The 124,492-nt window shown below is 39.8% G+C and overlaps 12 protein-coding genes across 23 annotated transcripts; 7 read left to right on the top strand and 5 right to left on the bottom strand.

Annotated features, from left to right (window-relative positions):
* Nucleotides 1-7,620: 7,620 nt before the first annotated feature.
* On the top strand, nucleotides 7,621-11,990 carry RB195_008020 (uncharacterized protein; the record flags this gene model as incomplete). The annotated part of the gene is made up of 11 exons (XM_064181977.1): nucleotides 7,621-7,651; nucleotides 7,708-7,880; nucleotides 7,998-8,072; nucleotides 8,624-8,714; nucleotides 8,800-8,904; nucleotides 9,367-9,434; nucleotides 9,659-9,825; nucleotides 9,894-10,021; nucleotides 10,838-10,960; nucleotides 11,036-11,174; nucleotides 11,894-11,990. The coding sequence occupies 11 exons, from the start codon at nucleotides 7,621-7,623 to the stop codon at nucleotides 11,988-11,990; spliced, it is 1,197 nt and encodes a 398-aa protein (XP_064038726.1).
* Nucleotides 11,991-13,466: 1,476 nt separating this feature from the next.
* Nucleotides 13,467-15,536, bottom strand: RB195_008019 (uncharacterized protein; the record flags this gene model as incomplete). Its single annotated transcript, XM_064181976.1, has 7 exons — nucleotides 13,467-13,496; nucleotides 14,120-14,255; nucleotides 14,320-14,421; nucleotides 14,520-14,610; nucleotides 14,875-14,995; nucleotides 15,256-15,381; nucleotides 15,450-15,536. The coding sequence occupies 7 exons, from the start codon at nucleotides 15,534-15,536 to the stop codon at nucleotides 13,467-13,469; spliced, it is 693 nt and encodes a 230-aa protein (XP_064038725.1).
* Nucleotides 15,537-19,453: 3,917 nt separating this feature from the next.
* RB195_008018 (uncharacterized protein) lies at nucleotides 19,454-40,048 on the top strand (the record flags this gene model as incomplete). Of its 2 annotated transcripts, none has more annotated exons than XM_064181974.1 (5): nucleotides 19,454-19,505; nucleotides 19,770-19,924; nucleotides 23,448-23,573; nucleotides 28,450-28,570; nucleotides 39,852-40,048. In XM_064181974.1, 5 exons carry the CDS (start codon nucleotides 19,454-19,456, stop codon nucleotides 40,046-40,048), a joined length of 651 nt encoding a protein of 216 aa, XP_064038723.1. The 2 variants fall into 2 exon arrangements, with proteins under 2 accessions (XP_064038723.1, XP_064038724.1); XM_064181975.1 differs by lacking the exon at nucleotides 39,852-40,048 and adding an exon at nucleotides 28,804-28,943 and having other exon boundaries at nucleotides 19,460-19,505.
* Nucleotides 40,049-49,390: 9,342 nt separating this feature from the next.
* RB195_008017 (uncharacterized protein) lies at nucleotides 49,391-50,394 on the bottom strand (the record flags this gene model as incomplete). The annotated part of the gene is made up of 2 exons (XM_064181973.1): nucleotides 49,391-49,551; nucleotides 50,262-50,394. The coding sequence occupies 2 exons, from the start codon at nucleotides 50,392-50,394 to the stop codon at nucleotides 49,391-49,393; spliced, it is 294 nt and encodes a 97-aa protein (XP_064038722.1).
* Nucleotides 50,395-52,723: 2,329 nt separating this feature from the next.
* RB195_008015 (uncharacterized protein) lies at nucleotides 52,724-80,369 on the top strand (the record flags this gene model as incomplete). 4 transcript variants are annotated; one of them, XM_013436995.2, is made up of 11 exons in its annotated part: nucleotides 52,724-52,796; nucleotides 63,648-63,709; nucleotides 70,350-70,847; nucleotides 71,956-72,084; nucleotides 72,154-72,252; nucleotides 75,176-75,252; nucleotides 75,321-75,453; nucleotides 76,854-76,949; nucleotides 77,069-77,191; nucleotides 78,438-78,602; nucleotides 80,244-80,369. In XM_013436995.2, the coding sequence occupies 11 exons, from the start codon at nucleotides 52,724-52,726 to the stop codon at nucleotides 80,367-80,369; spliced, it is 1,581 nt and encodes a 526-aa protein (XP_013292449.2). The 4 variants fall into 4 exon arrangements, with proteins under 4 accessions (XP_013292449.2, XP_064038719.1, XP_064038721.1 ...); XM_064181970.1 differs by lacking the exon at nucleotides 52,724-52,796 and adding an exon at nucleotides 62,642-62,711; XM_064181971.1 differs by lacking the exon at nucleotides 70,350-70,847.
* RB195_008016 (uncharacterized protein) lies at nucleotides 58,731-59,394 on the top strand (the record flags this gene model as incomplete). Its single annotated transcript, XM_013436994.2, has 2 exons — nucleotides 58,731-58,986; nucleotides 59,219-59,394. The coding sequence occupies 2 exons, from the start codon at nucleotides 58,731-58,733 to the stop codon at nucleotides 59,392-59,394; spliced, it is 432 nt and encodes a 143-aa protein (XP_013292448.2).
* Nucleotides 80,370-82,589: 2,220 nt separating the features above from the next.
* Nucleotides 82,590-85,024, bottom strand: RB195_008014 (uncharacterized protein; the record flags this gene model as incomplete). 2 transcript variants are annotated; one of them, XM_064181969.1, is made up of 6 exons in its annotated part: nucleotides 82,590-82,799; nucleotides 82,856-82,976; nucleotides 83,055-83,228; nucleotides 83,293-83,448; nucleotides 83,514-83,664; nucleotides 84,903-84,906. In XM_064181969.1, 6 exons carry the CDS (start codon nucleotides 84,904-84,906, stop codon nucleotides 82,590-82,592), a joined length of 816 nt encoding a protein of 271 aa, XP_064038718.1. The 2 variants fall into 2 exon arrangements, with proteins under 2 accessions (XP_064038718.1, XP_064038717.1); XM_064181968.1 differs by having other exon boundaries at nucleotides 83,293-83,664; nucleotides 84,903-85,024.
* A 1,603-nt stretch (nucleotides 85,025-86,627) lies between these two features.
* RB195_008013 (uncharacterized protein) lies at nucleotides 86,628-90,998 on the bottom strand (the record flags this gene model as incomplete). The annotated part of the gene is made up of 9 exons (XM_064181967.1): nucleotides 86,628-86,722; nucleotides 87,345-87,465; nucleotides 87,547-87,619; nucleotides 87,951-88,040; nucleotides 88,874-88,967; nucleotides 89,323-89,422; nucleotides 89,481-89,589; nucleotides 89,959-90,072; nucleotides 90,883-90,998. 9 exons carry the CDS (start codon nucleotides 90,996-90,998, stop codon nucleotides 86,628-86,630), a joined length of 912 nt encoding a protein of 303 aa, XP_064038716.1.
* A 76-nt stretch (nucleotides 90,999-91,074) lies between these two features.
* On the bottom strand, nucleotides 91,075-93,289 carry RB195_008012 (uncharacterized protein; the record flags this gene model as incomplete). The annotated part of the gene is made up of 4 exons (XM_064181966.1): nucleotides 91,075-91,095; nucleotides 92,845-92,904; nucleotides 92,970-93,014; nucleotides 93,194-93,289. 4 exons carry the CDS (start codon nucleotides 93,287-93,289, stop codon nucleotides 91,075-91,077), a joined length of 222 nt encoding a protein of 73 aa, XP_064038715.1.
* A 382-nt stretch (nucleotides 93,290-93,671) lies between these two features.
* On the top strand, nucleotides 93,672-101,392 carry RB195_008011 (uncharacterized protein; the record flags this gene model as incomplete). Of its 4 annotated transcripts, none has more annotated exons than XM_013436997.2 (13): nucleotides 93,672-93,737; nucleotides 94,426-94,512; nucleotides 97,428-97,564; nucleotides 98,247-98,433; nucleotides 98,495-98,566; nucleotides 98,626-98,751; nucleotides 99,410-99,595; nucleotides 99,649-99,776; nucleotides 99,841-99,967; nucleotides 100,033-100,095; nucleotides 100,153-100,278; nucleotides 100,811-100,894; nucleotides 101,294-101,392. In XM_013436997.2, the coding sequence occupies 13 exons, from the start codon at nucleotides 93,672-93,674 to the stop codon at nucleotides 101,390-101,392; spliced, it is 1,488 nt and encodes a 495-aa protein (XP_013292451.1). The 4 variants fall into 4 exon arrangements, with proteins under 4 accessions (XP_013292451.1, XP_064038712.1, XP_064038713.1 ...); XM_064181964.1 differs by having other exon boundaries at nucleotides 98,626-98,757; XM_064181965.1 differs by lacking the exon at nucleotides 93,672-93,737 and adding an exon at nucleotides 94,266-94,373.
* A 2,528-nt stretch (nucleotides 101,393-103,920) lies between these two features.
* RB195_008010 (uncharacterized protein) lies at nucleotides 103,921-112,715 on the top strand (the record flags this gene model as incomplete). Of its 3 annotated transcripts, XM_064181960.1 has the most annotated exons (19): nucleotides 103,921-103,992; nucleotides 104,054-104,157; nucleotides 104,273-104,387; nucleotides 104,478-104,642; nucleotides 104,839-104,979; nucleotides 105,029-105,124; nucleotides 105,182-105,354; nucleotides 105,466-105,568; nucleotides 105,633-105,729; nucleotides 105,797-105,924; nucleotides 106,096-106,236; nucleotides 106,360-106,488; nucleotides 107,054-107,163; nucleotides 108,221-108,304; nucleotides 108,384-108,450; nucleotides 108,500-108,655; nucleotides 108,730-108,930; nucleotides 111,108-111,206; nucleotides 112,572-112,715. In XM_064181960.1, the coding sequence occupies 19 exons, from the start codon at nucleotides 103,921-103,923 to the stop codon at nucleotides 112,713-112,715; spliced, it is 2,325 nt and encodes a 774-aa protein (XP_064038710.1). The 3 variants fall into 3 exon arrangements, with proteins under 3 accessions (XP_064038710.1, XP_013292452.1, XP_064038711.1); XM_013436998.2 differs by lacking the exons at nucleotides 107,054-107,163; nucleotides 108,221-108,304; nucleotides 108,384-108,450; ... (2 more) ...; nucleotides 111,108-111,206; nucleotides 112,572-112,715 and having other exon boundaries at nucleotides 106,360-106,515; XM_064181959.1 differs by lacking the exons at nucleotides 103,921-103,992; nucleotides 104,054-104,157; nucleotides 104,273-104,387; ... (9 more) ...; nucleotides 107,054-107,163; nucleotides 108,221-108,304 and having other exon boundaries at nucleotides 108,385-108,450.
* A 1,742-nt stretch (nucleotides 112,716-114,457) lies between these two features.
* On the top strand, nucleotides 114,458-118,785 carry RB195_008009 (uncharacterized protein; the record flags this gene model as incomplete). Of its 2 annotated transcripts, none has more annotated exons than XM_064181958.1 (3): nucleotides 114,458-114,744; nucleotides 116,198-116,319; nucleotides 118,664-118,785. In XM_064181958.1, the coding sequence occupies 3 exons, from the start codon at nucleotides 114,458-114,460 to the stop codon at nucleotides 118,783-118,785; spliced, it is 531 nt and encodes a 176-aa protein (XP_064038709.1). The 2 variants fall into 2 exon arrangements, with proteins under 2 accessions (XP_064038709.1, XP_013292454.1); XM_013437000.2 differs by having other exon boundaries at nucleotides 114,467-114,744.
* Between the last annotated feature and the right edge of the window lie 5,707 nt (nucleotides 118,786-124,492).

Below are 124,492 nucleotides of genomic sequence, written 5' to 3'. Positions count from 1 at the left end.
TGAATTTCTGGCCGAATTTTTCTAGAAGGTCCTCCTACTTCAAGATGGCTCTGCTGCACTCATCAAAACCTCAACTAGGATGGAAGCAACTGAATAAAATCTCTTTTTCAGTCGTCATCAATGAAATTTCGTCGTTGGTTGTTTTGCATAAAGTTTAAACATCAGAAATTTCCCATTGTTCATACTTCTTGCACGTCCCACTTCATGAACACCACAAGACCCTGGATTTTCCATGCGTTTGCGGGTAGATTGTAGTTAAAACGTGATTGAAGTCTATTAAATTCTGAATGACTTCTTCTCGGCTTCTATGCTATGTCTCCGCGGTTTTATGGATTTCTGGTGGTGGAAGGGACTTCCACCAACGCTTCTTTACGGCACCTTGGTTTCGTCAATGGTCGGTGGACTGCTGCGTTTTTTCCCCCGTACACATCTAGTCGTGAATTTAACCTGAATCGCCTTCCATTTTCCAGGCTTCATGGGCCTCTGATTGCCTATTTCGGCTGAGGAGCGAGGAGAGCGAGCGTAGGGAGGGGCGCGCCGCCAATAAACGTCGGTTGGCGGCTGTCATTTACTGAGTGAATGCCCTCTTCACCAAATTTCATCAAGCCATTTCATCTCCGCCGACGATTTCACGTTTTCGTTCCGCACAAGTTTTGCCTTTTTTGGTTTTTCGAAATGCTTTTTTAATGCCTACATCGCTAATAGCACCCGAGAACAAGAAACGAAGAGTAACGACCATCCGGATTACAACTTTTCGTCTTTCGATCGTGCCTAGCCGTGAATTTAAAGTTTTTGTACTAAGACAAATTTTAAAAAAATTTTTAACTCTAATACAAAAAATATTTTAAATTCAAATAACACATTTCTTGGCTCCTCAAATAACTCTTTATCAACTTATTTATTATTAAAATTATTTATTATTATTTATTATTATCAAGTTATTTATTTTGTTGAAAATTACCTGCAGAGTTTCAAACTTTTTTGAAAATTTTCCGAAGAGTCCCCGAAATGAGAGCCTAAACCTTGTCAAGATGCGTTTTTCGATGGATTCGATTATTTGATCGGTGATCAACGATCAAATCGAGCAACGAACGTAAGCATCATTCACTATCCTACATTCCATTTACATTCGTTTGTTCACGTGCCCTTACAAGCAGATTTTCAAGGTGAATACGATTAATTTATACTTAACAAAACCAACGTTTAGTAAAACCAGCGCTCGGTAAAGGTTGAAATCAATTTTAGTTCGGATCCGCATGTAAACAGCACATACATTGTCATTTTTCTTGCTTTTTTTTTTAAAGAGAGGCTTTCATAAAATCATGCAATACATAAAGAAAGCGCCTAATGTTCGGAAAAAAAACGTATTGTAAGTTTAAGTATGAGAAACTCAAAATTCTCATATTAGCAACCACTAGAAAGTGGTTCCCATCTCAGAAATTCTTAAGGAAATCCACGGAAAAAATTGGAATTCTGCAGGTAGTTTTCGCGACATTGCTAGTATTCAGTTCTGGAAGTCTCTGGACAATTCTTCGAGCATCAGTACTTTGTACTTTACTGTTACACCAAACAAACATCAGTTGAAACTTTATTGACCTGATAAAAAGGCGATGGTATTGATCTCAGATCAGATCATTACTCATGTTAAAATCATTATTGATCAAGATTAAGACGGGATTGTTATGGTTAACCTTATCATTGTTTTATTTATTATTTATTTATTTATTCACATACATCAATGGTACACCAGGAAAGAAAGGTAAAAAAAAAAGCAAATGGACCACACTTTGTCTGAGTCAGAGAATTTTTGTTTGTCGTTAGTGGCCAGCAATTCCTAATTCTAGAGAGTTTCGAAACCTCACAGCAATGTACATAGTGTAGCAGATATGTATGCAACCATGAAACAACGGAGGTCGTCCTGCAACGATCAAACGATTTTTTCCAGACTCTGACGAAGGCGATAACGCCGTAACGTTAGCTGTTGTTTAATGGAGGTGATCAATAACGATCTCGCCTACAGCTCAAGAAAATCAATTAAAAACGATCAAACGGTCCTCATTCACTGAAAATAAGATAACAAGATATTTTACTGGTCCCACACACATCTCTTCAAGAATTTCTACAAACTACAAAATTGGTGCAGTTTTATTGCGCCACCGTAAAAGGAAATGACGGTAAAAAAAAACTCAAATCGAAATCGATGTGTGTGGATGTCTGGGTCTGTCGATAAATTGGTAGTAAACTTGCCCGGGGGGATGAAAACACTGAGTTGGTCACCGGCTGGCCCCAGCAAGTTATTGTATAGGTCGACACGCGTTCCAAAATCTCAACGATTCCTAATAGCTGTGAAATGCGTTGGCACATCCCATTTCACATTTCTGGATTGATACGCCACAGACTTTATCCTTTATCCTTTTATTCTAAATAAACTACAACTTTGTCCAAAGACATTTTGTTGGCTTCTGCGAGCAGAAAGTCTTTCATTGCAAGCTACCTCAGTTACTGAGGCGGGAACGGTAGAGTGTTCACAAACAATAGAACCCATTCAATTCATAACCACACTAATCGCGCGTGTGCTAACGGATTCGACTCTGGAGGCAGCACACAGCAAAATTGACGGTGTTGGGATCTCTTCACGAATAGGTAGATATAAAAGTGTAGTTCCCGGACAAGAACGCGATCAGGCTCAATTTCTCTAATCATCCAAAAAAGACGGCGTGGGGAACAGCACGGGTGACGGTATCGCCCTACGAGACACCGAATAACGCGCCACGTCTGCAACAACAGGCAGACGTGCTGACCCTACCAGCCAGCAGGGACGACAACGTAAGCAGTCCACTGATTACCCGTTCGTTGGAAGATGCGTATGCTCCTTCACGTAGATATGAGATGTTATTAGGTGCCTCGGAGCGAGTAATTCCGTTTCCCACACTATTCCCCTAGATAATTGAAGGGGATTGAGCTTGATCGCACTACTACTTGTGAACCACACCTCTAATCCTAAAACCAGAACAATAGACCAATAGGATCTTAAACCAGAAAATGAGTACAATAGGCCACCTCAAGCTGAAAGTCCATTAGGCATCAGGCAATTTCGACAAAAATTTTTCCCCACCCCTTACCTTTTTCGGCGAGCTTCTAGGAATTGCTCAAGCGAGCACTAGTAGCACTTTCATTTTCAACCCCGATGATGCGGCAGCTGCCCAGTGGCATCTCCAAGTTCGACAGGCCTGAACAGCATCAGCTTTTCCTTTTTAGGGCTATTTCATGGATCGATGTGATCATGCGGTCGACGATCATCTGAGTCAAACGAGATGCTTTTCGCATCATCCTTCAACATGGAGGATTAGATGACGCTAACCGCATTTTCCTTCTGCTTGGAATGAGTCGGCATTTCTTAAACATAAGTGGAGGGAAGAGGTACGGTGACGTTAAAGAAACAGCACTCGAGGCGGTGTTCCTAGACTTCTTCATTGGATTCTCGAGGCTCTTGTGTGTTTCTCAGGTGGTTCGTCCTTCCCTGGTCAGCTGTGAAGTCAGTTCAGTGATGCTCAATTAGGATTTTCTAAAATCTTTTCCACCTAATGTACGTTCAGTCTTTTTACGATAATTCCAGTGAAAAGCTTGCAGATGACACAGGAAGGAAGTGAGCGAGGACGATAATTGCCGATGTCATGCGGATTCTCTTTTTCATGCAAAAACATGTGGTCTTAGCGGTTTTCTGGTGATTAGCAGCCCTGGATTTCGGCATGTAATGTGCGAAGAGCCGTCAGGTGCTGATGAGGGCTGGCAGTAGGTTCTTAGGGTGTTCACGAGGTTGATGCCGAGTTCCGTTGGGCTCTTCGTTAATGCAATAATTTCGAATAAAAGATGTCTGGATGATACGACGAGCTTTTTTTTTTAGATAGTGAGGAAAAAAAGCCGCCAATCAACCTAGTCAACACCCTAAAAACCTACTGCCAGCTCTCATCAGGACCTGACGGCTCTTCAATTGCGAAGAGATCGGAGTTGAAATCGTGGCCAACCTTCAACAACACCCTTTTTTGATGAAATGGTTATTACGTTAAGGCCTTAGAAGACATTCATCATCATCACCTCCGCAGATTCAACCAGAATTGCTTTTCTTTTCTTCTATTGTCGGTCTTGTGGACCTGAATTGTGGTTGCCCGTTCTCCACTGCGACATATCAGCCTGACAGTTCCTGAGTACAGGAGTCTCTGGTTACGTTCCAGCTTTCTTTCTTTCTGCACAGTCGTCACATGTTCCATAAATTGGTTACGTTCTTCGTAGTTGCAAAGAATCATGGTATCCTGGTAAGGCGTATTAACGGATCCAGAAGAATGAAGTTGAGGTTTTGGTTTGTGAATTTCACGAGTTTCTCTCCTTTCCTTAGAAGGAAAAGTTATCCTTGAATAAAAATCCTAACCCGTCCATAACTTTGGTACAATAGCAACAATGTCTTCTACCGCGGACAATCTGCTAAATTTCACTCCTCTCCTCGATTCTCCAAGAGTATACGTAGAGGTACTTTTCGAAGTGAGAGCTTCCATAAGTGGTTTTGGTGGTTTCGGAAGATTTTTGAAGTATATCTTCTTGTTCATCTGTTCATCTTCAAGAAATAGATTCTAATGTTGAGTTCCTCAACTGTTCCCTTGGAGGCGCACCTTACTATTGATATCTGCAGAGCATTTCCTGAAGAATTATTTATTTATTTATTTATGGAAAACACCTGCAGGTGTGTCATAAAACCAAAAAAAAAGAACAAAATGGAACAGAGCTCAGTAGAATTTCGCTTGAATTTTACACAACAAGACTGACCCTTGAAGTTCAAATTATCCTTCCCTGATATGATTTGCAGCATCAAGTCAGGTCCCACATGATCCCTACCCCTGGATTTAAACTTACTTCCTCGTTACAAAAATCAGAAATGGTTGGTGCAGTTATCGTTGTGCAGTTAACTGATGGATGCGCTGTAGGTCCTAAACAGATCTTGGTTTTTTTTTGCGCATTTTTGTTTCATTCAGTGGATCGATGTTGATGTTATCTCCTGGATGTTGTGTGGCAGTGATGCGATTTGATCGAGTCAACGCAATTCTATTTCCAATTTTTCGCATTCTTGCCGCATTCGCCTCCAATTTCCAAACATGTGCATAACATCACATCACAACGGTTGTTGTCTGAGCAGCTTTACTATCGTAAGGGGATTTTTTGGAGGGTTTTTTCACTTCTTCGCTATTCTAAAATTCTATTCGCTATTCTAAAAGAGATTAACTAACCACCTTAAAAATCTCGTTGCTACATCCGTACGGAACAAGGATACTACTTACCTTCTCATCTTCAGTGATTCTCAAGCCTCTTCTTTCCTTTGATGGACCTTTCCGGGCAGGTTTCCATGTTTTTCTGCTTCTTTTCTTCAAAGTTGAAGTATTAGTTCACCTTGATCACCTTGACTCCCGTTGATCTTCGAACTGGTCGAGCGGGCGCCAGTAATTCTTCCATTTGCCCCGATCGCGTGCCAGAGTAGCCCAGTATTAGCTATACTTTAAAATCCCGTTACACCAGGATCTGATGAGGTTTTTTTCTTTTTTACCTTTTTATTTTTGTAAATATTTACATCGCATTCTACGTATTCGAAGATTTTCTGAAGATATTAAACGTTCTCTTGGCTTTTTTCATGGATAACTTATCCTGCACAAAATTTTCTTGTTCTGAGTGCATTCTATCAGTTATGTTAAAATTTCTTCATCAACTATGCTTTTCGTTCACGTTTAGCCTTTTCGGCTTCTCAGAGCTTTCTATCCTTATTCTCCAGGTCCACGAGGTTATTTCCATATAATATTAAGTTTTTTGAGTCGCTCTCTAGAAATTATGCTAATTTTTATCGACTGTCAATTACGCTAATCATAACCACATCCATATATTTTTACTGCATCGGCGGCTAGCTTGTTATTTAGAAATCCTCGAAATTTTTATTAGCCGTCTTCCTGGTTGGTTTAGAAATTTCTAGCACTATCAACACATGCTGACATCTCTTTAGCAGGTAGTGAATGAAAGATACCTGCTATTTTTTTCTTTTCTTTCCTTTTTTCTTAACTTTTTCTTTTTTTTCTAGTTTCTTAACTTTCTACCTCAAAATGTCAGCACGCTACTTTATTCTTATTTGTAGACTTTGATGCCTTCCGTTGTTGGGTTCACTCTAAACTTACGCTCAACTGAACTATTGTCAACAATAAAAAGTAAGAAATAATGATAAATAAATATAGATATAAATAATTGTACGATATAAATAATAAATAAATACATATAAAAAATAAATATAAAATATATAATATAATGGATATAATAATATAAAAACCATGTTTTGTTTAGTTTTACCTGGTTGACTTTTGGTCTCTTTAATTTGTCTAAGCCTCGTAGTGTTTAAAAAAACAACACTTTTTCCAGATAGTTTTTGAAAAAAAAAATTTGGAAGTTCTTTCTGTTAATTTTTGTTATTATTGTTTTCTGTCCGTTAAGAACTACTGCTTTTGTAAGTATTTAATTGCACATAGTATTTGGCTGTAACGTAATTTCGTAAGATTTTTATTTTCGCTTTCGTCAAAAAATAATTTGCTTATAATTTGTCGAGAGGTGTCCAGTATTTTATTTTTTTTTTTGCATTTTCTGCTCTACGTGAGCGATTAAATTTTTTTTTGTTAGATATCTCGACTTTGAATAATATAATTTAAATTGAAATGGATTTTCCCAGAAGTAAAATATGGCATTTTTGGCACTTACGTACTCACTCTTTTTCACCCCTCAAGAGAAATCCCATCGAAATGCTTCGACACATCGGGGACGTGTACAAATTTGGACATTCCACGCTCAGCCCGGCCTCCGAAAGCTGAATAGAATCGTGACGAAGTGTGGATCTTCATCGGTGAAGAAAAATGACCTGAAAGATCTATTGATGTTGTTATAGTTGTTGTAATATTCAAATAAATAAAATAATAACAAACTGTAGTAATTAAATAAACTGCAACGAAAGAAGAAACTACGAGTTTTTGTTACAATCAAATCTACAAGGGGATCGCCACGTATTCCATACTGTTCTAAGTTCTACGCATCTTGAGAAACCTCTTTCTTTTCTCTACAAAATCTCAAAGAAAATATTGTCGTGATTTTGAAGTTGTTTGGACTTCAACTGTTAATACCACGGCCGATTTATTTCATATAAAATAATCATATAAAAATGCCTACAAATGATAATTCAACTTTAATAATAACTTTATGGAAATTTATTACTTCAGTGCGGAAACTTTTCAGAAAAACGCCAAGTTATATGTGATTACTTTGGCTGCGGTCGCACTACTCGCTAGTGTTCTTCCCGACACCTCTCCATACCGTATGCGCCCTTGTTCTGACCGTAACAATCCTTTAATCGCTCGGAATACCTCTCTAATTAAAAATCCGAACAGTTGAATATTCCATCTTCTCATTTCCAAAACACTACGCTAGTAGAATTTCATTCCACATATCTGAGCTATTTGAAGCGTCATGAAATGTTTTTTTTTTTTCAAGATTTAAGAATTTCTCACGCCTTCTCGAATTGCTCCAGCATCCATGTGACTACTTCCTTCTATGCTAGTCCTATGCTTCTTCGCACTGATAGGTAAGTAGGACTCAAGTTTGCAAAGAGACCGACCCCATCCGAACAACAACGTCTAGGGAGGTCCATCCAGGACGAATGTGCTGCCCTTCGTGGCGAAGGTGTACCTTCGCTTCACTCGTTCACCAGTCCAGGTTATCCATATCAATACCCAGCTAACTTGGATTGTGTTCGAGTTATCCAGGCTCGTGCGGGATTCGACATCCTCGTTCACTTCCTCCACCACTTTCAGGTGCCACTTTTTTAAATCCTATTCTATATATTTATTATGTTATTTTATTTATTATTTATTTATACATTTTTTTTACTATTTTTAAATCTAATCCTAAGATGATAGATTTTCTTTCAGGTTGAGACGGCGTACGACGTTGTTAGAAACACCGAAGAAGTTGGCATCACTTCAAATTGTCCAAATGACTTCATCGTTAGTTCAGTCCTGTCTTATAAATTTTGTCTTTTTTTTTGTTTTAAAGTTTCATAATAGAAAATCGTAAATTTCGGTAACGGAAATCAATAACGGAACCAATCAGAAGTCATTAATTATTGATTGACACCCCTTTAAAAGTGAATTTTGCAAATAAAGGAAGCATCATAAAGGAAGCATCATAAGCAATAATGAATTCACATTTATTTTAACAAAAACAACAAAAGTAACCAGAAATTTTGAAAATAATCCATACGCTTTTTTTGCCTATACCAGTTATGCCGAATACACATTACACGAATGTAATAAGTGATAATTGAAATAACTAAAATAATTAACAGTAAATATTAATAACTAACAAATAGTGATCATTTATTAATCCATTTATTTAAATTATTAGAATTAATAAATTAATTGTAATAATTCGTAATAAGTTTGTTAATTTTTCATCACTGCACCCCTCATCCAAGCAAAAACCTAACTACTCTTCTCCATTTCTTTCTTATTTCATTGAGCAGAACAAATCTCACCAAACAAAAATTGAATTACAGGAATTTCGTGATGGACGATACGGATTTTCTCCATTAATTGGACGATTTTGTGGAATGGAATTACCAATGACAGAAATTCGTGCCAGATCAGGTACATACGTCTTAATTTATTTGTTATTTATTTATTTATTTATTTCTCATAACAGCCCCTCGTGTTCTTCAAACTAAATTAACAGGTTTTATGTGGATTCGTTTTCGTACCGATGATCTCCTCGAGTATAAAGGATTTTTTGCCACCTACGACATGGTTCGATCAACTGATCGGAAAGTTAACCAGCACGGTGAATTTTCTACCAATTCGACATTTTTTTACATGGTTCACGAAAAATACGCAAAAAAATCTGTCAAAATCACAGTCAAAAGAGTGGATTTTATCATCTTCTTTCATAATACGTACATCCTCTCCTTCCTCTGTTCCGTCCTAAGCGAAGGAGCGTCGCGGACGCTCGGCTGAACATGTTGGGAGCTGACCCTACTGTAAATAAGTTCACTTTTGGGAAGTTAAGCATAACACAAAACAGTGTTGTACCATTTTTATTTTCTTTCTTCTTAGTTAAAAATCTTAAAATGAAAAAAAATTCACTCCAAATAAAATTTGAAAAAAAAATTTGAACTTTCTAAACTAACTTTTCTAACTCTAACTTTTCTAACTTTTCTTTCTTTTTAGAAAATTCAAATATAGTTTTTTATTTTAAGCTTGTACTAGATTCCTTGATTTTAGAACATTTTTCAACACTTTTCAGACTGTCAAATTCAGTATCGCCACGCTCTGGATGGCTTCATTGAAACAACTACTTTGACTTCAGGTTTGGTGGGTACAGTATTTCACCACTATGCGCCATTAATTCTAATGAAAGAAGTTTTTAACGTTCATTCAATCGTCCTAACTTGTACCTCAATATAGAGTGTTCGGTTTTTAGCGTTATGTTATTTTTTATGTTTTTTTTTTCAGCGTTATGTTACATTTTATTTTAAATCCACAAGCTGTTGTTTTTAGGATATCAAAATAAAAAAGGAAAAGTTTGCACATTCCAGCCGCTAAACTTCACCGGACCACTCGATTGTATTTGGCTTATCGAAGTGCCTCGTGAGTACAGTATAGTACTGTACATTAATGAGTTCTCGCTTTACTCTCCAAATCACTGTAGCCATAACTTTTTCGAGGTATTCTCTGGCACCACGTCCGATCAACCTTTAAAAAGGTAGAAGTCTGTGAAGTATTATGCTCAAGAAAACCGAGTAAACTCAACAAAGAGCTAATTTTGTTAAGATACTGCGGTTTGACCGCAGCACCAGTATTCTCTTCCCACAACCTCATGTACATTCGTTTCTACCTCGACGACGCCAATCGCATTCGCAACACGTCCATCTCAGCACTCTATTCGTCTTTTGCAAAATGTGAGAAGAGTTTTCTGTTGCATTTGAAGCAGGTGTGCTCCTAAAGATAATATTATGAAAACAACATATAAATATAAAATTATGCCTACAGTAGACCACTGCGGGCGGGTGTGGCGCAGCTGGTAAGAGGTTCGGCTTCGGCTCTGTGATCGATCAATGTTTCGAACCGCCCTAGGGACAACCAAGCCTTTTAACCTTTCAGGATTGATTGGTAGCAGACTTGCTGGGAAGATAAAAACACTGACTTGACATATCGGCTAGCTGCAACTCACATATCACTGTATAGGACACTGGACATGCGTTCGTTAACCTCAAACGATTCTAAGCTGGAAGTTCTGAGCTGGATTGAACCCAAGGAGATGGAGCAACGCTAGACACCTTATTCTTATCCATCTTAGCATCTTCTCCCACTTATTTTTTCCTGCATATGCTGTGGGAAAAAGGCCAAGCAATGAGGAGAGCCTATGGGGACTATAGTCAACTATCGAAAGTGGATGAACAAAGAGAGAAGCGAAGAGTCTACCATCTCGCCTTGGCTGATCCAAGACGAGTAGGTAGTAAAATTCGTATTTCTATATATTGATTGATTGGCACAAGCGCAGATTAAAACCTCTAATGGATCGTGCAGATAGAGCGGACTTTCTTCTCATCAGTTGCGCTACACTCATCCCTACAACATCATAGTGCTTGCGTATGCTTCAAAAAAAGAAAGAAAAAAAAAGAAAAAAGTGGGGACATGAGTAGAAAGTTGTATGATTCGTTAACTACAGTTCTTCTCGAGAATGTTCAACCCATACAGAGAACATTGATTTTCAGTGAAGAACTGTTCCTCCAAACAGATGTTCAGTTGTGGCGACGACAACTGTGTGCCGCAACCGCTAGCTTGTAACGGTCGTAAAAACTGCCCGTATGGGAACGACGAATTAAACTGTCATGTTGGTAGGTGTCATTAAATACAAATGTGAAAAAAAAATCAAATTAAACTATCCAAAATCGCAAAATCCCTACTTTCAGCTCAAGATTTCTTCTTTCGGCTCATTTTCAACTCGTACAGTCCTCTTGTCTTCCTTATACTTATCGTTTTTATTGTTGTAACCGGACTTTTCCTATGGTACTATTGGCCCAGAGATTGCTGCAGGAGAAAGAAACGCAGGTGAGGAGGGATATACGCTAAGCAGTTGCGTAAGCAGCTGCGCTACAAGCGATGCGGTGGAGGTAGTACTTGGAATCGACGTGGGACCATTGCGAACTGCGATGGATGGTGCTAGCAAGGGTCGCCCCTCCTCGACCCTAACCGCTACGCTCCACCGCGCCGCTTCGAACGCAACCACTTAAAGGCAGCATACCACGAATTTGAGGTGGTGCGGATTTCAGGTGGAGTATCCGTATACGGGGTCGTAGATTATGGAGACCGGGGTAGTTCCGCTCATCTCTCCCTGCATCACTGCAAACAGCCGCCTTCAGATGGCTGTTTTGTACGACGCCACCCGTTGCAACGCTCCACCCCTTGCGCCGCCTCCGCCCTTCGATTCGTCGAAAATCAATTCGGACTGCCCCGATAGGCAGTAAAGGACGCTACGCGTGCAAGGGTGGCGCGCTGCAGTAGAAGGCATCGTACAAAACAGCATTCAGGGGCCGGCTGCTTGCAGTGATTCAGGGAGAGATGAACGGAACCACCCCGGTCTCCATAATCCAGGACCCCGCATACGGATACTCCACCTGAAATCCGTGCCACCCCAGATTCGTGGTATGCTGCCTTTAAGCAACTGTACCGTGGTTCATGTCGTTTTCACCCTACTCCTTATATTACATTTTTTTTGTTTTATTTCATATTATATATTTTCCTGACATACGAGATGTAGATCATTTCAGCTACACGAACTACCTGGCAGACATTGGTCGTCAAAACGGATTCTTATCACGCGAAATTATTAGGAATGGAATCCGAACGGGGACCAATAGGAAGTGAACGAAAAACTAGCAAAGCACCCGATCTGGATTTCATTTCCATCACTAGCAGAGAAAATCTCAAAATTTTAGAAGCTATCTTAGAAGCTTGTAGATTGTTGTGGTTTTGTTCAGATCATTCAAATTTCTTAAATTCAGTCTCACTGTACAATTTACATATCAGTTTTTTCGTGGCTTATTACCATTATTCTAGTTCTCCGTTAGAATTTTGACCAATAACGGCTTGTAAAGAGAAATTTCTCCATTGCTCCTCCTTCCCTTGATGAAAGTGAACTGCAGTGATAAAAATATATAGTCACACTTAGCGAAAATGTACGCTAGGGCAAAAAGATGTTGTTGACCAACTAGTTCCGCTTAGAAAAGCAGCAAAACATGTACAATGAGTCCGAAAGGTCCAATAAAAGATGATTTTTATCGGAATTTTCGAGAACGTTTTTCGTTCACTTATGAATTGTTGCGTTTCCCATGAAATGGAGCACCTTCATAGGAATATTCCAGGACAGTTATAAGCATTATTACAGGATGAAGAAGAATAAAGGAGTCCAAAAGACTCAACATCACTCAACTGAAATTGAAGTTACGAACAACGTAGTAAAGTACGAACTTATACTATTTCTAGCTACGGTAATTCGCGATGATACATGGCTATACCATACTGTTAGCATCCGAAGCAAAATAGACAAGAAAAGCTGGCCATGACACCTAAACCATGCCAGGCTAGTAGCTCTACTAACTTGAAAGCAGCCATATAGTAAAAAGTATGGCGCAAAACATTTGCGGAATCGTATGAAATCTTCGTACGAAGTCTTTCTAGAAGTTCTGCTACACGACATGAAGCAGTGCATACACGCGCGGTGGAGCATAGCGGTTCGGATCGAATCCTTGTTGGGACCCTTGTTAGCACAATTCTTCGCTGTAGTTCGCGATGGTTCCATCTCGATTCCAACCGCTACGCTTCGAGCGCAGCCGCTTATGTAACTGCGCCACGCTTCATGTCGTTTTGACGCTACTAACATGCGTAACTTATTTAGTCACTCAGATGATCCGTCTTCACTGAACGTGCGAGTTCCTGCATCTTTTCCTATCATTCCTTTCCCTCGCAGTCGTCGTCGACGACGAATCCGTAAGCTTCGCTTTGTGACATTGACGAGGTTCCCATCCAGCTGACCTCTCAGTACATCCAACCATTCAGCAAATATATCACCCATCTGGTTCCCTCGGGGACGTTTAATATTTCTTGGCCTTTCTAAGCCAATGTTTCCGTGAGAATCAATCGTACATGAAAAACATCCTTAATGTTATACTCAATACGTATTATTTATTGTGTTAACACAAGCACTTTCCAAAACAAATGATATAGAACTTGTTCTGCAACGCAAACATCTTTAATGTCGTACAAGTTGTGACATCGCATAAGAATGGAAGTCGAGGTGAAATTCAGGAGATTAAACAGCATAATATACAGAAAATACTTGGATCAAATAGCTGTTCCCCGCTCGAGGTCCTCCTGAAAATAGAAGAATTTGAAACTCTTGATTTGGTCAGAAATTTTGCACTTTTAAGTGCGTCGAAATCACCGTGTAGATAAACGCATCAAAGCTTAAAAATGAGAATTGGTAATACGAGTAAGAGCAAACACGTGGGGTTCTCGGAAGTCGCAGTTGAAACCGAAGATAAGTAAAAAAAATACGAAGAAAAAGACTTGAAAAAAAGTCGTCTTGAAAAAATATGAAGAGTCTAGAGTAATCAAGAGTAATGTCTTCCACCATCCACAGAAAACGATACCAAATAAAGGCTAGCTAATCAAGTCTTCAGATGAATTCAAATAACGTTTTTGCATTGTTTCTCACCCTCGGCTGGTTTTGACCTAATCAAATTCCGCAAATGAGGAGGCTTCTTACGAATTTTTAAAAGTTCGCCAGAAAGAAAAAAAACTAGAACCAGTCCATAGCAAACTCTATATATAGCTTCCTTGTCTAATATGTGTAGAACTGACATTACCAAGAAAACCAAGAAAGAGATCTTAAATTGCGCTACACCTTCAACGAGAAAAATTCTTTTCTACTTTTAATAAAAATCTAATGTGCAACATGTATGATCCCCACAATGTTTACTAAAAAGAACTCTCACCTTGATGTCCTCAGTATACTGGCCGTAGAACTTCTCGAGCTTCCTGTTAAAGCGCATGTTCTTATCGTTAATGTAGTCGATCGGTGCATCTGGGTCGAACATACGGCGACGATGGAACTGTTCGCGGCGTTTCACCCTGAGGATATTAAAATATGAGCGCAAGAAGCATTGAATTGTATGAGAGCACTGTAAATACGTACTGTCCCTTGACATCCTCAGAAAGCCTTTCCATAGCTGCAGACGTTGGATAATGCGAGCCGTGGATTAAAGTATTTGCTGTAGGATAAAACTGTTCTTCGCCACTGAACAAGAAGTAATAAGACAAGACATCAGAATGTAGGAATGATAAACCAAAAAAATCTGATACTTAGTAATATCCCCTTTAAAATGCTTCACTCACACTACGTCTCTCATCTTTTTATATGATTCCGCATCGGGTTTAATAGCTGCTGTCAAGCGAGTATGCTGGCGTAAAGTCATGTCCTCGTAACCTAAACGACATGCAGATGAAAGGGCAAAAAAAGTAAAACATAATCACAGCTAGTGGGATTGGTGTGAGCAATTATAGGCTAAGACTGCACAAATAATCGAATAGCATAATCATAGCTTACAGAAAGACTTCAAATGAAATTCAAGTAAAATTTTTCTGATGTAAAATGAGTACATTATAAATGACTAAAGTGGTGACGAAAGTAAAACCGACATTACTAGTTGATTCATCGCAAGCTTAACGAAATGATGAGAGAAGACCTCACTTGAAAAGCCCTGGTCGGGGTTCTTTTTTCGTTTCCTTTTCGCTTCAATTCTTGTGGCCACATCCGCTGGTGTATTCAGTGCTTTTATACGATCATAGTCCAGACCCTCTTCCTCGGCTTTCTTTAAAAAATAATTAAAATAAGGCAGAACAGGTCATTCACTCCGGAGTGCGGAAGGAAAAAACACCCGTAACTTGGTCTTTTATTGTTCCTTGCATTGCATTCTTCGACTTTTTGACAAACTACCGTCAGACTAAGGAACTTCTCAACCCAACTATGTTTATGTCTCGACGCTGCTTACTTCAATAAATCTAAGACGTTTCCAAAAAGCAGCGCCTTGATGTCAAGTGGAGAATTTCGAAAGGGATATTCACCACATACTTTTCTTTCTTCCATCTCTTCTAGCTCCCATTCATCACGAGCTTTCTTCGCTTCATAATTCGCAGGAAGTTTCTTCTTCCTGTCTTCCTCAACAACCTGTTCGTGGTTTGCTTTCCGAGATTGTTGCTAAAACACATCAGCGTCTAAAAGCACAAGCGAGGAGTATAGTGCTGGACTACAAATCAACAACGAACCCTTAACTGATGCAACTTTCTGAACCGGTCATTGAAATCCAATTTAGGTTTAGTTGAAGAGGAGCATGGCTTCTCAACTTCACCCATGGAATTCCTGCAAGATAACGAACTATCGAAGACGAAACCACATCTAACAAGCATATACACCACCGAGAAGAACACCGAGAAAAAAAAATCGAATACAGGTCACACCACTGCGAAACAAAATGACGTCGAACATGTTGTTGTGCGGGAACCTCACACACCACACAGGAGCTCACGACGTGGTGAAATGAGGTTTTCTAATTTCGATTTCTACGCCTTTCATAGAGGGTCAGCGTGTGTTTGGGATACGTTTCTATCAAAAACGACCGTACACCTCATCTACTTCATTGTCTTTAGGGAAGTTGTTCATATTTCAGATGAAAACCATATATAGTAAATAAAATTTTGAAAAAGTAATGTTTAAAATTAATAAATTAATAAAGAATAGAATAAAGAAATACATTGAATAGCATGTAGGATAGATGCTAGGTAAATAAAAGTAAATCAGCAGCATTTACGCGGATTTGGAGTTGATTTTAGCGATGAATAATGATCCTGGAACGGAATGAGTACGGGATTGCTGCAGATTTTGGTAGGTTGAAATAAAAATTTATAAGTTGGTGCCAAAAAAAACCTAGAAAAGGTAGGATGTCTTTCGGGCAAAAAAAAAATTTGCTGCGGAATAATCAGACTGCCGTTCTCAGGAGCCATCTGGTTTTCTTGAAAGTCGTTTGAGAAAAGTTGGGATACTAAACAAATTTCAGAGCTTCTTCTCAACTGACTTGTAGGGAGATTTTTTTGTTGTCTTTTTTTTTGAATACAATATTTTTGAATTTGCTCCTTTCCGAGCAAAGAGTATATGATATTCCAAAAAGATAAACTGAAAAGGAGAGCAAATATAATGTTTCAAAAGATAAATTTTTCTCTTTAATTTGCGTTTCCTTCCTAATGATTCTTTCAAATTTCTCTGTCTATTGGGAAAAAGGTAAGAAAGCGAGGACTTGCAGCCTATGAAAAAATTAATTAAATGGAGTCGAATTTTTCAAAGAAGTCACTGGAAACTGGACAATTCCGAGACTTCAAAAAGGGTCTGGTTGAAATCCAAGAAATTCATTCGAATCAATATTTCTGTTCGCAACATAAATTATTACGAATCGAAGAAATTCCCTAATCCTTAAAGTTAATAAATGAGGATCATTACCAATCTTGGGTACATCTCAAGCAAATCATTCAAATTCCCTAATCGTTTAGAATTTCTGGGAATCATCACACGGGCAGCTTTAAAATTCACTAACTAAGCAAAGATAATTCGTGGAGGAAGTTCTGCTCAGTGCTTCTTCCGTGGATGTTTGAAGAGTCTTATCAAATTTGCTGCAAGTGGTAGAACGAGAAACATCAGCTACATACCTGCTGTTCCTTCTGTTCCTGTTGCTGTACAATTCCATATGGATGAAAACTCACCTTTTTGGGGATCCAACTTGGACTACGAAGACGAAAGGTTATTTATTTATTTTTTTATTTATAATATTATTTATAAATATTATACTTGTTTACTTTATTTATTTATTTTCATTTATTTATTTTTTGTAAGGCAAGACATTTAACTTATTACTGGCAAGGTATGTAATTGTATAGATCCAAGATTTTTTTTTCCAAAAAAGGACACCTTTGCTGCTTGATACATGACATGATATGGCGTGATCCGAGCTGCTGTTATCCGTGGAAACAAAGAAGATTTCTACCCACCACTGTAAACGTCAACCAACCAAGCACTTCTACGATCTCCTCCTCTAAACTTATAATAACGCTTATGAAGCATACATATATATGCACTATGACACATTTCTAGACTTCAAACAAGTTTTTTTCCTCGTTCTCGCTGTTGTTCACCTAATTCCTATGAAAGCCTTTTTTCGAAATCACAACGCACTAATTTTCTGCTCGATTTTCTTGAGAAACCGAAGGAAGAATTTTTTTTCTAATTTTTAAGGAAGGAAATCCAAAACTGAGAAAGAAAGAGAATCGACTGATAATATTTTTGCATGACAACATATTTTTATTTCTAACAAGATATTTCTGAACTACAACTCATTTTTTTTTGCAGTTCCATATTTTCGGAACATTTCAGGAATTGAAGTGGACGTGGGGACGCATCCCAAGCGGATTGATTAACGCCAGAAACTTTATCCTTTATCCTTACGTTTTCAGGTACAAGATTCGTTTGTCCACAGACTAGCCACACACTTTACAGTCAAAAAATCTTGTGTTGGTAAACTTTTCTGTATGCACTGCACCTACTTACATTTTTATAATATAAAGCATAAATGTAAGTTAGATAATAAGGAACAGATATTTGAACAAAAGGAGGATTAAGAATTAACCGAGAAGAAGTTTATAACAGGTGTGTAGATGAATTAAATGAATATTTTGAGAGGATTTTCAATGAAAAAAACATTCAAGGTGTTTGACATTGGCTTCTCCTTAGACAGGAATTGAATACTGCATCCGATCCACTTTTCTCCATTGACAGTGGTTTCTAGTTGCTGATCTTCTTCATGGTGCGCCATTCAGCGTAATACATAAATGACTTGATGAATTTCAGCTATTAACTCGAACGCAAACAATTTTCTTCTGGATTTTCGGTAATTGTAATGAAAACGAGTAAATTTTTTTTTCTGTGAAGGTAAATTGTTTGTACTCTTAACTTCTCAAACAATCAAAAAGGTGAGCATGCCCACATTCGCCTTTCAATGATAAAAAGGTATTTTTTTTACCGGATGATCAGTGAAATTTAAAGATGGTTAGTCTTTGACACCGGTGTGGACCTGGGACTTATGTATTGGTCGTTCAATGTTCCTACGCACAGCGTTTATTTATTTATTCACGTACACTAATTTGCACTAAAAGAAAACAAAAACAAAGACACATTTGTCTAGTGTCAGAGCACATTTAAAGCAGTTTAAACTCATAATTTGTTTTTTGCACAGACAGGATTAGGACTTTTACTAACAGGATTTTTTTTTCTGAGGTTTCCAAATATTTGTTGTGCACAAATAATTAGTCCTCCCTCGAAAAGAGCGAATACCGAAAGCATGTGCAGTGGATCAAACAGATAAAAATCGTGTGTCAAGTAGAGAGTGGAGGCATCTACACATAATTACATACATAATTAACCGGGGCTTGAGGAAAGTTTGCCCGTTTTCAGGCCACACATTTAGCAAAAGTAAATGCTCGAAGTATATTCGAAATCAGCAGCTCATTCACTTTTGAATGGTATTTTCAAAATTTAATTTTGCCCTTCCTTCCAAGAATTCCGACCGTTTGCGACGGATTTTGGGACACAAGTTGGTAGCGGTGCTGTACATCGCAGAAGTTCGCGGATTCGGTCGGGTCCGTCGCAGGCCGATGACGAAAAAAGTGGTGGACGAGGAACTTTCCGAGGAAGTGCTCGACCGAGATTGAGTTGATGTTTGCACAAGGTGCATTGCAGGGCTGTGATTCGGGTCGGCGCTGAATGGTACGGTCCGACCCTGCTGATCATCGTGTTAACTCCTCCCCTTTCTTCCTTTCTTTGGTTAGCCCTTCCTCTTTAATCCACGAATTATTCATTGGTAACAATTAACATTAAGTCGAAATTTGAGAGGAAATTATCTCACCTTCATTACTTCTACTTTCCAAAGTCTGTTCTATCTATAAAAATAAGGAAAATCCATTTCATTTTTTTTTGAATAATATTTTCCAACCTTATTAATGCAGCAAAAAATCCCGGTGAAATATCTGAGAGAACTTTTGCTTTTTTTGGAAATATTCAGGCGTTTTATATCTAAGAAAGAAAAGAAATTGGGTTAGATGTAATCAAAATTCCTCAGGATGGTGGGGTAATTTCAAAAGCATTCGATATCAATTGTGTTCTGCCAAGGAAGCGATAACTTCAAGAGAGGAAACGGATTGTTCAGAGAGCTTCCTCTTCGCCCAACTTCATGCTAATGGATGGAGAGGACGTGATGATGATTTCTGTGGAGGAAACACCAGGTACGAATCTCTTCTTTTTTCCGGAGAGAAAAACCCGTCTGGAAGAATATCCCTGTTTACATTTTATAATAAAACATTTTTGTGCTCCGAACTCACTGCGTGTTGAACCTCAAAATCTAAGCTTCTTAACGCTTTTTCCGGCTTCTTTTTGGATTTTTGTCGAACCTTACCTATTCTTATTGCAAAAAAAAAGCATCATCCATGATTTTTCTTGTTAGTGAATAGCACAGCAGTCGGAAAATAGGCTCAAGCTGGTCATTTAAGGCACTTCCAACGATGAACCTCATGAAACATCGGTGTCACCTCGTCGGTCAAGCGATTTACATCGTTCGGAAGATGAGTTTGGCATGGATCAACCATCAACATCCGAGCTAAAACTAACCATGCAGCCTACACGCTATCCTGATGCATACCTACAGGTGAGATTGTCCATCCAATAAATCCTCTATCGATGATTCAAAGAATGCGCGATCGATGGCGCTGTGTACAAACATAAGGTCAGCGATCTGTATGGCTATTCTCAGACCATTCTCACAAATTGATCGTCCCCATACAAGGATGCACGCGATTGTTGTACACACACACAGCGATTCGTGGTGTTCTAAGAGTATTCCGAAAATAAACGGACAACCGTGTTATTTGCACTACTATTTTCACAAAGAAAATACGTTTCTTCCTTTCGAATGCGTTCCGTCACGAAAGTTGCCTCAGCGATGAGGAAGTTTGTTTTTGATGGAAAGTTGTTCTCAATATTACGTACTTGCAGATAGCCAGGTCCTCGCATTTTATTCCTCTAAGAATCTGGTAAGAAAACAAACACCCGGATAAGCAAATTTCAAAGAAATTCCCTCCAATCTGTTTACTACCTTTTCCACGAAAAAAAGTTCGAGTTCATTCATTCATTCATCAGTTCAACGGTCCCATTTTTGTACATATATGCACTTCACTTCAACATTTCGAGTAAGATTTGCTTCCAGTGCAAGAAAATTAAGTTATGATCTATCTAAAGAAAAAAAGACAGTCTCTAGAGAAAAAAAAAACAACTTTGGAAAGGAGCTCTCTTTAATTTTCTTGCATTTTTAATTAAATTAAATTAAATTTATTAAAAAAAATTAATTAATTAAGCCCCTTTCCAAAGTTGTTTTTTTTCTCTAGAGACTGTCTTTTTTCTTTAGATAGATCATCTTCACTTATTCTGCGAGCACAGCATTGTTTACATCTGTTTCCTCTCCTCACTATCATAACTCAACAAGTTCATAAGTTTCGTGCCACCTACATCCGTATCCAGCTCAGCTCCCAGCTAGTCGAGCCGTACTGCGAACAGGCAGTTCGTCTCGTTGGCGGTCTCCTTCCAGTGCGTTTTGCATCTCATTGGATCCACTCTAACGTCCTTCCAATCCGTTTATCGTCGATACTCCTCATAATGTAACCGCCCATTATTGCTTGACTTCCGATATCTTCGGCTGAATTGCAAAGATCTGCCATGCCAAGCAGTTAAAGGCGTCACCCCACGAATCTGAAGTGGTGCGGGTTTCAGGTGGGTTATGGCTATACTTGGTCGTAGATTATGGAGAGAAGGGTGATTCCGTCCACTTCTTCTTAATTTTCCTAAAAAACGGCCCAGAAGATGCGGCTTCGAGCGTTTCGGGGCGCTATTTTCTACAACGAGTTCGATTGGAGCGCGCCAGCCTTGTGCACGCGCCGCATCTTCCGGGCCGTTTTTTTTAAACTATAATTAAGAGGAAATGGACAGAATCACCCTTCTTCCCATAATCCACGACCTCGTATAGGCATAACCCACCACCCCAGATTTGTGGGGTGATGCCTTTAAGCATCAGTTTTAGAGGATCCACAACATTTGGGTTAAAGCTATCCAGGAAAAAGACAAGACAGAGTTGGGACTACTATTGTTTTAACTTTGCCAGATCTTCCAAACAACAAAACAAGTTACGGCTATTGCAAGTGAATGGGAGAGTTCGAAAAAGCACTCCATCCATCATTTACGGCCTCTTTCGAATTTGGCATTGAATTAGGGGGAAGAATCTTAACTGTGGATAGTTCTAAGGAGCCATCGCTTATTTCTACTTGGATTGCAGTGATAACCGCAGTTACCGATGGTTCCTCTCGTGAACGCTGGCTCCGTTGTGCCGCTTTGAGCACGTCCGATTAGCAACTGCACTAAGTTTCAGGTCGTTTCGACCGGAGGATAACAGAGCCCATATGGTGGTGGTCCAACGAGTACCTACTATAAGGTGTAGAGCTCTTTTACCTCAGCATGTTCCAGTTCAATACAACAACAAAAATATGACCAAACATCATATTTATGGACTTCTTCGAGAAACTTTTGTCTCTTTTTCTTTATTATTTATGATGCAATGCTCAATCTAGCCAAAATCTGACCCTTGTAACCCCGTAACGGCTCTTCTAGACTTCCATCGAATCCACTGCGTATGTTTGCGTGGCGGGACCGCCTCATTTCGAACAACTAACTGGAACTACGCCAATGATAGGCTTGCAACCCACCACTTAGCGGTTCGAATGTGCCGCTTCGTACGCGGCAGCTCTCGCAGTTGCATAAATCACTGTGTTTTGCTCTTATCTTGCAGAAGCAAATTTTCTTTAAATCGAGTAGTGTGCTCTCATTACAGTAAGATGAGAGCAAGGGGAAAATGTAGTTGCTTGGGGGGAGAGGGGCACTCAGTGGCGCCCTCGTTTCTGGATGCTCTCCCTCTTACTTTTTTCTTTTGGTAATTTTGGCTTAGATATCATAGACTCTCTAGTACTATAGCTTAGGTCTAAGGCCTTGACAAATTTAGTTCTACTATAGTACTATAGCTTAGGTCTAAGGCCCGACAGATTTAGTTACTTAGAAATAGGGCCGCCACTGCGCTCGAAGCGTTGCGGAGGAGCGCGGCAGTTGTGATCGAAGGACCTTTGCTAGCACCACTCATCGCTGCATTTCACGATGGTCCCACACCGATTGCAACCGCTTGCTCCATCGAGCGCAGTCGCTTACGCTACTCTACCGAGTTTCATGTCGTTTCGATCCTACTATACCTACATTCTACAGAATCTAATTCTCTTGATGGTGGTTTATCACGATTTTGACGTGGTGCAGAAAATACAACGAAAGCCTAGAGCCTGGATTGTAGATTGCGGGATCCGGCGTGGTTCCGCTCCTAGTCGTTGTAGAAAGACGGGGTGGGAACAGCATTTTTTTCCTTCAAGATACATAAGAGCACTATCCTTGTGCACGCTCCAGTCCCTCAGCAATCTGCTCATTGGTTTTACTTGAATAGGATGCTGAGAAGACTTCATTGTTTCTCGATCGCTCGCTAATGAATCTGAAGCGTGCACAAAGGTGGCGCGTTGAACTAGAAACCGCAGGAAAGATCGGCTACTTTAGCGCTGTTTTTTTTTCCACGACGATTAGGGAAAGACGAGCGGAATCACGTTGTTTTCCCCAGTCTACAGCACGAACTCTATGATTTCGCCGCGGTTTCTGCACCACGTCAAAATCGTGACACGCTCCCCTTAAAGGCATCACTCCACGAATCTGAGATGGTACGGATTTCAGGTGGAGTATTCGTATACGGCATAGTAGATTATGGAGAGGACAGTGATTCCGTCCATTTCTTCCTAATTGCAGTAAAAAACGGCCCGGAAGATACGGTTTCGAGCATTCTGGCGCACTTTTTTCTACAAGGAGTTCGACTGGAGCGCGCCAGCCTTGTGCGGCGCCGCATCCTCCGGGCCGTTTTTTACGGCACTTAGGAAGAAATGGACGGAATCACCCTCCTTTCCATAATCTACTATCCCTTATAAGAATACTCCACCTGAAATCTGCACCACCTCAGATTCGTGGGGTGATATCTTTAAACGAAAAATGTGAAGAAGGACAGAGAGATGCTCGTTCTCAGTTATTAAGATTCTAGTTTATAGGAGATTTTGCTTTCGTCACCGGCTCATCTATTCTCCTGTGGACTTCTTCCACCAGAGCATCTTACTGCGTCATGGGAACAATGGTTGTGCTACCTTGCTTCATCACTTACACCACACCAATGGCAGGTCGGAGAATTTTGCTATTTTATTATTTTTTCTCAATTTTCTTCATTCCATTGACGAGTACAAGATGATTCCCGAGTACAATTTAAGGGGGGGGGGGGCACTCAGTGGCACTCTTATTTCCCGAAGCACTAACTTACTTTTTTCTCTTAGTAACTCAAGTTTACATGTCATAGATCCTCTAAGACTAATGCTTAGGCCTTAGAGGCCCGATTGACTTGATTATTTACTTTGAGAAATAAGGGCGCCACTGAGTGCCCCTCCTCCCCACGACGCTACCCCGGTCTAATTTTTAGGTTATTTAAGTTCTGTCTGAACTCCCAGTTTTTCAAAGTTCTTCTGCAAAGTTCTTCAGTTTCCTGTGTCATTCGCAATCTCTGCTTCTTGCTATTTCAACACACTGGGTTTAATCTATGAAGGTCATCACCCAATTCTGGTGATTGCAAGTGTCGTACTGATTCTTCCTTCTTCCAGTTAATTCTAACAGTTACATCCTCCAAAGAGAACTTTAATTTGTTTGACGGCCACGAAAATAATGGGAGTATTATTATAGAAGAGTCTTTCTGTCTATATGTATTTTATTTTGAAGGGATTTGTAAAAATTCCCATGCAAGATTCATCTTATGGGCTTACTTTCTAACTGCATAATGCTATACTAGACAAGTAGGTGTGGTTAAAAATTCAGTACCAAAAAACGAACAGTTGAAGGGAACCTAAAAATTTTTCTAACTAAATGACCTACGAATTTGTCCAAATTTGTCTATGGTCACGATAAAGGATAAAGGATATAGTGAACGGCGTTGATCAATCCCTATGGGGTCCTTGCGCGTTCGACTTCAACTCCGACTTCGTTTGACGTTTATGAACCTCACAGCCTGTAGCCTTACAGTGACTTGCGGGGACTAGCCGATGTACTAAGGCAGTGTTTTTATCCTCCCAGAAAAGTCTGGTACCAGTCTGAAAGGCTTGGTTTGCACCAGGACAGATTCGGACCTCCGATCGATTGTAGCCACAGCGGAACCTCTTACCGGCTGCGCTGCATCGCCCCATGGTACTGATATTGTTTTTCTTATTGTTTTTCTCTCTGTGTTTGCTTGCTTTCTTTGTATTTCGATAATTTCAGTCATTTTCGGCTATCGTTCTATCGACAAAGACATACATAATAGAGGTGCTTTCTCTGGTAGTCCTTTTTTCTTATTTCATCCGTCCTTCTTCATCTATTCTCCCGTCGGTAGGATCACGTTCTACCATGCCTTCCGACTTCGATGAACAGGTCGCAACTGGATGTACGAGATAACTTTGACTAGTTTTTCCTTTAGTCTGCTCTCCTCGTGTTGCTCCGCACCAGTCATTGCCATTTTATTTTGGTGTCGTAATCTTCGTTTTCAGGATGAACGATCGTTTCGGTTCGAGGCACGGTCTCGTTGGTAGGAGGGTTTTTACCGCGATTTTTTAACTATAGGGGTCAACTCATGTTTAGTACTACCGCTTCGGAACCTTTATATTTCTTCGATTTCGATGACATCGGTTCAGCAAGGTGCTAGAATGTTCCCTCCAGATTTCTGAGCTTCGTGAAAGTCCCGCACTTCAGTTTCTTCAGTCCCGCAGTTCCTCCCTTAACTTCACATTGCATTTTCATTATCTCAAAAGACAGGAATAACGAAATTAAAATATTGGAATAAAAAAAGGGTCGTGAAAAGAGAAATTCTTTCTTGAGTGATACGTAACATTTGCGTATTTTTTCATTTTGTGTGCATTTTTCAGTTTGAAAAAGAGAACGTTCACGTCTTTCCTTTCAGCCTAACACATAAGATCGGCTGGAGACGAAGACGGTTTCATCTAAATCTACTTAAACGGCTGCACGGTAGTGTCGCTGCTCGCTGGCCTGCAGCCAGCACTTCTGCCAAATCCGCGGCCCTTCAGAAAAGTGAGAGCCTTTCGTGCTAAAAGCCAGTCCTAGCTACTCGACCTGAAGTAAATAGATGAAAGTGATAAGTTCTACCTTCGCTACATCTGCTTCATTGCCTATTTTAACTTTATGTCTGCTAACTAAGGTAAGTTATTTCTAGATATGTATTCTATGTTGTGACTTCTTTCTCCTTCAAATAGTCTTTATTTCTTGACATGCGCTGGCATGGAGTTGTTTCTGGCAGGAACGTTAATGATTCGTGGCTTTTACAACTCACGGCTGGCACAATTCTGTCTGTTAACACATTCTTTATATAATTGAAAATTGGTTTTTTCTTACGAAATGTTGCCATATGTCCACACATTTCCACTGATCTTCATCTCTCCTCTTTAGAGATTGCATTCTACTTTATTCTCCTTCTTCGTTGCTGAAATCATTCGATCTCTACTCTAAACTGCCCAGTATTGCTTTTCAAATAATCGTTTTTAATTATTGACTTGTCGAAGATACGTTTTTCGGATGATTTACAATCGTTTGAAGTAAGGATTTCGTGAAACTCGTAGTGATTTTTGTCCATTACAACGCTTCGTTAACGTCCATCTATGTCTATATTTCTTTTCACTCCATCTGCGTTGGGTTATACTTTATTTTGGTTATTATAAGTGTGTCAGCTTGTTAAATGCATGGTTATCGTTACTGAAAGTCTCTTTATTTCGGAGTCGTATAATTCAAAGTCGTACCTTCGACAAATCAATAATTAAAAACGATTATTTGAAATGCAATACTGGGCGGTTCAGAGGAGAAACGGAATGATTTCAGCAACGAAGAAAGAGAGTTAGGTGGAGTGAAATCTTTAAAGAGTAGAGATAAACATCAGTGGAAATGTGTGGACATATAGCAACATTTCGTAAAAAAAAACAACTAATTTTCAATTATATAAACAATGCATTAACAGGCAGGGTTGTGCCAGCCGTGAGTTGTAGAAGCCGAGAATCATTGACGTTCCTGCCGAAAACAACTCCATGCCAGCACATGTCAAGAAATAAAGACTATTCGAGGGAGAAAGAAGTCACAACGTGGAATACATACCTAGAAATAAATCACCTTAGTTAGCAGACAAAGCTAAAATAGGCAATGAAGCAGGTGTAGCGAAGGTAGAAGTTATCACTTTCACCTATTTAATTCAGGGCGAACAGCTACGACTGGCTTTTAACACTAAAGGCTCTCACGCCTGTGAAGGGCCGCCGATTTGGCAGAAGTGCTGGCTGCGGGCCAGCGAGCAGCGACGCTACCGCCCGCGCAGCCGTTTAAGTAGATTTAGATGAGACCGCTAGGGATTTGTACTTAGGTCGAGTTAAATTTCCTATTTTGTCTTTCAACACTTTCAAAATTGTTCTTAATTCCTCTAATATCCACACCAGAATCTATTTATTCATCGATTCTCCCATGGCTTGGATCGATGGGTATTAAAGGCAGCATACCACCAACCTGGAGTGGTACGGATTTCAGGTAGAGTATCCGTGTATGCGAGGTCATAGATTATGGAGACCGGGGTGGTTCCGCTCATCTCTCCCTGAATCACTGCAAGCAGCCGGCCCCTGAATGCTGTTTTGTACCATGCCTTCTATTGCAGCGCGCAACATTTGCACGCATAGCGTCCCTTAGTGCCTACCAGGGCAGTCCGAATTGATTTTCGACGAATCGCAGGGCGGAGGCGGCGCAAGGGGTGGAGCGTTGCAATAGATGGCGTCGTAGAAAGCAGCATTCTGCAGGTGGCTGTTTACAGTGATGCAGGGAGAGATGAGCGGAACAACCCCCGCCTCCATAATTTACGACCCCGCATACGCATACTCCACCTGAAATCCGCACCACCTCAGATTCGTGGTACGCTGCTTTTAAGGAGGACCAGCTGTTTTTGATCTAACCCGCGTTGAATTCGTCTTCTTCGCTTTAGGCCCGACATTTCTCACACAATGACTCGAACGACGTCTCGAAAAGAGACGCCTCTAGATGCCTGATCGGCTCCAGCAAAAAAGGTTAACGTGTGCTCTCGTAAATGTTGAGAAATATTGGTATTGACTAAAAACAATTCAACCAGCCATAAAATTGTTAGGCTTGAGTGGGAACACACTGAGGTCAAACAATCTGGATCCTTGGTGGAGACATCTGGGCAGTGCCAGAGATGCGGTCGTTTTCATCTAATACTAAACCATTAACAACCTTCACTTTCATCATGGACTACATAGATAAAGTTTCCAGTCGTACAGGTCAACAAAGCAGTCCATTTCCAAAGGATTTAGTTTTATAGTAATCATGGACACTTTGCTTGGTGGGGAAATTGTCCAACCAATTAAATTCTTTTACTCGTCAGTAAAATCAGAATCCGCGTTCATCATACAAATAAGGTTTCATCGAAACTGATAGACGTGGAACTATGCGGGTGTTAAAGCTGCTGGCGTTGTTTTCAATTATTTTTAAATGGAAGTCCCAGAAAACTCAAAGAAACGACTTCCCAAGAATTTCGAGTTCAGCTTCCTCAAAACTGCGAGCGCTGCAGTTGCTAGGAGAAGAGAACCTTTCCGCTTTGAAGCAAATGAAAATGTCCCATATTTGTGGAAGTTAATTCCTCTCTACCTGCTTTCTTTCCACTTCACAACAGCTGTTAGAAAGGAACGTGTCTCTTTCAACAAAGAAGTTATGAGCGATTTCTGAGTTTTCAAAAGTCAACATTTGTCACCTATACAATAGCGAAAACTGTTTGTGGCAATTGGTTCTGTTACATTTCACTGTTCTCGGACGCTACGATGAATCCCTGCTTACAAAAAATGTGAAGCTTGTTTTTAGTCGATGCTGGGCTGATGATCCCGGTACAAATTGCATTGAGGTGGGCAATGATAGAGGCAGTGATGGAGAAATGCATGCAATCCATGTGATCTGCAAAATTTATCAAAATTTATCAACGTGTTACAGAGTTACTGGGCTGCACATGCAGCAGTTTTTGGACTGGGAGCGCTGCCTGTTCATCTGTGCTCGTTCTTTAACCGACCCATGGTGCGGGACGAAGTTGTGGATCGACGTCATCTAGAGTACGGTAAGTGTTTTAGAGTATATCGCATGTGGAAGTTGGTGGTTCTGGAGCCAAGGGGTCTTTGTCGAGGAGTTAGAAGTTCTCTTTTCTCCGCTTCGTTTTGTAATCAAATTACTATCGCTTTGGTGTTGATGTTTTTCTGAAAAATGGGTATGTGGTTTTTCTTCAAATTATTTCCCAATGATTCTAGAGTCGGCTACTTTTCAAGATTTATAAATGCATATTCCATAATCCAGAGGTGTTGGATAAGTCCATTTCTTGTAGCTACATAGGCCTGCGTAAACTAATGGTCAAATACGATAATTTTGAGCGACGGACTCTTAGGTTATGTGCACGAGCAGCAGACGAAATGTCGCAACTGAATGCAGTCAGATAAATAAAGAGACCATTTATCAGAAATGAAGTCACCGTAGTCAGCGATAACTTCGTTAATATTAGCGCAATATTGGAGCAGTTTTAGAAATAAGGTAAGAATTAAGGTACCCACGGACAGGATTTGAAATTTTTTTCTAAACGTAATAAACGATGATAATTTTGGCCTGTACTACTATACTGTGACTTTCAGGTGTTTTCACTCTTACAACTCGTTTCCCATTCGCTGGACTCAAATCCAAGAATATTTACTACTCTGGGGCGGTTTTTGCGGTTACAGATTCCGCTTGCTACAATCGAGACGTCGATTTGCATCCCAATTTTTATTCCCCCCGGGTTCGATAAATTTTTACCTTTCTACTGGGAGATACTAAAACATCGTGTACCACCGAAGACTTTTCATAGGTGAGAAATCATTCGTAACTCTTTCAAACTGCAAATCTCCCATTCCTTGCATAAATTTTTCTAAGGCATAGGGACACTAAATACTATGTTTATTTTCAACCTCTTAGCTAGTGATTTTCTGAAGAATTTACGATGGCGAATACAAGAACCATTACCTATGGTTAACATATTGCTAGTATTTTTGAACAGTGTACCCTCTATACTATTCTAGACGCTTAGCCGTTTGATTTTTGTTGTTCTCTTCTGCATTCTGCATCGTTTTATGCATTAATGTCTCCGTTATGCTAAAGCAATAACCGCCTGACTACGAAATCGCACACATATCAGCTGAATCAGCGAGAACCTGCCTTCTAATCAAATCATTCATTGCTCGTTGCTGTCTTCGCCTATGCACATAAGCGCGTTGATGGAATTCTCTGAAAACCCGGCCGGCTAACACGATTAGTTATACTTTTTATGACTTCCTCATCGAAACTGATACTTATCAAGTAGACAGCATCATTGCTAAATTCGGAGAAATCAACAGTGAATGTTACTGAGCATACCTGCTACTAAAGCTTAATTAGGAGAAAAGGCCGTGAAAGTTGAAAGCTAACTAGCCGTAGCAATTACTCGTTTGCTTCTCTATATCTGATATTTCTACCGAGGTGAATGTAAATATTTAATGCTTATAATGTAAATATTTAAGGCATTGGTATCAACAGAAATACCACTTTGTCGATCAATGAAACTTTCGCAAATCAGTTAGGATTCTTTCAAAAACAAAAAAAGAACATAGGAAAAAATGTCAGTAATTTATGAGGCTAAAGTTGTGAATTTTTGCCTCGGAACAATGTTTCACTCAATGAACATATGTAGATTTATGTTCCGATGGGAGCGGCTACTGTTCGCTACATATTTTTCCGTTCTCTGAGGAATTTCGTGGAAAACAGTGACGTTTTATATTTTCACATGTCAGGATTAATTGACTAATGAAGTCATATCTATCTCTTGTGAAGTTAGACCTTAGATTTAAATTAGAATTTTCACGTTAGCTAAAAAAAAACAAGAATTATTGCTCTGAATCGAACCTATGCCATTGATTCTTCGAGAATTCTTGATTATTGAGCTTTTTGGACAATATAGAGAAGGAGCAAAAAGATGTAAACATTGCTCTTCAACAGCATCTCTAACTTCTCGTCAGAAATCAGTAATTCCTTGAAGGAGATAATTACATTTTTCACATACATACGTCTCGCTTCAATCACTGCAATGCTACGGCTCCGCCTTGCACTCCAACGAGTCAAAGAGAGTCGGACGGAAATAGAACAGTTTCTTCTTCTTTTTTTTATGTAGAACGTGCATTTGCTTTGCTTTTCTTCCGGCGAGAGATCCATTTGAGAGATCCACTTGCAGTCAACACAAATCTCATTGTGTAACGATCAATACTTTAGACATAATCCACAAACATGTCAGGTTTTTCCATCGAACTTCTGCAGAATCTCGTTCCTAAGTCAAATAATTTTTGTAGATAGGAAGCAAAGATGCAAAGATACACCACATCCCGATGTGAGTAGCTACTATCCTAGTTCTAGACTTTCTCATGGAAAGGTTTATGAACGTGTACATGGTCAATGCAATCACTAACGAGGACTGACACATACATATATCGAGCAGTGGTGCTTTTATACTCGCAATGAAATCTGGGCTCAAAAGGAGGACAATTAGATTGGCCTACAACGGTTCCGAACCGTCGACCGTGCAAACACAGTGTAGAATCTCTCATCCTACATGTAGCTACTATTTAATGTGATCAACAAATCCTTGAAGATTCAAAAGCGATAGGCTAGGGGTCCTATAAACCCGACATCACGGTCTTAGTGAATGTAGAAATCCTCCATTCTAGCTTTTTTTTGCTGTACATGTAAAATCCAACAGGAACATTTACGAAACGATGATAGAATAGCGGCGAATGGATGGCGGAAAATTCATTTAACGACCTCATTCTCGACGGTTAAAAATGGAGCCGCTTGTCGAGACTTTCGTTGTTTTCCGTTCACTGCCCAGTTTCCTGAATTTTCATCAGCGTCAGTAGAGCGTATGAAAACTACTGAATACCTCTTTTAAGTATTGAACTCTCCTACTGGTAAAAGTTAGGTTTTTTTGAAGTAGTTTTTTTTTTAATTTTTCGAAACTATCGTAACGGTTAGGAATCAGCGTCAAGATTACAGTGAATTGCATAGCCTAGTTTTCAATATTATTGGGTATTATAGTATGGTTTCTTCATCAGAAATGTGGCAGTTTTGCATCGTTGAGTTGCTTATGTTTATTTCGCATTGCATTCATATCTCAGAGAACTCACTCACTGGTCGCCATCCATTCCCTTTTTCCTTTCAGCTGCAGGCCTCTGGTTCGATATTTCCTTCAGAAAAAAAAACTCCCTAAGAAAAGATCTGTGGACTGCGGTGATTTTCTCTAACCTCTTCTCTTTCTGTGGTTCTAATTGGAAAAAGTGTAGGAAGCGGCATGTTCGCAGACTGCAGCGCAATGGGACCATGGGACGCGATGGGAGCTTTTGTAACGTACCCTGACATTACTACCGTTTGTGTGGCCTCTTATTCCGTTGAATCTTTGGGAATTCGATTGAATGGAAAGATCTTTGTGAAATCTCATCGCAATACATTTCGACCAACATCTTTAAAGGGATAAAGTTTATAGACGACCTACTACCTTCATTCGATGCTCATTACTTCGGAATAAAAGTGGTGAATGCAGCAATATGGGCATGTTTGAATGAATTCTGCGACAGTTTACACTTCAACCACAAGCTGCGCTAGCTCAGGTCCCATCAATTTCATCCAGAGTGCATCTGAACCACAGTAGTCGACAAAGCTCCATATGATTCTACCTTTCACTACTCACTACCAACTGCTGCTGCTCTCACATTGTTCCTCTCACTGTTTCCTGTTCGTTGTATTGATTCCTATACGTTTGTTTTTCTCCTCTCTAGCTTGTGCCGGCTGTTAGCGCCTGATTATGTGAAAATTATACTTTTCTATGATCATTAACTTTAGTTAGTTATAGTTTAGAACTTTCTCTTCCCCTGATGTTGGTGACGTTTCGATTACGTTAAGGGTGGTCGCTACGCTAAGCTACGTAAGCGTAACTCCATGCTTTTTCCATGTTCACTCAATTTTATGAGTGGGTACTGATGAAGGTGCACAAAGCCCTTTGATTGATTTCCTTTCAAAGTTTTCAATTTTTGGTCTTCGATCCTTTCGAGAAAGGAGGACACTGAAATGTTGGCATCTTAGTCTGTTTTTACTAGTTGTTTTTATCAGTTTTTATTAGTTGCTAGGTTCGTTTCTTTGTTCCCTGGATTATAGGCTATTTGATTTCACTAGTAGTGAAATGGGTGCAAATTATCTTAAAGGAACAATTTTTCTCAAAAGGATTGTATGGTAAACTGCGAAATTATAAATGACAATGAGTGAATAATTAAATAATTAAGTAATTGATAGGCACCCTTTCTTAGAAGGTTTAGTATGAACAAGTGTTCTGTTCGATTCTTCTGCAATGATCAACAGCCAGCGGACCACAATAATTGTTTCTACGGATTACTTTATGCAATGCAACTACTTTTAGGAGATGCTACAAATATTATCTACTTCAAAGCTTAATATTCTTTTCTCTAGAAGTGCGAAAGTTCTTTTGACTATGGACAAGTTGCAATTCTTTTCTCCTCTTTTTTTTCTGAAGTGAGAAGGAAGATTGCTTTTAATGAGATTCGAATAGTTCGAGTGAAATTCGGAGAAGTAAATGAGTTATGCAAAACACCAACAAAAGTATGGTACAGACGAGCATGAAGCAAAAACTCTACAATCCATAAATTAAAATCCAGGAAGGAATCCATAATTTTTCATCATCGTTGTGCCATCTTTGCAAATGATGTTCCCGAACAAATTTGCTCCTGTTCTAAATATGTAGGTACTTTTTCCTCAAGAAGAGAAACACTTTCGTCAAATTCTGAAAATCAACGGAATTAATAACTGGCAAATGTATGGAGCGACAAAGTTTTTAGGATTAATTCCAAACCCGAGAGAGTGTTAAATAATGTTTTTTATATATTGTACATGCCAAATAGCGCTCACCTTTAGATTTTTATGTTTGGGGGTGAGGTTCTTACCCCGTACTTCGTAGCCATCAGCATTTCTCCTGACGAATCCTTTTCACATGATTTTTAGCTTTTAAATTAATTTTGTGGGAAGTTTTTTGTTATGACATCCTTTTGGCTGAAAGTCGTCAAGCAGCATCATGTAGCTTCGTCACCACCGTACCCGTCCCTTATCCCTGATCCACTATTTTTATCACGGGCGGCGAACAATCTCATAATAAATCATTTCCCCAATTATTTTTTTTTGCATCTATGTCAAGCTAAATTTATAGATCTCATCATCCACTAACATGAGACTGTGAGGATAAAACGAATGGTAATCTGAGCTTTGAAGAATGGCGGAGGGAGAAAAAACAGCAAATTCTATTCCTTTCGTTTTCTGTCGACAAGCGCCTGTAAGTATAGATACAGTATGCCGGTTTCACGACGAACCTGCTTATTTGGAAATCTTCGCCGAAAAAAAAAACTGTGTAAGCGGTCCTCAGTAGATTTAAGGGACCACTGCTTTACTTGCTTTCATCGCATAAAATAAAACAAATAAATAAAAATAATATAATAAAATAATAAAACCCATAAAATTTCTGTAAATCGGACCAGAGTCCAGTATTTCCCATTTACCTCTCTTTGAACCCCTCTTAAAGTTTCAAGGATAGTGCCTGGCGTTATTCAATCCGCTTGTGACACGCCACCTCCTTCACTTCAATTCAAAATCGTTTGAGGTTTACGAACGTGTAACTGGCCTATACTTGTGACTTCCGAGGATTAGGCGTGTGTGTCAAGTCAGTTTTTTTTATCCTCCCAGAGAAGTTTGGCACCATTTGGTCGACTACAGAGAGATGAAAGGCTTGGTTGGCACCAAGGCGGTTTCGAACTTTCGATCGGCACGCGCCCACAGAGCGTAACCTCCTAGTGTTTTTTCCTGTTTTTGGGTACACATTTCCAGTAAGTTAGGTGCCTAAGAACAAATCCAGAACGTTTGCGTCGATCTCGATACATCAAGTGTGTTCTTACGTCAGCTCTCGAACGCGTTTCACTCCGCCCATTGCACGTATCATAGTAGCAATCAGTGCAAGTAGCGTACAGTAGGTTATTCCTCATCCTCGAAGGCTTTTGCTGTCCCAGACATTTGTTTCCGCAAGAAGTTGTTTTCTTTGTTGTTGACGTTTACTTGAGTAACATATGTGTCTACGAGATGATTCACACTTTAATGGTTTTCAAAAAATTTACAATCCTGTCGAGCTCGAAGCCACACATGCTTCTGATCTAATTGCTCTGGATACTGCTAGCGATCTTAACGCTAAGATGCATTTATTGAGCTGCTCTACTTTCTTCAAAAGCATTTAAGCTAGTGGACACATTGGAGATGGAAAGTTCGTAAGATGCTGCATTGTAGGAAATCACGAGATTTATTACATATAAAAAAATATTAATTAAAAAATATCATGGGAATCAAATTTCATCAAATTTGGAATGTGTTTATCAAATGGTTACTACGAAATTCTAATGAACTTCTTCATACGTATTTTACAAATGCGGTGATGATTTCACGTCAAGTTCTGCTCTCACAGAGTTTTTTTTAATGGTACAGGCTCACTGTGAATGAAAAACGTTCTAATTTTAGCAGAGGAAAGCCTTAGCCTTTTTTGAATTTTTTTCAGAGGATTTTTTTAGCTGCAAGAAGAAATTCATTGAATTCATTTTCTTTCCGTCGTAACAATAGGGCGAAGTAGAGTGTTCTTTTCGGGAGCTGCACATGAGTAGACTCAACCGACTAGCCTTTATGATCAAACATCAACCTTCATCCATGAAAAATAAATGTAAACGAAGATAAATGTAGTGTAGTAAAACGGTTGAAATAATGCTTTGGAGTTGTTAGTTCTTGGAGAACAAGGTAGTTTTTTTTTCCACCAGTTTCTCTTTCTTTCTTTTTCTCTTTCTTTCTTTCCACAACATTCTTTGTTTAGTTGTTTAGCACAAATAACAGGATTTTTTTTTTCAAAAGAAATAATTAGTTGAGCTAGTTCTCTGTGGTTGATCAGGATTTGAACGGTGATGTTGGAGCTTTTTTTCCTCCCTATAATATTTTATTTATTATATTATTTTTTTCTCTTTTCCCCTACGGTGGAGTAATGTTTAGAATTAAATCCTAGAGGCTGAGTTTCTCACCCAAACCCTGGTAACCTTTTGTTTCCTGACGCGTTCTTGGTTTAGGAAAAGGATCTCGGTTTTCTTACTTTCTGTAGCAGGAGAATGACCTGTCCATCCACCACACAATGTGCTATAAAGTGCCAAACTTCATGCATAAAGCTAAGGCGAAGTTCTATTTCTGTTCCTTCTTATTTCTGTTTTATGGTACACCTATGAGTGTGTTCAGATAACTAAGTAAATAAATAAAATAGAAGCAGGGCTGTCACTGTGAAGAGTCCCTAATATCGGACCGACTCTTAGCGATATGATTTTACAATAGAAAAATAAAAACTCTTGCATATATCTGCTACTCGGCTCGGCTTTTGTTTCGATCGAGTACACAGATCGCTTAAGAGCTTTCTCCGTCTTGAAAAGAAAACCTCGGAAGCTGTGTGTGTGTGTGCTGAACTCACACGTTTACTTACTTTCCAGGAGTTCCTCCGTCCTGTTTAACAACGCAGAATTCCCTAGCTCTCCAGTACTTCTTCAAGTTTTTTTTCTTAATCGGAAGGGACAGCCTAAAAATAAACACAAGCGATTTACAGCGCAGATTGCTTCGCTTGAACAGTATGCAGGGGAACAAAAGGTTGCGGAAACTGAGGAATCTGTAGCGACATTCATGTTGCAAAGTGGAAAACCAGTTCACATTTTATTTTTACTACTCATATACATTATTATATTATTATTGCATATCTTACTACTTTTGTAATGTTTATATAATTATAATTTGCATATGTCATATTATTGTTCCTTTCATTTTATTAAAAATTTTTCCCTTTAGTAAATACCACACCATTTGGTGATAAATATGGATGAGCAGTGATGTTCAGTGCCCCAAATAAATTTAAATAAATAGATTTTATTAAATATACAATGATAGTACAAGTAAATAATAATAAATACATGAATAACATCCAAATACACGAATTAATTACACGAATAAATGGGTAGGTACGAATTTTGACTTCATTGAGCGGAAAATGTTCCTTTCTATGTTTTGTGATTTTTCTAGACAATGCTACAATTTCACAAATGTAGTCATTAACGGCGCTCTCTTGCTTCCTTCTCATGGATTACTCTAGGAAATGGAGTTGAAGAGGGAAAAATACCGATAATCCGTTGCTTCTCATAGCATCAAATAGCTGTCATTTCTGAGCTCTTCAGCTGAAATCATGCTTATTTTTCTGTTCATGGGAATCTGCTTCATCTGAAAATGTCGATGAACACCCCATAAACGAGCTATTCATATGCCATTCGTGCCGTTCTCATAACAGAAGTCTTTCCGCATGCTTCGCTCTACAGATACAGATCGTTCATCGGCATTTCTGTATCGCCCGGATGGATTCGTAGCGGCCACGTTGTTATGGAAATTTTGTGACGCATTAGAACAACTCTAATGAATATTCACTTACAAACTTCTCCGTTCTCTCCATCTGATCTCCATCTATTTAATATGGGATATGTCTCAATCGTCTTGAAAATGCCCACAGTTTTTATCACTTTTATTGTCTCACTTAGGAAATTTCTTAAAAATTGATGTTTCTGACGACTGGCGATTTCTTTGGAGTCAATTATATGCCGCCATTACTTGCTTCTTCCTTATTGTCGTCCATGATCGAGCGCTTCTATTCTTCGACACAAACTAGAAGGAAGAGATTTTCCAATTTGATAAAAAAAACCAAGACATAAGTTGTCTTGAATACAATTCTGGAATTGAATGCGTTTTTTTTGTTTTCGACGAAGAATTACCGCTGCTATTGTATTTATAGTGAAAAAATTGTTCTATCCCAGCACTTTAGGACCACATGCTACAAATATCTGAATAACACGATCCTCTTCAGTTTTTGCACACTACACTAGGCTTTGTTCTCTTAAAAAGATTTTTTTTTCAAGAAACTACGAAAAGTTTATGTAATTTTCTAATAATTGAATAGATTGGCAAAACCAAAACTTTCTAGAGACGGTACCTTAAGAATCGGATTTAAGTCGATAATTGTTCTCGATCTTCCAGAAAGGGAAGCTTGTGTGTTGTAATTTCTAAACGAAAAAAAAAGAAAAGAAAAGCGAAACTTTTTTCTATATTAGGACTACTGAGCAAACACAAGCATAGTTCAGGATATGCTTATTTATATAACTTTGACGAGGCCTGAATTCAAATATTCGTGAATATTTGAATAAGAATATTCGTGCGTGTTGTCTCTGACCTACTTCAACAAAACTTCCTTATTCAGCAATGCCTGTACTTCATTGAAAATGAACATTTTCAATGCAATCGAATTTGAAGTGACTGTTCATGACAGGATTATAAAAACGAATTCTTGGGATTCCCATCATTTTTTGAATCTTCGCCACGACTTCCTCCTTCCGCATTCATCTCCATTCGTTCAAGCCACCTATTTTCAATATTTACGGGAGAAAGAGACATCTCACTACTGCATAGGCCTACCACTTCGTGGAAAAAAAGTACACTGAACTTCCAACTTTGATCTGAAAACACTGTGACATACTGCTAATTGCTGTATATTATGTGAATACATAGGTGAAGTTTGTCAAATGAAGGATTCACGTGATTTTGGAGATTTTTATCTTCTTTTTTATTACCATCATACAATATATTACAATTACTCTGTGTGTACTTGATGAGTAGAGAGAAATCGAGACAGATAAAATAGCCAAACACTGGAAAATGCATTTAAAAATTTTTGGAAAAATGCTTGATAGATTAGAGGAATCCTTGTTAATTAGTTAAGTCGCTGCTAAACTTCTAATCGAATTCACCACCGGATCACCTAAAAATGGGCCCCTTAATCCATTCCGATCAGTTTTGCAGTTATCACTTTATTAGATACTAATTGCTCATTAATTCATCAACAACAGTCAATTTCCTGAAACTTACCGAGACCACAGCGACGATCTTCTATTTGCCCGTTTTCTTCTTTCTCTTGTAATGTAATGCCGTAACAATAGAAACGTATACTTTGACGATTGTTGTGAATTGTGTACCATTTCAATGGTAATTATGTGCAATAGGGTCTTTTTTAAACGGATCAGTTTTGCATGGCAGGTTGCTGACGTCACCGTCGCGCAAGTGGCAACATCCATGCGTTCATGTCAAAACGGTGTCATGTGTCACCCCACGAATCTGAAATCTGAGGGTGGTGCAGATTTCAGGTGGAGTGTTCGTATACGGCATCGTAGATTAAGGAGACGGGGTGATTCCGTCCATTTCTTCCTAATTGCCGTAGAAAACGGCCCGGAAGATGCGGCTCATGCACAAGGCTGGCGCGCTCCAATCGAACTCATTGTAGAAAATAGCGCGCCGGAACGCTCGAAGCCGTATTTTCCGCGCCTTTTTTTACGGAAATTAGGAAGAAATGGACGGAATCACCCCCCTCTCATTAATCTACGATCCCTTATACGAATACTCCACCTGAAATCATTACCTCCTCAGATTCGTGGGCTGATGTCCTTAAGGAAATCGATTTATAGTAGATAGCTTTCTAGTTTCACCACTCGCATCCGAACAAAAACTATAAACGTACGGACGCTTTGAACTTCTTCTTACGTTTCTCTTTTTTTTTTAATATTTACCTTACATTGTTCAAAATTAATCGGGCTGTTGTAGAATAGAATGAATAGAGGTCTTTAATTAAGTTGAACTTCTGTAGCAGTTTCCATACTTTTAATAACACTTCTTCACTGTTTTGCTACTTCTGTTCACCTTTCTGACTTCTCCAATTTTTGAAGGACCATCGCCCCCATCATCGTTTGGTTGCCACTCCACTCGACATTCACAATTCCTTCTCCTTGTATGTAGATGTTATTTGCTTACCCTCTCGTACAACTGTGTACATAAATCTAACATTTCATTCACATTCCGTTTCACCTCTTTACATTTCTTAACAAATTCTTTCCTCGCAACCACTACCTACATATTATCCGTTGCCGCATCTTTGCCGTTTTTGACGTTTACGCACATTCTTACAGTTCAACGTCGAAGAGAAAGATGTGTTTGAAGTTGGCGCCGGTCTAGCATCCTCAGCAATCCGCGTCAGCTGTTCACCTGAGTCCGCGCTAACTTGGCTTATTGCCTGTCGACTGCTTGGAGTTCCCCCTGGTTGCCGCCGTGTGGTTCCCTTTCATTCATCAACAACCCATATTCTGAAGTTCGGTACTACACTGATCTAAGCGCATACTGTTGGAATTACTCACCCGCCATGGGGAATGCAGCCACAACGCAATCGCAAAGTCGCAAAGACTATTATCAAGGATCGACAGGCATGGCCACCGTCTACTCGAACGGAAGAGCCGCGGCCGCCGCATCGGAGAGGAGTGAGTGGTCGCCTGTCTGCATGCTTCCTTAGTTGGAGTGCTGTCGCTTTGTGGTGTGTGGTGTCGGCTAATGCTTGCGGCGCATCGCGAAGAGCAAACTGGACAATAGTTCTCCTAATCTCCTCTCGTTAATTTGTTAATTTCAATTCTGAGGAATCAAGCGAACCTGGAAATCTTCCGTGTTATCTACTCTTGTCTGATTCGAGTCAAGTGCAGTTCGTATACGCGTGTAAGAACTTCCACAAACTCCCACAGATATAGTAAAAAAATAAATGTGAAATTCGAGACATTTGGTTGTTTATGAGCTATAAAACTCTGAAAGAATTTCCTGCGATATGTTCTCTGATTTTTTTCTCTACCGTACTACAACAAATTCACTAATTAAATATTGATTTTGTACGGTTGATTGACAAAAATATGTATATTGACTCCCATTACCTTTTGGACAAATAGAATACGAATGGCTTTCACGTATGATTAAACTAATACACCTCGTTTGAATCGCTGCATCAGATCTGGTTGGGGTTAGCGCACGCGCGCACACTCTGTCTCACAGATTCATAAAAATTGTGACTAAGCTCAAGCCATTAACTTTGTTCCGTACATACATAGATGTTCTTGTTAATGTTCTCATTGAATTTCAATCAGTTGTCAGCCTAATTAAAGATCTACTGTAGGTCTGTCAGACATTCAATGTTTTATAGCAATCTTTTAATGAGAGATGTGTTGCCATTTCTTGTGCGATGCGGTTCCATTTCTTTATATTTTTCTGAGTTTTGAATGTCATCGATGCGTGAGTATGGTATAATATTTTGGGGAATATAGGAAATCTGGGGTGAATATAACACATTTGAAGGTTTTGTTGATTGTGTTGAGTCTGATGAACTGACAAGCACAGTGACTGTTCGCTTCTCTCACTTTTACTCTCCAACGTTTCTTTTTTCGCATACTGCAAATTTCATGTTTTGTTCGTATTTAAGGCCTAAATTCCTTTCTTGTTGGATGGTAGAGTAGCAGCTGTCAGTGGATCCAGTACAAATAATAACTCTTCAGTTTATGTAGACGATGAAGTCGAAAAGTGCTGGAAGGAAGCGAGAAGAGAGGGGGGCGTTTGATCTGATACGAGCGTCTGAGCGCAGTATGCTGTCAAAGATATATCTTGGAAGCTGTTTTTCGAGACGCCCGGCATATGCTTGCTCGAGCCCTCGGACTCAACAATTGAATGAACGCTGAGGCGGAGAGGAGGAGGAATTGCCACAGCAGCAACGAGGTCAGGGGAAGTAACTGCATAACGGAAAATGCATAAGTCTAGCATTAAACTCAGCAAAGCACTCACCCGCCGATTCAACTTTATGCTAGTTCCTCTTTCCTGAGTTTTCGAAAGTTTTCAAAAGTTTTCTCTTGAAGCTACGTATTTGTGATCATTTCAGCTCTGGCATTTGTGTGAAATTAGAGTGGTGAAAATTATATCTTTGAGCTCATTGGCAAATAAATATGTGCTATCCACATGTAGAGGGGCCTATGTAATATTTAGCGGTGCAAAGAAAAAACTTTCCAGAACCTTCGCCGAACTTTTTCCCTTTTGCTTTTTCGGCGAGCCGAAGAATTCGCTATGTAAGACATGCCAACAATGACAAAACCCGATAAATTACTCAACTTTTGTTGTCGTTGTCTACGCCGTTTCGGCTAAGCCGCCGCAAACATTTTCTAGCTTTTTGATGCGGTATTTGAGGAGATTAGAAGTGTTCTTATTGTTTTTATTTATTGTTACTATTATTATTATTACTGGTGGAGTTTTGAATGTCATTCAATTCAAAAATTTCCGTCCTGCATTACCGAAGAATCTTAGGCTACTGTGAATGTGCGGAGAAATGTTAGCAAAGGAAAACAAAAAAAAGAGATGTAGGAGAGAGAGGAAAACTTCCAAATGAAAGCGTAAGGTTCCCATTAATGTGTTTTATAATACGTTAGTGATGCTTTAGAATAATAACAACTACGATTATGGATAATGTAGCCTTTGTGACATCGACTAATCAAATAAAATGGAGGTGGATGATGGATTGGAGTGCAATGTAATATGTTTGCAAATTTTTCCCTTCACTTCCTTTACGTGCTGCTGTCTTCGCAGTCCCTGGGAATCCCTGTATCCAGATTGTTCGGACACAGCAAAGGGTTCGTGTTGATAAATTCAGCGCAAATAAAATCCGTGCATTTAATACGAGGAGCAAGGATTGCGAAATCGGGTGCGGGTGGTGGTGATGGTTGTTCGCCACCACCCGCCTACGATGCTTATGGGACGTAGTTGGGGGAGAAGGCAGTGTGCTGCGTTGCGTCTACATACCGCGAGATGAGCCTTCTCTTTTTTTTTCTTACCTGTCCTTCTCCTTATCTTCCGTTGCTGATCGTCATTGTCATTACGGAGGAGCGAATCGCGCTGATGAGAACACGTACTCAATCGATACTCAAGCTGGTTTTCCGACATTAATTTACACCCTATTCCTGAGCGTCGCAATCTGTCAATCTTTGAAGGTCCTCGCACCGTTTACGTCATTCTTCTTTATTCCCTACACCGTATGCACTCAACACGTGTGTTCTTTTCTCTATAGGACGGTAGAAAGCGTTCCACATCGCTGTCCAGGGGCAGGATACCCGAGCTAGGCCTACTTCTTCTTATCTCGCAGTAGCGTGTTATGGAGGATGACAAAAATGATTCCAGAAGTGCGAATGTTCGACTTTCCTTGAATCTTGGCATAGAGATTGCAACTTGTCGATAGTCGAATTTAGCAACAGCCAAGATTGTTAACAAACTTTATTACGGCTAACGTTTCGGCGTCGTCGCCTTCGTCAGAGCTTGGAAAGTCAGATCATTTGTGATTCCATTTATTTGTATGATCACAAATGAATATAATGCATAGTCTCGTAAGTGGATGATGGTCAGGAAACTCAGTGCTTTCGAGGTCTAACCACGCAGAGTAGCGGTGCCCTACGAAATCGGTGATAAGATGGGAAGTGGAAGAATCTAATACATTGTTTAACCGACCATCTCCGAAATTCTCCAGGATCGATTCGCACGGGACGCGCCTCGTCATGGCTGCTCACATTTTGTCCTGAGGGTGCTTTGTTTGTATGTGTCCTGCTAATTTCACTCTTCTTTTACAATCTTAAGGTCTTAAAGTACACAAGCAGCGATGAACACATATCCACATTTTTGAAACATTCATTTGCGAAGGAATACGCTAAAGTCGAAAAGGTGAAAAGGTTGGTAGGCTACAATTACTTGATACGATAGGTTCGAAAAAGGTGCAGGTGAATGGGTGATAGTTGAAGGATTTGTAAAGTTGCTTCGAACAGAAGGAAATAAATCGGAAACGGCAGGCGAAGGAGACGTCGACGATTTCTCCGAATCTGCTCGTTCCTTTGTCTCTAACTCTCACTCAGTGTCTACGCTGTTTTGGCCCTGCAATTTGCAGCTTATCTCGAGGGTGTCTTAGTCATAACACCACTCGCAGACCGCCATCATGGAACTTACGAGTTACATCTGCTCATAAGTTCGTGTTTTATGGTTTGTTATTATCTATCTTCCATTCCAGAATGAATTTTGACCCGCCATTAGCATATTATCGCTTCATCTCTTCGTACACTTATCGATTGATTTTGTGTTTCATTCTTTCCACTGATCTCAATGTCATAACCTGTAGTTCAGCGCAGCATCCCCCGAGGAATGTACATACATTGTTTTGCTTAACAAAAATTTTTCCTTCACAACTGTTTCACCATGTTTGTTGTTTTCGTCGTTATAGCGAGGGCTGATGAAGGCAGCACACATAAGTAGACGTAGACTATAGTACGCTGCCTTCTTTGCAAAGAAAACGTAGAACAGCAGACATTTTTGGAATCTGTACACCGGAAAAAAAACAACTTCTGCAAAAATTTCTGAAGAACTGCACTTTTATAATAAAGTAGAGGAAAATTAGATTCTAGTTTACGTCATTCTATAACATTCACTTATTTCTATTGTAGTGCTGAATTTTATTAAGCTGTAGCAGATGAGTTCCTGCGAAATTTCGTACCTTTATTGTGAAGAATGACCCTTTTATCGCCACATGGTTTCCTTTGAGACCAGGTTTAAAAGTTTGACATAATGCTATGTGGTTTCTTTGTAATCAGATCGATACTACTTTCCGAATCTTTGCAGGTAGCCTGGAAGATTTTGTGTTGAATTCCGGTATTCATTAACGCTATTTTCTTCTGGTTCGGTGGGTGAAAAGGGCGGACCGATTTAACTGGTTCAATTCGTGGCGCTTCCGACTCCGTATCTGGTGGCTGCCAGTCGAAAACAATGCATGCACTATGCGTTTCTCTCCTGGCCGCAGCAAGCCTTCACAAACCCACCGTTTTTGCGGAATTCTGCCGTCCCTGGTGGATCTCGTTTGAGCAAGTTGTGAGTTCGATTCTGGAGCAGACTCTCTTCCACCATGTGCATATTCGAGGTTCCTCCGAAAGTCTCACCGAGCGGGCGGCAGTCTGACTTAATCCCGGCTGTCGCGTCGATACTCGCGTGTTACACAACACTCTAACTCCGTGCATTTTGCATCGGTCTTCATTTTTGTTTATTGAGGCAGTGTCAATATCTTTTGTGTAGATTTCTCATGAACATCTCACTCACATCAACATAATTTCTTTGTGTGTTGATGTACTGGAAGTGGTTGAGCTTGAATCAATTCTGTGTGCTCTATTCATCCCTATTCAAGTGCTGGTGGGATTTATAAAGCGCTTTACACTTGAGCGACTAAGAAAAGCAGAGGAAACAACAGTGCTTATCTTAATTTTGCGTCTAATTCTACGCGAATGAACGAGAATCCTCTGGTAAATTCAGCAAATATCATTTTCTCGTTAGTTGCCATTAAAGAGCATAATTATAAGGAATTTTTGTCGAAATTTAGGTCCATACGTAGGTGAGAACTGCCTTATATCGAGGTTTAAACATTTGGATTAAATAACCTTTTATTCCCTTGATATTAACTCAGCATTTATCTCCGTGATGTGAGGGATGCGTGCAGTATTCTCGTCTTAACTGATGAAAATTCGAAGATCCAACATCCACTTACTTTCTCACAATGTATTTCTCTTCTCATGACTCGATTATCTGGTTGCATAATCAGACTGAGTCGTCTTCCTGAGATTCGCAGTGTCAGTGAGACTATGTTCAGCGAGGTTTTTTTTTGGAGAAGTAGGATTTTTGCGAAAAATAGCCATCTTTTCATAGACATTCACATCTTCAATAATCGGGACGCGATTCATCGCAACCGGACACTCGCTGATAACCGAATCATTGATTAGGGTACGTGGCGAAACATCGGCGCGATTCGTCGTATTCGATTAGGAACCTGTGCTGTTCATCGAAGCTTGCTGTGCCTGCTCGTCCTTCTACATATGTACATTGGTGGAATTCTTTCTGCAACACATTTTGCTTATTCCATCAATTGAATACAAAAACAACAGACTCAGTGATTTGCGGAGCGCCCAGTTTTTCTTTTTCATTCACTTGCTGCGTTTGGTTGCTCCCACTTAGCTTCTCTGCAACTTCTCTTCAGCTTTCGCCCTTCGCCTTCGAACTAACAAAATGAAATGAGTTTAGATCGAAGTGAGTTCCATACAAGAGGTCCATCATCTCCGAAATTTGTCTCGAAAGAGATGTTATTTCCAGAAGGTGTTATTTGCTGTTTCTTTGGAGCTATCGAAGTAATGAGATGCATCTCCGCTGAAAATTAATAGGAGTATTTCCTACTCGCTCGCTACTATTCCGGTACTTGCCCCTGGCACAACATACATAAATAGAAAGAGAGAAACAGCGATGCGTTGAGCGAGCGATCATCTTTTCTCATACGTCTGCGACAGCTAACAGTAGGTGCTTGGTTTGGCCATAGTTTCTTGCTGTTATCTCTATATTTTTAGATTTGAGTTCTTTTTGATTTCGGCAGCTTCTCCGTAGATGTTTTTTTTTAACTGAAAGCTCAATTTTTTTCTCCCTGTTTCTTTATAGTTATTCGTATGTCATGCGAGCATCATTTTTCTATGAGGTAATAAAAGGAGTATGAAATTTTGGAAATTTAAACGTGTTGGATATTTTCGTATTTTGCTCGGCCAATCTCTCATACGTTCACTTCTCTTCTTTCCATTCCATTTGTACATCGTTTTTCTTTCCTCTGGCTACCGTTTTCGCATATGAAATACCTACATCTCCAAAGCGAAAGAAATTAACTCTGCAAAAAAAAATTATTATTAAATGCACAGCCTCCCCCTTATCGATGTATCTTTTCCCCCGTTTCATTTATTTTTAGTTAAAGGCATCACTCCACGAATCTGAGGTGGTACGGATTTCAGGTGGAGTATTCGTATACGGGATGGGAGACTACGAAGAGGCGGGTGATTCCGTCCATTTCTTCCTAATTGCCGTAAAAAACGTCCCAGAAGATACGGCTTCGGGCGTTCTGGCGCACTATTTTCTACAAGGAGTTCGACTGGAGCGCGCCAGCCTTGTGCACACGCCACATTTTCCGGGCCATTTTTTATAGCAATTAGGAAATGAAATGAAAGAAATGGACGGAATCACCCCCTTTCCATAATCTACTATCCCGTATACGGATACTCCACCTGAAATCCGTACCACCTCAGATTCGTGGGGTGATGCCTTTAAATGAGTTCTTTCTGTCCATATTTCTCTAGCCTTCTCCTATTTGACGTAAATCAGCTTGCACATTGCAGTCCTATGTGTCCATCCAGCGATGTCGTTCTTGTTTTTTCCTCTCACCCAACACCCTTTCGTCTCCTTTCATTCTTTTGTCATACTTTCGCCTTTTCAAGCATACGAGATGACGTCAAGCGCTATGGTGCACTTTCTATTCGTTTCGCAACGCTTCTTCTCGTTTGAGCCTACTTTTATATTCTTTCGAATCCCTCTCTACAAGCTTTCATTTTCTAGCAGGAAGCTCAGGGAATTTGGTATCACCTTTCATTTTATTCCACTTGAACTGGTGACTTTTAAAAAGGCATTCTTTTGTCGTTTTGAAAACTTGGGGGTAATGCAGGGAGATATTTTGATTCTCGATTAATTTTTGACGGCAAGATATTTTCTACTTTGGAAGTCACTCTTTTTAAAACAAGCTGTACATACCATATGTCAAAACCAAAAATTGGACCTATAAATTTGACACCTTTTTATATGGTGCCAATTAAAAAAAACAACCACAGAAACCGCATCTGCTCCAATCATTGTTGCACTTTTTGTTTTCATATGCAACAAACACTGGTGAAATAGGAGTCACAGATAAAATGTGGATATAAAATTATTGTTGAGTTAAGTTCCACTGTTAAAGAATGGCGTTATACGAAAAGAAAGGAGAAGAAGGAGAAAAACAACCGGATCAGTTACCACTCTTTTCTCCCTAAGGCTGCAATTTCTTTTCAGGTTGTCAGACAAAAGATAATGCTTCACTTAATAATTAGGCACTGCTCATTACAGCTCCATCTCCCTGGCTGACTACGTACCTCAAAGTGCCCATTTTCTGTTCGTTATTCTTATCTATAGAACACTTGCAAATTGTTACACATAACGCGCATTCTATGTACTTCCAGAATTTTTCCACTTTCTCCTCGGTAATCTACCGCTCAGCTACTTAGCTCTACGTCATTTCGGACTCTCCAACTGTTCTCTTGCTTACCCAACCAGTTTGCTTGCGTGTACTTCCGAAAGCTTTCCGGTGAATAATTCTGTGGGATCACTGATTCTTTCTGCGCTTAGTTTTACCAGTTCTTAGCTCTTATTGTGATTTTGAGGACTTCTTCCAGATTATAAATGTATTCCAAAGCGTTTCTCTTTTTTTTCAAAGGAATGTAGACGGAACTTCCACAGAAGCCTAACTAGGAGGAGGAGTTGGGAGCGATTAACTTAGATGAGATAGAGCGCAAACGCTCGTCTCTTCCTTCATCCTCGATGCATTCTTTGGAATTTCTTGCTTGCCGAGAACGAGTATGCAGCCGGCTCTCCTCTGGCGCTCTAAATTGTTCTTACTCAAAGCTTCCCAAGTCCACCACCTCCGCATAGCAGCGAATCGAAGCGGTTGCTTCGGACGGCTGCTTCCGCGATTCGACGACGTCGCCTATCGATTTGGGCCATTTTCGGCGAGATATGGGTTAACACATTGTGCATGATGTTCATGCTGCACCCAGAGTACGACTTGGTGGACTATGTCCTTGCTTTCTTCTTTCCTCTGCGTAACTCCATGAAAAGTATTTTCTAAGGAACACTCGCAAAATCGAAAGAAAATAGTTTATTTATAACTCCTGCTCGGCCTCAATGAAAACTTATTCGTCTTCTTCAAATTTGGGTCATGTAATGGGCACCGGAAATCCATTGCTGCAGACCTTCTAATAGTCTCCTTCTACATTTTTGTTAAAAATTGTTCGTCTCCAAATACATCGCTCAATAGCCTTTGCTCACTTTTGTAAGTAGTTTTGTGCTATCCATTCCATTGCCGTGCAAAATAGAGATCCTGGTGGTGCCGGAGTTAGTGCTTCGGAAAATTTCAACTGTCCACCCTTCTTTAATTTCATCTCTTTCTTGACTTATTTGTTGCCAAGTTTTTCGGCGATCTTTGATGAAATTTAAAAAAAGACCTATTTTTTATAGGGAACTTTTCAGGTTAAGAAGGTATAACTATTTCGGACGAGATTAAGGACTAATTTACTTCGGAATTCCACCGGCATTATCATTTGCATCCGTAATCATTTTTCATTAATTTTAGGAGGAAAGAACGCTAGCGTGTGTATGTTCGAGGCAGCACTTTCATTCGCTGTGCTCCTTCTTCCTCTCCACTTCCTTCTATTTCTTCTTATTGTCGATTCTTTTCCCCTTTTTTTCTCATCATTCTCTTTCGTCGACCGTTGAAGTGACTCTGTTTCCTTCCTTGAAAAAAAATCGTTTAAATCAGTGGGAAAATTCGAAAATCTACATCCTTGCTACGCTTTGTCGTTACTTCGTTGAAAAAAAAATCTGAACCTCAATTTTTAGACCCCATGAAAACCATTCCATTTGAGCAAACGTTTTTTTGAAAACATTCTCTTTGCAGACACGTCTTTAACAGCTTTTATGCACGCGCAAAATCTTTGTTCTGATGTGACGTATTTCCTTTCCCCAGCCATGAAAACGTCGGTCGCCGGGCTCGCGAAGTCCACTTATTCAGGCGGGCGCTGTCATTCCACCCTTGAACTCCGAAACTCCACTCGAACAGTAAGCCCATTGCGGTTTCACATTATGCGCGCCACACTGGGTGATAAATGCGCGCTTCGCTGACTGTATTCGTTTCGGAAAGATTTTATCGATTACTATTGACGATATTGATTCGATGACTCGGTCGGGCTTCTGTCGGAAGACGCTGATTCAGACGGCATGCAATGTTGGTGTGGTGTTGCAATGGTGAATCGTGTTGAAGCACGTCGTCGTCGTCGTCGTCGTCGTCGACACCCGTCGCGTCCCCTGGAAGTCCGTCTGTTTACCCTCATCGATCAAATGCTAATCCTACCTGTCTCTACCACACTTTATCAATGTTTCTCGCAAATATTTTCGCTCTTTTCAACACGTCTCAGCCACCATAACAAAACATTCCATGCAGTCTCTATGGACTATAGCGCTTAACAATTCGATATATTTTATTTATGATTGCCCGCTAGGTAGATATAAATAATTTGTTGAATTCAAGGTACATGTCCCTTCAAAAAGTCTCTTATATACAATAAATATCTTCATCAATGAGTATATTTAAAAAAAAACAGAACACACTCTTTTTGAAGTATGTCTATGATCTGGGATATTTTTGTGGCAAAAATAACTCCATCACAAGTACGAAGGTAGGTTTTCTGAAGACATTTCCTTTTTGCGTTCATCTGCAGTGATTGAGTGGTTTTGACATAGAGACATGAGCGTCCGTCTGTCCGCCTTCCGCGTTCTCAACATCAAAATCTGCTGGAGTTTTTTTTTTCATCAACCTACCTCTTAATTACTTCCTAACATACATAGGTGGGAGACGGTGTGTTTCATGAGAAATGAGAAATACCCTATGACAATCATATGACAACTTAGTACATGCTTGATTTCAAAAAAATAAATAAATAAATGACATCGACTTACTGCGATTTATATTTGGCGACACTGTTTATGTGAATCACTGTTATCTGTTCATTTTCAACCACTATTAGAAACTCGAATGCAATCCACCTTTGGTGTGGTCGAGTGAAATATTGCTGCGTCGGTCGGCGCTGGCGGTTTCCCTCGACGGGTGTCGAATTTCCAAACTCTATCGTGCAGACCTTGTCTCGCCATGCCTCGCCGTACCCACGTTGGTCGTTGTCCCTCTTATCAGAAACACTTCTTCACGTAAACTCTTTATTTCACCGAGCCGAGCTCTTTTCAGGGATTTTTTTTTGTTTTTCCTGGTGTCTCCTTAGACGATTTGTTTGCTCTATTCATCATTCAATTACTTTTAGCGTTGTTTGTTCGGATAGAAATCATTTTTACGTGGAATTATAAGTGCGACATCTCATGCGGGCGGAATAACCTAGGAAAAACGAGGTTTTTCGTGGATTTGAGGTGTTCGTATGACCTATATTTGAAGTTCTCATTGGTTCCGTCAATCAAAAATAAATTTCTGTCTAAATCTAAATATTCACCAGTTATTTTCAATTCAATTTTCAACCTCGGTCTCTAACTTGTTGTGCAATTGAACCACTCTAGTTCTACTCTAGTTCACTCTAGTTCGCCTTCCCTACGATTTCTCATATTTTCCACCGATTTTCTTCCTTGGACTTGGTTTGCAGCTGAATATTTGGATATATATCACGAAACACTCGCATCATCTTGGGGGATTTGAAGAATGTAACATTTTTCCCGCAACGAACTGCTGCACCATTCTATGTATATCCGCTAGTACACCTCAACTCTTATTCATACTCCTACTTTTTACTGCGTAGTGTAGGTGTTCGTTTAAAAGGTAATTCACTTGTCAATCCATGCACTCTCTCTTCACAGATACTTTTTCTTTCGTTAATCAGTTTTTTTAAAGGATTTTGTTCCTTTTTGTTCTTTCAGTGGATAATGCGGATTTCAATCACACGTCTCTAATTGGTACTTTTGGATGTCGTTGACATCATTGGGAAAATTCTGTGAATCTTTTGGCTTTCATTTCTCTTTTTATTACTATCCTATTTAGCTCGCTATTATTAGCGTTGGTTTTTAAGGAATAGCTCATGAGACTTAGAATTGTACTTTAATTATTAGCTTTATTCCAAGAGAAAGTTAATTTAATTCAGCATTTTGCGATTCCTTGGTTTTGCTTGGTTTTTTCTCCAAGCAGTTCTCCAGATCCACTTTTTAATTCGCCTTCCTGGAAGTCACAACTGTACGTAGTTCTCTCTTTGTGGTGATTCTGTCTAAATGTATCTTTGTTGGTAACACCGAAGGACGGTATTAATATCCCAGTCATTAGGAGCACTTTTCAAGCGATATTTATAAATTCTTGGATCGTGGACATCCGAACTTTTTGATCTTCTCTCCCGTACCTCGATCTGAAGGAACTTGTTCCCCAGTAAATTGCCCATTAAGCGTTGTTGCGACGACGACTATTCGGTGTCGGCCATGCGTTGTCGTCCGGTCTCGTCCAGTTCTCTATTCACTCGATTTCACACAGTCGTAGTTCGTCATTAGCATAACTACCGCAGATGTGAACAAGAGCGCGTTTGTTGGCTCTCGGGTATAGGACCGTTTGAAATGCAAATTAATCTGAATTCGAAATGTCTCTCTCCTCCTCCTCCTCTTTCTCTCTCTCTTTCTCTCTCTCTCTACCAATCTATGAATGATTTCTTTCTCTCTACGAACCTTAGTCTCTCTCTCTCTATAAATCTTTCTCTCCGTTTCTTTTCCCGGCCACTGACTGTACTCGGCGCTTGTGACCTTCTTTCGAAGACGAAGCGCTTTCGTTTAGAATTTGTGATTTTTGACAGAGACAGAACTTTCTCTTACCATAAACTTTTTAGGAATATTCCCAAATATTTCAATATTTTTTGGACATATAGTTGGAGTAGGCGTAAAGAGAAAAAACTTGTTCTTTTTCTTTGAGACTACAAGAGCGAATTAACTCACTCGGACGACTAATTCGTATCGATTCGTTAACGTACGACAAATTGAGCATAGCACTTAGACATAGAAAAGGTGATTACCTGAACAAACATTACGTTTTAGGTGACGAAAGAGTTCGTAAATGATGAGCACGGCAGCTGTGACCAATTTTTCTGGCTAGACATTTATTTCGTCTGCAGTAGCACAAACTGTTATTTGATACACATCAACGTATTCTCTTCCGTTTTCATTTGCCCCGAATAATTCATAATTCATACATCACTCGCACTCTTTCTTCATAAACTTTCGTTTTTATTATTTCTTCTTTTTTTATCTGAGAAAGATATATTCTTTGAATCGATATAGCACAAACTGTCCTCCGAAACAATTGAAATCTTTTCAAGAAATTGTTGCCCTTTTTTACCCACTAATGAAGGCCGCTCCATCGATGTCGTCGATTTCACGTCGTATCGCTTCTGATCTCTTTTTGATTGAATTTTTCTTTTCTGCAGTGCATAACGAATGAGCGAATAGGATTATGCTGAAATTTCTCAAAAACAAAACGTCCGATGAGGGTTCGAGCTCGAAGGAATCGAAGTCTTCATCAGGAAGTGAGTGAGCGGTAAACTTTTTCATGTGCTTATGAGCTTTAGACAACTGTAAACAGCTTCGTATTCCTCAACATCTAGGATTTGTCGGCCGTTCGAGCATGATTTATGTTTGGTCTTATCGGATAGCCATTTGCATGCGCGGAAAGTACGTGGGGCTGTTTCTTCTTGCGTATTCCACAGAAAAATGAGCCAAAATTGCCGGGCTGCAGGCAGCACATCCACACGTTTAAAAAAGTCTCTCCCCTGAGCAACAAGTGCTCGTCTGTGGATTGGTGATGACTTAATCACAGCAACGAATTCACATCATCGCAGCTGCCCATGCTCGGCTCCACTCACGACAATCCACCCGGCGCCCCGCCTCCGTGAGGTTCCAGCTTCCATTTTCAAATATCATGACGCACTACGATATCTTCACTGTCCAAAGTCACCACTAGAGCCACCATTAAAAGTCTGCTCATGAACTATTCTCATGTTGGCCTCATCGTTTTTCTTCGGTAAAAGCCTTCAAGAGATACGCTCCGGTACCAAAGACTGCTGTGGTTCATCCTCTAAGTGCTTTCATTCCGAATACGTTACTGCACTGTATTTAGAACAAGGTGAGGAATCCATTCAGTGTTATTTCTTTGTTCTTGGGACTTTTCATCCACCTTTGAAAAGTTTAACCAACCACTTGAAGAAAAAAAACTCAGCGAAACTAACAGAGTAGCATTTGTAGCCAAACGTCTGCTTCTGAAGTTTTCCAGAAAGACTGAGAATTATGTGGGTACGAAATGCCGCTCCGCTAGAGTGATACCTAAGAATCTTCAATTTTCCTATTTTGGGGAAATAACTTTTTCTATGGTGGTAAAATACACCTGTAAATGTAAAAAAACACAACTTCATGCTTTCTTATTAAACTTAGGAAAAAAGAATATAGATCATCCAGAAGCAACGGTCAGCGCAAAGCTATCCATTGCTTTCTCGTGGGAGTCGACGTCTTCAAGATATCCGAGCTCGCGAATAAACACCATCCTAGTACTAGTCAAATAATAGATTTCGACACTTTTCCCGATCTTTTCGGAGTTCTCATTAGCTCCAGAGGTTACTTAATCGAGCAACTTTAATACTTTTTTTACCTTTGTTTCTTCAAATGGGGCTGTTGAGCTGTTTTTTTAAAATAAAATATTTGTTCTACTCCCATTTCCGAGTTTCCATTTTTTCCTACACTGGCTGTGTTCTAAGAACTGTCACCTCAGCTTTGTTGATATGAACAGCAACATGCATAGGGGAAAAGCTCCATAAACAAAAGTGCAAAAAGATGCTAAGAGGAGAGAAATTGAAATCGCTTGAGAAATTTGCAATTAAACAAGATTTGACCTTGATCAGAGTCTAGAATTATGAACTTAGAACCAAAAAAAAGGGATTTTTCTCTTCGAAATGAGCTCATCTAATATAAAAAAGTGTTTATATTCGTGTAATTAGGCTTATTCCTATCCAGAAACTATTTGTAGATAAATGTTTGCCTACTACGAGATTCAGCTTGCACCTGCGTGTGCTTTTGTTTTTCACCAAAATCGATTTTCATCTCAGTTGTGTACGACGGGTGATCGTATCACATCTTTCTCAAATGTTACTCATAAAACGTCAAAAACCTCATCTATGAAAATGATGGCTTTCCTCGAAGCGAACGCGAATCGAGTCGCAAGAAACTGAGCGCAACGACTCGATATTTATAGTCATAAATATATTTAAGCCTAAAATATCCATATGAAGGTTGTGGTTCTTGTTCACAGCGATTCCGCAGGTTCACTGCTTCTTCGAAATATGACGGCCATGTCCGTCAAACCCGATGCGAATAATGATTGCAGCCGGACCGCTATAATCCAAGGATTATCGGACGATAGCTGTCATGCAGCAATGTTACTGCTGATGCACGTCCTCATCGTTCTAAGGGAGGTAGCGCTCGATGCTGAGGAGATTAAGAGATACGGTCAAATTTTCTTCCGTAATTACTTACCATATACAGGATCTTAAAATATTTTCCAAAAAAAAACGAGAAAAGTAACTGGAACTCTTATCTGATTCGGACATTTTCAAAGATTTTGAAAACGATTTCTGTGATCGTATTTCTTGTCATTTGACACATTCAGCTACTATTCTGCAAGTCATAAAATATCTTGGGCCATTATGTGGCCGCTTAGTTGACCAGAAAAACGACCTAATTTATCATTACGAAGTCTGACATCGTGACCTCAAACGAACTCACCTCAAACTCACTGACTTCACATTAATTGTTGTTAAAACGCCAGCGTCACTCGCAATAAATCAATGGGCGAAAATCGTCAAAATAATCTTTTCTTTGTTGCACCACATCCAGTACCAAGAGTCAAGACTCATCTGAACTACAATCTAAATACAACTTTTAAATTCCCATATATTTTTTTTCTTCAGTTAAAACAAAATCTTTTGTGGACGCATCAAGAGAGACAATTTTTTCATTATTTTGAAAATATTTTTTTTATAACTAAGATAACATTTTCACACACTAAACATTTTTCATTATTTTCATTTTTCATTATTGAATATTTTCCATCGTGTAGGGAAGAGACAACTCTTAACAGAACAATTAAACTCTTTGTAGTTATTTCAGCATAACGCTCGTGGGTCGAATATAATCCAAGTCCCATCCCGCATCTGTTCAGTCTTCTCTCCGAATATTTTTCTCTGTTAGCTTTGAGTTTTCTGCTCTTAACTCTAACGACTGTAGCACTTTTCAGAAGGTTAACAGCCAATAAGAAAAAATATGATATGAACCAACACGTTGGTGTATTCCTTGCTTCCAAGAATATTCTCCAGCTGATGAAGCGTGTCCTCTGAGACAATTTTTTTTTTCATTTTTAATTTCCCAACTAAGCCATGTGGATATTGTACAGCATCAACTGATCGTTCCTTGGCATTCCTGACAGCTGCTGAACATTTATGAACCCTTTTTGGAATGAAGAGGAGACCGCGTAGAAGTACAGCGTTTTTTGTTTTTCCGTAGATTGAAGAAAATTGAATAACATTGAGACGTGCTTTTGACAATGAAGTGAGAGTGAGCTTGCATTCTAGAGGATGCTTTCTTCCTAATGGTTCTGCAAAGAAATTGAGAAAATTGCAAATCTAATTAATTGACTTGAAGCAAAACTATGGCTTGAAAAATGTACGCCGAAAAAATTACAAGTGCATTGTTTTACGAGTCTTCAGGGCGGAATTTTCCACAACTTTTATGCTGGACGAGTTCTCTTCATTTGTCATATTAGTTGTCGGCCAACTGCTGTTCTCATCCTCATAGGATTATGGTTTTAAAAATTCTCTGAATAAACTCTTAAAGTTGCGCACTCTCAACATAAATGTTCTGCTTCGTTATGAAGCTGAGAATCTACATATGTGCTTCTGTAGGTGGATTCTTTAGCTTTTTCTTCTTCCCTACTATTTCTTTTTGAAAACATTTACCTAACGCCAAGGAAGTACTTTGTAAGCAGGAAAATGAGAGATTACTATTATTTTTATTTTTTTAAATTTTATTTTTGATTATTGGAGATTAGAGCTAATACTCACGATTGCGATCGGATGTTTGACTCGACTAACAGAAGTTCCTGTGTCTATTAATCCGAGAACTCGTTTGAATTAACATTATCCATGTTATTGCTATGCTATGCTACTTACAATTCTTAACAGTTCTCCTGCCCTTACTTGATAGGGCCTCTGGGAGATTTCTGAAATCTACAGAGTGAACGCGTTGTTTTTGTGGAAGCCTTTTTGAGAAGATGTATTGGCGAATATGCAAAACATCAACAACGGAAAAGCCCTTTTAGCCGCTTGCGCTCGAGAAAGTTACCAAAAGTCGAAGAAAACGTTAGCTTCTATTTTAGCTGTATCTTCTTCACGAACATTTCAAATTTAAAACGTCTTTTTATTTGTTCCCAAAATGTCGGATGGATAGTACGTTTTTTTAGGAAAAAAACCTGATAAAAAAAACGACGATAGGGACTGGCAACAGGAAAGAATTTGTGTTTGTTCGAGGCTTAATGTCACACATGAGGCAAGAGTGTGTAGGTGGAGGAGAACTAATCAATAGTTAGTGTTTCGAATTTCGAAGTTGGCAAAAAGTAGTTATACTCAAAATTCTTCCTCAAAATCACTGGTCATGGTGCTTTCGAGTGCTTTCGAAAAGAAAGAGTTATACAATCACGGGTAATTCCAGCAAAACTTGGAATTCACAGAGCCTTAGGATTCGTACTGCCGTAGTAGGCGGTACTGAAAAGTTCAAGTTCAAGTCGGAAAGGGATCTGAGAAGATATGACCTAAAAACAAGAGCTGTTTCGAAGTCCGGAATCAAAACATACATTGTTTTTTTTTTCAAAAAAAATACTAATCAAATAATAATAATTAATAAATAGTCAAAAAGAATTTTACCTAAGAAATCATAGCATGGATGAACTGTAACATTGAGTACAAGCTCTATTTGCATAGCTAAACAAGTGAAGTGCTGTCGGCACTCGAGCAACGACCACAGTGAAGAAGAAGAGAACGTGTGAAGCGTGTGTTCGCCGTGATAGCTTGTGGTAGCCGAAGTTTGGGGATTTGCAAGATGGTGATCCAGGAAACTCGCGTTTCACTCACCACATTCACACACACACGTTGTTTTTGTGCTTTTGCCGCGTGATCAAATTGATTTTTTTTCTAACTGTTCGGCCTGCCGCTGCTGCTGCCCTCAGCTCGGTGTTCAGCACCACCGAGTTCGTCGAAACAAGCCTCATGCTGCCTTTCGTACCTATAATAGTAGAGTAATCATCACTAGCCACTACCATTTGGTATTCATAAATCATTTTCTAGAATATTCTATCCCGTTGTCGCTGCCGCTATATGTAGTACTTTCGAACAAAAAATGACTGGGCCCAGTATTTTATTCTTCGGTAAATACTACATTATTTTCGAACGTTGCTTAGAAAAGAATTCAATAACGAATTTGAAACTGATTCCAGCGCAATTAGCCCGTAGTAGAAAAAAATTCTTTGGAGAAGATACATCCAAAAAATCCACATCACCATAGCACTATACACATCGAAATATATCCTTTAGAATTTTCTCATCAACGACGGGAGGGGGTAATTAATGATCACTTTCTCAAGAAGAGAACAACAGGGGCGGATATATCGAGTGAAGTCATTAATTTTCCTTCAGCCATACAGCCAGCAATTTGTCATGTGATGATTGATTTGGCAAGACTTTAACCGTAATTCTGCATGCAGTGGTTTTTCTGTTAATAGAAAAAAAGCAACATTACTGGTGGTAGCTTTTCTAGGAAGAAAAAATGCTTGAGTCTTTATATGTTGTTCAGCAAAGCTTAGCTTAGCACGTTTTCAGCTAAAATTTAGTGAAGTTTTTTTTTCGCTGAAGTGATTTTCTGTCGGTCTATGCGCTTGTAGTTATTCATTTCAGCTCAACTATGATAAACAACATAGAACATAAAGATAAAAGCGGCAAATCAGCTGGGATGTTTCTTTACGCTCTGACGCACCACCATTTATTTATAGTGGCTTTGCTTGCAAACTTTCAAAACATCATTCTTCTCTTCTCCACGAAAAAAAAACTTTCTTTTAGTCGAAGTTAAGCTGAGTTCACTCACCTCTAGCCCACACTAAACAGTTACAAATACCTTGTTGACATTGTGCTGGGTTGGCGGCTTGCTATTCCATGTCATCTTTTCATCATTCTCGGTTTTCCTCTCGATCTAGGAAACATCAAATTTTACACGATTAGCGGTTATCCGATGCTTCAAGTGATATTTTTGTGAAGGCGAAATTCAGCTCCATGCTATACACGATCGTTGAAGATTATCGCGATTTCATACGCTAGCACTTCTGACGACGCTTAAACAACGTCGTTGGTGGTGACAACACTAAGATTCGCATGCTCGCTTGGCGATTCGCCCTCCGTCAGCTGTGCCCCGTAGCAGTCCGTTCGCATTTGCTCGCTACAATGCAAGCAGTGCGGTCAGAAGGGACAACGGAGGATCACCTTCAATGGACTGCTGCCACTGACGGGGACAACGACAACGGGGATTGCGACGTGTCCGCCTCCTTCACCTTACCGTCTTCGGCGTTTCCATTTCAACCATCTGTCAGTTCGTCTATAGATGACGGTACGGTAGAGGACGAAACTTTATGTGAGTGTGTTGTGCCTCTTCATTACGTTTTCCTTATAATTTCTTATGATAGCTCATTCAATGCGTGCTAACAACAAACTTTTTTTTTGTGAAATCCTCAAGCTTAATTATATCTTTTGTTCCTCTATGCACTGATAGGATTTATGCGTGATTAGTGGGGGTCGCTAGTGTGATTTTACTAACTTCTATCATAACGATAAGCTTTTCTTGCATGTTGATTATTTGTTTTTAGCGGCACGAAATGAGCAGAAGTTGAACCGCTCCCGAATAAAAGTGAGCACTAGTTGGCTAGGCTCATCATTCCGCAGGCAGTTGTTAAAATCGATGCAGCGCACTTGTGGATTCTGCAACGCTCAATCTCGTACGGACATTGAAATTGTGACAAACGAAAATTCATCAATACAATAACATCACTTTACTCATATATAGCACGAAAATAGTGCGCTATCTCTTGCGCTGATCTCTTAACCAGGCCTCAAGTCGATGCAATGGAACGTTCGGAGAACGGTTTCCCTTTTTCTTACGCTGTTGAAGACGTTCTCAATTGCGGTTAAGTTTGTCATAAGACATACAGCTGTCACTTTCTGAAGCGTCGTTTAAAGCACAGTTTGTAAAAGTAACAAACGTCTGATGTCGTAACATTACAAACTGCTGTTCAACACAACTGTCAAATATATGGCCGTACCACTGTGATCCAAAATATTGTTTGCTTAATTAATTCTATTGTTCTTCCTCGACATCTTTGAGATGTTTCATTCTTCTTTAACAGATGTAATAGCAATATTCTGTGGGAAAAAAAAACCAGCAGAGATTTATGCAATTTTTTTTTCCTAGAAAATGCTAAATAGCACCTCGCCAATTACAAACAACTGTAGTTGCTAACCGGAGACACGTAACTATCCTACAACGAACGGTTTTCATCTTTTTACTTTTTATAAAGTTTTAGTTTTTTTTTCGTTTAGTTTCTAAATCTTGTAATAGAACAATAAAATCTAAGAAAAGAGAAGTTTTGAAGGGAACTTAATACAACACCTTATGCTTCCTGTCAACCTCTCTTTTCAGAGGCTTCCATAAAAATCAAAACGCTTTTAAGTGTGAGGTTGACATTTTGCAGTAAAGCAGCTGTATACGTTTTTTCTTTTTTTTTTTTGCTCAACCGAGAACTGCTAAATGTGTCTGAGAACGTGTGGGAAGACGTTGTTAAGAAAGAAATGGGGGGAAATTTTATGATAAAAACAACAGTCACTTCTTCTCGATGTTTTTGGGAAGGAAAAAAAAGACTTTTCTTGCGAATAATTTGCAATCTCCATTGAAACACTTCTCATCAATCATCCCAACGCTTCCCTCACCTCCATGAGGTGTGCAAAACTTTTATTTTTTAACTTGTACTTTTTGTGCAAACTCATTATTGGTTTGTATTCACGTATTTCTTAGAAAAATGTGCAATATTTCGAAAATTGGAAGTTAAATTGGAATAGGTAAGAATGATTTATGATGATTTTTGAGAGAAAACTGTTTACAGCAACTTTTGTGATGTGCTTTGAGAGACTGCTTTTTTATATATTTTATATAAAAATTAATAAATAATAAATAATAATTAATTTTGCATTTACAGTCTAAAAATATATAAATGCATAAAATAAATCTACAACCAGCTCACAATCTTTCAAATGAAAAAGATAAGGGAGATGATGTTGAGAGATAAGAAGATATTAAAATTGGAATACTGAAGAGACATAAAAATTTACGTATCAAACCATTTGCGAATAATTGAACACGTGATGAAGCCTTATTTGTATGGAAATGCGGTCTGCTACCTCACAAAAGATTCGAAGATTTGAAAATTAAAAAAAAAAATGGAATTTTTCTTTTCGATTGTATTCATTTTGTATTCAGTTTCGAAATAAGTCGTGATGTGGTTTTTTTTTTAAACTTAAAGGTTCATAGAGAAATAAAAAGTATTAACAAAATCCATAATTTCTCACTCCATTACAGTGTTATTTTCATTTTTTTTCACCTCTATTGATTTTTATAATCCCACGTGATTGAAGTGGAATGTCAAGTAGACCAGCGTTTTCGACGATGTCTGCTTTTTGCATTTAATCGAATCGAATTGAAGTCGTGTTGAAGCTGCTCGTGATTTTGGTGATATGAACGGTATCGGTTGACCGTCGAAAAACTTAGCGCAGGGAAAAAACGTAGAAAGAACAAAAAATAAAACAAAGAATGCAATAAAAACCAAATGACGCATTGAAAAACACCAGGTGAATGACCTCATCGGTAAATTTACAGTGATTTGGTTTTGTTTTGAAAACGATGAGGGAACATGGATTTCCTCGACCCATGACAATTGTTCCGTGACCGTGCGTGATCCGTTTTTGAAGTAAAAAAATCCAATTTTTGAAGCGCAAAGACAAAAAGTGGGCGGCTATTCTCAAATATTACTTCTCTTTTTACATCACTAATCTTAGCGTCCGTCCGTCTTATCGATTCGATTAAATCCAAAAAAAAACACCAACTGCTGTCGAAAATACTCGTTTTGGACTATTTGACATTCCAATGAATAAAAAAGGTAAATCTGGAAAGGTAGGAAAAGAAAGTAAGAGACAAAACACCATTTTTCTCATAGAGCAGGGAAGTTCCCTGTCAATAATACACGCATCGCTCCGGCCATTTTTCCATGACCACGAAAATTAGGCAAGATTCCAATGCGCAATTCTATCTGTAGCTTGACCTTAGCAAGGATATGGTAAACTATTTAGAGAATTGTCTGGATTAGCTATTAGTTCCTTGAGTTAAAGGCACATTCCGCGGGAAAATTTCTATTTTTACTTATTAACTTTTTTCGGATCTTGGATCCATTCCAGTAGTCTCTTAGTTTTTGATTATTACAATGAACACGTGAAACATCCTCTACAAATCCAGAAGAGAGATTTATCGGCAGTAACGGACTGATCATTTCGGATCAATCTACCCAGGAGGAACTATTTACATCGAGTGATGAGACGGAAACCGGCGCAATGGGTTTCATCGCTCATCGTATGGTTGTAAATTGTTGGTTCTTCTGAAAATCCTGTCGCTAATCCACGTCCGCGCTTTCATTGCACCGCTCTCAAGTGTGTAAAGGCTTGCTTCGTCGGATGAACTGGTCAGCGTGATGCTTCCAACTCATCTGACTTCTCAATTAATTGGAAGTGTTCCGGGTTTTCGCTTCAATGCTTCCAGAGTACGTCCTGGATCCTATTTCCAGTAGAGAGAATCCTAATCGAAATTCTCCAAAATGGATAGGTAGGATGACTTCTGTAGACGTAGACACACAGAAAACGGAAGCACATCACTCGTTCTGCGGCGCTATTAATATTGATCGCTATGGCGCTTTATGGATATGATTATGGATTGATTCTTCATGAATAAGTTCAGATGATGATTTTATTTACTTTGAGAGTATGAGATGTTAAAATAATATAGGAGGGATTTTTGTGTTCATTGTTCGTTTGCCAAGTTTATATTGCGAAATTCAAATAAAATAACCGCGAATGTAATCGAAAAGAATTAGCAAAAATAGATGCGTCAAACCACGTATTTGAATGCACTAATCGGCTGACGATTCGCTGCGTTTTAAATCTTTCCTATGACAAATCATTAGCTGCTACCAATGCAATGCTGTGGTATTTTCGATTCTGTCATGGTCCGTTTCATACCAACTGTCACTATTCCTGTGTCAGGTGCGTGGTTGCAATCCGTACACGACGTACCATATCTGACCGATCGCTTTTAACTGACTGCTACGTTGACTTTCATGATGGATCCATTATCAGTATTTGCTACACCCTCCAGCGAATTCCCTACCTATAGAACTTTTTTTTTACTCAAACTCTGCATACTACAATGTCCACAAAGTCGTATGATTTCTTCTCGATCTCGCCTCGAAAGCACGTATTTCTTTTTTTTTGCAACGCTAATAAATGCGTGACTCTCATAGCATACTATAAAATGCGTTGATCTCCGCAATCACTGCTGGAATTTGAATCTTTTTATTTAAACCTCTAGCCATACTCCGTATACTATATATATATATATATACGATATATATAGTATGGTCACGGCAGTAGCCTTTGGCTAGAGATAAGGTTTTCAATCGAGAAACAATCATGCCGCCTTCGAATACCTCTGAAAATTCGTTGCCGCAGGCTTTCAGGAAGGCCTACATGCGCCGAAGTAGATGCCGAGGCAGCAATGACGTAGTGAGAGGGGAATAACGTAACGATGAGGGTGAGGAGGAACGGGAGAGTTGGCGCGCGCGAGGCGGGTGCGTCGCGTCGGAGCAGCCCAATACGGGTGCTCCTGTCCATGCCTGCCTGAGGCAAGATATGTCCTCCAGCAACAAGAAGCTTCAGATCAAGTTCTGTAAGTTTTCAATGGTTTCCTCACCATCTGTGAAAGTATAGGTGATAGAAGATCGATGACAGCTACTTACCGACGACAGTTATGCACCAGTGTGTGTCGTTACTGAGGAGTACAAACGGGTTTAGCATGCAAACTGTAGAAGTAGCTGAGCTGACTTTGTGCAACTAACACCTCTTGCGGTCCAAACCATGCGGCCACAGCACGCATATCTCTTAGTTATGTCAAGTTTTTCCTCTAAAAATGTTCTTTTTCAGTCAAGGAATTTCTGGAGAAAGCTCGAGAGGACTTCAAGCAGCGATGGGAGAATCCAGCACAGGTGAGCCATTTTCTAACCATGCTCCGTTTCTCGGTTATAATCTCCATCTATCATATAACTCGGTTCGAAATTCAGGTGTCTCTTCATCACAGCTGTTTTTAACCAGCCTCACAATTGAGAGTAATCCATAAATTTCTAGTCGAACAATGCTTCGATAATGATTTACGCGATATTTGTCAAACTTTCCCACAGGGTACATGAAAATATTCGAAAATCTTCCTGAGTCTGAGTCTGACGTTCTCTTTTTTTCTTATTTTCCCAATTTCTACTGGCCCACAACCTTCTCTGCTCACCGAATCCACGCTCTTCACTTCGAAAACCAAGGCTGCGACAGTTTGCTTTCTCAATCACTCAATCCACGGCCGAAGTGTTTTCTCACAAGCCTTTCATGTAATTACGCTTCTCGAGAAATCTTTGAACATCAAAGTGAATCAGCGGTTGCCGTGCTGCCGCATCTCTGTCCCTCTCAACAGACGTTTTAGGGGCATTCGTTCTTAGTTCGTCGGTGCAGAACTGAGGAGAATTAGGAAACGCCTGTATTTTTCTCCAACACTCTCATCGTCGTCGTCGTCGGGCACGATGAATGTGGCAGATATCGATTCGGCGGTGCTATTTTTATCCCCGTCGGTCGTGCAACCCGCCAGGCACACTGCAGCGCCACTCATCGAACGTAATTTCATACGTGAGAGTGTTCCAACCATCGCAATCGCTCTCTAATTGGAAAAGCTTCGCGAGAGCGCGATGCAATGTTTCTTCAACGCTCTTAAAGCGGGTAAAGCGCAGCCTCTTGTTAATCACTAAGAGTTCTCCTCATAAATTCAAGAATCTGAGGATGATGATGAGATGAGACTGGGCTTTTTTCAATGCATTGAGGGTCATTTAAAGAAATTAATGTATTGAGTAGGCTTTATTTCATTTAAAATTGGCTCCGCTTCTACACTTTTTTTAATGCGAAGAATTCTCCGAGAATAGGAAACAAAGGAAGTATGCAATAATTCCATTTTTTTGTAAGCTGCGCAGAAAAAAAAAATGTTAGCAGCATGTCCGCACATTTCAACTTATCATGTTTAAATTATAATGACAGTACATAGTGTTAGTGGTAATAGTGGGCAAATCGGCCTCTTCAACAATGTGAAACGGGAGTGTGGATACTGAAGTATTTGACACTGATAAACCGTCAAATTCAATGAGTATTTTGTTCTATAAACTTCATCCATCATTTTTCTACAAAATGAGAAAAAATTTTCTAAACACTATTTAGAAACATGGCTGGGTCTTACAAGTTAAGGGAATACATAAGGTAGCCCATAGCTGTTTATAATCCATGATGACTTTGGAAATAGATGCTGACCTTTTGCCCTTTCGAGAATAATAATAGTTTCTTGTGACCACAAAACTTTAACTTCACTTCACTTCATGATGAAGAGCTCAAGTTAAAGCCAGCATGTCACGAAATTCAGGATCTTGGATTCATAGATGCGATAGTCGGAGCCGGTGCTCTGACCCCCTTCACTTTTGGACGATGAAAAGAACCCCTTTGCTGTTGCACGATTGTCGAGGGAACCCTCATCATTTGAGCAGCACCCGATCAGCTAGACCCGCTTCACCTGAGGAGGCTCCAGCTCCTCCCCATCGCACCTATGGTTGGGGTCTCACCGCGAACAGATAGAGTTAGGCGTGTAGTTCACAAACGAGCGGGATAACGCTCAACTTCGCCTTTAAATCCAAAGAAAGGCGTATGGAACAGTCTCTGCTAATTTGAAGTGCACCAGTTCGACAGCGGACGTTTTACAACACGACAAAGGCGCGAGCGTGAACTCAGCTCCTTATCGTGAACTGCACTCCACCTTCACCTACCTGTGGACACTTTCCGATATCGCCAATTTCGTGAAGTGTTGGCTTTGACCTCACGTATCTTAGGAAAACGTTTGTTTGTCTGAAAGTACCGCAGTGCAAAGGGAAAATTGTTTTTAGATATATTTTTTTCAAATCCCGGTCTAGGATGCGGTCGCCCTGATTGTCAATGATCTGTCCTGTGACGGGAAAGTTCCCAGTGCCAGATTTATATAGATTTAAAAGACGTTGATATTGGCATACACATTGAAGTGCGACATTACTTCCAGGCAAATTTAATAAGACTGCATTGTTCAGGCTGTAGTCGTATCTAGAGTTGATTTCCTAGTAAAAAAAATCTTTTAAATCTACTCCGTAACATTGCAGTTTTTCGTAGTTCAGGGGGAACCGAGCAGACATTTTTATTATAATTTCGAAAATAGGAGAAATACTTGTATTTGACTCGTAAAAGCAGAGCATCACGAAGATGAAGATATTTGGATCTTTGTTGGCAAATATAGGAATCGAGGAATAGACTGCGGGTACGAGCGTGGCCCCGCCATTCTCCCAAAATCGTTCTGAAAAACGGCATGGGGGAAACGGATGTTCCCGTGGGCACATACGTTAGGATGCGCCACCCTTGCACAAGTTCCCCTCCCCACCAGCTTGTTGGTTTTACGTGAATGGGCTGTTGACCAGATCCTGATAGTTTTCAGAACGATTTTCAGAACCGCTAGCTAATGTAGCGTAATGTAGCGCGTTCTAATGTACCTCGTAGGAACTAGCGCCGTCTCCCAAGCATTTTTTCAGGGCGACTGGGAAGGGGGTCAGGTCATATTCATAATATACATCTGTGTTTAATTTCAATCTCTACATTTACCTAAATAGACTCCAACATCGTCATTTTTACGCCGGCTTTAAGCTCTCTGCAGTTTACTTGGAAAATTGTCTCAACTTTACAAGTCCGTCCAAATCCATCGCCGAAATACAGAAATGCAGTTTTAGAGAGCTGTCAAAGAATCTTAGACTTAAGACTTCCAGTCGAAAAAAACACTTCCCTTTTTCTCGGGTGTGATACTTAAACTTGTACATTTTTCATAGTTGAAAATGGATTTCACTAAATTTCAACGATAAATGAATCAACCTTACATAAACTAGCTTTCTTTCTTAAAATTTCTATGTTCTCAAGATTGGCAGTGGAATGTTCTGGGTTAATCCTAACAGGCACTACTGTTCAACATAGTGGTTTTGCTTGACCACTCTTGCATCACTTGCTTGTCTTCCTTACCTACTAAAAAACTTGCGAATCTCTGGAAAATAGATTTCTCTTCCCACCGTTTTCTTCGTAATATTGTCATCAAGGATTTTTGAAAGAAATGAAGGGAGTTTTCTAACCTACTCCATTTAAACACATCTCCCATAACTTTCATTCTGATTTTTTTTCTCATGTTCTGATTTCTACATGCTTACAGCAGTTTAATCTCGAAACGATAGAAAATATCGGTGGTGGTTGCAGAATTTCTAGGATTTTTATATAAGTTCTTTCCTTGTACATACATCGTTGGAATTTCTTGAGGGGTCGATCCTTTGTACTAAGTATTGAGTCCCCTCAAGCACTTTTTCTAACGGCTGCATGTTTTATTTCTGTTAGTTCTGCCATCGCTATAATTCGTTCTCCTCATCATCTTAAGTTCCGCTTCCCTGTCTATTTTTGGATGTCGAGAGACAAGGAAGTTGTAGATTTCGATTCGAGCAGTTTTTCGTAGCTGAGTACGCCAACGAGTAGTTAGCTAGCCATTCAAGTAAGTGGTTCTCGGATAAGCTGAACGACGGCACGCGCTATCGAAGCAAAAATGTCTCCGTGAAGCGGTTCAAGAATTGCGGGAAATGTGGGAGTGCGTGGATTTCATGCAGGATGGTTACGACAGTGTCCCATATCAAGTTCGCGAAGCTATGAAAAAAAGATAGAACCAAAATATCCTCGAAATTTCTTTTAGCGAGGTTCTCGTGTGATTTATTTCACTTCTGTATTATTTCCTTTTTTAATGTTGTAGATCTTTCATCATCAACTCGTGGTGATATCTTTTGCCCAGTACTTTTTTCGCAAAAGAAATTTAGATTTTCAATGTTTTCTTCTCTGATTAAGATATGTGTGAAGCTCAATTTTACCTTAGTGAATTCCACTTAATTTTAGCGAGAGGATTATCTATAACTTCTTAGAGGTTCTTTCGATTTTGAGAAAACTATCAAAGTTATTTGAGAAACATCGAGAAGGTGAATAAATGCATTTACTTCCCGAAGCGTTCCGAAAATTGTGTTCAAAGCCCACCTTGTGAGGAGATTCGCCTCAAGTGCCATCCGTTGGGAACGTCCACTTTGAGGATTTCCTGGAATCCGAGATTTAATGTTTTTTCTAGAGAGAATATTGGTTCAAATTCGTATACACAGCTCCATTCTCATATTTGGCTTTTTTAGTGTTTGAATTGCTAGCGACCATTATGAAAAAATACTAGGCAAAGTTATTTCTCTCCTCATAATATCGTCTCTCTAGAAAGCAGTGCTGACGTTGAGATTTTGTCAGGAAGTGGTTTTCACCATTTAAATTAAAATTTTAGCAAAACCCTAACAAACTTGTGGATGTCAATAACCAAAATATTCGCAAGAAGATCTGCTAATTCCATTAACTTCACTATTTCCTTTCTTTATTCTTTGTTTAGAAGCATTAGATTTTTTTCTTGCTGTGAACAATAATTCATAATTCATTTCTTTATAAAATAGTCAGCAAAATTTAAGCTTGGATTCTTCTCTTAGAAATTGATATGTACCCACAGAATAATTATAAATGAAAATAAGACTGTTCAGGAAATGTGAACGCTCAGAGTAAAAATTTAAAAAATAAAAGTAATAAAAGCAATAGAGTAATAATAAAACTATAGAATCAGAAAATTTTTTGAAATTTCTATGTAGCTGACTTCCCGTCTCTAACTTCTATAATTTCTTGTATTATTTCTTTTTCACGATGTTGTAGATGTCTTATCGTCATGATAACATCTTTGTAATACCTTTTGTTAGTCCTGGCACTTTCTTAAAGTACAAGTGTACCTCGTCTCGTATCAGCTGCTCTGTAAGCAGCGATGTTAGTTTTGCACGATAAATAGACCAGAGGTAGCAAAGCAAAGAAAAAAATCAGCGCTATCCTTCAAATGTGAGAAAATGGTCATTAGATGGGAAAAAGAAGGTCATTTGTAGTCGAGGTTGGTTAAACCACCACCATGGGAAGAAATCTATTCGGAAGTTCTTTTTTTTTCTCAAATCAGACAAGAAATTCTCAAAGACAAATTATTTTGCTATTCCCTTAGGTTCTTTGTTTCCCCTTTGTTATTTGCTCTTTGCTTTTTGCAACCATATCTTCTTATTCTTCACACACATTTTTCACACGGACATCTGTTGTTCATCGCTTTAGTTTTGTCGATCTCCTTCCTTGTTGCAGCAGTACCGCTTACTGAAATAGCCATCAGACAGCGATAACATTGAGCAGCGGTACGCGTTGTTTTTCGCTTTTCTCCAGCGATAAACATTCGTTTCTAAATATGAAAATAACAACATCGAAAACATATTTGAGACGGCTTGTGCTGCAGCTGTCGGCACGACGGCGACCATGACTCAGGAACACACTGTCGCGAAAACAAGACATCGCAAGCTGAACTCCACTTTGCAGATGCTTTCGCCATTTTTTTTCGTGAGCACTCGGTTCGAAAAGCGTGAAAACTGACTGCCGCGATTGGTAGCTACCGTCTTCTATTGGTAACTATAACGGTTCTATACATGATTAGGTGTCTTTCGCCTTCAAAATTTAAAATTTTATGCACTACAAACAAGAAAAATAACTAGAACTTCTGCCATTCCAGCTGTGCCACCCGCATACTAAGCAACAATGGCGGCAGTTAGGTGTTCCTCGTTTTTTTTTTTAGCGATATGTCTGCTTTTCGTTTTCGTCCAGTCTGCACGTTTACATCCTCGTCAGATTTCTTGAAAAATCCTCTGAAGAAGATTTTAGTTTTTGCGCTGCTTCCGCTTCGAATGTTTTCCGGGATGGATCAAATCTAGGCAACAGCTTTCAATTCAGCCGAATTTCAAAATCTCGATGTTATTACGTTTTTCATTGTTGAACATCTGTTATGTCTACATACTTCCCATTCGCGTACAGTTCTCGACAACATTCGACGAGAACTGAAGCACAAAGCATTGTCACTCAGTTGAGTGTCAGTCAATCCACTGCTTCCACAACAGACGAATGAGATTGTCATTCTTCTAATCATCGCTGAGTGGATATATAACGAGCGTAACACACAGTTTTGAAAAATGATTCCTCTCTGTGTGCTGGGCCTATCCGATCGTGTCCCATTAGTGGTAGTTTTATGTTTCCTGTTTTTAATATGGTTGCCGATCTCAACAAGATGCGCTAAAAATAGAAGTCGGCGCGGCACTCTCCCACGTGTATTGTCCCTACAGAAGAGCCGGTTTTCCTCGTCCTCTCTCTCGTTCCCCTGCTATATCTGTCAGGATACCCTGGTCCCCGACGAGGTATCGTTCTCTTCGCCGAACGTGCTCTTTTCAACGACCATCCTGTCATCTTCTCCGTGCGCTATGTGCTATTTCCGCTTCCGTGTCTACGCATCCATGCAATTCGTTCTCTTCGAAGCTCGTCTAATTGCTCTGCGTCTCCGCGGCGCACAAGTCTGCCCCACCCCAGTCGTCGCTTCATTCTGAAATTTCTCTCTGTTCGCCTGTAGTCATCATATCATAGAACAAACTGTTGCCCCTGTATTCTGAAGAGGTCGCTCAGTACATGAGCGATTGGCCGTCGCAAAGAAGCGCGTCCACGTCGACCTCATGCGACTCCTCACCGCAGCGAGAGGTCCATCCATTGTTGAGGTCTAAACCCGCGAAACCTTGCGATTTAACGAACCATGGAGCTTTCCCTCTTACTCGTGCTCTTCCCTTCCATGGTGGTCTCACTTCCGGAATGGCCGTAAAGAAACGACGATCGTCCAGCTCTCCCGAGGACTCGCACTATCGCGAGAAGATCCCCCATCTGGAATCCACCTTGTATCGATCAGCTGGAGAGGAATTGGAACTGTCCGAACCATCTACCTCATCAGGACCTCGTCTTCCGGCGACTCCGCCAGAAACTCCGCCGAAGATTTCCTCCTGTTCGGATAGAAAGGACGTTAACCTAACTGCGGAATTGTTCTGGCTAAAAACTCATCTTTCCGAACACTGGTCAATGAAATGGTTATGGCAGGTTTGTATCAAAATTTCCTTTAACAGCAGTGCCGTTCTTCTTTTTCTTCTTTTTGAAACTTTGTAGCGTTCGTCGATTGGCTCGCATTTCTCCATAGATCATGTTCGATTGTTTGCGTTGGAGTGGCGTTGTTATCGAATGTTTGATACATTCTTTCTCCAATCTCTATGTTTCCGCATGACGTCTGTAGAACTTTCGTTTCTAGTTTCTTCATTGCGGCTTTGTTACATCTATCTCCCTATTTTATAATGTGCAAGTTTTACATATAACATATTTAGTTTTGTCGTCAATGCCTGAATATCATTTACATTTGAATTTCTATGTGGATTCTATTTTTGTGAGAGCGCAGCGGAAATGTGAAATTGAAGTGAGAGGTGTGGCCGCATGTCACATACAGTGTAAAATGAAATCTCATCAATTAGCGGCTTCACACCATGTTATTCGAAAAGCTCGCTCAAGCTCAAGAAATTTTCATGCAATATCTTAGAATAGAACTCTATCGACAAGAGTGTACTTGAGAGCATTTCGTGTGCGTGTGTGTGTGTGTTTTTTTTTTTTCGTGGAAGTTCCGGACGAAGCAGTCTCATGTATTTTCAAGCGGGTTTTGACCGTTTCCATTAAAACGCTTGGTTTCGTTGAAAAAAAAGGAAGATGAAGGATAAACAAGACATTGTCTCTAGAAATGTATGGTAATAATTCACATATAGTAATGAGCATTGATCGCATGAAGTTTTTTTTTTGGTAATTTTCTTGTTTTTACCACCTACGCTTGGAATTTACAAAATTTATTCCAGTAGGAAAGAGCGAATAAACGAATAGTAGTTCACTATAAGGTGTGAGCCTAGTCTGAAGTGGTAGTTGACCGTATTCTTACCCTAAATAGGATTCAATTCATTGATCTCGTTCACTGAATAGCTTATTGATTACTCGGCTTCTTAATTCGCTTTGCAACTCCCTCAAGAATGCATTGGTTTCCAGAAAATATCGAGAAGTTCAGGTCATCGCTTTGTTATTCGACTACTGTTCATTCATGACTCATTCTCTCCTCTATCTAGTTCATCTTTCTTTATACAAATCGGGTAACATTCCATCTTTTTAAATATTTCAGAACACTGCAACACTCGATGACTTCGATCGCATCAAAACATTGGGTACAGGCTCGTTCGGAAGGGTGATGCTGGTAAAACACAAACAAACTGGAAATTACTTTGCCATGAAAATTTTGGACAAACAAAAGGTTATTTAATTTCCAACTTCTGGCTTGTTTGTTTGCTTTTTTTTTTGCATGTCTTCGTTTTTTTTTTAGGTTGTGAAGCTAAAACAAGTGGAACACACGTTGAATGAGAAACGAATCCTGCAGGCGATCGATTTCCCTTTTCTTGTGAACATGCAATACTCTTTCAAAGTAGGAGCTTTAGAATTTTTAAGATTTTCTGACTTCGTTCACCTTTTATCAAAGATTTTCTCCTCACAACAGCTGTTAATATGTTTCAAAGAAGTCTTGTTGTTTCTTTTTTTTTTGTTGAGCCCCCCCAAAAAAAAATAGAGAACCAAAGGAACGTGGTTAATAACGATGCCGGATCGCGTTGTCCTTGGGCTTATGTTTCTATTTTGAGAAAAACAGCAACGGTACTTAGGAAACTAGCTGTCCACCAGATTGGAATACGCTACTCCGCGTCCTTCATTACTTGATTCTTTTAAAATCTTCTTCACTTGCCTCATTAAGAATTGCATTATATGTTTTTTTCTCTTTTTTTTTCTTGGTTACGTTATCGTGTTCGCAGTTTTTCTTTCAATGAGATATATAGAAGGGATCCTTTTATCAGCTAGAGGTATTGCGCTCGATTTTAGAACTCAGCACTAGTGGATCTCTTTGTTTTCCAGCTTCACGAGATGTACCACTACGGATTCATTTTCTTCAACGTTTCCGCTTTTCGAACAGATTCGAAGAGGAAGAGGCTTGCTGGCCGGCTTTCAGTCGCCCGCTTTTCCCTGTTTCTTTTCGTGTTTACTTTGCCGGTATTGACAAACGGGTCAGGAATTCCCGATCACGACCTACTCGCCTATTTTACGCGCAGATTAAAGACAACATCTCAGTCAAAAAAGAAAACCTTCCCTATTTTCGGTCACTTCGCTCACACATTCGGGGAAAACTTGGACAGAACGTTGCGTTCCTTTAATTCACACTGAAACGAAGATGATTGTCAGCACCAGGAACTACAAGTGCAACGTATCGAGGACGTTTCTTTAAATTACTGGTTTTCCAGAATACAAGCTCATGTAGATATTAACAACAGAAAATCTAATTTCATCGAATCGCTGTTGATTTGTGATTAACTGATCTGATCTTTGTATCATATACTTGAAATTTTTTTCTATGGAGAGAGAAAACTTCGATTTCTCCCGTATGGGTTGTCTTTATAGACTAATTATAACAACTACATATTGTGTGTGACTGTACAATTGTTACAGCATCGCATGTATGTCACTAGGCTACCATCACCACCTATTTACGGTTAACACAACGCAGACGTTGAGCTACGCTACTACTATTGATAGCAATGAATCACGAGACATAAATCTCATGCCATTGCATGAAGCAAAGCCTAAAAATAGTCAATGTCTGCCGCTGTCGCAAACAAACCAACTCAAATATAATAGGAAGGCTAGCGTTAGTGAGAGGAGTGCTGTTCGGATACTAGCGGAAAATCCTATTCGGTTCTCTTCGGATAGCTATGATGAAAAGAGGACCTCAAAGGCATCACCACAGGAATCCGAGGTGGTGCAGATTTCAGGTGGAGTATTCGTATACGGGATCGTAGATTGAGGGGAGGGGGTGATTCCGTTCATTTCTTCCTAATTGCCGTAAAAAAACGGCCCGGAAGATGCGGCGTGTGCACACGGCTGGCGCGCTCCAGTCGAACTTCTTGTAGAAAAAAGTGCGCCAGAACGCCCGAAGCTGTATCTTCCGAGCCGTTTTTTACGGCAATTAGGAAGAAGTGGACAGAATCACCCCCCTCTCCTTAGTCTCCTATCCCGTATACGAATACTCCACCTGAAATCCGTACCACCTCAGATTCGTGGAGTGATGCCTTTAAAAACGCTGCCCAATACTAGCAGAACGGGTTTCCCCTAACATTCTCATGCCTTTCTAGTAGAAATGCTAGGATCAATTAGATCTTTTTCGCATTTTTAGAATCTCTTCATAGTATATGACACGTGAATTTGTTGAGAGCTGCACATCTGTTCAAATTTGGGAATATCTATCATTCGTAGTCATAGGCGCGATCGCGAATGAAGTACTTTCACTGCTGTCCTTTTATCCTTGTTTTTGGACGTTTTCAGGTAGAAACATAAATACATCACGGATTTTATAGAATTTCAAATACGAACAACCTTCTCATGATCACCACCTATCCCTAGCAAATGAAAAGTTCCATTTTTGCTGAGATCTCGGGGGAAATCCTTCTAATAGGCGCAATCAAAGAAGCAAATGAACTAGATATGCTCACGCTACTGCGATATGAGTCCGAGTCTGTGGCGTTTCTGACTAGGAATACAGTTTTTTGACTCGTTTACAAAAGGTGAGTAGTTTATTGACAGCGTTTCGGCAAATCGCTCATTTCAGGAGGCTCTGAAAGAGGCGATTTAAAAGTTAACCGATAAAATTAATTAAAAATGTTGTGTACAGTTAACTAAAAATCAATATGACGTTTTTTTTTCGTGTTCTGACGGATGTATTTCTATTTTTGCTCAGCTTTTGAAAATCAGTCAGATCCTCTATTCCCTCATCAGAAATAACACCAAACCACGACGTCTCCTCGTTATCGGCCGAAATCAGAACACTCACTGTCGTTTTACATTTGCGGTCTATACATTCCTACATTTCCTACACTTTTTCCTACATTTTCTTTTTCACAATGAACAAACAAATATACTTTGCTTGTTGGTCTCGACAAACTCTGTTCCAATTTGTCTTTCGGCTTGAAACGTTCTCACATCGTCCGCGCTTCACTTTTTCTTCTATTCATTTTCAATAATATGTGGGCGTATTGTTCAAATCAATCATGCGTTTGATCAGTTTTATGAGCGTGGGTGTTTTCAATGGGAAACAATCACAGCTGTGTACTGACTGCTATTATCTCTATTCCGAGCGGCAAGTCACAAATGGAATGAAAAATTCGGAACCGCTTTGTAAGTTCGCGGGACGGGGGCGTAAATTGAATTGAAACTTTTGGTAGCATTCGAACAAAGAAATATTTTTCTCAACTTGGTAATTTAAGATGAACCAATACGATAATCATTCCCATCATCTCCTTTTTTTTCAGGATAACTCAAACCTCTATATGGTGCTCGAATTCATTTCCGGTGGCGAAATGTTCTCTCATCTACGTAGGATTGGACGGTAAGCTAAAGTTAGAAATCAATCAATCTACCCTCCGTGGATTTTGATCTGATTGCTGTCGATAACAGTTTCTCCGAGCCTCACTCGCGTTTCTACGCCGCACAGATCGTATTGGCATTCGAGTATCTGCACTCTCTCGACCTGATCTATCGAGACCTGAAGCCTGAGAATTTATTGATTGACAGCACAGGATACTTAAAGGTGAGTAGAAGAAAGTTTTTTTTTTAATTATTATGAGCCAATCCTGCGACAGCAGAAACAAGGAACCCATCCCCTGAACCTCCTGCGTCTCAGGGCAGGTACAATGTCGATTTTGGTCTGCCCCTTATCCGCCACCTGGGCACGTGCCACATAGCCTCGCGACTAATCGGCTGTGATCCCTCTAATGAGGGAGATCCGTAGTAAAAATCCAAGCGAAATGAGATCACTTATTAACGAGGATTTTCCTTATTGATCTCGGTTTTTCAGAAGTCTATTATTATTCTATCTATTATTTAAGACTATAAGGATGAGTGAAGATTAGTTAGCAAGAAATTTGTCATTGTGTCTGGGCATTTTTGATCCATCTTTGATCCATCGGTCAAATTCCCCATCTCGCTTCTTTAACACCCTATGAAATTGGACGCAGAAAAAACTTCCTGATCGCAATTTCGACCTCATTAGGGTTCTCAAAGACGGAACAAATGTGTTATCGATCGGGACAACACTTGCTCTGGCGGACCAATGTAAAGGGGGCGACGTGGGGTGGATGTAGGAGATTTTCATCAAAGTAACTCTGGGAGTTTGTACTCGGTTGAAAGTGCAAAATGTGACGATCAACTAACTTTCTGCAGTAAACTTCTGTTATTGATTAAAGTAGAGTAGAGCGCATTTCCGCAGCGTTTAATTTTAGCCATTTCAATATACTTAACTCTAAAAATTCACTAATGGTTAGTTTATGTGCTAGTGCTTGTTTAATGGGCTTAAGACATCCGTTTCGTGCAGATTATAGAAGCTGAGTTACGTAAGGACTGCTTAAAGCCAGCCTAACACGAAACTGGGATTATTAGGATCGTTCCCACGAATTCAGATATAGTCACGGATGTAATAGTTCACGAGTATATGCGTAATCACGACCAGTTCTCTTTAATTATTCAGAAAAACGGCTTTCTCACACCGAGCGAGCCGGTGGTGCTCGTGCTCTTGCAGACTGCAATGATCTAAGATAATCTATGTGGGTGGCAACCTGGTCACTTGGTCGTCAATGCGCTAAGAAAGCTATCATGCCTACTTCCAGCCTTTTTCTTCCCACATTCAGACTCCATTCCTGGAACTAGCTATCACGCTTTGTATCTATCCTTAAGCTTAAGCTCTAAGCCTTAAGCTTTGACTTGGTCGCATACGTCGAATACTCAGCCATCACCACCGATACTGACTGAGAAGGGTGCTCTGCCAAATGTCGTTGATCACATTTTGATTATGGTGGAAATTCTAACAAAAATGTAGCTAAATTCTGCATCAGAAGAGACGTAATTATCAAGTGCATTAGCTGTTTTAGGAGTGAGATTCAGGAAGCAGAAAAAACTTCGCTGATTTGATCATCTGAGCTCTATACATTTCAGATCACAGATTTCGGCTTTGCGAAACGGGTCAAGGGTCGCACTTGGACACTATGTGGTACTCCGGAGTATTTGGCTCCGGAGATCATCCTCTCAAAGGTATGTAATTAGTTAACCTCATTGCATGTAAGTATCAAAGAGATCTACATGGTTAAGAATGACACCAAAACGTTCTTACATAACTTATCTTAATCTATTTATAAGTCGAACTTTTCCAGGGTTACAATAAGGCCGTAGACTGGTGGGCCCTTGGTGTTTTGATCTATGAAATGGCAGCTGGCTATCCGCCGTTCTTCGCCGATCAGCCCATCCAGATCTACGAGAAGATTGTCAGTGGGAAGGTAAGAGGCCGCAGTTCCCTTATTTTTGTTCCGAAAGGATATTCTATTTCTAGATAGGCGAATTTTTCTTTATGTACACTTTATCTGTCTTACATGTGCCCTGCCCCACTCAAACGCGCATCACAACCATCTGAGCGAAACACTTCAAGCGCAAACTTTAATCATTGTTCCTGTAAAACATTTCTTAATGATACTCTTTTCTTCTTTACACCCGAAGAAACGACTTTGATAATTATCTGTTGGGCATTTAGACCAATTTCATGCCTTCTACCTGAGAAACAAAGAAAGTGTAGTAAAGTGACAAAACCGCAAAAAGAGAAGGTAATCAATATAAAAACTGAGGAATTACTAAACTTTTCAAAAATTTTATAGCTGTTTTTAAAAAGTTTTAAGTAGAACATTTTTTGCAGCTGGTGCTTTTTTTTTACATCGAATTGCATTTCTTACATCAGTTTCGATTATATTTAGCAGAATTAACCAGAAGAAAATGAAAAATCGAAGCAAAAGCTCGAAGAGAAAAAAAAATTACGAAACTTTTGCCCGCCAATGTATTTTTATGTGTTTATATAAATTCATCCATTTATTCATTCATCAATTTGTATGAATATTTTTCTTTATTCGTTTGTTCATCTATGTATAGGCACCATTTTTCATTTCTGTGCAGTTTTTTTTTTCGCGGACCCTGTAGAAATTCACTAACTGTAGTTTTCTTTACAAAGATTATGGATATGACAGTAATTTTGAAAAACAAAGGTCGATTTTACCGATATCGATGTTTCTTTCTTTCTAAACACAATAAGACCTTATCATAACTGGTTTTTGCATACGCTAATCGTGAATTTTTTAATAATTCGGAATGAGAATGTTTTTATTTTTCACTTTTTTTTCTTAAATTCCTCCCCTACGCGCAGTGAACATTCACGTAAACCGACTCACGCGTATGCTTATTTCGCGTGTAGCAATCGTTTTGCACGAAATCTCTTTTTTTTTTTTGACTTTTCTAAGATAATTTTAATCTTGGATGTGAAAGAAAAATGGAAAAAAAAACTTTCGGATGATATTTTTCTCTTCTAAAGCGCTTCTATTGATGGGATTTGAACTAGTTTATGCAATGCATCTTTATTATTTCAAGGAGGTGGACCGCTCTGAATTTCCTACTACTACGATATTTTCTCTCTAGATTTGATTCGGATTAAGTTGTAACTAAACCTCAAAAAAATTGAAATAACTCATAAATATAATTCAGGTGAAATTCCCATCACATTTTTCGAACGAACTGAAGGATTTGCTGAAGAATTTGCTTCAAGTCGATCTCACAAAACGCTTCGGAAATCTTAAAAACGGCGTCGCTGACATCAAGAACCACAAATGGTTCGGAAGCACCGACTGGATTGCCATTTACCAACGGAAGGTAACAACATTGCTAGAGTACCTTGAGTCGTAACTCACACTAACTGCACGGATATCGTTCTTTGCTTGTCACGTTTCCATTAGTAGTGATCTATCGCTACTCATACAGCGATGTCTTTCTTGCATGAAGTTCTGTTTTGCTTTTCTTTCAGTGTTAGATTGGCAGGAAGGTTTGGTCGCATTGAACAAGGTCAATATTCCTTTTCCACTTTCTCATACTTTTGCATTCAGCTTAATTCTGACATAACTGGACTTTTTGTTTTTGAAGAAAAGTTGTTTTTATATGTGTACATGAGATTTGATAGTCTTTTTCTAAACGAAAAAAAGGTTCTAAGGTTTAGGGAAGAGAGAATTTCTAATTACAAACACATTTCTTTCTGGAAGCTTCAGAGATTCTGTTCCGAGAGTTTTTTCCCCAACACCTAAACCTCCAAAACATCCTAATTTGTATAAGATGCGTATAATACTTTAAACAATGCGACATTTCCTGCCAGACTAATACGTTGCGTGATTCGCTTGTGTGTAGATTACGCCGGCGTCATTCTCGAAATGTGAGCCGGGCCGACTATTCGAAGCGCTGTATCCACGTGTGGAAGGGCCAGCCGATACACGCCATTTCGTCGAGGATGTGAAGGAGGAAGAGAACTGGACCATTTCGGAAGAGGACCATCACGCAGAGACTTTCGCCGAATTCTAAGGTTACTCTACTCCTACCATTTCAAAGTGGCCAGCGCAGGCTTTAAACGCGCATTCGCCCGTGTGCATGCCTATTTTCACGTAATATTTAGTTTTCTTTCGGATAGTTTGTCGCTTCTTATTGTGTCGTTTGCCAGCATGACTTCGATTTCGGTTTTCTTTTGTGGTATTTTGACTTTTTCTTGTCACGCACACGGCAAGTAGAAACAACACTCTTCTCACTTAATAACTTTCCTTTAGAAATGACGTCTACTCCGGCAGAATGTAGAGTATACTGGTTATTTTAATGTATATCTAGTTTTAAAAAAAAGTCGCCACATCCAGTAATTGGCTAGCAGGGCTTATTCATAGTAGTTTTATTCTTAATTGCAAGCATATTCTGAATAGTTTTTGAATAGCTTTCTATGTCTTTTCTTCGAAAGAGAAACCTAGAATAAATACATTGTTTTAGCGGTAAATTTGAAAAAAAAAATAACAAAATGTAAATAACACCAATTGAGTATCTAGGCTGAAAAATTCGAACCAGACGAGCAAGTGTTCCAACAGGTTCTACTTTTACAGCTTCATTTTACTCAGCAGACAAATTTGCACATTTTTCAAAAACGAAATTTAAATTAGTCGTTATGGTACTGTTGAATAATGCTCTAGATTCTCTGTCTTCACGATGGTTGCTCAGTCGTTCAAACTTTGCTGATATTTTGCTAATCTCACTCATCATTATATTTCTTTTGAAGTTATCTTTCAACTAATTTTTCGCAGCCATCAAAATCGATTATATTGCACTAAATTTAAGCAACATGCATGGAAATCTAGCATTTTTGTGTACTTTTTGTGTCTATTTATGCAATAAGTGCATTCTGCCAGTGTAGGCTAAAGAGACGGTTAGTTAGAGGAGTTCAAAGTGCTGGTATGTGACAACGCATTGGTCTAATGAAACTTTCTGCAGGTGGAAGCGCCGTTCCTGCCGAAATGTCGCGGTCCAGGCGACGCGTCGAACTTCGATGATTACGAGGAGGAGCCACTGCGTATATCGGGCACTGAAAAGTGTTCCAAAGAGTTTGCCGAGTTCTGAGAGATTCTCCATTCAGCGCCATACTCCCTTTCCTCGATTCTTGCCGTCTCGCCAGCATCTCTGCGTGTCTAATCAGCTAGCATCTCTGCTACCGTAGTCTGTCGCCCGGTTCCTCTAAATATTCAATGAGTACTTTTCTCCCGGTGAGCGCACCCACACGCATCTGTCTTGCCTCACATCTACTTAGAACCCGCTACGTCCCTCTTCTTCTTCTTCTCTTTGCCACCCTTTCTAGTCGATTCACTTTTGCCCACCTTTTTATATTGCGTGTAAATTAGTAGCCGTGCCACCCACCCTACTGTGTCTCCGTTTGCCTCAGCGCGCTTCCCTTCCAGTTCGCCCTCGCTGTTCACTAGTTTGTAGCGACCTCGGCATGATTCAGTCCTTTTCCTAGTCCTTTGAGTTCAGCAACAGTACCGTTACCTTTTCCGCTGACTCGCCAGTGTTCTAAATTTGTACGGATCAAATGTGACATCATTTCTCCTGCTGACAAGTTTGTAGGCTCTCTATTGTGTGATCTGTTTGGTTGTCCATCCATTTTCTCAGCGTTTTAGGACACGCCAAGCAGTTCCATAAACTTGACAGTGAGGCCAAACAATGACTATCATTGTGCGGCTTCTAATTGTAAATTTCTATTGTCGTCTTTAATATATTATGTGAATTGGTATTCTTATGATAAGTGATTATAGCTTTAAATTTGTCAATAAAAGAGTATATGTGATATTGGCGGTTGATGTCTTATGTATTACTCGCTTTGCTCGGCTTGAAATTAACAACAACGAATCAAAAAAGAACACTTTATTCAAATTTTAGAAGATTCCTCAGATTTTAGAATAGATTTTATTCTAAGCCACGTCTTTATCGTTATTTTAATCAGCATTAATTTTTCTCTTCTTTTTCCCTAGAAATTGACATAGAATAACATTCTAGCATGAAATTACGTGAATGTCATCGCCATATCGATGAAAACAAGAGTGTTTTACTTCAAATCACGTAAACTGCAACTACTATTAAAGGGACTAATAAATTATTAGTATTATTAAAGGGTCCCATTTGTTTCCTGACAAATTCGTTTCAAATTATTGCATGGTGCAAGTGCACCCAGTCGCTGGTTCCATTTTCTTGCCCCGTCGCAACAATCACCACGGAACCAACCTCAGTGTTTTCTGCTGCATCAACTCGACGCTGTGGGACTCGTCTCATCCTATTTCACCGCATTCTAGTGGGGCCGGTGCACCAATTCGGCGTTGTGGGACAGACACTTACCTCATTTATCGTTTTCCCAGCACATGCACCACCCATATACGGATACGCACATTCTTTCCACATACACACGCAGACTAAGTCGCTTATTATAGGACAGTACTTGCCAACACTTTCGTCTTGCCACTCTCTTGTCTCACTTGTAGTGTTGAAGCCTTTGAGCCAAACCGCCCAATGCCAAGGTGTGCAGGATAACGAAAAAAGCGTATAGTGCCCTAGGGTCTCGGTTGAGCACTATTATTACCCCGAGAGTTCACCGCGAGGAGTCCCTTTATGCAGTTTATGTAGCAACAGATCATCAAAGTGTTCTCTCACGACATGTGTCCTCATTTTACTACGGTGTAGATGTCATTTTATAGTAGGTGTTTTCCCACACGTCGCACACTTCTGGCAATCCCCGGATTTGTGGTGTAAGTTGCGCGTCGCTACCGTGATTCACAGACACTGCCGCATATGACATAGAGAGTAAAATTAGGTGGGCCGGATACGTGATGCGTTTTAACGACAATGGACATCGTTGGACCAGAGCTGTGAGCAACTGAATACCACGCTGTGTAGTGCCTTTTGTAGAAGGTGATTCAGTGGAGTATTTTATCAGTAATAGGACCTTTGGTCCAAACAGCAATGGAATAGTGGCAGGCACTAGCATGAATACGCACACTACTCTGGTCAGCTGGCATTCTGCCTCTTATATAGTGCGCCATTAAGAGTACACTGAGGACAGTTGATGCGCTTCCTCTTACACAATCGTACTATGACATTGTGTCACGGCAATATATTTCTAACAATGCATTACGAAGGTAATGAAATACGGTAGAGGTTCGGCGGCTACTGCCGAACACACGCGACATCAAATGCACCGCAGGAAGTCCGCCGACCCGATGGTCAGACCTCTCTACGAAGTCCTTCGAAGAAAAGTACGATGTTCTTCGAGTTCCACGCAAGAAGCCACTGGCTCTAGCGCGCGATCCGAACAAATAGAAGTATTATCGGTGCAAGCAAATCGATGAATAACCGTAACACAGGTGATACAGGTGATGCATGCACCAAAATTCCAAAACGACGCAGAATGCTGTGCAATAAAAGCTTTTTATTAAACTGTTTGGATGAAGTTTCAACAGATGTTTTAAAAGAAATGGGAAGTTCAATTCTTCTCATAACGTTGATCTGAAATCATATTTTTTTACTATTTTCCAGAAATTCTGAAATTCAGAAATTCCTACTTGTTGTTTGAAATCGTGATCCACATGCAGCCTATAACGAAACCAAATGTTAGATAATTCCTTTAATTTTGATGTGATGAGCAAATACTGGACGCTGTGATATTCTTGTTGGTTGAGAGCGCTAAAATTGAACATTTAAATATCCGAACTCTTTGTGTTTTCATTCTTTTCGCTTGGATTCGAAGAAAATTATCCCTACTATTGAATTCTCTGAGTCCATTTCATCTGTTTTCCTCGCCTCTTCTCTTTTGCTTCGATCTCGACACGTTTTTCCATTATTTTGTCGATATCGGCGGCGACACGTTGAACAACAACCAAAGCAACAGTAGCAGCAAAAACAACATGACAATAAACCAATGCACATGAGCAGCAACTATGAAGATATCAGACTAATAAATGTAAGGTCTGATAAACATCAGGTGATTTTTATAGCTTACCGCCCACTTTGATGATCTCGCAAAATCTGCCATGTACTGTTGCTGTTCCCCGTCGCAGCGTTCAGCAACGTCCAAACCCATGGTTCCAAAACGATCATAGATCGCTCTTTTGTTCGGATCGGACAGAACAACGTAAGCACGTTGTAGTTGAATAAACTGTCCAATGTATTAGAAAAGATCAGAGTTATGTAACTGTACCATAATCGTAATGATTCCTTTACTTTTTGTTTGCTTTGGTCACTGCCACCGTTTTTATCTGGATGCCAGAGTCGTGCACGAGAATGGTATGCTGTTCGAATAGATTCGTGAGAAGATTTTGGGTCCACACCAAGCACCTGATAATAATCAACACAGCAGCTTTCCGCAGGTCTACTGAAAATTGAACGACTTCGCAATTTCGCAGAAAAACGAGACCTGTTCAGTTTGTTCATCGGAATACTCTTGTCAGCATTATGAGGTGAAAGGAAGTGCGTGAAAATCGAATTTATATTTGTATTGTACGAATCGGGCGGGTGTAGTGTAGCGGTTAGAGGTTCCGCTTCCTGCATGATCGATCTGAGGTTCAAATCCGCCCTAGTGCTCACCAAGCCTTTCATCCCGATAAATTGGTACCAGACTTGTTTGGGAGGATCAAAGCACTGACTTGACACATCGGCGAGCCACCGCAGTCATTGTATAGGCCAGTTACACGTTCGTAAACCTCAAACGATTCTGAATTGAAGTGAACGTGGTTGCGCATCCCAAGCGGATTGATTAACGCCAGAAACTTTATCCTTTAACTTTATTGTACGAATTAGAGCAGTTACTCAACGTCAACTGCAACTACGGCAGCTCGACTGACCACCACAGCAACACGGACAGCATCTCAGCTACAACGTAAAGGCAGGATATCACGATGGTGACGTGATGCTGAACCCCGCAGCGAAAGCGTAGAGGCAACCGAGCGTGATTCTGTACATCTTCAACTGATCGTCTTTAAAAAAAAACGAAATGGGAACCGCTTAAGTTAGAAAAAAGGCACGTTAGAACGCGCCTCCATGTATTCTGGTCCTCTCAACTCAGCTTATTCGTTAATTTTGCTTAAATAGGCTGCCAACTACAAGTTGCCAATCCATAGAAGAACAAATCTGAGACGAAGATCCAAGAGAGGCCAAATCTCCGTAGCCGACCGAATCGACCTGGCCCCAAGCGAGTATCACCTTTCCAAGGATTAATTTTAAAAATTTATGCTACAAAACTGGTCTCAAAAGAGGGTTGCGAAGATGAAGTAGTCAAGTTTTTTTGCTAATTAGGACGAAGACTTCTTCACTTGCGGAATTATGAAATCCCCAAATGTTCTCCAGACCTTGGAGGAGGTTAGGAGCGAATTAAATTAGACATTTTAAAGAGTTATTGCATTTTAGAATGCTATGGACTCCCGGTATATCTTGGTCCTATTGCTGAACTCGAAAGTTTTCCCAAAAATTGAAACGACAACAAAAAATTGCAAAAGTGCACGAATGATGAGTGGAAAAATGTCAGACATGCTTTATGAAAATAGTTTTATAATAGATAAGAAAAGTTCGACTATCACATCAATCTGGTTTTAGAAGTAGAATAAAATAGCTCACGCATTTGGTCCCGTAAAGGCTACAATATCCATGGACGCAGGAGTAGAATCTTCACGGGAAGATTGCCATGATGCTTTAAGCTTTTGGAAAATGTTTCGTTTAGATGAACTGCCAGAACTCATTATCTGGAAATTAGATAGTGTACCAACTTCTTACAACAATCCTTATGTAATATACCTCTCTTAGAAATCGCGGAACAACCAGATACCATCAGCAGAAATTAGGTGCACAACCTTTTTCCGGGAATAAACCTATGAATTGAGGAACCACTCATCGACAAAATATGAGGATTCCATAATCAGTGTCGTGGTAAACAAAGAAATCGCTATGTCTCGATTTCTTCTGAATATCATAAAACTATATCAACCAATAATAAGGAAATCCTACGACACCTTGGACTCTCAATCCGACTTCATTTTTAGGTACTCGTGGCTTAAAGACATCACCCCACGAATCTGAGGTGGTGCAGATTTCAGGTGGAGTATTCTTATAAGGGATAGTAGATTATGGAGAGGAGGGTGATTTTCTTCCCAATTGCCGTAAAAAAACGGCCCGGAAGATGCAGCACCGCACAAGGCTGGCGCGCTCCAGTCGAACTCGTTGTAGAAAATAGTGCGGCAGAACTCCTCTTACATTTGGACCACCATTCAATCCACCAAATATCAACTATTACGAATTGCATAAGCCAATAGCTCATTTCGTGTCTATGTTTTGTTTTGCTTCCTTATTTTCAGTTACGCCTCTTTGTTTTGCTTTTGTTTTTCTTATTCGTTTTGTACCTACGCGTTTGCCTTCGAGTGTTCGTGCTATGTATTTTGTCCGAGCATGCACTTTGTCATAATTTGAAGCTTTCTACGCTGGATCATCCCTGCCACGGAACTCATGTGCGAAAACAATGCAAACTCTTCCGAAGTTCACCTATATTCTACAAAATTTGGTCGTCAGAATGCAACTCGACGGATATTTACGGACTAAAACGTGCGCTGACAAGTTGGTGGCATAACTTCACAATAAAAAAATCCAAGCAATTGTTGAAATTAAACACCACAAGTATCTAGAAATTAAAATTTGAACTAGACTAATATTCCATACTCAGTTAGCTAATAAATACGCAAAGATCCGCTTTTAGAAAAGCAGAGTCCCCTGTTGTACCGTCTCTCATGAGTATGTATGTATTTATATGTGTATGTATATGTAAATGTGTTCGTGTATGTATATACTTATATGTGTATGTGTATGCATACAGGTATAAGCCGTAACATGTTCAACTGGGTGATATGGATACGACAATATCTTTATTGTTTTCCTATGGGGTTGAAAAAGGGAAAAAAGATTATAGATGACTTCTCCTAAACAAAAAGCACTGTAAACACAAAAAAGCTATCACAGCTATTTGTGCTCGGTAATGTACACAAATATGCAGCGTTATTTTCAACAAGCACCTTGTTCTATTTATACACATATACATTATACTGAAGGAATTTGATCCACAACAGAGTCAGAAGTTTCCATATAGTCATGGACAAATACAATAAAAAAATGAGTCGACGACTACCCGGACATATACACTTAGAAAGAAGGCATCAGCAGTAAAAAAAAATCCTGCAACCAATAAATAAAGAAGCAAAACATACAAACAAACGAGCATAGCAAAGATCAAAAAATTAAGAGGTTTTGGCACAACTGAAAACTTTCACATTGAGATTAAACTCCAATGTGCGCTAGTCAGACATCGAAGTGAGTCAGGGCCTTGGGCCTCACGGTGATATTCCTATCTGATGGTGCAGGCGAACAAGGAAAGAACCAGGACATAATAGAACCTGGAAAGCAGTTTGTAGATAGAAAATGCTCGATTACGCTCCACCATCAAAATGAAAGTATAATGATAGGACAATACGCCTACGCAAGTAAGGACCTTTCAGTCCAGCGACACCTCTTACGCTAAAATGTATGATGTTCTACGCCGAGTGAACACAATAAATCAAAAGTATACCCAAGATGCTAGAGATAGCGACGCGACACTAATGGTAGCAACTATCACTGTTCGTTTACGAGCGCTAAGAAATCAAATTTTTCTTCACAAACCGTGAGCTATTGAGTCTTTTTTTTAGGTGGGGAGGGGGTAAGGCTATGTTTTTGATCCATGACGCAGCTCGCGAAAATTTTGAAAATTCAACAATCGTTTCAGTAGTCTTGACAACCGCATTTGGGATCTTTTAAAGTACTTTTACAGTATTCTGTATGCCGAGTCGAAGGCAATCGCGAAATTGCTTTCAGAAAGAGAAGGGGTAAAGCATGGCAAAAAGTAGCCCGCTTCATGAATAAATCGATAATTAGGAATAAAATCAGAGTTGATTGAAAGTGATCGTTTGAAGGAAATGATTATCTCGAAATAAGCTATGCTAGTAGAAAACAAAAGTTTTTTGATGACAACGAAACCACCTCCTCCGCAGACTTCTCTGAGCAGCGCAAATCTGCTGCGACGACGACTTTTCCTGTATGTCTGCCTCGACCGCCTTTGTACAGCTTCTACGGCAGTTTCGTCTGAGAAAATGGCGCTTAACTGAAAATCATTGATCATATCAACACTAATGTAAATTAAAAACTAAAATTTAAAGGTACTAAGTCGAACTTCGAGTTGTACCTGATCACAAGAAACTGCTAATACAAACATCCCAAACAATGCACTCTCCATGGAAAGGAAAATCGAATGAAGTCTTAAAAAAGATTCTTACAAAGGTGATACTAGAATGCTATGATTAAGATGGGTAGAAACATTACGCTCGGAAATGTATATTCGAAATTAAAACTGTAGTTCGTAGGCACAGGTGCGATAGGGAGAAGCCGGACCCTCCTCAGGTGAAGGGGGTTTAGCTCATGGGGTGCAGCTCAACTGAAGGGAGTCCTTTCGCCAACAGCCCAAAAGTGAAGGGGGTAATTTCGCCAACCGTTCAAAAGTGGAGAAGATCCCTTCCCAACCGTTCAAAAGTGAAGGGGGTCAGAGCACCGGCTCCGACTATCGCATCTATGTTCGTAGGTGAAACTTACACTTTTGCGTGGTGTGCATTTTCTCCGAAAGGTCCTTTCAGTCCTGTTGAAGCAAACTCATCGTCGTAGACCCATGAAAGAACCATTACTCTGAAGCGTAAGAAATCCGTGCCACACCACAAATTTGCATAATAAGAGGAAAAAAAAGAAGTGCTACAAAGTTCAGAAACTTCTATTATGTTGAGGTTAATTCATAAATGACTTCAGTTAATCTTTAGACTATAGTGTTCTGCACGTTTCATTTTTTTGTTCGAGTTGAAAATGGAGAATAAAAAAACACGTCATATTATGCTTTTAAAATTGAAATACAGGGTAATAGTGCTGTGGCCACTGTGCTCAACAAATCTGCAGTGTGTATAGTAAAGAAATGACGACCGATCTGACGCTTAGAAATTAGTTTGTCAATTTCCGTTCTGAAGAAACGGTAAGCGGTAGAAAAACAAGTAAAATTCCCACGAATTACGGAATTGTTACGACCATGCATGCACTACACATACAATTAACTTCAAGTTGTGATCAGAAACACTCTTCCGTATTGAAAAAGCAGTGCGTCAAAAGCAACACTTCTGTAATATGGAAATCACAACGCATCTTGTACATTTAGCTACATGCGACTGCAGCTAACGACTTTGTGATATTATACTGACCCGTTTCCATCACACATAACATATAGTAGGGTCAAAGCGACATGGAGCACGCTGCAGTTGCGTAAGCGGCTTGATTCTAACCGCTACGCTATCGATCCTAACCGCTTTCTCCATCGCGCCGCTTCGAGCACAGCCACCTACACACCTGCACCGTGCTTCATGACCCCACTGTACCAAGGAAAACGATGTCGAGAAGCATCCTAGTGAAAATACTTGAATGAAAAATGTCATTTTACTTAATGTTCTTCCCCTTTTTAATGACAGAAGATAACGTACACTATTGAATACGTGCTAGACAACCCCACGTAGAAGAGAAATTGAAGAAAGAACTTTTGGTTGAATTCTCCAACGCAGTTGTTGACCCATGGACCTGAAAAAAACTATGTTTTCAACTGATGCACCATAAATGGAAGTTTTCTTTTATTAATTCAAAATCCAGTATGTATCCTTAATCTAATCAAATAGACGGATAACAGATAAAAGTTAAGATAATAAGTACGCGTGCGCGAAAAGACTACTTTTGAAAGGGCCTCGAAAGGAGAGAAACAATGCAAATGAACCAAAACAGGCTGAAATGCTGTCATAATTTAATAAGCGGTCGTCCAAAGAAAGAAAAAGTCATCAAATGTTCTCTAACTTCTACACAAACAAACAACTTCTTAAAAGGCATCTTTTTGCTTAAGATCCACCGAAATAGGTTTCGTTATATGAAAACATCAACATACAATGATGGTCCATTTTTCGAATACATCGACGACATACACGACAATGGTGGGCCCTAGGAGGTCTGAACGATTCACATCGAGTACACATTGTCCAATCCGCCTACAAAGGAGTACTGAAACAAATAGTCCTGCAGATGCGAATGTGCAGAAAAAGTTACCGCAGTTCCTCCACGACTTCTGAGCATCATCGCTTCACGATCGCTGGGACTATCGTCCTCCGAAGAGGAAGACAGCAGACGGAGTTGAGCAGTTCTGTCATGGAATGTTCTAGAAAATACATCTTTTCCACGGAACCTGTCTGAGAACTTGTAAATAAAATGATTGTAGTATCCCTCATTTTTATGTAGCACAACCGAAAAATAGTGATGTGGACATAACCGCAACAAAATCACAAAATACTATACTCACTTTCTTCCTATGTATCACACATATGTCACAACTTCTTGCGGAAGAAAACTGGAAAAGGCAGCATTCTCCGCTCCGGATGTTGGGACGTTGCAAGTGGCGGAGAATGTTGCCTTTGCAATTTCCATGGCATGGGAAACTACGTAGTGTATCACCATCATTGGATGTGTGACGTGTAAGTGGCCGCAACAAAAATGAGAGATGTATACAAAATAATTCAAGGAAACTGACCCATTTTTTAGTATGGGAACCACTCCTGGATCTGTTAGCATCGTTCGAGCATGCGAGAAAAGAGTCATGAACATAAGTGTGTTGAACAAAACAATGTGGAGTGCACCCCAAATGCTGGAAAAAAAAGAACTACAAGACTGAAAACGATGTTACGACCTCAGAACCAGCAATATTCGAAGAATAATTACATCAAACATTGAACATTATCGATAATAAAAATCAATTCATTGTTTCAATCTTTCCTAACAAGGCCGAACCAATTTATAGGTGTGCAATAGCAGCTGAATTTCTAAGCACTGCGCTACACCCGCCCAACTAGTGAAGATTATCTTCGACTAAGCTCAACGTGGAGTGTTTAATTAGGAACTACTGAGAATGTGGATAAGATAAACGTGCTCCAGCACTTAAAAGCTGACTACAGCGGTTCTTTGTCCTACCTCTACACTGAACTTGCGACAAAAATTAAAACTAAAAACAATTTCACGATATTACCTACGGTTCCAAGGGATGATCGCGCTAATAAACACCTCGAAGTTATTTAGCGTTCTTTTTTTCGTGTCCATGGTAATAAGATGACGTCACAATCGTCATCGCAGCAAAGCTCTTTTGCACTAGAATCCCCATTACTGTCCCATCTACTGTCGCCTCATCGACCGGCAGAGGGGGTTACTAGTGCACCTAGCACTAGGGACTTAGGGGATGTAGCAGGTCAGGTGGAGACAGTACGCCCCAAAGAGATTGCAGCTCAAAAAAAATTGTTGCATGGTTGTCTACTCATTGTTATACTGTTGAAACTAAAGGCCACAGCAATAACGCAGTTAACGCAACTACAACAATTCATTTTACTTTTCTTTCTCTAAAAAAGCAAGTACAAGAAACAGAATCCCAAGTAGTGAGCGATACTTGAGTAGGAAAGAAACTCACGATTCTCCGAACACGGGCAAAACCATCCATATCGTGATCACGTAGTCGGCATAAATTACGCAACCATATATCATGAGTACGCATATTAAGCCACAAGGATCGAGACGCACAATCATGACTCTTGAGGTGACATGGAAGCAGTCACCACAGCAAAATAAAGTCAAGTAGTTTTAGGCATGGAGAATAGATCTTTTATGAGACGGAGTTTGACACCTACAAAAAAAAAGAAATTGACAAAAGCTAGTACTACACAAGGAACTATCGGGATAAATGTAGTTGAGGATGGGGCAGTCAGTGGCGCCCTAATTTTTCGAAGTAAACAATGAAATCAATCGAGGTCCTGAGGCCTAAGCATTAGTCTTAGAGGATCTATGACATGTAAACTAAAGTTACTAAGAAAAAAAAGTAAGTTAGAGCTTCGGGAAATAAGGGCGCCACTGAGTTCCCCCCCCCCCAAAAAAAACGCAAGCCACTAAAAAGGGAACGAAACACTAAAACATGGAAGGTGCACAGATTTCGTTCCGACGGGCGGCGCAGGCTTCTACTGCTTACAATTCACGATCGTCAGACCTTACAAGGTTATGTTCTTCTTTATGTTGTTTCTTTAGTGTCGTTCTTCTCAACAGCCTTCATTTCCGATATGCTACTGCATCTTATTCAAGTTTATTTCTACGTTGCTTATATTGAAGATATCTGTTTCTTCTATAAACTCGTGTTGTTTTCTCATTACATGTGTTTTCATTTCTGTCCTTTCTTCAAAGTCGCTCTTCACGTCAGTGTTCTCTTTATTAGTAGATTATATGTTGTTCTTTATTCAAGTTCTCACTGCTTCGCTGGTACTGAACTGCGCTCCTACTTCTGGAAGTTCTATCTTCCTCTTTTCTTTTAGTAACTTTAGCTTACGGCCATAGATCCTTTAAGACTAATGCTTAGGTCCCAGGTCCCCGACTGATTCAGTTATTTACTTCCAGAAATAAGAGCTGGTACAAAAAAGATGAAACTTTTTTCAACATTTATCGATAACATTGTAGTGTCTTTCCAATAAGTGAAAATATTTTCCTTGCAGTCACACTGTTAAATATTAAATAATAATATTAAATAAATGTTAAATATTAAATAAAACACATCCATTAAATAAAATGCTAGCTCTTCAATATCGTTTAGAAGCTTGTATTGCATGGGTTTTCTTAAATAGTAGTAGCTAGTACTGCAGCAACTATATCTCTCCTGTTATCTGGGTTCTTATCTTGAGTGGCAAATGTCTTCAAGCAATCTAGGCAATCTCACATTATCTTTTCAGCTCAAACGGAGCTGATTTGCAAACAAATTTAAAGTTTGCAGTATAAACATGGCCAAACTCTATTTTTCCTAATCGTCCTGAAAAACGGTGTGGGAGACAGATGAGGCGTGTGCGGTGACGTTTTGAAAGGTATAGTAGAGTTTCACATTTCGGGACGATTAGCGGGAAATGAGCGTTAACATGCTCGTACTCGTAAACTACACTCACCCTCTACCATGAAAATCCCCAACATCGTCAATTTTGTCACATGCTGCCTTTGAAGGCAGCATACCACGAATTTGGGGTGGTACGGATTTCAGGTGGAGCATCCGTATACGGGATCGTAGATTATGGAAAGACGGGTGATTCCGGCCATTTCTTCCTAATTGCCATAAAAAAACGGCCCGGAAGATGCAGCTTTGAGCGTAAACCCCCTCTCCATAATCTACTATCTCGTATAAGAATACTCCACCTGAAATCCGTACCACCTCAGATTCGTGGGGTGATGCCTTTAAGCGCTTACCAGCGTGACAACACTTGCGAATCTCAATTAAGGATTTAACTATGCTTTCGAAAAGAATTCATTCACAATCGTCTGGACCAAGCCTTCCAAATCCTCGCTGTATAAATGTCACTTGCTTACACCAATTCAAAGTAGAACAAGGAGAAAGAGCAAAACACACAGGGGATAAGTTCTGCCTACGCGAAATCACTTCCAGATCTGACCAACTACACCAGATAATCTAAACAGTTCTGAAAAAGACGATCAAAACGGATACTCTCATAAGCCACAACAGTGTCAACCGACGATAGGGTGCGGAGGCAAGCTGTGTAGTTGGAGGGGAGGGGGGCACTTGAACACACGAAGTGATTATTTCTGGCAGTGCATAACTAAGTCAGCCGGGGCCCTAAAACCTGAACATTAGTCTTAGAGGATCTATGGCATGTAGGCTAAAGCTACTAAGAGAAAAAAGGAAGATAGAGCTTCTGGAAATAAGAGCGCGGTTGACTGCCCCACAATCATATTTCAACCGAGTTCCACAAGCGCGCATCGGTATCCTTAACAACAACAATAACAAAAATGGTAATGAACCACGCAATGGGTATAGGACAGAGCTGGAGTATCATGTGACCCTCTGAGCATGCCCTTGACCCATTGGCAACAAGAAATATATAAACACAGCTAGATCGAAGGTATAGGTTTGGAACACCTATGCGCTTTCTTTGCACAGTGTGAGGATGCCAACATAAGAGAGGAATGAAGAAGTTCAAGGGTTTAACGATGTTGAAGAATTGCATGAGCGAATCCCTTCCAGCTAATGGACAAACAGGGGATCGTTGCGGGACGCTCTCCGCACGATTGCCCTCCCGTCCTGCGTTTGACTCGTGACATTCCGTCAATACTTCAGAAACTGCGGGTTCTGTTCCCCGCTTTCCCAGTGTTGGTTCACGTGAAAGTGTCCATAGTACGGGTCTCTGCCTAAGGTGATTTTGTGGCAAATTCTTCGAGATGGCCGAAGAGTATGATGATGACTTCCAATACAACACGGATTCAGGAAGCGAACAAGATGATGAGGTGGGGTTGCATTACTTGTAGCAATTTCTCTTTGTGGAGCTTCTTCAAGATTGTAGTACCGAGACTTCGGATGTCTCTTCTAAGGTGGGATTCATAAAGTAGTTACCACACCAACGAACCATGTTTACTAATGACGAACATCAGATGCATCGGGATTTTAGATGACGTACAACGAAAAGGTTGCTTTGATCAAGTTTTTCGACGTATGATCTCTTCACGGGCCATCACCAACTGTATCTTTGTGGTAATGTTATGTAATTGTCTGGTATTGTGATGTCATTTTTATTGTGCACTCCAATGTAAAATCAGAATTCATTACCTTATCTATGAAGCAAATCTGAATAATGACGATTATTCGCTTTCTAAAAAATGGGTTTAGTGCTCTTCTGGTGCTTCGTTTCGTTCTTCCACTTAAGCCTCGTACATCATGGTTGATTATGGATAGCGCAACTGATAAAAATTATTGTACTAGTGATAAAAATTCTCTTGCATTTCATCGTTTCATTCATTTATGGCTCATTTATGCGGATGAGTGGTTTGAAGACTAAGGTCGCCTGCTCAGCGGTTGTGAATTGCCATCATGAAAAAGCAGACTCCGATGACTTTTGTTCAGTCGTTGACAGTTCATTTCATAATGTTTGTGATTGGCAAGATACGCTTTCCTCTTAGCTACATTTAGAATTTTAAGGCCATCAGCGAAGACGATGGAATTGCTATGGAGCAAGAAGACACTAGTCGAGAAGTTCTCAAAGAAACACCAAATCTTGAGGCGAAGGTGATTTGCTGCACAATACATTCATTACATTTACATTTGTGTTCTAATTGTATCATCTTCGTTCATTTGGATTTTATATGCAGCTTGCGTTTGGACAGTTGTGTCCGTTATAGCTTTGTATCTAATACTGACGTCGGTCTTTATGACCGTCTTGGGGTAAAATAACAAAACACTGGGTTACCGAAGCATAGAAGTCGGCCTTTGTCAGCACGAAACACGAAAATGTTTGCAGGGTTTTTTGGTTTTTTTTTTCATAACCTGCTGCTGTAGAATCCGTGGCGATTACGCAACGAAAAGGAAAAAGTCGTATTCAGCAATGCTGCTTCCTACTGAAGAATGAACCTTTCTTCAAAGATCAGTATACAAACGCTGAAAACAGTAGTACAAAGTTGTGGAGCTGCTTAGATAGTAATATATTGTGCTACACGCTAAATTTGTGTTACACAGAAGCCGTTAACTTGAGGTGGATTTCATTCGGAGGTCTAAGTTGAAGGAAGAGATCTAACTGGTTCAAACTAAAAAGAACAAGGATTAAAGTGTTTAGCATTAATCAATCCGCGTATGATGCATCACTACCTTCATCATCTTCAATTCAACAGCTTCTTTCAAAGAAAAAGTATGCGAAGAAGGGGAAGCCTCTTTTGATCCATTCTTGGATGCAGCGTCTGGTAAACTTTCGTTCATGGGGTCACTCTAGTCTCAAATGAGATTAAGTAATTTAAAACTATGAAATCAAAATCATGGAAATCTCCTGCAGACTAGAAACCCGATTTATAAAGAGCACCCTAGACAGTTTTTTTTTCGTCTCATTAAATAAAGAGTAATAAAGATTGGATGAGAAGAACAATCATCATTCGTGCGTAAAGAGTTGTTTCGAAGTTCAATTCCAACACTTCTCAATTTTCTCCATTTAACAATTCATAACGAATGTAAAGGTATAAAAAAGTTGCTGAAAATTTTTTCGTAAACTGGTCAGTGAATGTACTCCCGATCTATCTGTTGAATGAATTCATTAGAGTATTTCGCGTCGTTTTCTTTTTGCTTATAGGTATTTAGAATGCATAATTAAAAATCCTTAGGGTTATCCCTTTTACCCACATTTCCTCAAAAATTCTCATTGTGTCAGTTTTTTTCATCCTCTTTGGCGTTATAAGTCGAGTAAAATACGAGTAGCAGTGCTCATCTCGAATGTGCGGAGTTCCTTTCATTTCATCTGAACCTCTCTAAAGCAGGTGTCTGCTGTATTTTTATCGTACTGAACCTATATCACTGTGTTTGAGATCATGTCGAAATATCATTTCTACAATAGTCCATATTTCATCTGGTCCGTCTTTGAAGTCCTCCGGTTTGCAATATAATGCCACCAGTTTAGAGCATAATCGTGCAAACTAATTTATTTATTTTGACCTTTTTCTTGTGATCATCCATGTACATGTAATGAGGAGAGTAAGTTGAGATACTCCCTTAACACCCAAGGTCAATACTCCTTTCCTTTTCGATCCCTTTTTGACCATCAGATCTTGTTCTAGTAGCTTTCCAAAAAAAAAAAATCCGTTCTCCTGCACAACAACGACAGTAATATTTGTAATAACGAAAATTATTATAACAGAATGAGTGTGCAGTGTTGGGCTGCGACTGCAGGATCGAAGCTTCGAAACAACTCAAGGCCACCAAGATAATGTTAAGATTATGAAAACACCGACTTGTTGCATCGGGTGACACACGCAAGTTTTAGGCCGCATAAGGATTCATAAAATGATCCTGAATTGAAGTCGAGCGCGTGAATGCATCTGGATGATCAAGGAGATCGATCAACACTGAGCACTTTATTTTTTTGAAAGCATCACCCCACAAATCTGTTGTGGTGCGGGTTTTATTTGGGTTACTCCTATACGGGGTCGTAGATTGTGGGGAAGAGGGTGATTCCGTTCATCTTTTCCTGTATCAGTGTAAACGGACGACAGCGAAACGTTGTTTCTTACGACGTCCTCTATTGCAGCGCACCACCCTTGTCCCCCACCCTGCCTGTGATTCGTCCGAATGAGTTCTCGACGAATTGCAGGCGGGGCGGGGCACAAACGTTGTGCATTGCAACAGAAGCCGTTGAAAGAAACAATACCGAGGTCCTCCATTTCCATTGATACAGAAAAAAAAAAATGGACGGAATCACTCTGTTCCCCACAATCTACGACCCCGTATGCGCATAACCCACCTGAAACCTGTGCCACCCCCAATTCGTGGGGTGATGGCTTTAAATCACAGTAATAGCTACAATAACGAAAACAGCGACTAAATAGTTGTGCTGCGTTGCTCACTTGCTAAGTCATCATAATTTCTGAAATTCTGAGTCAATATTGGTGCGGCCGTCGCTTCAATCGTTACTTTTTCATGTTATTTCGAAGCGCTCTTCATTTAAAAAATGTAAATGGAGAAATCCAAGAGCTTAGGAGTGGAATAAATACAAAATCTCATTCCTCTCTATTTATCTCTCTAAATTTGGCTTACACGTTAATCCTCACGAGTGTTTTTTTTTTCTTTTTTTCAAGAAAATTACTAATTGACACGGCTACCCCAGCTGAATTAACGGTCCCACTAATTATGTTCTGTATATAAAAAAAGCTGGTTGCTTCTTCTTAACGCGTTTCACATTCAACTGTTAATCATAAATAAACATATGACACCTTATTTTTGAGTTTCATTCGGAACATTTTTTAGCAGTAGCTCAACATTGTTTCTCAGATTTTCGCCTTCCGCCTGCATCAATGTTTTTCCCTTCTATTTCTGAGATTTTTCCCAACTGTTTAATACGATATCGAATCAAGATAGTCCCGAAGTTTTTTTTTAATTACACAAATCGGTTTTCCTTTTGTTTTACACTCCATCGTTGAAAACTAGATGACGTGGAAAATTTCTAGGTGATGACGATTGAAGATCTTGGTCGTGAAATGAACGAGATCATCGACGAAGTATCTGCAATTCTTAGAATAGGTCGTGGACATTGTCGTATCCTTTTACACAAGTTCAACTGGAACAAAGAAAGTCTACTAGAAAGGTAAGTTAATCAAGTAGTCGCGACTAGTTCTTACGGTGGTCCGAAATCTCTTATTGACTTCCTCGTTAATTATGTGGGAAGTTTGAATCGAAGCTTCTTTATATAGAAACGACAATTTCTGCCTTAAAAAGGGTGGTTTTTTTACATGTACAATACCTCTAGAATCTGTAAACAACTCCTTTTTTCAAACGCAGCAGAAAACTTCAGTTAGTGTAGTATAGAACACCAATTACGAAGTCAAAATGTTCTATTTCCTTTATTGTAAGAAATTACTACGATATTTTCTCATTTTTTTTTTCGTGGAGATGTCCCAACATACCCGATTTCGTGGCATGCCGCCCTTTTCGAAAAATCTATAAATCCTTGGCTTGCTGTGGACGCGTTCAGCTAGAATCCTTAAGCGCTTTCAGTTGGTTATTTCAAAAGCCCAGAATACTAGAATTATCGGATCAACTTTGGAGTATTGGAATAATCGTTCAGTACAGTGCGAAGAAATGAGCACAGTGTATTTTGTGAGTTTGGGAGCTCTCAGCCTTTTCTCATGAATGACAATCTAATTATGATTTATTACATAACTTCCTTAGTTACATAAATCACTATTTCACCCCATATAAACCTGAAGATTTTTATTTTGCCTCACTTGAGCTGATCTCATCGTTGTTGGTTACAGAACCAAGTTTAGATATTACGAAAATCCTGATACTGATGCTTTCCTGCGAAGGGCTCAAGTATTGCCGCGGAAAGCAGCACCTCCTCCAAAATCTTCTGTTGGAGAATGCGATATTTGCTGTAACACTGCTCCATTGGGTGGTCTGGACTGTCATCACTGGGCTTGTTCTTGTTGTTGGCAAATGTATCTCAACACCAAGGTAAACATCGAAGCTTTTAGTTCGTAACTGCAGCAATTGTACGGAGATGAATTTTTTGTAGATTATGAACGATGCTACAAGCGAAATCCAATGTATTTTTAATGGTTGTCAACTGCTTATTCAGGATGAAAAAGTGGGTCTTTAAATTCGTTTCTATTTTTGTACGGCAATATGAGAATTCGTTATTCTCAGGTCATGCAATATATTCAAAGTGAGGCAGTCCGTAGTGCATACCAACGCTTGAAAATTAATAGCTTCGTCGAAGGAAACCGCCTTCTCAAATGGTGTCCAGGCCTCGATTGCGGAAAGGCGCTCAAGGTTGAGGTCCTAGTATTCTATCACCTTTTATAGCTTGCCGATATTGTTGCTGTGGAGTGAATAGTAATTTTGTACTTATCCTTCTTACTTTTTAATTTTTAACAAGCATAGTTGCGAAGACCAAGGCCGAGCTGCACAACGACTGGGGGATCTTCGAAACAAAGTAGTACAACTGGCCTTGAAACACTAACTAACTAAAAATACTTGATGGTACAAAATAAGATAAACTACGAAACGTACAGTAAGAAAGCTTTTTAACTTGAAGTACAAAGCAAATGGTTGAACCACAGAAGTGATAAGGTAAAGAGGTAAAGTGCACCGCGTTGCTTAGTATGGGATGCGCCTAATTCTTCGCCTTCGGTTCAGAATCGTTCGAAGTTTGTGAACGCGCGTGCGGCCTACAATGATTTGAAAAAAAAGGGGGGGGGGGGAAAGGGTTAAGTCAGTACTCATTCAGAGGATTGAATTAAACCAACTTAAATTGGAAATTATCTTGGAAAAAAGGTTTTTCTGTTGACAAAACAGGTCGTTTTACAGTGGGTTGGGAAGCTGTGGTTGAATCATTGAAATGCAAAGCTAGAATTTTTAGATATGAGAGGCATCTCTTTGTGTTGTAAAGAGAATTGTGAAAAATGATTGCTGACTCCAGCGTTTTTAGGTTGGTTACTCGGAGCCACGACCCGTGGTTTGCTCATGTGGGATGCGATTTTGCTTCGGATGTGCTCATGAATGGCATGAACCAGTCAACTGTCGCTTACTTAAACTTTGGCTGAAGAAGTGTAGTGATGATTCAGAGACTAGTAATTGGATCAATGCAAATACGAAAGAATGTCCGAAGTGTCAGGTTCGGGTGTTTTTTCTGTTATTTTTTCCCATCTGTTTATAACACTACCTTAGGTTACAATTGAGAAGGACGGTGGTTGCAACCATATGGTCTGCAAAAACACAGCATGCCGCATGGAATTCTGCTGGATCTGCCTGGGTCCATGGGAACCACACGGAAGTAGTTGGTACAATTGCAATAGGTGATAAAGACATCGAACTTCATGTAACTTTTTCTTACTTTTTTGCACCATAGTTGAGGTTTAGGTACGATGACACCCGGGCGAAACAGGCACGGGACGCTCAAGAACTTTCACGCGCTAATCTCCAACGTTATCTCCATTATTACAATAGGTTTATGAATCATCAGCAAAGTTTGAAGCTTGAAAACAAAGTACGTTGTCCCATGATATGCTTAAGCTCCTAAATTCTTTTTTAAATCTTTGATTGATTTTTAAGCTATATGCGACCGTGAAGGGAAAAATGGAACTGATGCAACTACAGTCTATGTCTTGGATTGAAGTTGGTTGCGGAATCTGTTACATTTTGTCATTGCTTGTAACATTGTGGTATGTACAGGTCCAGTTTCTGCGCAAAGCTGTGGATGTTCTTTCTGAGTGTCGCAGAACGCTCATGTATACTTATGCGTTTGCATATTACCTTAAGCGAGATAACCATGCAGAAATCTTTGAAGGGAATCAAAGGGTGGGTTTCTAACCTCCTTCACTTTTGCATTTGATTTGGTTTACATTCTAATCTTATTGAACTTGGAAGAAAAGTTCGTTATACCATGTAGCGTTTGTGTTCTGTTATATTGAACGACAGGCGAAATTTCAAATTGTAGCGCTATCAAGGGTACCTAACCGAACTTGAGTAGTAATTTAATGAACTCTTCTCAAGTGCCGGTTTTCAGCGCGCTGCAAAATTTAATCAGTACTATTGCTTTTTGCAGAAAAGCATTGCTTATAACAACATCACTCTTGATTCTTTGTCAGTAATTAACGAAAGGTGACCCATACATAAAGCTTTTGAACTTTCACTCCTCATTTAAACAAAAGCAAGTAAACAAAATATCCGAAAGTTTGTTTCTTCTAGAAATTGAGATGTGTGGTTTTTTATTCACATTATAATTCTAGTAATGCGTAGTATGTGCTGCTGTTGTGATGTGGTCGTAGGGAATATTGGAGCAGAAGGATTTATTGAAACAAGTTACCTTATCACATTGACTTTGTTTAAGGATCTCGAGATGGCTACAGAGCAACTTTCACAGTTCCTTGAACGTGACTTAGAGAACGAAAATTTGGTCACTCTCAAACAAAAGGTTACTTTTGCTTTCTAAACTTGCTTAAAGGCATCACTCCATCAATCTGGGGTGGCATGGATTTCCGATGGCCAAAGACTATACGGGGTCGTAGATTGCAAAAACGAGTTGGGTCTCGCTCATTTCTTCCTAATCGCCGTAGAAACGGCCCGGAAGATGCGACGCGTACACGAGGGTGGCGTGCTCCAACAGAAACTCGAAGAACTTATCGTAGAAAGCAGCATCCCGGAACGTTCTGAGCCGTTTTTTACGTCGATTAGAAAGAAATGAGCGAGATCTCACCCGTTTCTGCAATCTACGACCCCATGTAGTCTTTGGCCATCGGAAATTCATACCACCCAAGATTCGTGGAGCGATGCCTATAATGTAGGTGTTTTGCACTATCTGTTGGTTATCTAGGTGCAAGACAATTATCGTTACGTGGATCAACGCCGTCTGGTGCTACTCAAGCATTGTCAGGAAGGCACTGAACGAGATATTTGGCAGTATACTGCATGAGTACCAATGCCGCATTTGACACTCACCACACTCAGAAAAATATATGGAGTTTTCCCAATATGCAAGACCCAACGTTTTATTCTTTTTTGTTTTTTTTTTCTTTTTGTGCTAAGCATCGTTCAAGTGTCTGTGTTGTTGGGTCTTCCATTTTTAGCGTTTCTCAATTTTTGATTCTCGTTCGGGTCAGACGTCCCAAAAAACGTGCTGTATCAGACATTTTTGGGTATGTTATGTTTCACGATGCTAGTTGATGGGTTTCACAGCAATTGTGCAAATGTCCCACTGTGTCTCGACGGTGTTGTTTTCGTCTCTACGGTTTACACATTTGATATTGTCAATAGTATTCATTGTAACTGCGCAAATGCTGTCCACTTCGCTTTCTTAGAAATTGCTGGTCAATTGACTGATAATTGAGTTCTTTCTCTGACTTTTGCTTATAGGATCTTCTCCTCACATTAATCATTAGTTTGCTGATTTGTAAATATGTTTTTAAAGATCACCTCTTCACTGATCCCTAAGGGTTAAATACTTTAATATTTCCATTGCAAAGTTGCCTTATATCTCTTGAAAATTGATGTATAGATGATGAAGATTAATTTATGTGGTTTGTGCGCGTGAAGCATTGCGAATAAAACTGAAGGCTGAGTGCACTGAAGATGTAATGAAAGCTTTCTATGTGACCTATGTACTTCTGTTATCTTATGTTTGTACATCGTTTGACTTTGTGCACTATGCCCTTGGCGTTCAACTGATGTTTTACCGAGTAATTCCAGCTGTTTGATTTTCTGCTATGGTTATCTTGATACTTTTCATAGTTCCTTCATATCTCATAGGGGAGAAAGTTTCCCTTCGCGGCTGTGTTGATGGCCGAATCATAATGCAGCATGTTGAGAACAGCTCTAGGAACGAATTTTTGTCTTTTAAGTGCAGTTGGAATACAGTTCGATTAGAGCAGTGTTAAGCGCCTCCTCCCTCAACATACTTCTGTGCATCCTCTGTTCGTTTCGACTTGCTTGCTCGCAAAGAGAATTCGCTCCAGATGAACTTTTTCGGAGGAATCTAAGCTGGTTTATTTACTCGCTGGAGTAAAAGAAAAAGGTAGCGAGTAGGTAGGTAGTAGGTGCTTTTTCGGAAACGTTTCTCCGAACACGTACATAGAGTCTCATAGTGTTCATGCACTATAATTCCAGAAATAGGTGAGGAACTATTGAAAATGAGAAAAAAGCTTAGATGAGTTTGTCGTGCTTGATGAAGAAGGATCTGACTCTACTCTGCTGAGCACGACAAGCTCATCGAAAGTCATCCTCTTTGTTTTTATTAGTTTTTCGTCTTTTTTCCGTGTAATAGTGCATAAATGAGTTTACGTGTTTTTATCAAAACGTTTTCTCATGAATTTTATCGTTCGTCGTGCTAGCGAGATTTCTACTCCATTTTTTCTATTGCAATTATGCATATTGGCACCCTCTTTCTTTACTTTATTATTCGTTTGAGGAATAATTCATGCGCTTTTTTCGAAGTTTTAAAATGCAGATACAGAGTAGGAAGTATTGGTAAGATAATATATATCTTTCGATAAAGAACTCGCTCCACAAGACGGAGTTTGAAAGAACGAAAAAAAAGGATATGAAAACTAAAGAGAGAAAAACAAAGAACATAGAAGAACCAATATAAGCTATCGGAGAACTTATTCAACGACAGAACGAAGTCATCAGGAAGGATGGAAGAAAAAAAAATCCAAAAAAAAAAGAAATCCAAACCATGATCATCGAGGTGGCCTAGCAGCAAAACAGTGGAAAGAAACTAATGAAAAGGGACCCTTCGCTAAGACAACGCAATTCCATTTACGCAAAAATGCACGAAAACGAACCAATCAAAAACAAGGGGGAGGAGATCGCATCGTCTCTAATCGTGATCTCTACATCGCTTTCACAGGCGACGTAACGACGACACAACACTTTCGACGCCAACTGATTGGGATTCCTTATTCCTCCAGTATAGTTCTATAGGATAAATATTTTGTGGCAAGCCAACAGTTGGTGTCTGATTCCTCGTCAGATTTCCTAAAAATTTTGTTTTGATTATATATAACGTTCGCTTTCCTTGTCTTCACAGTTAATGACGTATTAGAAATCAGCATTTTAGCTACTTCCAGTTCGGTAAAAACGTTTTAATTAATGAGGAAACATGGCATGAGTGGTTACGCGCAGTGATATCGTCTCTAACAGTGTTTTTCATTGCCTAGGCATGGTTTTTCTGCTGTTACAAACTAATGTAAAGATATTTTTGAAAGTATTATTGCGTATCATTGCAGCAAACGGCTTAACATTCTCTTATTCTCGTGAAAAACGTCGGATGTTAAAGCCCTTTTTTCTAGTGTTTACATTTAAGTTGAATGCCTGGGATAAGTTAAGTGTGGACAAGATAAAGAACTTTTTTTTTCAAATCCGTCCTACTTCCATCCATATAAATCTTTCTCACAAGTTAATTTTTCGGAGTTTTAGTAGTGTTTTCCAAAAAATACATCAAAGATGTCGCTTGCGGAAGAACTTATGGCAGACTTCGAGGAGGACGATGCGGATGAATTGGAACAAGCCATGGAAGTAAGATAAAATCCTATTTTGCCTCAAATGACTACAATTTTTCTCACATTTCCTGCTACAGACAATGAAAAACGAAGATGACATAGAAGAAGCAACTGAAGTTGTACCTGGAAAAAGCGACTATAACTCGGTTTACGATGTAGCTAAAATGACTTTGACGGATGAGTTAGTTTGAACTTTACTAACGGTTTTTACTCTACCCTGTATGGAAGATTCTGGACAAACATGCTATGAATATTTCATGGTAATCTAACTATATGCATTGACATTTTCCGTTCAGATATAAGGACTTGATAGCGACTTTAAATGCCGAACTCGAACGAACTGACGAAGTTCACGTTACCGCCCCACTCGAAGCAGATCCTCAGTATATTTTGATTGTAAAGCTTTCCCATGTACGTACTAATCGTTAGAACTTTGTGCTAGTATTTCTGTATTTCTGTATTCTGTGTACCTTGTTTTATGCAAGAAAAACTCCATTTTAGCTTGCTGCTGATATTGATGGGGAGATCAGTGTTATTCATAAATTTGTGCGTGACAAATACGAGAAACGATTTCCGGAATTGGAGACGCTGGTACCAAATCCGCTGGAATATTTAGCTGCTGTGAAACTTCTTGGAAATGAAATCAATACGAAAGGACAGAATAAGGTACGTTACACCCTTGTTATACTTGTTGTTGTTATTTTCATCCATTGATTCCTTCTTGTTGCGAATCATGTATTCTCTCTAGCAACATGATCTCTTCATAGTCTTCCAAGAGCAGTGTTTTGCTTAGCTAATTTCCAACAATGCCCCGTGCAGTTATCTTTCATGTTCATGTTTCTGCAAAATAATCATCTTTTAGGAATTGTTGGGGCAGATCCTTGCTCCTGCTACGTGTATTGTTGTATCGGTAACGGCATCTACAACACAAGGTAAATCGCTAGAACCGGACGAGCTGAATGCTGTGCGAGAAGCGTGTGATCTCGCCGAAAAGCTACATACGGTAAGTTATCGATGCTGTGTCTGTCGTTTTCTGGAAACATTGATTACAGGACAGAATTTCTATGCATCGTCTAGTTGAACTCCGAATGTCGCTAATTGCACCGAATCTTGTACATTTGTTAGGAGCAGCGACTACTGCACTCTTGGTCCATTTTTTTTTCTTGCACCACATGGGTTTCGTCACTCAGCCGTTCACATTGTAGGTTTCACAAGCCGGTGGTTTGGCACCTTTGTCAAGAATGCCTGCGTGCAACATCCAAGTTCTTGGCCGTCAAAAAAGATCTCTGGCAGGATTCTCCTCTACTTCAGCCCTTCCTCATGCTGGATTTGTTTATTTTCATCCAATTGTGCAATCTATGCCGCCTGATCTCAAATCGTGAGTATGTTCTCCAATTATGAATGTTTGCTCTTTTTAGTACTAATGAAGTAAGCATAAATGGTATAGGTACCAACCATGTAATAGTACTGTATAAACTTTTGATTTAAGGAAAGCGGCCAAAGTTCTTGCAGCTAAATGCACTCTGGCTGCTCGGGTAGACTCCCTACATGAATCCCCAAATGGCGCTATAGGAGTACACTTGCTTGAACAGGTTTGTTCTGGATAACTGTTCGTTTTCTCTAGAGCATTATTTAGTTTATCTGTTGCAGTTGTAGGTTCGAAATAAAATGGAGAAACTTCTGGAACCTCCACCTGTAAAAGCTAGCAAAGCTTTACCAAAACCGCTGGACAAGGCCAGCAAGAAACGTGGAGGTCACTAGATTTTTGGATATTATGACTATTCTCAAGAATGTCATTGGTAGTAGCATCAGTTTTCCAGGGCGTCGTGTCCGTAAAATGAAGGAGAGAATGGGTATGACTGACCTACGAAAGAGTGCCAATCGTATGAATTTTGGAGAGCTGGCAGAGGATGTGTTGCAAGACCATATAGGTTTTGATTTGGGTCAGGTAGGGAACTTGATCTTTTTAGTCATGGTATCATGTCCACGTAGGATTCGTTGTTTCTCTTCCTCTTGCTGTCGGTTCTTTTAAAAGCGCTCTAACATAGCAATGAATTAAATTACTCCCCTTTTCTGCTTCTATTCCTTTATAATGTGCAATTGTTGCATCTAATGATAGATTAAAACTGGAAATATCGCTGGTGGACGAATTAGAGCTGGAGTTGTGGACAATAAGACACGTGTAAAGATGTCGCAGAAAGTGCAACGGCAAATGGAGAGACAGCGTGCTCAGGGTGGAGTTACAAGTATCCGTAGCAAGGTAAGCTATATTGTTGTGTGTTGATCAGTCTCAAAATAATATTTTCGGAATATTAGGGTGGATCTCTCAGTACCATTTTTTCCATACGAATACACCATATGTCCCTCTAAAAATCATTTTTAGACTGCTGGTACTGCTTCATCGGTGACATTTACTCCTGTTCAAGGACTTGAGATTATCAATCCAACTGCTCTTGAAAAAACTGCCACTTCTTCGTCAACATATTTCTCTTCTTCTGCATCTTTTGTGAAAGTTGCAACCCCCGCATCTACAAAATAACCATTAGAATACATTGCAGGTGTGTACCTTCAATATGTAACAAGTTGTTAACAAATAATTGACTTGTTGGATATTGATAATTGTAAATGAATGATCTGGAGTTCTTGTTATGCTATTTCGTTACATTCACTTTGTTCTTCCAACACTCTAGTTTTGTTTTTGTTCCATTTCTTGTCCCATCATTTGTGTCTAATTATTAGACAGACAATAAAGTACATTTCCAACAAGTCTTCTCCTTTAAATTAACCATATCGTATTCTGTTCTGAATTCTGAATTACTGTATTTACAATATATTTACATCACGTTGGTGCAAAAATAGGGCGCGTTTTCAAATATTCATTTCGAAACGCTATAACTCGCCTCAAAATCAACTTTATCAATCGAAATAAGAACCATTGCTATCTACACAAATTTTGCCAGCAAGACACAAGCTTGCTTATTCCCGCTGCATAAGAATCAAATCAGAGTTTTTGGATTCCACAAACTTCACAAAAAAAAAAACCGGAATTCGTTTTCGGTATCGCCTTGGTTTTGGAGGAGTGGGCAGATTCAAACCTCCGATCGATCGTGCAGTTAGCGGAACCTCTAATCGCTACACGCCCCTACGGAGTCTTACTCATCCTATTTCGTTCATTTCATGTTGTACCGTAAGTATCGCACTCGTTTCGAGTGGAAGCCTACTATCATCTCAAACGTCCTGATTTGTGATGTAATTGATTTGATTGAGCGGTTTTCTCGACGACTAGACCCCTGCTAACCTTAATCAGATGAATCAGACTTCGGAGCTGTCTGAGGTATTCACCCACCACAATTGATTACGCGATTAAACCACGAGTTAGATCGTTTTTAACCAACTATATGCTATACGGCTATGTCCACTTACAGGCATCACCCCACGAATCTGAGGTGGTACGGATTTCAACAACGGAGTATTCGTACACGGGATCGTAGATTATGGAGAGGGGGTGATTCCGTCCATTTCTTCCTAATTGCCGTAAAAACGGCCCGGAAGATACGGCGCGTGCACAAAGCTGGCGCGCTCCAATCGAACTCGTTCTGGGAAATAGCGCCCCGGAACGCCCGAAGCCGTATCTTCCGGGTCGTTTTTTACGGCAATTAGGAAGAAATAGACGGGATCACTCCTCTCTCCATAATCTACGATCCCGTATACAAATACTCCACCTGAAATCCGTACCACCTCAGATTCGTGGGGTGATGCCTTTAAAGTCAGCCTATCACGGAACTGACGTGGTACGGAAATCCCAGGAAAAGTAGAGTTCGAGTTGTGGATTATGGGAATGAGCGTGGTTCCGCTCGTATTCCCCTAATCGTCATTTAGAAAAAAAAAGACGTGGGAGTTAGAGTTTCTAGTTTCTACGAGATACGTTGGAATGTGCACCCTTCTACACGCTCCGGTCTTCTTAGCAACCTATTCGTTGTTTTTACTTGAATAGGCTGTTGAGATTACCTCAGTAATATTGGGCCGATCGATCGTAGACGCCGGGCGTGCACCATGATTCCGTGTTGTAGCCAATTCCGCTGGAAGAACACCCTCTTCCACGACGTTTTTTAGGACGACTGGGGATTAAGCGGGAGCCCCCTCGTTTCCTTAACCTACAAGCGGAACTCTACATTTTCCCTTGGGTTTCGGTACCTCGTCAATTTCGTGATACATTGCCTTTATTGGGAATGGACCTATGTCAGAGCTGGACAATACCCTTTGAGAGAAAGCGGAAGTGCGGTAAGAAACGCGTTCGATAACAACCAAGTATCGGCAAGTTTTGAAGTGTCTGTGATGTGGCGTTGAAGGTGAGGATAGAAGAATATAAGAACATGCTAAGGGTTGTTCAAATCAATTCATTGTTAGCATGGAGCTGAGTCCTGTGCTGTCAAAGTTGTTTCCAACACCGCCTGGTTCTCAAACCCCACCTCAGGTAGGTCCAGTTCTGTAAAGCGATGGCAGAGCGATGTGGTTTTTCGCAGATACCACGTGCACAGTACGGCTACCCTGTTCCACCTGCACTTCGACCTCACGCTGGCCCTCCCTCTGGAATAACGTTTCCTAACGCGTTGTCGATGCTTATGCTTCGTTCAAATCATGCTGCACATGTGAATGGTAGCTTACAGAATCAGGGTAAGGTAAGGATTTTTCGTAGTATTCGTAGTAGATTCATTTTATTTCTGGTTCTGGTTCTTGCATTCTATCCTTTTAGACCTCAAGCAACTTCGAAATCCACCCATTACATCCAGAAATACGCCACGTAGTACCGCATTCTGACCCGGCAAAGTCTCCAACTGAGGATACGAAGAAAAAGAAGCGAAATCAGCACAATAAATCACGTGGTTTACCGCGCCACGTGAACTCCAGCTCAACGTCACTTCCAGAAAGCGTTTCGATCACTCCCAGTCAAGTGGTAGGTGTTTGTTTTCTGTGAAATGAAATTCTAGCTGGCGTTACCGTAACCTCACCCGGATAGTGCGGGGATGTAGATATTCACCTAGTGGGACGTGCGACCTTGATGTACAGCAGTTGAAAGCACTGCCACTGATGGGTACTGCTCCATGATTATTACTCGTTATCGGTCGATTTTTTACTTTTCGAGAAATCATCTTCTGTTCTCTCTTTCTCTGAGCCATCTCTTTAATGCGTACCTTAAAGTACTCTCCCGAATAATTCGTTTTAGGGAATAATTGGAGTTGGAGATGAGTATTTCTTGTAAAAATCTGTAAAATTAACTCAGTTGAAATTTGCGGTCAATATTATTTCAGCGAAAGCTAAGCCAGAAAATTAACATATTCTGTGTACGGAAATTGGCTTTTATGGATAGAAACGCTGAATTCACTCGGGTAGCTCCCACAAGTCACTAACTAGACACGGGTTCATAAAATTCACTCAAACGATTCCGAATTGAAGTGATTTCGTTGGCTCAACTCGAGGAAATTGATCCAGACAAACAGACAGCTAGACACTTTATCCTTTCTATCCTTTATAAATTAGCCTGCATACTCGGTATTTCTCCTCTGTAGATCACATTCCTCCCCCCGGAAAAATAAGTACGAATTATCGTCAATTGTAGCGATATGATAGTGGTTCGTAATGGGAAGCGCTGGGCAGAAACTATTGAGAAAACTCCATATCCGAAAAAAATTAGCAAATCGAGAACCCTCTAGCATTGTTTTTTTTCGTTTTCTCAGTATTTTGGATACTAATCCTGTAATTCTGTTTTTAAAGACCCTTTTAAAGACTTTTTTAAACGCTCGTTGTTCACGCTGTTACCACTACTATTCTTACGGGAACACTGATCTCTGTGAGGAATTCCTCAGATTTTGTGGTGATATGTACATTTTTCATCTTCACATGATTCATTCACTTTTTTCATTCGATCAACAAGGACATATTTTCAGTTGTGGCCCTCTCCCTCTTATTTATTTATTTATTTATTTATTTATTTATTCTTCTTCCCTCATGTGATTCCTTATGCGTAAAGATCAAGATCAGCAGATCTCGCTTGTTCATTAGCAATTTACTGCAGATGATCAGCACCTGTTAGGCCCATATCCCAGAAATTCTCAACCTGCGTAATGTGCCTATACCCGAAATTCCAGATAGTCCACAGAAACACTTGTTCTTGTATTGCTGTGGACTATCCGGATTTACGAAAATCAACACATTTTAGATGGAAAAATGAACTAAATAAAACGTATGTAAAAGTAAACTTTTTATGGAAAATGAAGTAAATAAAACGTATGTAAAAGCGAAAAGAAAATGAAATAGGCAAGAATGAGAACGGATGAACTTTAAGAATGAGTTGAAACCTAATCTTCTCAATAGTTTTCTCGTCCATAACCCGTTACTAATTGTTTGATGAGACATCCTTGCGACTAAAATCTTCCACGTTCTCTCAGATACGCTCGATATTCTCCTTTTACGGTGTGGGATGTGCATGATTGTTGTCTGATGTTAGCGGTGGTCTGTCATCTGCGGCAGTAAACATAGCTGTGCAACAGATGTCACCATTATTTACTACTACGATTACCGCCATTCGAAATGTATTGAGGACACGATGCACTGAGAGTACTCGTCGTAGGCAGTGATCGTGTTGAAAAAAAGTAAGAAATATAATTAATATAATATAATATAATATAATATAATATAATATAATATAATATAATATAATATAATATAATATAATATAATATAATATAATATAATATAATATAATATAATATAATATAATATAATATAATATAATATAATATAATATAATATAATATAATACACTTGCAGAAGTGCAAAAGTTCGACTTTTCTTGAATCTTTGCATAGAGATTGCAACTTGTCGATAGTCCAATTTAGCAACACCCAAGATTGTTAACAAACTTAGCGGATCTCCGCGAGCGGAGCGATTTTATCACGCGGAGGTCCGCCAGTATCACGGCAACGCGGATACTTAAGCTTTGACGATTTTGACGACGCCGAAACTTTAGCCGTAATAAAGTTTGTTAACAATCTTGGCTGTTGCTAAATTGGTTATCGGCAAGTTACCATACACTTAATTTCTCGGTACCATCTCAACGTGTTTTTTTTTCAGGTGGTCTCCTCCACGAATGCCCCTGGAGGTGGCACAATCGTCTCGTCACGTGATGAGAAAGGCCAGATCCATGTGAGAGTAGAGTACGACCGTAGCCAGGTAACTACCAATTGATGAACGTGTTGTCCTCGTAGAAAAGTGGTAAGGTTAAGAGGTTAAGGAGAGAGAGGTTAAGCGCAGATAGATTTATGCAATGAGATCTGCGACGAATGTTTTCTGACTTAGTGATAAGCGCTGAGAGAAACTGCTGAGGTGAATCCATATTACTATGAAATTTGGAAGCGGCAAATCATTGCTGACGTCATCTTTTCTTTTTCTTCTGTACTTTTCGGATCCCCTCAAATCCTTTAATCTTGTGCTTAGCAGCTAAAGATAAATTTCGTTGGTTTTTCCTCGGGTTTGAATCCCTCGCGTATAGCAAATACTGACAATTTTCTTCAAAAAAGTGCTATTTAAAAAAAAAACAGTTTTTAGGGTTTTACTCTTGATGCGATAAGAAAAACCAAAAATAGAAGTAGTAAGCAATTTACAATTTTTATAGTTACAAGGATCGAATGGCGATCAGCTGAGCTGAGATTTACTTCTACTCGCCCTCTCTACTCGCTAAACATTTTCACTTGGCAAATAGAAACTTTTAAAGAACTCAGAGTTGAATTAAGATTTTTTTAAAGATTTGAATTTGATGGTTTCGAAACGTCTCAAATTCTGGAAAGCACGCAACAAGCAGCACTTTTCGCAGCTGTGTACTGTCACCGAGGCACATGATTCGATGAAATGAGAAGGAAAGAATTGTTCTTTCGTAATATAAATCAAAGAAATTTACTTACTATTACACTACTTTACTTTTTTTTTACTTTTTTATATTTTTTTATTACTATTTTACTGTAAGAAATCTTTTAAAATGTGAAACCAAGTTTTCACTGCATCAGAATTACCGGTGATTCTACTGAATATGTACTGAAAATGTGTAGTGCAGGCGGTAAGAGGTTCCGCTGTGGCTCCACGATCGATCAATGGTTCCAAAATGCACCAGAGCCAACCAGGCCTTTCATGCTTCCATGGGTCGATAAATTGATACCAAACTGGTCCAGGATACCACTGATTACCACTGACTACCAGAATCCACCGACTTGATACATAGGCTCGTCCTCGCAAGTTACTGTGTAGCCCAGATACGCGTTCGGAACCTCAAGGAATTCTGAATTGAAATGACTGCGTTGGCGAATCCCAGGCGGGTTGATTATCGGCCCGGGCACTTTAGCCTTACCCTTTGTTCTCTGAAAAAATGTAGATGATGTGAAATAGTATGAGCGTGGTGCTGTGGTATGTTTGTTATGTTTTTTTCTTCCTAGATCTGACAGATCCGAGAGCAAAGTAGTAGTTGTTGTTGTTTTGCTGAGTAGTCGAGCGCTCGCACGTGCGGGAATTTGAATTTGAATTTGAAATGAAGTACGAAATTTTCAGATCCTTCGCTCTGCTCACTCGCCATACTCACTTTTGCCACCGGCATGTCTGAAAAATATCGTTTTGAACACATCAGAGATTCTCAGTCGATTTCCACAGAGGCACGGCGTTAATCTCAGCTCTTCGTGTGAAGTGGCTACGTGACAATGCGTGAAGTCTCATGAGGCTAGTTTTCCCCCACCCCGGAACTTTCCAGACGTGGATATAGCTAAACAAGGCTGTTGACTTCTTTACGTTGTTCTCTTGTGTTGTCCTATTGTTTCTCTGTCTTTAGTTTTTGGGCTTAACGTAAAAATAAATGATAGCATTGAAGCAGTCGTGCATACCTATGTAGCAGACCGAAGTTATGACCGAGGAAAGTTTGACTTTCAATGAACCTCGCACATAATAAGATACTGTATTGATTTTTGACGAGCTATACACGAGGTTGCTAATTGATTTTATAGGCTTTTGATTTACTTTATAGGCTAACATTTCGGAAAATTCCCTTCTTAAAAGTTAGTGAAGTTATGACCTTCGTGGCAGCTCCATAAGAAGTATATGGTAGTATGGTTGGTAGTATAGTATACTATATGTGGCTGTAAAAATTATCGATTATCTTTTAGTATAACAATATTACAGAAATTAATACGACAAATATCGATCATTCAACGAATTAGAAGGAGTTATTTAAATGTATAATTTGCTGTATGTTAGAATGTGAGCTTCAGAGAATGTAAGCAAGAAAAAAAAAAGAAGAATGAGGACTAAGAATTAGAATAACCGGTCAAACGTTATTGCATTTGATCATAAATTCAATGAAGTCTTCTATTGAATTTCACACAAAGAGTATTTCATAGTGTTGGTATAATTTATATTTATTATATTTTTATATTTTTATATTTATTCAGTAACTGTTTCAATCTTTGATGTACGTTTTCTGCTTTTGATTTACTCTATCTGTTCAATTAAGTGGCTCGAAACGGCTAGTAACCCCAGTCCGTATGCTTGAAAATCAGAATAAACAACAACTCAGACACAACAACTTCTAAAAAAAAGTGTTTAAGCAAATAACTGACAGCAAGCCACCTATGAATTCTAATTTATCTTCATGAATACGTTCGACTGTTTTCCTTCACGGAATGGACTGCGCCAGGCTCCACTGACAATAAACTAGATTCTAATTTTTATTCAAATGTTCTAACTCAGACAAAGTATGTTTCTTTTTTTTCTGATGCTACATTGAAGTATGTAAATAGATACAGGAATAAATGAAACATGTAGAATAGCGTTAAACTTGAATTTTACTGCAATCAATAACGATTTCTAGACCCAATTTGTATCCGTTCTGCTAGATTGGACAGCAGCAATCCTCAAATCCTTTTTCTTATGACTGATTTATTTGACACCTCAGTTGTTCCGTTGTTGTAAATAGAAGTTTTCGCATTATTTTACAATTGCAGATATAGTAGGATCCAAAAAAACCTTGTGTATTTCTTGAAAAAAAAAAAAAAAACTCCACGAGATAATGAAAATTAGGCGTAGGCCCAAGATTCGTTTGTTTTCTCATGGGACTGCGGTTATTCCTATTCGGGATCATCAAATGTTGCTTTTTCTGTGGATTATTTTGAGGAGAACGAGAGTCCATTTAATACATGAATGCAAATGTAAATATAAATATAAATATAAGTATAAATAAATGAATAAATAAATCAATCAATCATCAATAAATAAATGGTACAGTAGCTAAAGTGAACAGTAGCTAAAGTTATCCACCTCTAACGCATATCCATTCGTGTTTTTCGTGCAACTGGACTACGGACAGTTAAGTGTGATGATTGCGAGAGAGAGATTCGAGTCTTTCCGAGATATTACGTGGGTATTGGGTTGACTCCGCCCTAAGTCATATGTGCGCGATGGTGTGCTGCTCGGCGGTGCTGTTATCCTCGATTCTACCTCTACTTTCCGTGGCTCAACTTCCGCTATGCACTCGAGTACAGGCTTGTTCGGCTCGTTTGGATATTTATCCGCTGCTCGAAGAGGACTCATCCGGATGGGGTTCCGGCCTTGTCCCCCTGTACGATGAAGTTTTTGGTCCTGTTTTATTCGACTATACACAAAGTTCCGAAACCGCCAACTTTGATCTATGTGAATGCGCGAATAATGGGACCTGTGATAGTGAGATCGAGCACAGGTGAGCATCAGCACACCTTCATACAAATATTGTTTGTTTATCTATACATTCAAACATTCTACATGATGTTGATGTGTGGCAATCAGTCACAAATTGTTTGTTAAGGGTTTTATGTATTGTTGCTTAATTTTATACGTTTCACCCAGCTTTAGTTCAGCAATGTTTGAATCTAACAAATTATAGTTTCTGAAGCTATCCGAGTTATTCTCTTGGACATTGAGATCAGAAGGCAGTGTTTAATCCTGGAAATCTGTGCCGACACCAATAGTGCACTTTTTGCCTCAAGTGATAAATGTTGCCGGTGGTCAAGCAGTATGAAATATTGATAATGAGTGGTGGAGATATGTGAACGCTGAGCTATGTGTTCGTTTATGAGCAATAACAATGGATAGGACGATTATTTGTTTAAATCTCTAAAAATGTAAGCACAATACCACCTTTCCTCAATTGTACCTCACCAGCAGTGCTTCTTCAGCATTTTTCTTTTTTGCGAAATCGTTGGGAGTTATATCATTAGAAATTTGGCAGGGGCGGGCGTTAAAGGTCCGTTGTAGCCAAGGGTTCGGAACCGCCTCGGTGCAAACCAAGGCTTTCATCCCTCCGACGGGTCCGACGTATTGGCACCAGACTTGTCTGGGAGGACAAAAAAAAAACACTGACTTGATTATCGGCCGGCACCCGCAAGGCATTGTATTGGCCAACACGCGTTCTAAAACCTCAATGATTACAAATTGTTGCAGTAAAACGCGTTGTTGCATCCTAAGTGGATTGATACGCTAGTGACATTATTATCCTTTTATCCATCTACAACACGGGTACTACGGATTAGTCGTCGCCAACCGTCCAAATCCTTGGAAGTGGGCAAAGTTAAACTTTGGAAATTCCCTATCAGTAGCATATTGACCACCTGTTTCAAATATACTTCCAGAATTTGGTTTCTACAAATGTCTGACCTGAAAATAGGCGAAAATTTGCTCACTTTCGTTTAGCTTCTATTTGTATGATACTTGTAATTGATCTGCGTCCAAAATCATACTTTTCTCGAAGTCTCGAAGGAATTTTCTCGATCTATACTTTGCACATCACTTCTCTCAAAACTATTTAGAAAAACGGCATGGGATATATGGTGGAAAAATCACTGAAAAATCCACGCGACTGTTCAGCAAAAAAAGATTGGAAAAAGCGAACACGATTTAGTTAAAATAAGAAAAATCTAATGGTTCTACAGCGTAATGTGTCTAATTTTTAGCAATTATGAGCTGCTTCTAAACCAAAATTTTGTGAGCTGCTGTATAAATAATAATTAATCTATGTCTGAATTGAATTTCAATAAACTAACAAATCCTGGAGAGATCTGTGGTGACCTCAGCTACCAGGCTTTCGTTCTTCTTTCCTAGTTCATATCTCAGTACTTCATATAGTGGGTCAATTTACTTACATATATCCTGTTTAGGAATCTAAGGCTTGATGAATCTGTGAAGCTAACATTTTGCGATGATGTACAACGTCAATTACCGTTGGAGTGTAAAGGGCAACGTGGATTCCCACGAGTTATAGGAATAGCTCATCCTTCAGGTTGGCGAACAATTTTCACCTTTTCAACGACTCTTTTTTTTAGAAATGTCTAAGCTGTGATTATTTTCACTCACATCATTCATACACCTCAGTATTATCCAGAATCCCGTCTATATCGATGTTGTTAATAATTTTGAGCGCCTTCGGAAAATTGTACCTGAGGTTATACCCGCATAAATTTAAACTTTCACTTATAATTGATCTTTTTTACTTGACTTTTGCGTTGCATTATTATGCAGTAGCATTCAATTTGATTATTGTTTTTATTTGAAATCGTAAAATGACCAAAATATCAAAATAACAATTAGATGTTATTTAAAAATAATAAAATAATTGAAAATCAAATGCTTGACAGATCGTTTCATTCTCATTCTTCTGATGTGGTTTGATTAGAAACACGTTCACATCTTGAAGAGTAATTCCATCTTATTTAGAAAAAAAATTAAAGAATAACAATGATATTTTCTCTCTTTATTTTTGAATTGTTTCGTTCATATGGCTTAATTAAATAAGGAAGGAAAATTAAATAAGGTGCCCTGAGGACTTAGCGCTTGGTTCAACTGCACTTCCTTATAGAAGCGTCCAGTTCAGTCTGTTATTCAGCGTATTATCTGGAATTATTTCAAAAATTTCTCCGTTATTGTTCATTTTTTCTAGCATTTGTAATTTAATACTCCTAATTAGCACATATCTTACTGATCCATAATTGGCAGCACTTTCCAGTGTCATGTGAATACATCATATTCTTTCTTTGTACATAAAATAGATAGTGAAGGTGAACAGAGAAACATAAACATGTAAGCAGATAAGGAAAATACAATCGAAATTATCTAATAGTTCCTCGATTATATTTTATCTGCTCTTTTATTCTTTTATTCTTTTTTTTCCACTACTCAATTTATTTTTGTCCCAGTCATTTCCGTATAATTAAAGTGTCCGTAAACTATTTTGAAGAATTACAAATGTTCCTTTCTTTTACATTTGTCCATACATACTGTATTTATGCTTTTCTGAATAGTCACCGTATAGTACTCGTAGATTTCGAGCTTCATTCCCTATAACAAGCAAGAATCTTATTTTTTTAAAGCTTTATTACCCTTAAAAGCTCATTAAATCATAAAAGGTGGTATTTTTTTCCGTGTTTCTCATTTTGTTTTGTAACTTCTACAATCCATCTTTTTCACCTCAAACCTCTATATTGTTTTTAAGATAAGTTTCTAACAATTCCGGTCAATTCTACTGAGTTGTTATTTCTATAGGATACGTAATTAGCTGAATATTCATTTAGTCGGTAGAAAATTTCTCTCCTATTAACGAACAATTTTGAGAGAAGTTTTCATGCGAGGTAGATCCAGAAACGGCACAGATTAGGTTCTACATAACATTAGCAAATATAGCCTAGTTACCGTTGCTAACGGATCCAAATGAATTTCGGATGAACAAGGAATTTTTGCTGCGTTATATGTTCATAATAGTTGATATTTCTTGAGGTTTTTCATTGGTCAGTAGCAAGATCCCAAAGGGAAACCCCATGTCCTTCTTTTAAATGAGGAACTTACCAAATTTTTTTTTAGAAATAAAAAAAAACTTCCTTCCTTGATGTAGTATTGTTACGTTGATATACTTCAACTAAGTGCAGCTAGCACCCATCTGTAAAGAGCGTTCCTTAAACAACGCAAGTTAAAGCGTTCCTTATTGGATTTTGAGCATTTTGAATTTTTTTTTGAAATCATTTGCTGTCATTTTGATTTAATGTAATAGTAGTGAGTAGTACAATAGAAAGTGATTTTGTCTAAATACTCAACAATACTCAGTAGCTTTCATTTAGAAGATTCATTAGAACGAGTCAAATTAAATGTACGGCTGCGTTAAATTGCAAAAATTCATTCATTTACGACCATCCTGTTGTTCTTTTTTTCTTATTTTGGTGATTTTTTTGTCTGCTTATGCATTTATATCTCTGTTCCTTGTTGTGTTCTGGGCACGTAAACAGTTCCTCTTTGAATGGTTATGCGTCGAAGAAACGCAATTCGTTGCATCTTCCAATGTTGTTACATCACCGGAAGCGCATTGTTGATCAATTAAGAACTGGCGACCACGGGACAACTGCTCCTACCTCCTCTACATCAGCTTCATCAATTGATTGATTTAAGGGCAGCATGAAAGACCTTCAATAATCATATTTATGGAGCAGTGTTAACAAATCCGCTTTCTCTTCACCATTACCTCGTACTTTCTTCGTCTTTCAATATCTAACTACTATCTAACCATCACGGATTCTTTCGAAGACTTTATTTTTTTCATAGGCCAAGAAAGAAGTATAAACGATGTTTTTTTTTTGTAGGTGAAACAGTTTCAACAGTGAGTTCGACAGCCGTGTTCTGCACATGTCCATCCGGTTACGAGCGTCTACGACCGGAATATTGGGGAGGCTCAGAAATCTCCATTTCATACAAATGCAAGTGAAATGAGAAAAAAAAAGTATTTTGAGCGGTCGACAGCAGCACCAACGATGCTGCGTGCTTGTATGCAGCTCATATCTCGACATGTTCGTCTGGAAACTGGTGCCATGTTTTTCTCACGTTATTTATGGTTGTTATGTGCAATGTCGTGTGAATTATTGCCAGTATATAAATTAGATCCAGTTCTAGAAACGTTGTTCCCTATGCCGAGGAAAGAAATACTTTATTTTAAAGAAAATGCTGAAATCCAAAGTTGCTTATTGAACAGCTCTCAACGAGTTAATCTAAATTCATCAATTTATTTGTTACTATAAAGTATAAGTACAGTTCTTTCAATCTAGAGAGTTTTCAGATACAATGTCTTGCTTATAACGATTGTTACTCATTGCTTTCTTGTTGAACACGAAGATCCACCTTCCATGAAGAAGGTACTGGGTTAAGGTGTGTGAACAGCAACCATGTTGCTCGAATGTCAAAACTAGGAAGAAAAAAAAATATAAGAAACATATAGTTGAGTCAAAACGACATGAACCTCGGACAGTTGCGTAAGCGCCGCGCTGGAGCGTAGCGGTTCGAATCGTGTAAGGATCCTCGCTACCACCACCCATCTCTGCAGTTCGCCATAGTCCCTTGATTCCAACCGCCGTTCTCGTACTATCTCAGATCATGCATACTTTTCAGAATATAAAGGATAAGGATGAGATGTCAGGCGTTAGTCAATCCGCTCAGGACGCTCCACCTCGTTTACTTCATTTCAGAATCGTTTGAAGTTTAGGAACGTGTAACTGCCCTATACAATGACTTCCGATGGCTAACCGATGTGTCAAGTCAGTGTTTTTATCCTCCTAGGCAAGTCTGACATCAATTTATTGAGCCCGGAGGGATGAAAGGCTTGGTTGGGACCAAGGCGGATTCGAAACCGCGATCGATGGCGTAGACACACCGGAACCTTTTACCGACTGCGCTATACCCACTCCAGACATAGGTGTCTAAAGTGACTCTATAGCTGCGGCGTGGATCACCGCCTTTGGCAAATCTCATCAAAACATTAAAGGCTAGCAAATAGTTTGTTTAGGGCTTGTTTCGTGAGTCCAGCACTTCACACTAGACTTTTGTTTTGTTTCTCTTCACGTCGAGAACTGACAGCTGTGTTGTCACTCGGAGGAAAACCGATGATGTATCGACTCATCTGAAACAAATGCTAGATAGTAGTGAGTTATCTTGCTACTGCGCTTTCACATCATCTTACCAAGGGTAACACAGCAAAATGGGTGCACTATTAAGTTAGTAGTATTACATTATAAGTTACTAGTTTTTACTGTAATTATTAGTCATTAATACTTTTATTTTACTCGCCGTATTTCTCGGAATTTATGGATGTGCGAAATAACGAACTACCTAAAGTAACTTTGCCTTGACAATTATGAAATCTTCGATGTTAGGTTCTTTCCACAAACGGATAGGGCTTGGGAACGTGCATCACCCCACCAATCTGACCCGGCATGGGTTTCTGATAGACAAACTCTATAAGAGATCCTAGATTGCGGGGATAGGGGTGGTTCCACTTATCTCTCCCTAATCGTAGAAAAAAAAAACACCGTGAAAGACTTCTCACGACGATTTCAGTTGCAGCGCCCACAGTTGCACACGCGCCAGCTGCGCAGCGGTAGAAAGCCAAGAAAGTAAATAACGGAGCGTTATGAAGTACCTCGTAGAAACTAGAGCAGTTCCCACGCCGTTTTTAGTACGATTAAGGAAAGGTGAGCGGAACCACCCCTGATCCCGCAATATAGGACCCCTCATAGAACAACGTATCGAGTACTGAAGTGGCCGGGACTTATAGAAAAGTGGCATTCTAATGCGCCAACGTGTGTTTTACTTTTTTTACTTTTCCTTTACTTCACTACTTGCTAGTCATTTTCTAATCATGCTCGGCGATAGAATGGTTACACGAATAGAAATGGAAGAAAAAATAAAGTTCAGAAACGTTGTCCACGAGTATGAGCGTGATCAGGTACAGTTATCAAAAAAGGAGCGTAAGATATCTTTGCGCACTGAGGCGAGGCTCCTAACAATGTACCACGTACACGAGAGGAGGCACATACGTCGCTCTTAGATGCATTGGCTAAATAAGCCTAAGCTGGCTTGTAATCAGATCCGGATCGATGTGTGGGAGGGGTTTGAGGATTTTCTGATAGGAAATTGCAGGAATTCAACAATTTAACCCAAACCGGGCGGAAAATACGCTTTCTGGAGAGACGGGCTCAGCTTAGGTTTATTAGGAGTAGGGTTAGGCATAGTAAGCCTAAACTGGTTCATAGTTCATCCAGATCGCTGTTGAATTTGGGTTTGAGGGTTTCTGAACGAGAAATTGCGAGTCTTTAACAATTTCTCTACTAACAACTAAAACCCAATTTCAAGAGCGATCTGAATGGACTACCAGCAAAAACAGTATTTAGCCTAAGCCGAGCTCGCCTCTCTACAGATTGCGTATTTAATGCCAGGTTTGTGTAAAATTGGGAAAGTGAGAATTGGGCCCACTTCCTACAGAAAAGCCTCAAACCACTCATCCACAGCGATCTGGAAGGACTGCCAGCCAGCTTAGGCTTATTAAGACTAAGCTTAGGCTTATTTTGCCTCAGCCGGGCCCGCCTCTCTACAGATTGCGTACTTTCTGCCCGGTTTAAGTAAAATTGTGAAAGTCAGGCAATTTTTCTTAGGAAAACCCCAAACTCCTCATATACAGCGATCTGGATGCACCGCCAGCCAGCATAGGCTTATTAAGACTAAGCTTAGGCTTATTTTGCCTAGGGCGAGCCCGCCTTTATACAGATTGCATATTTTCTGCCTGCCTCAACTTAGAATTGTTGCAAGCAAAAGGAGTAAAAGCGCTTGGCCACCTGCAGCGTTCCAATATGCGGATATGAACGCAGCGCCTTAGACCACTCGGCCAGAATGACGTTGTTATTTTGGGAGTGCAATTGAACCTCAGATAGATTAGATATGATCACGGAGGCGATCGGTGGCGTGAAAAAGATCCTGTCATCCGCAGGATTCGAACCTGCGCCCTCCGAAGAGGACTGCGACCTGAACGCAGCGCCTTAGACCACTCGGCCAGAATGACGTTGTTATTTTTGAGGCAATTGAACCTCAGAAGGATTAAATATGATCATGGAGGCGATCGGTGGCGTGAAAAAGATCCTGTCATCCGCAGGATTCGAACCTGCGCCCTCCGAAGAGGACTGCGACCTGAACGCAGCGCCTTAGACCACTCGGCCAGAATGACGACGTTACTTTGGGAGTGCATTGAACCTCAGAAGAATTAAATATGATCATGGAGGCGATCGGTGGCGTGAAAAAGATCCTGTCATCCGCAGGATTCGAACCTGCGCCCTCCGAAGAGGACTGCGACCTGAACGCAGCGCCTTAGACCACTCGGCCAGAATGACGTTGTTATTTTTTGAGGCAATTGAACCTCAGATAGAATAAATATGACCATGGAGGCGATCGGTGGCGTGAAAAAGATCCTGTCATCCGCAGGATTCGAACCTGCGCCCTCCGAAGAGGACTGCGACCTGAACGCAGCGCCTTAGACCACTCGGCCAGAATGACGTTGTTACTTTTTGAGTGCAATTGAACCTCAGAAGGATTAAATATGATCATGGAGGCGATCGGTGGCGTGAAAAAGATCCTGTCATCCGCAGGATTCGAACCTGCGCCCTCCGAAGAGGACTGCGACCTGAACGCAGCGCCTTAGACCACTCGGCCAGAATGACGTTGTTATTTTTGAGGCAATTGAACCTCAGATAGAATAAATATGATCATGGAGGCGATCGGTGGCGTGAAAAAGATCCTGTCATCCGCAGGATTCGAACCTGCGCCCTCCGAAGAGGACTGCGACCTGAACGCAGCGCCTTAGACCACTCGGCCAGAATGACGTTGTTACTTTTGGAGGCAATTGAACCTCAGATAGAATAAATATGACCATGGAGGCGATCGGTGGCGTGAAAAAGATCCTGTCATCCGCAGGATTCGAACCTGCGCCCTCCGAAGAGGACTGCGACCTGAACGCAGCGCCTTAGACCACTCGGCCAGAATGACGACGTTACTTTGGTAGTGCTTGAACCTCAGAAGGATTAAATATGACCATGGAGGTGATCGGTGGCGTGAAAAAGATCCTGTCATCCGCAGGATTCGAACCTGCGCCCTCCGAAGAGGACTGCGACCTGAACGCAGCGCCTTAGACCACTCGGCCAGAATGACGACGTTACTTTGGTAGTGCTTGAACCTCAGAAGGATTAAATATGACCATGGAGGCGATCGGTGGCGTGAAAAAGATCCTGTCATCCGCCAGGATTCGAACCTGCGCCCTCCGAAGAGGACTGCGACCTGAACGCAGCGCCTTAGACCACTCGGCCAGAATGACGTTGTTATTTTTGAGGCAATTGAACCTCAGATAGAATAAATATGACCATGGAGGCGATCGGTGGCGTGAAAAAGATCCTGTCATCCGCAGGATTCGAACCTGCGCCCTCCGAAGAGGACTGCGACCTGAACGCAGCGCCTTAGACCACTCGGCCAGAATGACGTTGTTATTTTTAAGGCAATTGAACCTCAGAAGGATTAAATATGATCATGGAGGCGATCGGTGGCGTGAAAAAGATCCTGTCATCCGCAGGATTCGAACCTGCGCCCTCCGAAGAGGACTGCGACCTGAACGCAGCGCCTTAGACCACTCGGCCAGAATGACGTTGTTATTTTTGAGGCAATTGAACCACAGAAGGAATAAATATGATCATGGAGGCGATCGGTGGCGTGAAAAAGATCCTGTCATCCGCAGGATTCGAACCTGCGCCCTCCGAAGAGGACTGCGACCTGAACGCAGCGCCTTAGACCACTCGGCCAGAATGACGTTGTTAGTTTTGAGGCAATTGAACCTCAGACAGAATAAATATGATCATGGAGGCGATCGGTGGCGTGAAAAAGATCCTGTCATCCGCAGGATTCGAACCTGCGCCCTCCGAAGAGGACTGCGACCTGAACGCAGCGCCTTAGACCACTCGGCCAGAATGACGACGTTACTCTGGTAGTGCTTGAACCTCAGAAGGATTAAATATGACCATGGAGGTGATCGGTGGCGTGAAAAAGATCCTGTCATCCGCAGGATTCGAACCTGCGCCCTCCGAAGAGGACTGCGACCTGAACGCAGCGCCTTAGACCACTCGGCCAGAATGACGGTTTTTTGAACCTCAGAACCTCAGAAGGATTAAATATGACCATGGAGGTGATCGGTGGCGTGAAAAAGATCCTGTCATCCGCAGGATTCGAACCTGCGCCCTCCGAAGAGGACTGCGACCTGAACGCAGCGCCTTAGACCACTCGGCCAGAATGACGACGTTACTTTGGTAGTGCTTGAACCTCAGAAGGATTAAATATGATCATGGAGGCGATCGATGGCGTGAAAAAGATCCTGTCATCCGCAGGATTCGAACCTGCGCCCTCCGAAGAGGACTGCGACCTGAACGCAGCGCCTTAGACCACTCGGCCAGAATGACGTTGTTAGTTTTAAGGCAATTGAACCTCAGAAGGATTAAATATGATCATGGAGGCGATCGGTGGCGTGAAAAAGATCCTGTCATCCGCAGGATTCGAACCTGCGCCCTCCGAAGAGGACTGCGACCTGAACGCAGCGCCTTAGACCACTCGGCCAG

Source organism: Necator americanus, chromosome I (genome assembly GCF_031761385.1).
Source record: "Necator americanus strain Aroian chromosome I, whole genome shotgun sequence".
Classification (NCBI taxonomy): domain Eukaryota; kingdom Metazoa; phylum Nematoda; class Chromadorea; order Rhabditida; family Ancylostomatidae; genus Necator; species Necator americanus.
This window is presented reverse-complemented; position numbering and strand designations above follow the sequence as displayed.